This window comes from Labeo rohita, chromosome 2, assembly GCF_022985175.1.
Source record: "Labeo rohita strain BAU-BD-2019 chromosome 2, IGBB_LRoh.1.0, whole genome shotgun sequence".
NCBI lineage: Eukaryota > Metazoa > Chordata > Actinopteri > Cypriniformes > Cyprinidae > Labeo > Labeo rohita.
The window spans coordinates 15,146,371-15,262,649 of NC_066870.1; the positions used below are offsets into that span (position 1 = coordinate 15,146,371).

Below are 116,279 nucleotides of genomic sequence, written 5' to 3' on the forward strand. Positions count from 1 at the left end.
TTGTGAAATATTTTTACTGTTCAAAATAACTGCTTTGACTCCTGTGATCAAAGCTAAATTTTCAAGCATCATTACTCAAGTGTTCAGTGTCACATGAGCCTTCAGAAATCATTCTAATATGCTGATCTGCTGTTCAAAAAATATTTATTATTATTATTATTATTATCATCAATATTTAAAACAGTTGAGTAATTTGTTTTCAGGATTTCTTTGATGAAAAGAAAGATCTAGAGATAGCATTTATCTGAAATAAAATGTTTTTCTAACTTTTTTTGAAGAAAACAATTATAAAAATTAATAAATTAATACTGATGTATTAATAATGATGATTAAGACATTTATAATGTTACAAACTATATCTATTTCTAATGCTGTTCTTCTGAACTTTCTATTCATCAAAAAAACCTCAAAAAACTCTACTCAGCTGTTTTCATCATCATCATCATCACAATAATAATAATAATAATAATAATAAATGTTTGAGCAGCAAATCAGAATGTTAGAATGATTTCTGAAAGACCATGTGACTGGAGTAATGATGCTAAAAATTCAGCTTTAAAATCACAGGAATACATTACATTTTAAAATATATTATTTATATTATTTATATTATTAGTTATTTTAAATAGTAAAAATATTTCAGAATTTTAATGTTTTTGCTGTAATTTGGATCAAAAAATGCAGGCTTTGTGAGCAGAAGAGATTTCTTAAAAAAAAATACAAAACATTTGACTGGTACTGTATGTATTTTACATGTTTGCCTCACATGAAGCTACAAACCTCGTCTTCACAGGTTACATTTTGCTATAATATATTTTTAATATTTTAGTGTTCACTTTTCAGGAAGCATTGGAAAGGAAAATACTGAAAGGTGAAATATCACAACCCAAAAACTAGAGGCATGTGTTCATGTATAACATTTTCTGCATAATTACAGCCAAAGTAACAGTTTCTTACATCAAAAAACTGTACATACCAAGAAGGCTGTCATGTTAAAATGTTTTTCCGGTAACCCTAATATCTTAATAAATGAAAATAATTATTTTATCCAATAATTTCATCTGTTGATTGCAACTCTCTTAAGTAGAAAGGTATTATTGTTTACTGTCATATAAACATGTGTTGTAAATATTGCTGAGAATAGCTATGTGAAACCGTTCAAGTCATAAATTAAATATCTAAGTATTTAATCTTAAACGTTCAGGATTTTTGTAGTATTTTTTTATTGTTAGATTATTTTAATATAACGAGCAGGCAGGATGATGGCTCACTGCAGCCATCTACTGGTCATTTCAATGAATTAAAAAATGTTAAATGTAAAAAAAAGGTTGCTTTATGTTAATTTAGTGTTATTATAGTTTCTATAAAATTAAAAACGAAATGCATTATATAAGCATTAATTACTTTAGTTAATGTAGTACCCATATTGTGTATACAGCATTCGAATCAACACCTGCTAATAATTAATGTTAGACAGGGATGCGCGTTCTCATTCTCTTTCTAGGCTCCAGAAAAATATGATATGTCAAAACGGATGTGCAATAATCAATGTAAATGCAGATGTACAGATCTTGGAAAGCAGCTGTAACAGAATTGTACTTTTCTTATTTATGTGCCATGTCTACAGGCTGTCAACAGTTTTAAGATTTCGTGTAACAAATTATTTGTATTTTATTTTATTTATTATTATTATTATTATTGTTTTTTTTTTTGTTGTTGTTGTGAAACCAGATATTTTCAAATCAGTGACTGTGCTACATGGAATATTGAATAATGTACTCGTCTTAAATGCTGTCATCATTCAACGTGACGAACTGAAAAACGAGAACGTGTGTTCTCGCGATATTTAATGATGAACGTAACGCACGTAGACGGGGTGGAAATATGATGTAGTTAGATAATCACTTTCATTTTAATTAATAGGTCTTTTTTTTAAAGGATCTTCGAAACATTTGGGAAATCCATTCAGAGTAAGTGTCATAGTAAGTACACTCTAAATAATTGCTAATAAACTCAAGTATTGCAAGCAGATAATGTGATGTTTTGTTGTTGTCTGCTAGCTCGCTCGTCTGCTGACTGTCTGCGCACGTCTCTGATTGTTTACGTTGGTGAGATGTTCTGTTAGTTTTAGCAGTAACGTCAATGGGCTGCTTATTGCTAAACACTGTATTGATCAAGTGCATGTTATTCTACTAATTAAGACTAACAGTGACTATGTTGTTCATCTTTGCACGCCCACATTAGAATTTGCCATTCATTGAAAGTGTGCATGTGCATTACTGGACTGTATCATATTTTGGCATATTTATATAGTCTAAACTAGGGCATTTGTTAATCTAGATCTGGATCAGGAAACATCCCGCTTCCTCAACTATAAGCAATCGCCATGGAGGGTATGTTACTATCAGTGCTATGCTTTAATTTGCTGTTTCAATGTTCGTGCATATTAAAGCCCAGTATAAGTATGCAATGTTCCAGCAGGCTGTCAAATGTCCTGCTCGTTTTATGGGTGCAAGAGGACCTACAATAGTCCAGAAGCACTGAATAGTCATCTTCAAGACCATCAGAAAAACACTGCCCAGTCTCTTCCAGGTATAACATTTAAGAAATTAATTTAAAATCATAAACAGTGTCACATCAACAATTTGGTGTCTAATGCGCTGTCCTTTGTTCTTTAGGAAAAACTTTCCTATGCTCTCATATAGGATGTGATGGTTCATTCAACAACATGCAGCAGCTGATGGAACATATGAGGCACCACCACAAGCCAAATTATTTTTTCCTGTGAGTTCCTATAGCTTTGCTTTTAGATTTCTTTCTCAATAAGGTTACTTTGTCGTGTTGTTTAATTTTACACTTTATTGCCAGTCCACAATTTCTCAAAGATAACTGCAAAATGTAAACTCTGACTTTTTCCTCAGAATTGTGAGATATAAACTCGAAACTGCTTGAAAAAAAAAAAACTCAGAATTACGAGATATACTTTCGAAATTGCTAGAAAAAATTCAGAATTGCAAGATATAAACTCAAAATGGTGAGAAAAAACGTAAAATTGTGAGATATAAACTTGAAATGGTGAGGAAAAAACTCAGAATTACGAGATATAAACTCAAAATTGCAGGAAAACAGTCAGAATTGTGAGATATAAACTTCAAATTGCTAGAAAAAAATCTGAATTGCAAGATATAAACTCAAAATGGTGAGAAAAAACGTAAAATTGTGAGATATAAACTCGAAATTGTGAGGAAAAACCTCAGAATTGCAAGATATAATCTCAAAATTGCAAAAAAAAAAAAAAAAAAAATTCAGAATTGCAAGATATAAACTCAATGACGAGGAAAAAAACTCAGATTTACGAGATATAAACTCAAAATTCAGACTTTTTTTCTTAGAATTGTAAGATATAAACTTGAAATTGCAAGAAAAAAATGCAAAAATTCTGAGGAAAAAATCACAATTGAGAAATATAAACTTAAAATTGTGAGGGAAATATCAGAATTACGATATATAAACTCAAAATGACGAGGAAAAAACTCAGAATTACAAGATACAAACTCACAATTCTGACTTTTTTTAGAATGGCAAGATATAAATTTAAAATTGCGAGAAGAAGCTGACAATTAAGAGATAAAAACTCAAAATTCTGACCTTTTTCTTAGAATTGTGAGATAAACTCAAAATTGCATGAAAAAAACTATGAGAATTCAAAATTGTGAGGGGAAAAAAACTCTGAATTGCAAGATATAGACTCACAATTCTGACTTTTTTCTTCTCAGAATTGTGCAGTTCTTTTGCAATTCTGAGTTTATAACATTGAATTGCGAGTCAAGTTAGATTTGTGTAATTCTGAGAAAATATCAGTCTTTGTTTTTTGTTTTTTTTTACTCTTGGAGTCTGACTTTATATGTATGTAATTAACTTAATCTTTTAAACAACCGTTCTCAGCTGTTTTATTTTAAACAACTGTTGTCAGGTGATCAAAATTTTTATTAAAAAAATCACCTGTCAATTTCAGCCAGTGAAAAGCAATAGGTTTATTTGTGTTATTTTTACATGCGTTATGTATTAGGTATGTTACCATCATTACCACAGACAGCATGTTTTAAAACATCTGGTAGTAGAGTTTTTGTAAATACTACCATATATTGTGCACTTTTATTTTATTTATTTTTTTTTTGACAGACGAAATTTTACATTTAGTTGTAAATTAATATTTTTTTATGTTCTTTCATTATCATGCCTTTCAGGTGCGAGAGCTGCAGGGCCAAACTGCGTTCTTACCGCACCCTTCTCAAACACCTGCAGACCTGTGCTAAAGTTGCTAAAAACAAGGCTGCAAAGATCGAGACTGGAGTGGCACCTGACGCCGATCCCGCCAATGCCCCTCCCACATCCGGAGACATGGAATCATCTGGACCCCCCTTAGCCCAAAATGCGCCTGAGGAGATGGAGTCTATGCCATCTATGCCCACTTTGCCCGCAAATCCAACACCGGCAAACATGCCAGTAACCCAGCGCCCCCCAGAAAACAATGCATTTGCTAACCTCACACCTGTAGGGCCTGCAACTATGCCCCTTGCCACTCTAAATCCTGCCTTAACCCAAAATCTTCCTGGCCAGCCAGAATCTCCCTACAGCTCCTTTCCACCCACTCTGTCTCCTGTTAACCAAGCCTTCCAGGCAGATCCGGGCCTACAGCAGCAGCAGAGGTCTCCTAGGTCCGGTCCTCCCAGTCTGCCCGCTTCACCGCCCCTGCCGTCACCGCCAGGATCAAACGCAGTCTGGAGGAAGAACCAAGGTGAATGGATGTCATAAAGCTTTCCTCTGTGAGTGAGGAAAGCTGACTTAAAGAAAGTATCATTGCTCACAATGGGTCTCATTCACTAACTGTGTGTGGGCATGAATTTGTGCGTGAAATCTGATCATGTTTCATTTATAATTTTCATATTAAAACTTCTAAATTCTACATTTAATTTTAAATTCAAAATTTATTTAAAAAAATAAAAATTAAACAAATTAGCATGATATTTTATACATACTATACACTCATAGACTTTTATTGAGGGGGTGAAAACTTTTAAACAAAGAGACCTATGGTGCATATATGCTGTTATTTGCTATAGCAAAGCTTAACAACTCCCTACTTAAAAAAAAAACTGCTAAAACCAGCCTAAGCTAAATGGCTGCTTTGGCTGGTCTCCAGGGTGGTTTTACAGTGGTTTAAAATGGTTTTGGCCACTTTTTAGCTGGCTAAGCTTGGAGACCTGCTAAAGGACCTGCCAAGGTTAAACCAGCTATTTTCAGCTTAAACCAGCTAAGACTAGACAACCAGCCTTTTTAGCTGTTTTTTACTGAAGCAACTGGTTTTAGTTGGTTTAACTATGTTAATCATGCTAGCAACATGCTAATTATGCTAGAAACACGTTAGCAACATGCTAGTATCATGCTAATCATGTTTCTAGTACTAATCATTCTAGAAACATGCTAGTAACATGTTAATCATAGTACATAAAATTGTGAGCTTAAGAGATCTTACTTATTCCAAACGTAATTTTTCCAAGTAACTAACATTGGGCAATGCGTTCGCTCATTTAGAATAATCCAAATTCGTCTAACAAGGTTAAGAACAAATTCATGTCCATATGCACTTTATAAAAAGTTCTCCTGTGCACATACGAATAAGCCACACCATTATTATTGAATGAGACCCAGTGTTCCTTAAATCATCCTACATTTTAGATCCTGTTCATCTGTGTATTTTCCAGTTTGCTCAACTGATCTCACCTGCTTATCAACAGGTGTGAGTCCTTAAGAAAGGGAATTTGTAAGTCACTTGGGGGGGAAATGCCTAAGCCTTGGCCATGGCCGCTTTGAGTGAACTGTGTTTTGTCGTGTTGCACTGTCCTGCCAGACCCGCCCGGGCCCCTTTTGCACAGATGGAACTCTCCGAGCAGTCAGAGTTTAAATAGAGATGAAGTCCAGGTGAGGCACAGAGAATCCACACACACATTGCTTGAGGGAACAATCAGATCTTCCCTCAAATGATGCTTTAGATGCTAATCCTCCTCCCCTTCCCCTGCTCTAACCGGGCTCAGTGTTTCCCTGGGTGTGCCATCTAGCTGTACGACTCAGTCCACTCCCATCCGATTCTAAACGCATATGTCCGGGTGCTTCACTAACATGTAATACAACATCAGAGAGTGTGCTTTCAGGGCAGATGTTCCTTCACTTTTTCCCCTTTCCCATTAGCTTTTTGCACAAATCAGGTGGTCATTTCTGGCAAGAGATGGTGCTGTATCATAATAATTGACCATGTGTGGAGACGTTGACAGCGCTTGCTAATTCCAACACATTTGTGCCCATGTTCATCTGTCTAAACTGGGTTTAATGATGGTTTTAATTGTGTGAATAATATATTGCTTTTGTATACATGAGCTGATGTCAATGATCACTGGGGTTCTTTTTCCAGCTCAGTCTGATACTTTTACTGGTGATGGTTTTTCTGTCTGTCTACAAGCATTCTCAATGAACGTGTAACCATGAATATAATAGTCTTTGAGAGAGTTTTGATTTTAATGACTCGCCCATTCATTTAATCTGTCAGGTCAGTCCTTCAACTGCCGTATCCTGTGGGAGCACACAAGAGGTCGGTACTGTTGTCTACAGTGCGGCCACTGCACCCCAGACCGGGGGGAGATGACCGCTCACATTGAGGGCCAGCACAAGAACCCGGGGGGCAAAGTGAACAATGATCATGGTATGGCTTCAGTACTTCATTGTTGAATTCTAGACATTTTAATGAATGGAATGCATTTTTTACTTTATTGGGTTACAGCAAGGGTGACCAAACTTGCTCCTGAGGGGCCGGTGTCCTGCAGAGTTTAGCTCCGACTCCAATTAGACACGCCTGAACCAGCTAATCAGGCTCTTACTAGGCATACTAGAAACTTCCCGGCAGGTGTGTTGTGGCAAATTGGCGCTAAACTCTGTGAGACACCGGCCCTCGAGGACAGAGTTTAGGCACCCCTGGGTTACACGGATAGCCCAAATATGAAAATTCTCTCATCATTAAATCACTCTCAAGTTGCTCCAAACCTTTATGTTTTTTTTTTTCATCTGCTGAACACAGAAGATACAGTTGTGCCCATAAATTTACATACCCCTTGCAGAATATGCTAAATGTTACCAAAAAGATCATGAAAACTGTTATTTTTTTATTTAGTAATGTCCTGAATAAACTATTTAACATAACAGATGTTTATATGTACTCCACAAGACAAAATAATAATTTAAGTTATAAAATGTGTATCGTTTCCTTGATGATCCACGACAGGAGTCCCTTGTTTGTCCTGAGCAGTTCATCTGCCTGCTGTTTTTCAGAAAAATCCTCCAGCTCCTGCACATTATTTGGTTTTTCCAACATCTTCTGCATATTTGAACACTTTCCAAAAGTGACTGTATGATTTTGAGATCCATCTTTTTGCAGCAAGAAGTGAGGAACACTGGAACAACTGAGGAACTCATACATAACTATTACAAAAGATGTAAATTGTACTTATATTGTCTCCTGGGATATTCATATTCATGTAGCTTCTTAAGTGCAATACTAAATGGAAAAAAAAACTGTAAACAAAAGAAATTTACATATCATCCTGTTCAAAAGTTTACACCCACAGGCTCTTAATGCATTGTGTTGCCTTCTTAAGCATCAGTAAATGTTTTCATCTTTTGTAATGGTTATGTATGAGTCCCTCAGTTATCCTCAGTGTGAAAAGATGAAACTCAAAATCATACATTCACATTTGGAAAGGGTTCAGATATACAGATGTTCAGATATTCAGATATACTGGAAAACCAAAGAATGTGCAGAAGCTGGAGGATTTTTCTGAAGAACAGCAGGCAGCTGAACTGCTCAGGACAAACAACTCATGAACAACTATCAAAAAACAAAAACAGTCGTGGATCATCCAGGAAACAACACACAGTATTAAGATCCAACGGTATGTAAACTTTTGAATGAAGTCATTTTTTATAAAATTCAATTATTATTTTGTCTTGTGGAGTATATATGAACATCTGTTATGTGAAATAACTAATTCAGGACACTGGTTATCTGTATCGGTTATGTGTATAGTCAACCATTTATATGTGTAGATAGATTACCGCTTCTGTAAGTCAGCTATGTATAGGTTGTATGTTTATATTTATGTTAATTTACGTAGCATCGTGGTCCTGTGAGACATGATATTTCGTGCCACTGTATGTCCACACATGTAGCGGAATGACAATAAAGCTCTACTTGACTTGATAGACAGCAATGTAATTACCACGTTCAATGCCCAGAAAGGTAGTAAGGACATCATTAAAATGCTCCATTTGACATCAGTGGTTCAACCGTAATTTTATGAAGTTACAAGAATACTTCTTGTGCACAAAAAAAACAACATTATTCAACGAATTCTTTTCTTCGTGTCGCTCTTTGACTTGCGTTCATGACAGTACCGTGATGCATGCATGTTGCATGGACTTTTAATGATGTCCTTACTACCTTTCTGGGCCTTGAACGTGGTAGTTGCGCTGCTGTCTATGCAGGGTCAAAAAGCTCTCAGATTTCATAAAAAAGAATATCTTAATTTGTGTTATGGGTCTTACGGGTTTGGAGCAACGTGAAGGTGAGTAATTAATGACAGAATTTTAATTTATGGGTGAACTATCCCTTTAAGTCTGGTAGTGTGTGATCCTTAGACTTTTAATGTATGGTGCCCAGTTTTTCTCTACAACCATTCACTAAGTCTGCAAGTGTATGATGCCTAGTGTTTTAAAAAGTCGTGTAGCGTAGTGTATTCCAACCTTTAGCCTTTGGAAAGTAAGTACACAATATAAGGATTTTATCTCACCAGACTGAACCTTCTGTGTATTTTACAGATACAGAGATTGGCACCGCATCTTTACTGGCTAAGACTTCGCTGCACTCTGAGAACTCAACTTATACACAGCTCTAACATGAAATGAGATGCTAAACCTGCTGTTTGACAAAGAACTTTTGTAGTAGCGTTTTATACAGAAACTCAGTGTTTTCATTTTACTGACTTCAGACATCTCTGTGGTCTCGATTTGTCAATATCACTTTTAAAACACATGAAGTTCTGCATGCCTTATTGCCAGTAAGCATTTATAAGTCATCTAGACTAAGAACATTTTCACACTGGCATATAAATAAACAGTAATGTTGTAATATTATGTCACCTACTTTTTTGTTTGACCTTTTTACAGTAGGCAGTATCTCCAATATGGAGTATTCATGTTAAACTTAAATGTGTCAATTAAAAAACATAAAATGATGCCAAATGTTCAGTCTGTTTCAGTTTATTCAATAAACAGTTTTGTGTTTTGTTTCAGTAATGTTTACTACCTGCAAATAAAACGTGACAGATAAACTAGTTTAAATTGTGAAGTAAGTTTCTCATCTTATTTTGAAATCTTACATGATTTTCTGTGGAGGAATGTGTTTCTTTAAGTATTAAATATTTTATACAGTGTTTATAAACTGGATGATTACATTTCATTATGTATACTGTAATTAAATAGATACAAACAGAAAGCAAAACTTTCAGAACTATGTAAAAGAAAGTGACTGAAAAACTTCCGTAAAATATACAGCAAAGGGTGGAGTAACTTTAATTATTTGCATAGTGTTTAAGCAAATAAATAAAGTAGATGAAAGATGTGGACGAGACACACAGGTAGATGAGAGGCATTCTGCTTTTATTTTAAAAACTGTCAGTGTCGCGGCCATTTGTTCAAACTGTTCAGTTTCTCCCTTCACACTCCATCAGATGTGTAACAGCGAGGATGCACATTCAATCTACTTCAACGCTTTTGTAAATAGACTAAACAACCGGAACATAGGCAACAATGGAGAACATGGTAATAAGACTTTACTGACACTGCCAGATAGCCAATAGTGAGGAATATGCATGCTTTTTATCATTAAAACATTTATATTGAAAGACGCGAGGCCAACGTCTCTCTGAAGATGGTCAGGATGCTAACTTAGCCAGCTAGTCCTTCTAACGAGGCTTAAAGCAGGAAACACGCGGAATTACATTAGTGTTTTATGTAAATTTATGTCGTGACGAAGATATGCTTATGGAAACCAATATGTCCTTTTGTAAACCTCAGCATTTGGCTTATAGGACAGATGGACTCTTGAGTTCCAGCACTCACTAGCTGTCCAGCTAGCCCGGACCTGTCTCAAAACCTAGTGAACTGCCTACATAGACAGCATTTGGAGCGCGCGAACGTTCAAACGCTTCCTCGATCAAACATGCTGTCTAGGTAGGGTGCCCACTAGGGTTTGAGACAGTCGTCAGGAGAAAATTCTTCCATTTCAAGGTTGGACGAATGAGTAATGTTGGCTTGAATATTAAAAGCAGGGCTTAGATTCTAAATATTGACTGATGGAATATAAAATCTGCTTGAGCATTTGTAAACGATTAAAGAAAAGTCAAACAGCTCTTATTTGACATGGAACTAGAAGTCAGTACTGAATGAGGACTGATTCATTGAAATATATTTTATGTGTTGTATATATTACTGTACTATGGCATGTTGATTTGCCTACAGTGTTCTTTGACTTCAAACTTTAAACACTATCTATCTATCTATCTATCTATCTATCTGTCTGTCTGTCTGTCTATCTCTCTGTCTGTCTATCTATCTCTGTTTAGCTATCATCTACAGTATCTGTCTGTGTCTATATCTGTCTATCTGTCTGTCTGTCTGTCTATCTATCTGTCTCTGTCTCTCTGACTGTCTATATCTGTCTGTCTATCTATATCTTTTTGTTGAATCATCTATCTATCTATCTATCTATCTATCTGTCTGTCTGTCTCTGTCTGTCTATCTACCTACCTGTCTGTCTGTCTGTTTATATCTCTCTGTCTGTCGAAATATCTATCTATATATCTGTCTCTCTATCTGTCTCTCTGCCTATCTGTCTGTCTATCTGTCTATCTATCTGTCTGTCTATCTGTATCTCTCTGTCACACTATCTATCCATCTATCTATCTATCTATCTATCTATCTACCTACCTATCTGTCTGTCTGTCTGTCTGTTTACATCTCTCTGTCTGTCGAAATATCTAGCTATATATCTGTCTATCTGTCTATCTATCTGTCTGTTTGTCTATCTCTCTATCTGTCTCTCTGTCCATCTGTCTATCTATCTATCTGTCTGTCTGTCTATCTCACTATCTGTCTGTCTGTCGGTCTGTTTACATCTCTCTGTCTGTCGAAATATCTAGCTATATATCTGTCTATCTGTCTATCTATCTGTTTGTCTATCTCTCTATCTGTCTCTCTGTCCATCTATCTATCTATCTATCTGACTGTCTGTCTATCTGTCTCTCTGTCTATCTGTCTGTTTATCTATCTATCTATCTGACTGTCTGTCTCTCTATCTGTCTCTGTCTATCTATCTATCTGTCTGTCTCTCTATCTGTCTGTCTGTCTATATCTGTCTGTCTATATCGCTCTGTCGAAATATCTATCTATCTATCTATCTATCTGTCTCTATCTGTCTGTCTGTCTATATCTGTCTGTCTATATCGCTCTGTCGAAATATCTATCTATCTATCTGTCTGTCTGTCTGTCTGTCTCTCTATCTGTCTCTCTGTTTATCTCTATCTGTCTCTCTATCTCTCTATCTGTCTGTCTGTCTGTCTGTCTGTCTATCTATCTATCTGTCTCTCTGTTTATCTCTATCTGTCTCTCTATCTCTCTATCTGACTGTCTGTCTGTCTATCTATCAGTATGTCTGTCTGTCTTTCTATCTATCTATCTATCTATCTATCTATCTATCCATCCATCCATCCATCCATCTCTCTCAATTCAATTCAAAATTGCTTTATTGGCATGACTGTAAAAAATGCAATAGCTTGAAATATATGTGGAGAAATATAAAAACAATGAAAAGATCAAAGTAACATTTTGTACCACAGTGAGACACACAGGCTGAGGGTCACTGTGGTATACGGTAGGGAAACACACTATACACAGGTCAGACATAATACACATATACATATTCTCTCTCTCTCTCTCTCTCTGCTTTTAAAATGACTGGCCATGCTTTCTCAAACCAGCATAAACTATGATTTGACAAACTTTATTATCTAGTTATTTTTGACATGCACTGTTTATGTATTTTCGTATTATGCAGTTGCTTTAAAAATGCTTTAGTCACAGATAGAATGTAAACTCAGTCAACATTGGTAAGGAATATATTAACCACTGAGCTAAAGCACACAAGCCTATCAGTCATTTTGTTTCCATACCAAAAAAAGCTGTAAACAGTAAACCATCACACACATGCAGAATGTTCAGAACTGTGAATTTCCGTCTCTAGCTGTCAGAGAGCAAAAGCTGGTTGATTTCTCACAGATATAAGCAGTAAATATAACAGTGGTGTTGAGAAGTTGGCCTAGAGCTTCTTTTAGTCCTTTTTAGTCTCGTGTCACTCACTGAAGTATTGCAATCTTTATTCCATTTCGACAGAACTACTGTTGTAGGACTCATGTTGAGAATAGAGAAGACTGACAGATGACTGCTGCTTTTCTCTTATTTCAGTGCACTGTGCAGGTGAAACTGGAGCTGGGACACAGAGCTCAGTTAAGGAAGAAAGCCACTACCGAGGGTTTCACACATGACTGGATGGTGTTTGTTCGGGGCCCAGAGGCGTGTGACATCCAGCACTTTGTGGAGAGAGTTGTCTTCCACCTTCACGACAGCTTCCCAAAACCCAAGAGAGGCAGGTTCTAATTTGAGTCAACGTCGTAACACAGTAACTGTACACAGCACTCACAGCCATGTAGGTTAAAGTCCCTTTTAATCAGGATTAATCAAACCATTTGTGTGTATGCCCATTTTCTTCTGAGTTTTCATATTCAATCTGCCCATATAGTTCATGCTGTTGCCCAAACGAATTTACTTTGTGTAGTTCCAGCATATGACTATATATCTGTCTATTATAGATCAGTGATTCAGAGCTAAATTTAAGATTACAGACGGATGGAATCTTTAATTTAGCTCTAAATTAAAGATTGCATATAAAATTTCCATTTATTTGGATTACGGAGTTTTAATATAAGCTTATTGTGATGCATATTTGTCAGTCATACGTAAATGAACCAGGTAAGTTTTCTATTTTTCTTTAAAATAGAATTTATTTCTGTGATGCAAAGCTGAATTTTCAGCATCATTACTCCAGTCTTCAGTGTCACATGATCCTTTAGAAATCATTCTAGTATGGTGATTTGTTAACAATGTTGTAAACAGTTGTGCTACTTAATATTTTTTGGAACCTGTGATATTTTTTCAGGATTCTTTGATGAATAAAATGTTTTTATTCAAAATAGGAATATTTTGTTACAATATACACTACTGTGCAAAGTTTGGGGTCAGTATGTTTTTTTTCTTTTTTCCTTTTTTTTGAAAGAAATTAATACTTTTATTCAGCAAGGATGTGTTAAATTGTGATAGTAAAGACTTATATTGTTAGAAAAGATTTCTATTTTGAATAAATGCTTCTCTTTTTAACTTTTTATTCATCAAAGAATCATGAAAAAAAGAATCACAGGTTCCAAAAAAAAAAAAATAAGCAGCCCAACATTGATAATATATCAGCATATCAGAATGATTTCTGACACTGGAGTAATGATGCTGAAAATTCAGCTTTGCATCACAGATTTGAATAATAAGTATATTAAAATAGAAAACTGTTATTTTAAATTGCAATAATATTTCATAAGATTATTTATTTTTCTGTATTTTTGATCAAATAAGTGGAACTTTGATGATATTAAAAACATTACAAATCTTACTGATCCCAAACTTTTGAATTGTAATCGTGTATTCGATTGTGTTAAAATAATATTTTCAAAATGCATTGATAGAATTAGAATAATCTGTTTTTGTAAAAACATACATTTTTTCAGTTAAAACATATGAACGTGGTTAAAATATGGCGAGCTGTGGAACAAGCAATGTTCAGCTAAAATGCATGAGACTGAAACAAATTAAATTGATTGATGAAAAATATATAAACCTGGTTGTTGTGTTTTAAAAACACATTTAGTTTATCAGTATCATATACTGTATTAGAAATCTTACCTGTTTCATTTTTGTGTATGTTTCACAAATTCTGTCATCATTTATTCAACCTCATGTCATTCCAAACCCAGGCTTTGGTTAATAATTAGGATATTTTTAATGCAACCTGACCGAGAGGTTTCTATCCCTCTATTGAAAGTCCAGGTAACCAAAACTTAAAAGATCAAAAAAGGTTATAAAGTTGTCATAAAATTAATTAAAATAAACTGAGTCATTTAATTCAAGTCTTGTAAAGAGATATGATTGTTTTATATGACAAACAGAATTTAGGCAATTACTTGCATCTAAACAATGGTGAACTATCCCTTTAATTTTTTAGTTATGTTTCACAAATGAATGCTCAGCTATTAAACCTTTTTTTGTCACATCTGTGATTTGTTTCTTTGGCACAAAGTAAAAAAGCTAGTTGAACGTCCTCTAAGTATGGTGATTTAATCATTTTTGCCAGGTGTTGTATTTAAAGTTGAAGTGTGTCATTTTTTATATTCTCCTATCCCAGTTAAATGTGCAGATACAGCTATAAGTAAGCCAGTTGTAGGTTGACTTCCCAAAAACGTGTACAGACTGTATCTCTGGGGTGCTTTAAAAATATCTCCCCGTTTGTTTGAGTGGTCTGATATGTCAGCCTCTGGCTGAACCAGTGGTATGATTTGGAGGCGGAGCTACCAGATTATAGGAGTGTTGCGGAAACCTGTTCGGGAAAAATGGTTATTTTAGCAATTCAATTGTGTCACTAGTGACAAAGAAATAGCACACTTCACCATATTGTAGTATGTACATGTAGATAGTACATTCTAGTTCTGTTTCTGATCTCAATATTTTTGCAGATGTTAATATTTAGCTATGCATTTTCACAATTGTTTTTTTTTTTTGTTTCACAGTTTGTAAAGAACCCCCATATAAAGTGGAAGAGTCAGGCTATGCTGGTTTTCTCATGCCTATAGAAGTCTATTTCAAAAACAAGGTGAGCACATTGCATATCTACAGCAGTATCTGCATTTCTTTGTCTTTGACATGAATAACTGGTATTTCAGGCAAAATGTAAGAGACGTTCAGCCCAGTGTTGCGCTCAGTCTTTTTAGATGTGTAAAGCCGTTTGTTGCTGGTATTGGAAAAATGCTGTGATGAAGAGTTTTGCAATTCAGTAAAGGTAAAGGTCACACAACTAGGTGAACTCAGTATTTGCACAGGGAGCTAACAGATTTTACAGACACACCAACAGAGAATTGACATGAAGCTATTGAACTAGAGAACTTGGAGGGAGTATAAACGGTAAGAGTATGTGAATTTGTATTTCACTTTAAGACTTCCTTCCGTTTCATATCGTTATCATTTTGTATATTTACTTTTCCAGAATCCGTAGTCGAATATTTATAGGGGTTTTCCATTTTGTCTCTTGTTTCCTGTAGCGTAATCTACTTTGACCTAGCTTTGCTGTAAATGTTTCACTGCTAGACTGAGGTTCATACTTTTACCAACACAATTCTTTCAATATCTTTTAAATCTGTAAAGCCTGAACATGCTTATCTCTTTTATCGCAGGAGGAGCCTAAAAAGGTGTGCTTTAATTATGACCTTTTCTTGAACCTGGAAGGGAACCCACCTGTCAATCACCTGCGCTGTGAGAAGCTCACATTTAACAACCCCACACACGAGTTTCGACGCAAACTGGTCAAGGCCGGTGGGGTGAGTGGAACTGTTTGTCTTTGCTTTTTCTGTACCTCTATAATCAGCTCTTCTGAAAGAAATCTCACTCTCGTGCTGTTGGGGTGTTATTCTTGTCCCAGGCTGTAGTTATTCCCGAGGGAGCGGAGATGATGCCAAGGCCCAGTCCAGATTATCCAATGCTGCCTACTATTCCACTCTCTGCCTTCTCAGACCCCAAGAAGATCAAGTCCTCTCATGCAGTAAAGGTTAGTAATAAAGTCATACTTTAATCATTTGCATTTGAGGTCAAATGTTTAGATACAACTTGCAGAATCTGCAAAATGTTAATGATTTTACCAAAATAAGGGATCATACAAAATGCATGTTATTTTTTTATTTAGTACTGACCTGAATAAGATATTTCATGTTACGAGCGTTACGAGCCTGGGGGTTAAAATATTTTGAATTGATCAGGGTAAAGCTTATTTTTTCTTTTGGGAAACATGTAAGAATCTTATGTAGAAAAAATATATTTAAAAAATATGATATTTAGGCAAAATACGAAAAATGTACACATCTTTATTATTTTCAAAAGTTTTCACCCCTCTTAAGCTCTTAATGCATGGTTTTAGAATTTCCTATTTTGTTCTCATTTGCACATCCTGACGAAGATAAGAATATTTTTAGCACTAACGCAACAAGGATGCACATCAGGCGTGTTTTTAAAATCTATAATTGACATACCACCAACTCATTAAGTTTGGTCTCAATGAAAATCGCACACTGGTCATTGTGACTTTATGGTGGTGTTGGTGTGTACTCAGCTCAATTTCTTATTAAGTACTAAATAAACAATAACATGCATTTTGCATGATCCCTATTTTGGTAAAACAATTAACATTTTGCACTGTAAATTATTCAGAATACTTATTTAAACTATTTTCAAAAATATATTTAAACTGTTTAAGATATTTATTCTGTATATTATATACACATCTTTATTATTTTCAAAAGTTTTCACCCCCCAGCTCTTAATGTATGGTTTTTCTTTCTGGAGCATCAGTGAGCGTTTGAACCTTCTGTAATAGTTGCATATGAGTCCCTCAGTTGTCCTCAGTGTGAAAAGATGCATCTTGGATGGTTATTATTTTATATATTTTTGCTTTAAATAAAAAAAAAAAAGAAAATTCTATTATGTACATGTTTATGTTGATCCAAAACTATATGACTTTATGTTTGAAACACAAATGAAGATATTTTTAATGAAACCTGAGAAATTAAAACCTAAAAAATTGTTAATTTGTGGGTGAACTGTCCCTTTAATTTAGGATTTGTATCTCTTAGAAACATTGATCAGCACATACATAGCATCAAATGTGCTTGTTTGATGTGTGAAAACCAAATAGGGTTTTTTTCGAGTCCTGCTCCTGCAACATTCTGAACCTCTTCCGCTAAAAGTAGGTTATATTTCTTCCCACTCCTGCCCTCAACATTTTGTCCCACTCCTGCCTTCAAAATCCCATAGTTAGATTTTTGTTATGCAGATTTTTCAGTCCAGTTACAGTATGATTATATCCCACTACTGTATCATAGACTATATAATTCCCACACACGACACAGCAGGCAAAAGGAAGGTGCTTTCCCTTATTGTCACATACAAACAAAAAACATAGAGAATATCCAAACTTGTGGCTGTAAATGTTTTGTTTTGTAGCACAGTAGAATAATAGCATTTGTGAAACATGAAATGAATATGAGTAACCTTTCATTTATTTTTGTATACTTATATTTTGTGGGAGTCCCAAGAGTCATTTCTGTCTCCCGCTTCCCACACACACATCAATATCTTTCTCTACCCCCACACCCACACTCAGCAATTCAAAAATTGTCCCTTGCCGCATTGGGTCACATAAATAATGACTTCTAATTTGAACTTCAGTCAACCACATTTTATAATTAAAACCATTAAATTCATATGTATTACTTGTACAGTGTCTTTATGGTTTGGATCGTCAACGTTTTGGTGGGATTTGGTGGAGGGACATAAATCTCTTAGGTTAAAAATATCTTCATTTATGTTTCAGAGATGATTGAAAGTTTGATGGGTTTGGCATGACATGAAAGTGACTAAATGATGACAGAATTTAAATTTTTGGGTGAACTATCACTTGAAGTTTCAGTGAACAAGGGTTTTTCGGTGCTTATCGATGCAAAGCTCACTGCCTTTTAAAAACTTATATTGTAGGAGTCGAGTAAAGATGGAGGAAGTGGGAGCAGCAAAGGCCTCAAAGGCCATAAGGCAACCAAAGAGCACCGAGAGCGCACACGAAAGGACTCGGAGAGCAAGGCCACGTCCAGAGAAAGCGACCGCGAGAGTAGCAAATCTTCACGAGACCAGTCGTCTTCCTCTTTTTCAAAGAAAGCCCCAGACGGCAGAGGAAAGGATGAGGGGAAAACAGTGCCCAAAGCAGCCTTCAAAGAGCCCAAACTCACAGTCAGAGAGTCTAAGATGGATGGCATGTCTCCAAAAGGTGGCGGAGTGGTAACGGGCGGAGGGGGACAGCTGGACGCTCGTGCCCCAAGCAAGAGGCCCTCGTCCGCTACGGAGTCTCCGAAGCTGAGTACTAAGAAACAGAAGAGGATGGGCTCTGAGGGCATGAAGGGGCCTGTGAGTGGAGGCTACAGCAGCAACTCTCCCCGCATTACCTCAACAACACCCTCCACGTACCCTGAGAAGAAAACCCCTAAAGATAAAGGCCACTGGGCGAAGATGAAACCAGAGGTGCAGGAAGTGAAAAGGCAGCCAGACTCGGACGAATCCAACTCTGAGGATGAAGCCTCTTCCAAATCAGAGGTACGTTTAGGTTTTTCCATCAACAGAACATGGATTTGAATGGATTTGAATGTAATGAAGCTCAAGGATGTTGTTTATTTAGCAGTCGGCTCCATCCAGTCCATCCAGTTCCAGCTCCAGCTCCAGCTCTGATTCTGACTTTGAGCCGTCGCAGAAGCAAGGCCAAGGTACTGAGTTTAATCATGATTTGTATGATCAGTAGTGTGTCACGTCACTCAGTTTGGTTGAATGTGATGGTTGTGTCCAGGGACGCTCCGTTCTATGGTAGAGGACATGCGCTCTGAAGGCTCTGATGATGACAGCAGCTCTGAGGTTGAGACGCCCATGAAGGCGACTCCACCCAACCAGGATTCTCGGTCTGTGCCAAGGACTTTGTATTTGATCCAATTTGGTCTTGTTTGAATTTCAGTTTGATTTTATTAAAAAGGAAACTGAAAATCAAAAGCAAATGTCCAAACATATATGCGACCCTGGACCACAAAACCAGTCATAAGTAGCATGGGTATATTTGTAGCAATAGCCAAAAATACATTGGGTCAAAATTATTGCTTTTTTTTTAATGCCAAAAATCATTAGGATATTAAGTAAAGATCATGTTTCATGAAGATATTTTGTAAATTTCCTACCTTAAATATATCAAAACTTAATTTTCGATTAGTAATATGCTAGGAACTTCATTTGGACAACTTATAAGGTGATTTTCTCCATATTTAGATTTTTTTGCACCCTCAGATTCCAGATTGTTAAATAGTTGTATCTCGGTCAAATGTTGTCCTATCCTAATAAACCATACATCAGTGGAAGCTTATTTATTCAGCTTTCAGATAATGTATAAATCTCAGTTTTGAATAATTAACCCTTATGACTGGTTTTGTGGTCCAGGGTCAAATATTGTATTAATATTACCACAGTCATGTTGCACACTGAATCCAATTTATATTCTTTTCCTAAGTTCATTATGATTTTACCATTTTCAGTTTAAGCATGGACAGTGAGAGTGATGGCAATGAGGAGTCTCGTCCTCCAAGCCAGGAAGCCCCCTCACCTCTACCCAAACTCAGCTCAGCAAACCTCAAGGTAAGATTGGCATTCCATATACACTGAAAATAAACTGGAAATTGCTAGTAAATTTCACCAATAATTACACAGAAATGGCAAGTAACGAATTGAATTAAAGAGATAGTTGACCCAAAAATGTCATTAATTACTCACCCTCAAGTCGTTCCAAACCTGTAAGACCTTTGTTCACCTTCTGAACACAAATTAAGATATTTTTTATGAAATCTGAGAGCTTTCAGACCCTGCATAGACAGCAACGCAACTACCATGTTCAAGGCCCAGAAAGGTAGTAAGGACATCATAAAAACAGTCCATTACATCAGTGGTTCAACCTTGATTTTATGAAACTACAATAATACGTTTTGTGCACAAGGAGTCTTCCATGTTAGCCATCAACACGCATTGACAAGAGTACCACGATGCATGCGTGTGGTGCTGCTGACACAGGAGCCAGCATTCTGACGTAGAACCCAGAGGAAGATGCATAGTGTATATAAAACAGTCTTCGTAAACATGTCTAAAGATTCCAGTGGGATGGCTTGCCATTTTTTGCCCAGCCTTACTTATTTGAACCAGAATATACAGACAATGAACTAAGAGAGATAGACGGCTCTTGTGTCAGCAGCATCACACGTATGCGTCGTGTTACTCTCGTGAGCACACATCAACTGACACAGAAGAAAGGAAATAGTTGAATAAAGTTGTTATTTTTGTTTTCAACCACTGATGTCACATGGACTATTTTATCAATGTCCTTGCTACCTTTTTGGGCCTTGAACTTGTCAGATGTGTTGCTGTCTGTGCAGGGTCAGAAAGCAAGCAGATGTCAGCAAAAATATCTTAATTTGTGATGAGTAACAAAGGTTTTATGGGTTTAGAACAACATGAGGGTGAGTAATTAATAACAAAATTATCATTTTTGGGTAAACTAACCCTAACGTGAAATTTTGATATAACGTGAAATAGTATTTTTTTTGTAAAATATACTCCAGTAATCATTTTTACAGTCGATCAGGTTTATATTTGAAATCAATCGTTTGTATCCTTTATCAGATGTTAGGAAAAAAGAGCCCAGATTCTTGCACTCGTGAGAAGGTGCTCAAGAGGGGATACGACAAGGTAGGAAGGGTAAATAACGGAATCATACTCATTAGTTGCTGAAATACAGATTTTTATTGCACATAAAACTACAATGGAATTTTAAATGAGTGTTGTGATTACAGGCTTATACAGAGGAGCTTGTGGACCTGCATCGCAGGCTGATGGCTTTGAGAGAGAGGAACATTTTACAGCAGGTTACAAGAACTTTTTTTTTATTTGTGTATATTTTAGGTATCCTCAAGTTAGAGGAATGTTTCTGTTTTTAGCATGGTTTTTGTTTTAAAAATGTTCAAACATTACTCCTTTAATACATTTGTAAAAATTGTTCTCTAATAAATACATTTAATGATCATCTTATGATCACTAAGTCTAAAGTAAAACTAAAATACAGTAAAAGCAGTAATATCCTGAAACGTCACAATTTAAAACAAATGTTTTCTATTTGAATACATTTAAAAATATCATTTATTCTTTTGATGGAAAATCTCAATTTTTCAGTGTCACATGATCCTTTAGAAATCATTCTAATATGCTGATATTGCTGCTCAAGAAACATTTTTTTATTAAGATTATTCCCAATGTTGAAAAACAGCTGTGCTGCACAATACTTTTTGTTTCTTTTAATAAATTTAAAAGGATCCCTGGGTATTAAGATTTGCATAGCTTAATATAACATAAATAATGTCTCTTACTGAAATATGTAGTAGAAAACCCATAAAAGACACGTTACTTAAAAATTCCACATCGTTTTATACATATTTTGTACTATTGGGGGCCATTATTTTGACAACCTGAAATGGTTGCACTTGTGAGCTACTGTCGCTGCCTGTTGCTATTTTAACAGGAACACAACTAGGAATACACAACTTGGAAAATAAAATACTGATACGATGCCACATTAGTAGACCACAGCTACTGAAAGAGCTTACAGATAGCAAAGACAAGAAACACTAGATGCCATCCTGGCAGGATGTAAACACACCGACGCTTGTCAAGACTCCACAGACACTGAAGTTTCTCAGCGTGGTTTTCACTCGATATCTAGGGGCGTTTAGACTCCTTATGAGGAAAAAACGTTGGTGCGGCATTTGGTTTAAGCCTACGCTTACATCTGCCACCTGTAAACTCTTTCAGTAGCTGTGGTCTACAAAAGTTCCAAATGCATCAGAGCTAAAGTGGAGAGAACAAAGACACTGGTCTTTAGGAAGTTACATTCGTCCACAGACATCTTCCAATTGTTTTCTCCTCTTCTTATTGCTAGGAAAACGACTTGCATCGCTTCTATTGTTGCCAATGTGGCATCGTATCAGTATTTTATTTTCCGAGTTGTGTTGTGGCATAAAAAGCAACAGGTAGCGCCAATAGCTCACAGAGTGCAACCATTTGATGTCATTGAAATAATGCTGCCCCCATAGTCCAAAATATACATAAAACAATGTGGATCGTTTTAAATAAAAATCTTTAATGGATTTTCAGTAAGACATCATTTACGTTACATTAAAGGAGAAGTCCACTTCCAGAACAAAAATTTATAGATAATGTACTCACCCCCTTGCCATCCAAGATGTTCATGTCTTTCTTTTTTCAGTTGTGAAGAAATTGTTTTTTCAGGAAAACATTTCAGGATTTTTCTTCATATAATGGACTGATATGGTGCCCTGAGTTTGAACTTCCAAAATGCAGTATAAATGCAGCTTCAAACGATCCCAAATGTGGTTGTAAACAATCCCAGCCAAGGAAGAAGGGTCTTATCTAGCGAAACAATCGGTTATTTTCATTTAAAAAAATACAATTATACTATGGTAATACTTTTTAATCTCAAACACTCGTCTTGTCTTTCTTTCCCTGAACTCTGTGTATTCTGGCTCAAGACAGTTAGGGTATGTTGAAAAGCTCCAATTGTATTTGCTCCCTTAACTTCAAAAATCATTTCAAAATCATCCTACATGGTTGCAGAAGTACCGACCTAGTTTATGCAAAGTGAACATGCAAAGAAGATCAAACACCCTTAACAAAAAAGGTAAAACAGTGATGTAGGACGATTTTGAAGTTGAGGGAAAACATGAGATGGGAGTTTTTTGACATACCCTAACTGTCATTAACCGGGAAAAAAAAAACAGTTCAGGGAGAGCAAGACAAGATAAGCGTTTGACATTAACAAGTATATCAATTGTGTTATTTTTAGGAAAATAACCGATCGTTTCGCTAAGTAAGACCCTTCTTCCTCGCCTGGGATCTTTAACAACCACATTTAGGATCGTTTGAAGCTGCATTTAAACTGCATTTTGGAAGTTCAAACTCGGGGCACCATATCAGTCCATTATATGGAGAAAAATCCTGAAATGTTTCCCTCAGAAAACATAATTTCTTTATGGCTGAAGAAAGAAAGACATGAACATCTTGGATGACAAGGGGTGAGTACATTCTGACAATTTTTGTTCTGGAAGTGAACTACTCCTTTAAGCCATAAAAGTCTTAATTTGAAGTAGCCAATAGTGCATCTCATTGTAGAACAGCTGATTTATGTGTGGTTCATGACACTTTTGTCACCTTTCAGGATTGACGTTTGCTGCTTTCTAGCTGACGTACGCATTTGTGTCTTTCAGATCGTAAACCTCATAGAAAAGACTGGCCATTTCAACATCACCAATACAACCTTTGACTTTGACCTGTTCTCCTTGGATGAGTCAACTGTACGTAAACTCCAGAGCTACCTGGAAGCCACATCCACATGACACAAGGAAGCTGCTCGCCGTGATTTTCAAGATAGCGTGAGAGAGGCCTCCAAACTGAGTGGAGGCAGAGGGAAAGGTATTGACAGCAACATATAAATGCACAGGAACAAACAAAAACAAAACGAGCAAACAAAAAAAACTTTATACTGTAATACAAATAAGCAAACAAAAGGACCAGAGGCATAAAGGGGCGGTATTCAGGGTTTATCTAATAACAGCACTGCGCATTGCACTAAGAAACACACTGTTGGCACAATACTGTCCGAAATGGACAAGATCTCGCATAGGCACCGCGGATGAGATCCCGTATTACAAGTAGGTACATTTCAAGACTGGTTTTGCACCAAAGCTGTAACACTGGCGGAAAGGATCCTTTATGCAGGGGCGATGACTGAAAGACTGTGTCCCCTCTCTACCCCGTCACTCTTCTGCTCCACGCACGTCAACCACTCAGCACAGCGTGGTGGCGTGGAAAGAGCCCAACTAGATCAAACCTTATCGGCATACTGTACGTGTCTGCATTGCTTTGTAGCCCCATGTGTTGGATAAAGTACATACTCTCAAGCTTTGGTGATAGATGCTCCCTCAGATCAGCTAAAGGGGAAAAACTATCTGCCTTTGTAGTGCCTTTTTAAAATATCATGTTTTTAATTCTACTTGTTTGTGAGTCTCTCATTGGTCTTTGGATGACCAAGAATATCTGTCAACATTGAAATGCCTGAAATTGACATTCAAAGCCCTTTTGACACCTGTCCGGAGAGAACACGTTAAGAGAGAACTGTTCTGCATGTGTGATCTGAGAAGGTCTTGTGCATTATTCTATGTTTCTTGATGGTCAGCAACATGAAGTCAATTTGTTACGCATTTGAAGTTCTTTTTGTAGTTTATTTAAGTACTGTGCACTTTTTCTGGTCACTTCAGTGCTTTGTAATTATCTGATAACTATATTTATGATTATTTTCTTTTTTTTCTTTTTTTTTTCTTTTTTTTTTTTACATAATATTGACTTGCAAAAATGTACAGATTTTTGTCAATGTTTTTAAATGCATCTATTGAAGTCATATTATTGATTATTCAATCACTTGAGAGAATATGCACACAGATTGAAGGGGGGACGTTTTGTTTGTATTCCAATGGTGCGATTGGAAAAAGAGTCTTCTGTTCACCTGAAGTATTATACAAGTGAAAATGTATTTGTGTCAGATACGTATTGTCTGATGACATTGCTTTTTAAAAAGCATACCTGCTTGACATGTTATTCTTCATTGTCGATTGCCAGTTACCCTTTTTGATTCTCAATAATGTATGGTTATAAAGTAAACATTGTTTTCAGTGAAACGGTTGTGGGAGATGTATGTTACATCATGGGAAGGTTTGTGCATGATTAACACGTTTGCAGGAACATGCATACAACACTGCATACTACCCTATACATTTATCAGCTATCCTCAGGACTATTGCAAATATAGAAGATGCTCATAATAAATCCACATATTACAAAACCTTATAACTTGAGGCGAAATTTGGAAACTTCAAGTAGGTCTCTTCACTGTGTTTGCTTCTCTACCATAAAAAGTAGCATATTCATATTAAGGGGAATGGGATCATTTACAGTATTTATGTGAATATGTAACACTACCATACACTGAATGCTGAAACTGTGGAACCATTAAACTCATTCTCCATTTAGTTTATATCATAATGTGTGTTTATAAATGTATTTTTATATGTCATGCCTACAATTACGTGCCTTTTGGGATGAAAGGAAAAGTCATACATTTCAAGCTCGTTATTTAAGCAACATTTTAAACATGACTGACAAATTGTCCAGTCTGTTATGGATATATAATAAACGTTTTGCTTTTACAATGGTAACCAGCCAAATAAAATTACATTAGGCTCAAATTTAACAATGTAAATGTCATAACTTGTACTGGAGATTTTAAAGGCACCAAATTATTGGAATGACCCATATGTGTCCCGAAATACAGACCAATAATGTGTAAACCTATGACAAAACTGTAGGAATCTGCAGTTAAATGTTTAGGGTCGCTATAGTATAAGTAGCACGGGTATATTTGTAGCAATAGCCAAAAATACATTGTATGGGTCAATATTATCGATTTTTCTTTTATACAAAAAAAAAAAAAAAAAAGGATATTAAGTAAAGATTATGTTCTATGGCAATATTTTGTACATTTCATACCGTAAATATATTAAAACTTAATTTTTGATCATGTGTAGATTTTTTTGTCAGATTACAGATTTTCAAAAAGACAAACTTAATTTGGATAAACTTAATTAAAAAAAAAAAACTGAACCTTATAACTGGTTTTGTGGTACAGGGTCACATATATAGTGTATGAAGAACATGCCGGCGCCCTTCCAGTTTCACTGACTGAAGTGGAATCCGGATTCTATGACTTTTATTTTGAAATTCATAACCGGAAGCGAGTTACTGCAGCTAGATTCCCATTGATGCCAATGGTCGATTTGCCGGGATACGAAACGGATGGAGAGTGCAGGCGTTGTGTTTACGGTAAATCTTTGATTTTGCATTTGTAAACACAGCAGTGCTGTTACGATAACGTTTTCGTTGCGTTCACGTTCGTACAGTTACAGAATTACGACCGTTAGTGTGTATCTGAGGGGAATGAACATGTCTCGTTAAAATGACTCATAAGATCTTTGGGCTACTAGCAGCCGCGACTGTTTTGATTTCTAAAACATATTCTTTATATAAATGATAGGTTATATTGGTGTGTACTAACCTGTATTTTAATTAGACTACATTTGTGTTTTAACATCTAATTTACATGATGAACAGTAAATTCACGAGCCCATCCAGGAACGAACAAAAGCTGCTCGTTTTGGTTTCAATGTTACATTCACCAGCGTTCAGAAAGAATACAGTCAAATTAAATGCGTTTACTTTGTTATAATTAGATTTTGATTACGCATCTGTCGTTAAATTAACGTATTTCACTGAGATGACACTTGCGAGAGGATCTTGGCTACTTGATATTTGTGAGATGCATCTCAACTTGGGGCTGTTTTGTGATTTATATAACTTAATTGTTATTGTTGTTTGTGGTTATACTGCATGAAAGGTTACCGTCTGAACACAAGATATTTACTGGTTTGTTCAGCATATTGTATGGTAAACCATTTCTCTAATGTGATCATTTCAGATATCTTGTAATAACCTGCAGCCATTGTGGTTTAGTCCTTTGTTTGAATGAAGCACGTTTATTTTTTCTATTGCAAGCTGCAATGTGTCCTTTTTACCCTCTACTTTTTCCCAGTAAGAGCGTGAGAGGTCGTGAAGATGAGTTCTCAGCAGTATCCACGTCCAGGACTCCCATCTGGCTTGGGACAAGGACAAACACCAGGCAGCAACACTACAGGACTTCCAGGAAGTCAGAAGAACACAGGTTTAAGACATTAACTAATACAGTCTAATATAAAAAACTAGACCTCTGTAATGTTATTGAATGTTTAATAGGATAGTTCTTATTTACTCACCCTCATGTAATTTGAAACATGTAAGACCACAAATTAAGATATTTTTGATGATATCCGTGAGCTTTCTGACCCTGCATAGACAGCATCACAACTACCACATTCAAGACCCAGAAAGGTAGTAAAGACATTGTTAAAATAGTCCATGTGACATCAGTGGATCTTACTGTTATGAAGCTATGAGAATACTTTTTGTGCACAAAGAAAATGAAAATAACAATTTTATTTTACAGTTTCTTCTCTTCTGTGTCAGTCTTCGGTGCACGTTCATGAGACACGTTCACGACACATGCGTGTTGTGCTGCTGACATAGGAGCCGGCGTTCTGCTAGGAAAAATTGAATAAAGTTTTTATTTTTGTTTTCTTTGCGCACAAAACATATTCTTGTAGCTTCATAAAATTAAGGTTCAACCACTGATGTCACTTGGACTATTAACAATGCCCTTGCGTTGCTGTCTGTGGAGGGTCAGAAAGCTCATTTAATCCAAAATATCCTAATTTGTGTTCCAAAAAGGAACTAATGTCTTATGGGTTTGGAACGACATGAGGGTGATTAATGACAGAAGTTTCATTTTTGAAACTTTATCCCTTTAATAGTTCATTAGTAAATGTTTAGTTTTATACACTATTGTTTAAAAGTTTAGGGTCAGTAGGATATTTTAGGTGTTTTTGAAAGAAGTCTCTTGTGTGCACAAAGGTTGCATTTACTTGATAAAAAGTAGTTACAAAATTGAAATATTATTAAAATATTATTATATATATATTAGGGATGTCACAATTCTCAATATAATATCGAACCGTTCGGTACGACCTTCACGGTTCAATACGCGCTTGTGAATTGCGGTTTTTCGGTTTTGTATTTAAATAACTTCCTTGTTTTATTTCTGTCGGAATTTGCTGTATGTGTGCCCGCAATTTCATGTGCTGAAATGAGGAAACTTATATTTGAAAAAGCAACACACGCAGAGCATCTTCCATTATAATGACATGCAATGATAAGCCTTTCTAAACCTGTTGTCCAGCAAAAGAGTTATAAAAACAAACGTTATAAAAACATTATAACTTGTTTTTAATTCTCAACATCAGTCGAGTGTTTGAAATAACTTCCTTATGTGATCTGATGTGGATTGTAATCACAGAATGACGCAGACAGTAAATTCTATATTCATATTCTATGTATGTCGATTAGCAATGGCTTATGAAAATACATGAGATGGCTTGAAGAACACAGATAAACCATATATTATTGTAGACGAGTGTTTATTGTCCTTACATTTTATCATTCAAGACGTTTAACGTTATATCTTTTTATCCAGTCACAGACTTACAGCAATAGCCATGCCTTTATCCACTCAAGAGAAGGTGGAACAGAGAGAAGGGTGTTCCTGCACAACCGGAGGCTGCAGTTTCAGGACCGCATTTCTAGGACCCTATAGTTTTTTTTGTATTATTTTATTTAATTTATTTATTGTATATATGTATGTATTCGTGTCTCATACTATTTAATAGCGCTTGCTATTCAATTCTATATATTATTATTTTTTAAAGAAATATGTAGTTGTTTAATTGTATACACTTAATTATTGTCCTAACCGACTCCTAACTCTTAACATACCCATTGGTAATCTGTTTGAAATATTTAACCTAATTTATTTCAATATATTCCATATATATTCTGGCGTTAAATTCCATTTTCTTGTAAAGGAAGACTTGTATTTTTGCAGACTTCAGTTCATTAGCCGCAGCACAGCGATTCACGTCTGATGTGTGACATGCATAAAGTGCAATAAACGCTAAAACAATTGCGCTACAAATTAGTGTTTATATGTAATTTTATTTGAATACAAATGTTAGTTTATAACATTCAACAGAACAATTATCTGTTTTGCACAGCTAAATAGGCTAAATGGAGATTGCTGACATGCCTCGAACATTAAAAAAAGATGGAAAGATTGAAAAAAAGAATAGTTTTTGTTTTATGCTTAATTCAGATCTCCTCTAGATGGCGCTGTCACAAAAAATAGGGCCCTAGAAATGCGGTCCTGAAAGTGCAGCTTTGGGCTGTGCTGGAACATACTATTGGGAACAGAACGTAATCAGTGCTACTAGTTTGATGCATATGTGGATTTACTGATGGCGTCCAGTATGAATGAAATCCATTCTATTTTGCGTAAAAAATCAAAAAAAAAAAAACATCTCTCTCTCAAAAAAAAAAAAAATAAAATAAAATAAGCAGACATATACTCAGCCACGCTTTTTTCAATGTGCAGAGGTTTGAGGGAGTATCTTGTGGTAAGATATCAGAACCGAACCAAACCGAAAACTGTGGCTAAAAACCGAGGTACTGTTGCATCCCTAATATATATATATATATATATATATATATATTTACATTGACTCCAAGTTGTAGAATGGTGAAGTGTATAATGTTACAAAAGCTTTTTATTTCAGATAAATGCTGATCTTTGGATCAAAGAATCCTGAAAAAAAAAATTATATTCTGTTTTAAGTATTGATAACAGTAATAAAAAATGTTTCTTGAACAGCAAATCAGTATATTAGAATGATTTCTGAAGGATCATGTGACACTGAAGACTGGAGTAATGATGCTGAAAATTTAGCTTTGATAACAGGAATAAATTACATTTTAAAATACGTTCAAACAGAAAGTGGTTATTTAAAATAGTAAAAATATTTCACAATATTAATGCTTTTGCTGTATTTTGGATCGTATAAACGCAGGCTTGGTAAGCAGAAGAGACTTCTTTAAAAAAAGATTCAAAATCTTACTGTTCAAAAACTTTTGACTGGTACTTTTGACTTTTACATCTTCAACTGACTTAACGTGGTTTCTTCAAGGAGGACATGAAGACTCTAATCATGCTCCACGTGAGCTGATGTCCAGCGGAGCCACAGCGTTCAGAGATGACAAGCAGGAGACGGTAGTGGTGCGACCCTACCCCCAACCCCAGACTCAGCCCCCACCCCACGGAACAACTCAGTCTCTGCCCCCTCCTCTCCCTCAGCACCTCCCCATCCAACCAGGCACGCCTGTCTCTGTGTCAGCAGCACCATCCCACCTCCCTCAGGGTCTTTCCCTAGCCTTCACTGAGGGTCCTTTGAAGGTACAACTAAGTGCCTTCAGTTTACAAAGCTGATCCCTCTTGTCATCTCCCTGAAAAGTCAAAAGTAATCAAATGTAAAAAGATGTCCATGTTTGCCTACATCTGTCTTCTCTTTACTCCAGTCGGCTCTAAAGACGCCCATGCCAAGCCGTGTAATAGCTCCAGCACCTGTGTCAACACAGGGCCACCTCACTCTCCCCGCTAAGGTGTCTGGTCATATCACCGCTGCCATGGAGTCTACGCAGGCCTCTGGTATTCCTGTGGCAACCATCAGTGGTCAGCAGGTTGGTGATACTTTTTAAATGAGACAAATCTGAATCAATTTTGCTGCGTTATAAGTTATTTGGCTTATGTAAAAAAATTTTAGTAAAACATAGTTTTATTATTTTTTTGTGTTTTTTTTTTTTTTTTTTCCACTATAAGGGTCACACTGGTAGCCTGCATCATCTAATGACCAACGTGCAGATAATCCGCAGTGGAGCCCCTGCGCTGCAGATTGGCTCCTCTGCTGCCCCTCAGCATCCCTTCGCCTCTCATTTACCCAGAGGCGAGTTAGAGATTTCAACCAGGTTTCCATTTCAACCAACTGTAATGTTGGCACACTGACTGATTTTGTTCTGTCATCACAGGAGCAGCTGCTGCGGCTGTGATGTCAAGTTCCAAAGGAACCACAGTGCTGAGACCAGCAGCCTGTCCAAGTTCCGCCACCGGGCAACCTACAGTCCAGCACATTATCCACCAGCCGATTCAGGTTAATACATCTAACGCATGTTGTGAGTTATACTGAACAGAGATTCATATACAAATCTTAATGCATTTCATACGTATCTGTTTGTATTACAGTCTAGGCCTATAGTCACTACCTCTACGGCAGTGCTGCCTACAGTAGTGGCTCCAGTGACTGCCACCAGACCTCAGTCTCCAGTTATCACCACAGTGGCTGCCCACTCTGGAGACATGGTACACGGGTAAGACACATCCGCTTTAGATAAAGCACATACACTATTTTTTAGCAGTGCACTAAGATTTCAGCAACCAAAACAATTTTGGAGGGCTGAAATCAGCCCAAATTATGATGCTTAATTAGTGCTTCTTCAAATGTGTGTCAGCGTCTGTTTTGTGAATAAGCTGCTAGGGCTGTTAAGACTACTACTTAAAACGCACCTGTTTTCTGAATGTTATCATTTGTAAGTAGGGCTGGGCGATATGGGCAAAAAATGATCATGATCATTTTTCTTCATATCAGTCGATATCGATAATTATCACGATAAATGTCAAATTTTTCTTTCAAGTTTCTAGGCAAATTTTTGCTACAATGTGAAAGTTGTAAAAACCAGATGGTTAAAAGTGGCTTTAAATTATTCTTTATGGTAATTTTTCCTTAAAATAAATATAAAAATCTTAGTTTTGCATGTTTTAATGAGTAATATTGTTTCAAATCAAGAAACAGGTTTGTGTTACCTGATAAAATTAATAATAATAATAATAATAATAATAATATTATAACAGTTGGTGCCAATAGCCTCGCGGTTAGCACACCGACATGTTGCGCTGTGGGCGTCCCGAGTTCGAATCCCGGCTCGTGGACCTTTCCTGATCCCACCCCCTTCTCTCTCTCCCACTTCGCTTCCTGTCTTACCTACACTGTCGTATCTAAAACAAAGCATACAATCTCCAAAAATAAATCTTTAAAAAAAAATAATAATAATAACAATATAACATTTTTTGTCTCTTAGAAATACACATTTGATAATAGCTTGAGTTCGGATGCAGATGTAGATTTATGTTCATTATCAAAATCAGTAATATCTGTAAAAATTGTAGCAACCTCATTTTTATATGGTGAAATTTAATTATTCTGACTTTGAATTTTTTTTGTTTTTTAATTAACCATTGCTCTTCTATAGTATCATCCATAGATCATAATAACAGTTAAAACCACAAAATAACACCTCAATAGCAATGTAATATAGTTCCTATGTATTTGTAGTGCTACTACAGGAAATATATGGTAAATGATGGCGATTTGTAGATTAAAAGCCTTTTTTGACTGCATCATTGCGCACAGTGTTTCTCCTGTTTGTCATTGCTGTTTCATCTGGCTTTAAACTGAGTCATTTGTGTTCTTCACTGAATTCAAGCGTATCACACTGGCACTGTTTAGTGACCGAGACTCAACGTCAGCAAATGAACGCATCTGCTCTAGTAAGTCCGCGCTGTGCCGCAGTTTGAACTATGATCCGAGCAGATCAACGGTCCAAGTGGCGCTTTGACTAGCGGTCTTTTGTTCCGCCTTTGCCGCATAAACATTATATCGAACATTTATCAAACTCTGGTTATTGTTTATCATGGAAATTCATATCGCGCAATAATTATCGTTAACGATTTATTGTCCAGCCCTATTTGTAAGTTATGTAGATCTACAAATGAAGCCAGTCCACCTGTGGGTGATAGATTTATAGATTGGAAGCTTCTGGACAAGCGTGTTTAAGCATCATATTACCATAGGTACAGTGTTTGATTCGCTTAATAAATGTGTCCTTTGTGGAAAGAAACATATAAACGTTGTGCTAGATCCTATCCAACCAGTGATGATAATTACAGCGTTATAAATTACTAATGGCGTTATTTTTCTTTTAGTAACGAGTAATCAAACAAATGACTGTTTCCCCCATTACAACGCCATTACCATTACTGGCAACAAAATATTATAATTTATTATATTATTGTTATAATTTTATTTTTCAGTTTATCTGAATGGATGTGCAGCGTACCAGTATTTGACGAACCGTAAACTCTAGTGTGAAGGCACACAACTAGCCGTCGCTTTGTTTCAGAAAGATACAGAGCAAGAGTCTTACATACCATGCAGAATTGATGCACTACATGTAAACAATGTTTTTTTTGCTGTATATTCCTGTCAAAATAACGAAGAGTTCCTTTGAAAGTGTTCCTTTGGAATTCTTCAGCTTTTAAGAACTGCCGGTTTCTCCGGTAGTAGGCAGAACTAATGCGCAAATGGCAATCTCATTGGTTGGCGCTCACTTGTGATTTCAGCAAATCAGTTCGAGTGAATGCAGAGAACGTGATTAATATTCATGAACCCAGCAGCTCATTAAGCCTTTTTATATTGTTATTAGTAGTAGAATTCATAGTAGTTTCGTTATCTTTTTATTATTATTTTTAGTTTTTTTTTATTCTTTTTTTTTTTTTATAGAAACACTAAATTACAAACAGTATCTTAAGCACCACCACCAGTCCTAAGTTCAGTCAACATCACAAATATGCATTCATACATAGTTATTCTAATTACTAAAGTTCTAATTACTAAAGTTTAATGCTAAATTATCATGATGTTATATTATAATTCTTGACTGCCTGATGCTAAGTGTACATTCAGATATTTAAAAAACTGTGCCATTAAGCTTTATATATCTGGTGAGTAAACAAAAACAAACCATTAATTTCATTACTGTTATTCATTTAACATTTAATATTGGGGGCATCCAAGTTATTTTACACGTTTGACACAATAGTTACTTTCCCAGGGAATTAGTTACTTTTATAATGATGTAACTCAGTTACTACCTCATTCCCAACACTGGCCACAACAAACTGCATATGCGATTATGAAATTATCTGCGAAGCCCCGTTATCTTAGACTGAGGTAATGCTTTACAATAAACTTCCTTTAGTTAACATTAGTTAATGCATTAACTAATATTAACAATGTGCAATACATTTGTTACAGTATTTATTATATTTGTTTACTATTAGGTAATAAAAAACAGCTGTTCATTGTAATTTTTGTTGTTAACAGATACAGCTTTTAATTTTAATAAAGTATTAGTAACACGTTACACTTTACACTTTGCCACCAAGTTTTATGTAGGCCCACCCACTTAAAGATTTCTGGCCTCACCCCTGCGTCGTGTAATCGCTTAACCAGTGTTTCAGCTGTGAAGAGGCATCAATTAATCAGCTTGTAAACTTGTTACGTAAACATGTTTATGTAAGCCATTTGTTGTCCAGTTTATTAAGCAGCTAGAAATAAGTCTATGGAAGGACTTTTGTGCACATTTTATATATATATACATTATAACATATTAACTATATTTTTACTTAACTTGATTTCATGACATTTATTCTAAAAATGTGTGTGTGTGTGTGTGTGTATATATATATATATATATATATATATACACACATATATATGTGTATGTATGTATGTATGTTATATAAATAAAATGTATTATTATTATCATCATTTAGTCACTTAATCAGTGTTTCAACTGTGGATAGACAGTAAATCAGCTTGTAATCTTGTTACATAAACATACACTTACGTAAGCTATTTATTGCCTATAGTTTATTAAGTAGCTAAAAGTAAAAACTCTAGGGAGGAGCATTTTTATGCACATTATATTGTGTATAAATTATACTTTTACTTAACTTGGTTTCATGGCATTTATTCTAACATATATTATTTAATGAAGAGAATGGTTTATCACAGCCACCGTTTAGATGTTTATATTAGTCAAAAAGTAAATTTGAGTGTAAACCTCATTATATCATTAAAAAAACAAAATCTATTTAAAATAGATGCTGTTCTTTTGAACGGTCTATTCATCCAGAAATCCTGAAAAATCTTGTATTACAGTTTCCACAAAAATATTATGTTGTACAACTGTTTTTAACTTTTATATTATAAACATCATGTCATTAAATGATTTTTTTATTTATAATTTATCATTTTTTTTTCTGTGCATCTGTGTCATTTATAGTAGTTGAATTTCATAAAATATTAAATGGTCTGGTTTTGTTTTTCTGGATTTCAGTCGCTCAGCGGTGACGATCCACCCACCCCAAGCAACCCTGAGTATCCAGCGCCCTCCGCCCTCACGGGACACACCCACACGGATCACCCTGCCCTCCCACCCTGCCATTGCTGCTCAAAAAGCCCTTTCTCACTCTGTTGCACAGGTTAAAACCACTCTGCCTCATCCTTTTGGAAATATAAAAAAACCACACACGCTGTAAGTTATACCTCTTTTTTTTTCCTTTACCATAGAAGCCCATTTTCAGCACTGTGACGCCTGTTGCTGCTGCAACAGTAGCTCCAATTCAGGCCACCAATACTGCACCATCACCAACTACAACAGGTGGGTGATAAATCTACTCTGCGCACCAGCGATTCAGAGTCGTCTATGCAAATTGCAAAGACTATTATGAATGCATATGTATTACAGTACTAAAGACCTGCTGTGTTATTTCAACACATTTTTAAAGGCTCAACCCCCCACACTCAAATATCCAGTAGCAGCATTGTCGCCATGACGGTGGCCTCCCACTCTTCTCATGCCACAGCAGTGACCACATCCAACATCCCTGTGGGTAAGTTACCTTTAACTGCTCTGGGATTGTTTTCTTTCTAGTAAAGCAGAAGTATAGGTATATTGTCTAATATTGTGATTGTCAAGTAATGCTAGCAATACTTGCTACTTTAAACATCTCTTTTTAGTCAGATTTGTTAATCTTTCTGACATTCAGTGTCTAGAATAATGTAGCATACAATGTGATTTCCCTGTTTTACCCTTCATAGTAACAGTTTGAGCAGATTATTAGTTGCTTGTTACTAACTTTTTGCACCCAACAAGAAATTTTAATAATCAGTATCATTTCCTAAGAATAGACTCAGAGACTGTATAAGGCAGACACAGTCTGATCATACATAAATTGCAATATCGCACAGCCATATGATAAAATATAAAAAAAAAAAAAGAAGCATCCCGTTTTCAGGTTTTTGCATTTAGAAATAATTTCATACGTCTTTATTGGAAATGGTTTAAACAATGTTTTTGATATGTTTAATAACCATTAACAGTTATTAATTCTTAATAGTCCTTAAAGGGAAACTCGGGTATTAAGACTTGTATGGCGTAATACAACATAAATGATGTCTCTTACTCAAATATGTACTAGAAAACACATAAGGATTTACATTATTTAAAAATCCACATCTTTTTATACATATTTTGGACTGTGGGGGGCGCCATTATTTCAGTGACATCAAATGGTTGCTCTCCACACTGTAAAAAACTGTACTGGACTGTAAAAAATTTGTTGAGTCAACTTAAAATAATTTGTAACCTGGATGCCTTAAAATTTTAAGTTCAGTCAACTCAAACAAAAGTTTATTTAACTTGAAATGTTAAATTATACTAAGTGACAACTTAGATATTTGTGTTGAATCAACTTAAAATTTTAAGGCAGCTGGGTTACTTACCCATCTGTTAAGTTTAGCAAACACAAATATCTAAGTTGTTACTTAATACAACTTAACATTTCAAGTTGAATAAACATATTTTAGTTGACTGAACATAAAATTTTAAGGCAGCAGGGTAACAAATTATTTTAAGCTGACTCATCAAATTGTGTTTTTTATTTTTTACAGTGAGCTACTGGCGCTACCTGTTGTTATTTTCATTGTAATTTTCAGTCGAAGGGCAATGAGAGAAGTCATGTAAGGCTTCACTGCTTTCCTAGCGATAAGAAGAGGAGAAAAGAATGGGAAGATGCCTGTGGATGAATAAAACTTTCTAAAGACCCATGTCTTTGTTCTCTCCACTTTAGCCCGGATGCCTTTGAGGCTTTTAGTAGACCACAGCTACTGAATGTGCTTACAAATGGCCGAAACAAGAAACGCTAGATGCCTTCCTGTCAGGATGCAAACATGCTGGCGCTTGTCATGATGCCGCAGCCACTGAAGGAGTTTCTCAGCACGGATTTCACTTGATATTTGGGGGCCTTTTGACTCCTTGTGGGGAAAATCAATGGTACAGCATTTGGTTTAAGCCTATGCTTATATCCATTGCCACCTATAAGCTCTGTCAGCAGCTGTGGTCATCGTATCAGTATTTTATTTTCCGAATTGTGTTGCGGTAAAAATAGTGGCTTCCCCCAGTAGTAATCGAAATAATGGCATTCCCCAGTCCAAAATATGTATCAAACAATGTGGAATTTTAAAAAATAACTTCAATCTTTAATTGGTTTTCTACTACATATTAAATTAAGAGACATCATTTACGTTATATATTAAGCCATACAAGTCCAAATACTCAGGGTTTCCTTAAGATATGCGGGGAACACACTGCACAATTTTCGAAGTTGACAGATCATTGCTGTTTTGCCCCATCTACTTTAGCTAAAGTGGTCCCGCAGCCCATCACGCACACGTCACCACGTATCCAGTCTGAATACACAGGAGAAAGGGGCAACCTCATCCCTATCTCTGGTCACCGTTCCTCTCCCAACCCCATTACCATGGAGAACCGCACTGACAACAGGTATACATCCTGTCTGTTCAGTATGTTAAAGAACATAAGCGCTTTCTATCTTCTTTACATTTAAAATGTAAACATGTCATACCACTGTTTGCTCTGGTTTTAATGGGATTTTTTTTATGACTCTCCACAGACAATCTGTTCCAGTACAGTTTCAGTACTTCCTGCCCACCTACCCATCAGCACCGTACCCACTGACCCACACTTACACCCCAATCACCAGCTCTGTGTCATCCATACGTCCTTATCCAGGTACTGTGGTGCTTAATCAGATAAATGATTTCCTTGATTGATATTGGTGGGCACTAATAAACGTTGGCTTTAGTTTATTAACATTTATTTGTCATGTGGACACAGTAACTGCTCAGGCGCCCAGTGCAGCCATGCCCACCCAAGCCGGTGTAGGAGTGGCGTCTGCAGTTCATCTGAACTCTATGCAGCTGATGACGGTGGACCGCATTACTCAGATCAACACTCAGAACATCCAACCGGCTGCCATGGCAGCGCAGGGCATCCAACCCACGCCCATCCCTGCCCAAGGCCTCCATACGTCTGCCCAGATAACCAACCCGAGCATTCAGCCTTCACCAGTCAACCAACAACAGCCACCAACAGAGTCTAAAGCTTCAGGTAGGCGCCTCAGATCAACTCTGAATTTTATATTAAAGGGTTAGTTCACTCAAAAATGAAAATTCTGTCATTCATTACTCCATCCTCATGTTGTTCCAAACCTGTAGGACCTTTGTTCATCTTCGGAACAAAAAATTAAAATATTTTGTGGGTCAGAGAGCTTTTAGAATTCATCAAAAAGTTGTGTTCTGAAGATAAACTAAGGTCTTACAGCTTTGCAACGACATGAGGGTAAGTAATTAATGAAAGATTTTTCATATTTGAGTGAACTATCCCTTTAAAGGAGAAGTCCACTTCCAAAACAAAGATTCACATATAATGTACTCACCACCTTGTCATCCAAGATGTTCATGTCTTTCTTTCTTCAGTCGTAAAGAAATTATATTTTTTGAGGAAAAAATTTCTGCTTTTTTCTCCATATAGTGGACTGATATGGTGCCCCGATTTTGAACTTCCAAAAGGCAGTTTAAATGCGGCTTCAAACGATCCCAAATGTGTTTGTAAACAATCCCAGCCAAGGAAGAAGGGTCTTATCTAGCGAAACGATCGGTTATTTTCATTAAGATAATAAAATTTAAATACTTTTTAATCTCAAACGCTCGTCTTGCCTTTATCTCCCTGAACTCTGTGTATTCTGACTCAAGACAGTTAGGGTATGTCGAAAAACTCCAATCGTATTTTCTCCCCCAACTTCAAAAATCACTTCAAAATCATCCTACATTGCTGCAGAAGTGCAAATTGAACATGCAAAGATCATCAAACACCCTTCACAAAAAAGGTAAAACAGCAATATAGGGCGATTTTGTAGTTGAGGGAGAACATGAGATGGGAGTTTTTCGACATACCCTAACTGTCATGAACCGGAATAAAAACAGTCCAGGCAGAGTAAGACAAGACGAGCGTTGGCCATTAAAAAGTATATAAATTGTATTGTTTTTATTAAAATAACTGACCGTTTTGCTAGATAAGAGCCTTCTTTCTCAGCTGGGATTGTTTACAACCACATTTAAACTGCATTTTAAAAGTTCAAAATCGGGGGCACCATATCAGTCAATTATATGAGGAAAAATGCTAAAAAGTTTTCCTCAAAAAACATCATTTCTTCACGACTGAAGAAAGAAAGACATGAACATCTTGGATGACAAGGGGGTTGAGTACATTATCTGTAAATTGTTGTTCTGGAAGTGGACTTCTCCTTTAAGATCCGCCTTCAGTTCTCTACTTGTTCGTACCAAACATACAAATCTTTCTTAAAGCTAGCAAATAATAATGCGTTAGTTTCTGTTTTGTGGTTTTTTTTTTTTTTTTTTTTTTTTTTTTTTTTTAGTTGTACTGGCTGATGGTTCCACACTAGTGGCTAACCCTATTAGCAATGCATTCAATAACAGTCAACCTGCCACCACTGTGGCCCAGACACACAATCAGAGTGCCAACGCTGGAACCCCCTCACTTGTGACATCCCCTCGACCCAGCATTTTGCGCAAGAAACCTGCCAATGAAGGGTGAGCCTGAAAAACCTGCCATTGTCATTTTCTTTGTAGTATTGTATCTTACTATGAGCTGTCCATGTTATATTTTACAAGAAAAAAAATACAAGAGTCCTGCACCAATTTATGGATGTACAAGCATTTCCTATGTGCATACATTAAATTCACATTGTAGAAAACAAAAGGATTCTGAAAATGTCACTCCAAAATTACAAACAAAAATTAAGGAATTATATTTTGGAAATTAAGAATATCACAAATTTTTTTAGGAGTGCTACAATTTTGTTTGTATTGTGAAATTATTTCCTCCCAAATTAATAATAATATGTTCTAATTAAAAAAATAATAATTACAGTAATGAAAATCATCATTCGTCCAGAAACAATTATTTAAAATAATAATAATAATAATAATAATAATAATAATGTCTATATAATAATTTTCTATAATTTACCAAAGTCTGGTAACTGCTACTTAGTAATTATCATCAAAACAGTGTCACATTGCAAAATATTTTACAAAATGTTGGTACTAAAAGGTGTTAGGTTTTAGGTGTTTATTTCTTTACTTGAAATATTTTTCCTTCTAAATTTATATAAATCAAAAAGAATTAAATAAATATATGACCAACACATTTGCTTTTATTAGAATGAGTTTTATATTAGTATTGTTTATGTATTACGGTGTTTATTAATGTTTTGAATGACCTTTTATTTCTGTTTTTTTAGTTTCATTTAAATTTTAGTTATAATATTTAAATAATATTTAAATATTAAGTACTTCAGCTTTGACTTAATTATATCAGTTGCATAATGATTATATGTTATTTTATTTCAGCTTTATTTCAATAACTAAACACTATTTTAATCATTTTTAGTTAACAATTACAACACTGATTTAAAAAAAAATTGTTTCTATGACATTCAACTGTTTTTTTCTTTCTTTTTTTTGGCAGTTTAACATTCTTTTTGAAAAAATGTATTGATGTTCTCAAGACTGTTGTTAATCTGTCTTTTTGATTTATTAAAGTGCTGCTGTTAGGAAGAACCTGATCCCAGGTCAGCTCAGTGACTCCACAGCCCCCAGAATCGATGGACCCATCAGGAGTGCATCAGGATCACCACGTCCTGCAGGGTATGAAGCATTCAAACTGATTTTAAGAGATCTCTAGTCTTATTTAATACATTTATCCTTCTTGTTATAGTATCACTTGGTCTGTAATTGCAGTTCAGCTTTATAAACCCTAAATGTCCAAACTCTTTGGCAGAGTAAAGCCCAAACCTGACATCCACATGAGTCTCGCTCCATCAGTAACTGCAGCAATAGAGGCTATTCCTAGCCAGGGAGCTGAACAGCAACCTCAACATGTGGGACCACCTTCGTCCCAGATGGCTTCTCAACCTCTTCCCTCCCTCCTAACATCAGCAACGCCACCCTCTCAGCCCACTCCTGCTCTTTCAGCCATACCTGCTGCCATGGCAGTCACCCCGCCAATCCCCTCTATGGCCAATGTGGTAGCCCCGCCCACTCAGCCAGCAGCCAACACTAATTCAGCATGTGCCATCAGCTCCACCCTCCCAGATATGAATATTAAGCAGGAGGCGGAGCCTATGGATAGTACAAAACCAGGTGGGATCTTCATGCAAAAGTCTCACAGTAATATTCAAACTATATATTAGCCTAAAATGAATCCTCTTGTATTGGCACTCAAATTAATTAATTCAGCTAGTATTTTACATATTGAAAAGATTATGTAGAATAATGTTTTACTTCAGAGACACACACATTAGTAGGCAGTAGTATCAGTCAGCTCATGGTTTAACTGATGAAGCAGTTTTCTTTCCCTCAGTGGCATCAGGGCCAAACAGTGGTGCACAGATGTTGGCGGTTCCTGTTACAGACATCACCCCTGGAGCCTCACCTAGAAAGAAGCCTCGCAAGCAACAGCACGTCATCTCCACTGAGGAGAGCGAGATGATGGAGACCAACAGCACAGATGAGGAGAAGTTCCCACCTGAACCCCTCAGCCAACGTGCAGAAAAACGCAAGTCCCCTCCTAAAGAATACATCGGTAAGCTTCATTACTATGAACGTTTTGCTTCAAGGTTTTTAGAAGATCCAGGAAGGTTCTTGAATCTGTGGTTAGATAATCTGAGGGTTTTTCACCTTGTAGGACAGTGGTGTTTTCATTATTTAAAAAAAAAATATAGAATATTAGAATTATTATTAGACTTGTTATAATTTTAATTGATTAGAATCAGCACAAATTAAATTCAACGCAAAAAAAACTACTATAACATTAAGTACACTCTAAAAAAACGCTGAGTTCAAAACAACCCAACTTGGGTTATTTGGCAACCCAGCGCTGGGTAAATATTGGACAGAACACATGCTGGATTATTTTTACCCAGATGGTTGGGTTAAATGTTTTTACCAATAATGCTGGGTTATTTTATTTAAGTCAACTATTGTTTAAAAAGTATTATATGGACTGGAACTTATAAAAAACATACACAAAATGACTAGAGGCAACAGCAGTAATCAAAAGATGAAACATAAAATCTAAAAAAAAAATAATTTAGACAAAAATGTAACGTTTAAAAGTAGCATTTTAATTTTAGTGTATCCAACCATTTTCTGTAATTGTTTTTTAACAGAATAGTGCTAATTCTCTTGCCAGTGTGTCGCCAAAATCTGAGGCTGTGAAGGGCTGCTTTTCGCACTTGACCACGGCCTCGTGTTTCAATCGTAGCTGAAAAATGTCGTGACTGACACTAAAACCTACACATAGACAAACAGTACTGACATTAGAGAATATATATTAACATCAAATTAAATTAAACTCTATTACTACTGTAGTACTATAACAAATAAAATCGCTTTATTTTATGCAAGGCAACAGATGTTTCCATCATGCGAAGTGACTGCAGCTGACTGACATCTCTTCCTTGTAAAATAATACAATTTATAGCTCAGTAAATGCGTTATAAATGAAATAAAATGTATACAAACCTTTATTTTGCTAAAGAAGTGCAGCAAATTGGCGGTGCTGAGAACCAGTCTCTCCTGTAGAGTTCACAAAAAGCCCACGGTTTGACTGTAACTTAGCAGCTGGGTTGTTTTGTCAGAGACAGGCTTAACCCAGCGGTTGGGTAGAAAAAAATAACCCAGCATTAAAAATGACCCAGCAACTTGGTTACAGAAAAACTACCCAGCATCTGGGAAAAAAATATTAAAAATAACCCAATAAAATGACCCAACAAGTTGAACCCAGCAGTTGGGTTAAAAAAAAAAAAAAAAAAAACAGCACCTGGGTAAAATATTTTAAAAACAACCCAATAAAATGAACCAACAAGCTGAACCCAGCATTTGGGTTAAAAAAAAAAATAACCCAGCATTTTTTAGAGTGTATTATTTTAGTGTACTTTTATAATTTAAATAATTAAAGAATTATTAATTATTTATTTATTTATTTACATTACACTAATGACAATAAGGTTTTTGCACTGCAGAGGGCTACTGCTACTTGGGGGAAGGTTAATTGGCATAAAAATTGTGCCACAATGCTATTTTCTTTTTTTTTTATTGCTGTCGATTATAAAAATAACTAATTAATCTCACTTTTTCGTCTGTAATTAATCACATTTAATCAAATCTTAATATATTTATATTGTCATACTTTCGCGATGAATCTCAACATAAAGACATAAAAACTTTGTTTTAAATGTGTTTAATGGCATTTTTTTTTACTAAGTAGTTCATTCTTAATGAAGGCCAGTATCACTGATACAAATACTGCTACTGATGTCTCTATTTGTATTTGTCCCTCAATTTTTAGCCACTAAATGTGCTGTATGTAATTTTTTGACTGTACTAAAGCATAAAAATACCATAATATATTTGCAGATATTTACGATGCATTCGAAGTTCACATAGTTGTTTCTCCGAAAACAACTTATTCTGCTTTGAGATGTTTTTGAGAAGTATTTAGACAGCCTGTGTTGCCAGTTGGCTAAAAACAGCATATTGCAGCCATTGAAACGAGCTGGGCCAGAGATCGCAGATTCTACTTGACCTAAAAAGCCTAGGCATTAAGGATGCAACAATACAGTTAGTCCAGGGTTCAATACGCACCTCGGTTTCTAACCACGGTTTTCGGTTCGGTTCTGATATCTTGTCACTTCAGTGTGGGTTTTTTTTAGAATGAATTAACAAAATACTCCTGTAAACCTCTGTACACTAGAAAAAGCATGGTTTAGTATATTTCTGCTTATTTTTTCTTTTGAGAGAGGTATTATTTTTTCTATTTTTACGCAAATAGAATGGGTTTCATTCAAACTGGATACCCTCGTGCAAAAAAAAAAACACATATGCGTCAAAGAAGTAGCACTGATGACGTTCCGTTCCAGCTTCTCTAATATGGATAAAAACATCGCTATTGCTGTAACTGATTAAAAGCAAGATATGACGTTAAACGTCTTGAATGACGAAATGTAAGGACAATAAACACTCGTCTGCAATATGGTTATCTGCAGTGGTGGGCAGTAACGAAGTAGTTGTACTTCGTTACTGTGCTTAAGTACATTTTTCAAGTATCTGTACTTTACTGGAGTAGTTTTATTTTGAGTAACTTTCACTTTTACTTCACTACATTCCAAAGTGTAAGATCGTACTTTTTACTTCACTACATTTCATAAAACATATCGTTACTCCTTATAATATATCACATGCTCTGAGACGCACAAGCGGTGTCTGATTCATGAACAAACTGATTCTTTTCAATGAACCTGTTAAACTGATTCGCCAGTCGCGCCAAACGATTCATTGACGAATTGGAATGATCCGATTGCAGCTGTTCTCGAGTCGACAACTCATTGATTCAAATGATCCGTTTAGAGCGAGTCTCCAGTCAGCTGAATTCACAAGTAAGAATCGGGAGATCTTGTGTGCGCGCGACTGATGCTGCGAAAAGTAAGTTACTAATGTCGAAGTTTAGGATTATTATAACTGAAAATCATATTTAGGTCAGAGCTGTCGGTTGTTTGTGAATTACATCTGCTGTAAAAGGTGATCTGTTTAAGCGCACTGAAATGCCTGAATTCAGACACATCAAAAACGAAAAATTTAAATAACAGCTTAAATAAAATAACTCATGCACGTTCATATTCCTCGATGATGTAACGTTAGCAGTTTTATTAAAATGCTATGCATGTAGCCCTACGTGACATCTGTTTTTATATTGTTTTGCAACGGTATACATTTTTATATTGTTTGGATTAGCTAGAGTAGACAGTTATTCATAACCATACTAAAAATAAGTAAATATTGTTAGCTGATGCTAACTGTCTAGCTGCTTGCTGGTGCTAAGTTGAGAATTTTAAGATATAAAGTCCACATATTTTTATTCAACCACCTAGATAGATTACATCCGAGGGAAAAAGAAAGGATGTCATGCTCAGAACATGGTAACTACAGTAATTATCGAAGTGGAAAGTGATGCCCTCTGGGGGCATTTGGCCAGGGGTGTTTTTACACAGACAATATTTGAAAGGAAAAAATCATAATGAAAATATAGTTATATTTTCCTTAAAATGTTCTTGCTAACTTCAGGCCTTATTCCCATGTCATATATAACTTTGACGTTATGCAAAACGAGCTTTAAAACACTTTTTTCTTACTGGTGAAAATTTGATGGTCAAATCTGTTTTCTCTCAGGTACATTGCAGTGTAAGCTTCACATTGAATATTACTACATCACTCTCATCAACATAGTCCATTATCAACAACAAAAATGTATTTTTTGGGAAAATCCCAGGTATTTTGAGCAGTAGGATTATAAAAAAAAATATGTGCTAATATAAAATTCAATTAAGTAGCCTATATAAAATTGCAAAATAAATCTATCAGTACTTTTTTCCTTAAGTACATAAAAAATCGGGTACTTTCACTCAAGTAAAATTGAAAGAGTAGCACTTTTACTTTTACTGGAGTAATATTTTATTATACGTATCTGTACTTTTACTCAAGTACTCAACTTGTGTACTTCGTCCACCACTGGTTATCTGTGTTCTTCAAGCCATCTTGTGTATTTTCTTAAGCCATTGCTAATCGCCTTACATAGAATATGAGTATAGAATTTATTGTCTGCTATTGTCTGTGATAAGAATCCACATCAGATCACACAAGGAAGTTATTTCAAACACTCGACTCATGTTGTGAATTAAAAACAAGTTATAATGTTTTTATAACTTTTGTTTTTATAACTTTTGTTGGACAACAGGTTAGAAAGGCTTATCATTGCATGTCATTATAATGGAAGATGCTCTGCGTGTGTTGCTTTTTCAAATATAAGCAGGGAAGCGTTTCCTCATTTCAGCACATGAAATTGCGGGCACACATACAGCAAATTCCGACAGAAATAAAACAAGGAAGTTATTTAAATGCAAAACCGAAAAACCGCAATTCACAAGCGCGTATTGAACCGTGGATGTCGTACCAAACGGTTCGATATTATATTGAGTATTCTAAAAAGCTTTATGAGCAGAGGAATATTAAACGTGGATAAAACAACTCAACACCATACACCGTAAGGCTCGTTGGCTAACGTTGTCAGTTGCGCTCGTTTCTTGTATCATCTGGCAGCCTACATGAGTGTTGCGACTGGGGAGAAGGGGGCAGGACAAACAATGCTGTTGCTGTCCAATATTTTGAATTTGGACTGCGGTACCCATTTCAACTGCTAGCTGTCAATATTACATACTTAAAGCCATTTAACGTTAAAGTATAATTGAAAGCCATTGTTTTTAACTTTAAATAGGCTTTGAAAATATAACAACAACTTTTAATTTAAAGGAGAAGTCCACTTTCAGAACAAAAATTTACAGATAATGAACTCACTCCCTTGTCATGCAAGATGTTCATGTCTTTCTTTCTTCAGTTGTATAGAAGTTATGTTTTTTGAAGAAAACATTTCAGGATTTTTTTTTCCAGATAATGGACTTCTATGGTGCCCCGAGTCTGAACTTCCAAAATGCAGTTTAAATGCCGCGATCCCAAATGCAGTTGTGAACGATCCCAGCTGAAGAAGAAGGGTCTTATCTAATGAAACGATCAATTATTTTCATAAAAATAATACAATTTATAACCTTTTTAATGTCAAATGTTTGTCTTGTCTTACTCTGCCTGAACTGTTTTTTTTTTCGGTTCATGACAGTTAGGGTATGTCGAAAAACTCCCATCTCATGTTCTCCCTCAACTTCAAAATTGTCCTATATTGCTCTTTTACCTTTTTTGTTTAGTCTTCTTTGCATGTTTACTTTGCAAAGACTGGGTTGGTACTTCTGCAGCGATGTAGGATGATTCTGAAATGATTTTTGAAGTTGAAATACGATTGGAGTTTTTTGACATACCCTAACTGTCTTGAACCAGAATACACAGAGTGCAGGCAGAGCAGGACAAGACGAGCGTTTAAGACTATTTCTCTAGATAAGACCCTTCTTCCTCGGTGGTGATCATTTACAACCGCATTTGGAATCATTTGAAGCCGTATTTAAACTGCGTTTTGGAACTCGGGGCACCATAGCAGTCCATTATATGGAGAAAAATCCCGAAATGTTTTCCTCAAAAAACATAATTTCTTTAAGACTGAAGAAAGAAAGACTTGAACATCTTGGATGACAATGAGGTGAGAAATTATTGTTCTGGAAGTGGACTTCACTTTTAAGTTGAATTATACAGTTCATATTTTGTGACAATTGTTTTATGCATAAACTATACATTGAATATAGGTTAATTCAAGCTACATAGTTATTTGGCGAAGAGCAGCGAGTGATTTCTTATTTTCTTTTGTTGTTTGGTTTAAATCAATGACAGACTGCAGCAGGTTCACATTAAAAGCAGTGCTGTCTCTTTAAAACCTGATGCACTTGACGTGATCTGACACGCATCCAATTTTCTCCCAACTCTTTACAGTCATTTAGGACTTTTTAACTCATTTAAGACTGTTTATTAGGTCACTTGCCAAAAACAGGCATTTTGACATAATTTTGCGTGTTTTTGTCCGTTAAGGAAGTTTAGGGGAAGAATGGTCTTATCTAGCGAAACGATTGGTCATTTTCTAAACAAAATTACAACTTTATACTTTTAAACCTCAAATGCTCATCTTGTCTAGCTCTGCGATGCGCATACATACTCTGTGTAATCCAGGTCAGTACAGTTAGGGTAAGTCGAAAAACTCCCATCTCATTTTTACAACTTCAAAATCGTCCTACACCGCTGTTTTACTGTTTTTTGTAAAGGGCGTTTGACCTTTGCACGTTCACTTTGTAAACACTGGGTTGGTACTTCTGCAGCAATGTAGGATGAAAAAAAGTAGTTGGAGAAAATAGGAGAGCCCTTTGAGCTGCATTGAAACTGAAGTTCAAACCATTGGGAACCATTTAAGTCCACTATATTGAAGAAGAATCCTGGAAAGTTTTTTATCAAAAATGAACATCTTGGATGACATGGGGATGAGTAAATTACCAGGAAATTTTTAATCTGGGTGTGAACTAATCCTTCAAGCTTTCTTATGCATCTTATCATGCTTGATGGCGTGTTCATATAGTCTACTGTAACGCTTGCCAAAAGATACCAGGAAAAAAAAACATGTGTTGCGTTGATTGCATTAAATATGTTAAACTAAAAAAAAAAAAATTAACACATTATTTTTTTTTTTTTCCTTAAAGTAAACTATTTAAAATTAAATTAAAAACCTATACAACAAACACTACAATGTGTGTCTCCTGTCTGAAAAAACGTTTGCCTTCTTCCTGTGAAACTCCGCCAACCTTTGTTCTAAGTAGTAGACTATAAAATGGCAGCAGTGGCAGTGTTGTGACATAACTGAGCAGAGGCCAAACTGGAATTGCTGGAATAAGATAAACCAACATAGAGATGAAGATCAGAATTATCTTTCCAATCAGTAATTTGTCCTGGAAATGACTTATCTCAGGTTACGTAATATGAAGTTTCGAAGTTTACATTTTAAGAAACCCAGTTTCATTATTAAGACCTAGTGGCCTCTATTGCCTATATTAAGTGTATGTGTTTCCTCTTGTGCAGATGAAGAGGGAGTTCGGTATGTTCCTACTCGAGTTCGGCCTCCGATAACTCTACTGCGCCACTACCGCAACCCCTGGAAGGCGGCGTATCACCACTTTCAGAGATACAGTGACATCCGTGTCAAGGGTGTGTAGGTTCATCACACAGTATCTTATTGTCTATTTTGCTTTAATAAAAATATATAGCCTGTCATCATTCATTAATACCAGCTTGTGTCATCCAATCAGAGGACAAGAAAGGCACCCTGCAGGATGTGGCCAATCAGAAAGGTGTGGTGTGCAGAGCCCAAGGCTGGAAAATTCATCTCTGCGCTGCTCAGCTTATGCAGCTGGTGAGACTTTTTAATATATTACCAAGCGGTGTTAATGTCAAGCTTGTAAAATAGTAAACCTTTTTGAGTTCAAAGAGACTAAATGAAGAAAAATTATAACTGCACTCTCCTAAGCATGGTGTCAAGCATGTCAGAATGATTGTTTTGTGTCACCTGTCTGCAGACAAATCTGGAACGTGATGTTTACAGTCGTCTGACGACTCTCCAGGAAGGCCTCATCCCGAAAAAGAAGGCTGGAGGCAATGATGATCTTCACCGTATAAATGAGCTTATACAGGTGAGAGCCAATGATCACTTTTACCCACACGTGATCACTTTCATATGGGTTTCATGCGTTTTTTTTATTTTTTATTTATTAATTTATTTATTTTTTAATTCATCGATCAGTTTACATATAGATCAGCTTCCTTTAATGGATCTTTAAAACACAAATGAATTATTTAAAGAGATAGTTCACCCAAAAATGAAAATTACCCCATCATTTACTCACCCTCAAACCATCCTGGTTGTTTGTGGCTTTTTTCTTTCAGACCAGTTAAAATCAGAGTGAAATTAAAAAATGTTCTAACTCTTTCAAGCTTTATAATGGCAGTGAATGGGGGTTGATTTTCAATAGTCCAATAAAAGTCCAATAAAGTTCATCTATTCATCATAAAAAGTGCTCCACACTTTTTATGATGGCACTGGGGGGTTAATAAAGGCCTGGTAAAGCTAATCAATGCATTGTCGTAAGGAAAAAAAATCCATATTTGAAACTTTATTAACCGTAAACACTGCCTTAAACTTTGCTTCCTTTGCTTCTGTAAACAAAACTTGGTTCTTGTGAGGCTAGCATATTCTCACTGGATCTTATGTTACGTCTACGTCCTATGTCATCCTCTGGAATAGGGATGTGCGCAACAACTAATTTGATAGTCGTTTAAAGGAAAGTTTTGTGTCCGACTAGTCTAAAAGCAAGATACCCCCAAAAGATGGTAAGAAAAAAACCTATGTATGTGTATGTATATAATAGCCTACATTTGAAATACTTATCTATAAATCACACTGTCAAATCCCTACGGAAAAAGGCGCTTGGCAGGAACTGAAGTCGCAGGCACGCAGAGAAAGTGCCTGGACATCCCGCACCACCACCAAAGTGGGTCTTCGTTTAGAGGAGTAGACTGCGCGATCGCAGCGGCGGCAGGTTGTAGTGAATGCCGTGATTGACATTTGCTGGCTTTGGCTAGCCTCTAAGCTAACACCTACGACGTGCCTGTTATGCATCGAGTTATTGTAAGCCAGTTTCATATTACACTGTTTACACACAACTTTTCCGATTCCTTCTAATTCAAAATAATCCCACACCTTAGTCTTTTGCGTGGTCATGAGGTCTATATAAGGGCATGCGAGGTCTGAGGTAAAACGTAATTTACAGATACACTTTTAAAAATAATGTATTATTTTTCAAACGTTTAACTTATTTAAAATGTTTTAAATGTAACGTTAAAATTATGACAATTTCAGTGAAAAAAATCATGTTTTTTTTCTGTTGTGTAGTCGACTATTGTTTTCAGTGTCGACTAGTAGGAGCTGTACCGTTTAGTCAACTAGACCCGCACATCCCTACTCTGGAACGGCACTTTCTCGTGAAAGCACGTACGACAGTTAGTGTAAGCTAGAGTTTATGGTTAATAAAGTTTATTATTTACTTTATTGGACTTCACAATCTCAACAGCCATTCACTGCTGTTATAAAACTCAGAAGAGCCAGGACATCTTTTAATGTATCTTTGATTGTATTCATCTGAATAGGGCCACCCCCTAATAGTCATCTAACCGTTAGTCGCCGAGAAGAAGCTTGGTCGACCAAAATTTTATTGGTCGCTTAGTCGCAGAAAAAAAGAATCCACAGGACGTGGCCCAGTCATGCAGTCCGTGACGGACAGATCGTTAACGGCTGGTCTGTGTGGTAATACAGTACATCAGGCAGGACGATATGAATATGGAGCATATCGCCCAACACTAGTGCAGAGTGTGGAAGCTGAATAGTAGTGTGCTTACTGCATGACAGATGGAGGCCAGTAACTTGTCCTTAAAATACTCCGTCATTTTTGGTCATACAGATAAGAGTAATACAACTTTCAAATTTATGTACACCTAGGAAGGCTATCCCTTAAATTAAATTATTATCATAATAATTATTTAATGTAATAACCCCATTAATCTTTAACAGCTCTCAAAATGAATATCTATTTTCCATACGTTATACTATAATGTTGTGATGCCTATGTTAAATTGTAGAATTAAAAAATAATTTTACCTTTGTTTTATTTTTTATTTATTTAGACAAAATAGTGTATATGTTTAATATCAGCCATTTATTGGTAATCTTCGGCTTCTGGTGTCAGCCAGAATTTTATTATCTGTGCATCCTTGCTATTAAAAAAAAAAAAATATATATATATATATATATATATATAAGTTTGGGATCAATAAGTGTTTTTAAAAAAGAAGTCTCTTATGCTTACTTATTTGATCAAAAATACAAAAACAGTAATACTGTGAAATATTCTTACAATTTAAAATAATTGTTAAATGGTGATACGATTTTATTCAGGATTTGTTGCTGAACAGAAAGATCAAAATAACTTTTATTTGAAACAGAAACCATCTGTAACATTATGAATGTTTTACTGTCACTTTAGGTCACTTTAATGTGTCCTTGCTGAATAAAAAGTTTTTTTTTTACGAAATTGGCGTTAATCATAATACTACATTTCACTACATAGGGCAACATGCAGCGCTGCAAGCTGGTGATGGACCAGATCACAGAAGCCCGTGACTCCATGTTGAAGGTGCTGGATCACAAGGAGCGTGTCATGAAGCTGCTCAACAAGAACAGCAGCACAAAGAAGCTTAATAAGCTGAAGCGTAAGGACAGAGCGTGAGACACACTGACCAGATATGGGACGGAGTTCAGCGAGACCACAGACCTTTCTGCACCATGACCCCTAGCATGCAGGCACACTGCCCTGCCTCGCCTCGCCTCTGTCTCTACCAGAAGACAGTCCTGATCTGAAAGCAAGATGTCTTCATCTGGCAAGCCCTTCCTTTACCAGAAGCTGTAGGGAACAACAAAGTTAAATGAACCACAACATGCATCTTTAAGTGTATCTTCACTAAAATGTGATCGTCTAAATGTTTCATTGCAATCAAGACGTCTTCACTCGGTCAAAAAGAGGTTACTTGAGAGTAGCTGTTGGATGTTGAAGATTCCATTTTATTCCAAGTTATACGTAATCATCCATGGATGAACCACAGATATCAGTAAAAGCAATGCTGTACGTCTTCAAGTCTATAGATTATATTCACCACTTTTTCATTTGGGTGCCTTGAATGATGACATGGTATTAACAGTCTGCACTGTATCAAACACCAAATGGCAGTATTACTTAATGGCTGTTCTACGCACTGAAAGGTTTCCATTTTGTATTGTAGCGTTCGAAACAATAAGAATTGAGAAGCCATAACAACACCATCCTCTCTGTCCTAGGTGAACAAAGACTGAAGTATTTTACCACATGTGTTTTGTGGGAAATGTTAAAGGTGCTTTGTTGAAATGGAGTACTGTGCCTTTCCGTGTGCCTCATATGACATGGGTTTGGTGTGATGGAAGCAGTTCTTCTGTGAAGGTTTAATGGAGTCTGAATGTCTGCAACATTTTACGTTCTCACGTCACTGCCTGTCAATTTGTGAGGAATGTTTATGTATTATTAGTCTTACAAGCGCTGCTCCAGCTACGGATTTCTGGATTGGCTGTTTGGTCGGGGAGGGGGATTTCACTCAAGCATTAAAGGTGGTGAGAATCATGTTTAGATATGACACGTCAATCAGAATTTAGAGGAGAGATTTGATTGTGCGTATGCACACAGTTGTGTATCTAAGTTAAACCTAAGTATATATAAAAATAAGCCCTCTTCCATTTTTTTTTTCTTGGTAAATGAACAATATTATGTTTATTTTTCCAGTTAAGTTGCTTGAAGCAGTGTCATTTGTGGCAAAGATAAAGCATTGTATACTGTTTGATCACTCAGTTTCATTTTGAATGACATTTCATGTTGCACTCTGCTGCTGAAGTAAAGACACTTTGTACATGAATCTGTGGATGTTTGTTTTTCTACAAAGTTCAATTTAATGAAAACGCCGGTATTAGTGCATTCCCTCCCATAAAAGCAACAAAATCATGAGTTTAACACTGTATTTAAACTACCATTTTTTAAATAATAATAATAATAATTAGTGCTGTCAAATTCATTAATCGCATCCAAAATAAAAGTTAGTGTTTATATAATACACTACCAGTCAAAAGTTTTTGAACAGTGAGATTTGTAATGTTTTTAAAGAAGTCTCTTCTGCTCACCAAGCCTGCATTTATTTCATCCAAAATACAGCAAAAGCAGCAATATTGTGAAAAAATATTTATATATATATTTTTTTAATTTAAAATAACTGCTTTCTATTTGAATATATTTTAAAATGTAATTTATTTGTCTGATTTATTTGTCAGCATCATTACTCCAGTCTTCATTGTCACATTATCCTTCAGAAATCATTCTAATATGCTGATTTGCTGTTCAAGAAACATTTATTATTATTATTATTATTATTATTATTATTATTATTATTATTATTTTAAACAATGAGTAAATTTTTTTTCAGGAAGAAATTATAGAAATTAATACTTTTATTTAGCAAGAATGCTAATCTTGCTTTTTTTAATCAAAAGTGATGACATTTATAATGTTACAAAATATTTTTATTTCAGATAAATGCTGTTCTTCGGAACCCTCTATTCATCAAAGAAACCTGAAAGAAATAGAAACAGAATATTAGAATGATTTCTGAAGGATCATGTGACTGGAGTAATTATGCTACAAATTCAGTTTGAAATCACAGGAATAAATACATTTTAAAATAATTTAAAAAGTAAACTTATTTTAAACAGTAAGAATGTTTCAAAAAATTGTACTGCTTTTGCTGTACTTTGGATCAAATAAATGCAGGCTTGATGAGCAGAAGATCATTACAAATCTTACTGTTCAAAAACGTTTGACTGGTAGTGTACATTATGTAAACACTAACTTTTATTTTGGATGCGATTAATAGATTTGACAGCACTAATAATAACAGTTTCATTCTGTAAGGACACATTAAATTGATCAAAAGAACAGTAAAAAAAAAAATATGTGGAAAAATATTCCACAAAATTATTAAGCACCCAAACTCTTTTCAAAATTTACATCGAATCTGCATACTTGTTCATTTACACATAGTAACATTTTAATTTTATTATAAAACAAAGTCTCAGATTTTAAATTCTGTAAGTTTTTTTGCAATATTAAAAAAAAAATAAATACCGTTTTGGCGCTGTTTAATGAGTGGCAGCACCAAATGTAGCGCCTTAGTTCAAGAGAAGCGGCATCGCGAATTTATCATCTTCTCCGCTTTAATGCTAGTTGACGACGTTATAGCACGAAATAAGCATGACTAAGCATCCTAAGATATGTTAAAAAAGAGCAACCTACCGAAATACTTACCAAAATCCGTATCCTGTCTCTTGTCAGTGTTTCAATCAGTGTTTCAGCAGCAGAAAGACGTCAATAACAGCTTGCAAACAACATGTCACAGGCCCGTAGCCAGCCTAGCGGAAGGGGGGGTTCTTTTTTTCCAAAAAGTGGACCTTTTTCAGTTCCCACTCATTTTGTATTTAACTATGAGGTTCAAATACTTCATTTTGTTGACTACTCATACACCAATTTGTGCTGTATTATCATGTGTGCTGGTATTTTAGTAAGCATGATTTTTTGATTCACCAAAAATATTTACTACAATGTTGTCAAACTGCTTACCAAGATATCGGCTTGTTCAGTAAATATACACAAATACCTAAAGCAATAAGTAATTTAATTAAATGAATGACATTTTGAATGTAATAAAATCACAGATTCTTTGTACTAACACATATCCAAATGGTGGGTGAAGGTGTGTCCCTCTAGGGGGGTCTGGGGGCATGCTCCCCCAGGAGAAAATTTTACACATTTTAAAGTGAAACTCATTAATTTGGTGTACTTTAAGAACTCAGAAGTAAGAGCTCTAACCCATGTTCATTGTACAAATTGAACAAACAAAAAAGTTGATGACAGTCTGAAAAATCGGTTCTAGAACCGCCCCTGGTAAGAATATACTGTGTTCTTCCTTGACCCATGCTACACCCTTCCGCTGAGTTTTCTGAGCCCCCATTCTGGGCCCCTTTCAACCTCTGAGCCCTATGCAGTCTTTCCTCCTTTTCAAAATACAAATGTCAAGAAAGGAAATTTATGCAGAAATAATATATTTATATATCTTTTTTTTTTTAAAGACCTGCAGAAATAGAATTAATATGGAAAAAGCTGTCTAGTAATATATTAAACTGATATCCTGATTTACAGCTCAGATAATGTTCATTATCAAAAACAGTAACATCTGTTAAAATTGTAGCAACCTTATTTTTTTAAAAAAAAACTTTATTATGGACAGGACAGATCAGAAAGGACAGGAAGTGATATAGGCAGCGGGAAAGGTCCCCGAGTCGGGACTCGAACACGGGAAGCCCGGAGCGCGCTGCCCACAAGGCCATCGGCGCCGACAACCACCTTATTTTTGTATGATGAAATTATTAATAATAATTATTCACCTCAATACCATGGTATAAAAATGAACTACATGGGTTCTAGGTGTTTGTATGAAGAACAGTGATCTTAGTATTAATGCACAAACCCTATTAATCACAAAATACTGTAATTATATTCCATTACTCCTTTAATAGATTTAATACGGCTACATAATAATATAACATAGCGCGACATGTCCCACAATTCTGACGCAATACCATAGTGCAGTCAGTGTTACAGTAAAAATAATCCATATTAAATGATTCTGACTATGGCTGCGCACAGTGTTTCTCCTGTTTGTCAGTGCTGTTTCATGTTTAAATCGCCATGTCATTGTGTTCTTCACCGAATTCAAGCACTTCACTCTGGATCTCACAGCGCTGTTTAGTGATCGCGAGTAAACGCTTCTGCTCTAGTAAACTTGCGCTCCGCTGCTGAGTGAACTGTGATCCGAGCGGACGAACGGTCCGTGTTGCGCTTCAAACGACTAGCACATTTAATCCATAAGTAACGCTATTTTTATCTTTCCGTCCCCAAATTTAAGACCTCTTGAAATTATAATTAAGACTTTTCTTATACTTATTAAGGTATTTAATACTTTTTATGGCTTTAAAAGTGCGTTGTTATTTAAAAGAACACTTGTTTAAAAAAAAAAAAAAAAACCTACATAAATTCCGGACCTTTGACTGGATGGGGTGGGTCGTTCGAACCACCCGAACCCCCCCTGGCTACGGGCCTGTGTCAGGTGTGGTTACCTCAGAAAAATACATATTTCATGACCATAAACTCAGTCGGTTAGAAAAATTAACTAATTTCGTTAAATACACGCACCATATAACGTTAACATTTTCATTATAATGTACCCTCTCTTTATGTTTGAATAGCCTAAATCCGTTAAAGTTTGTATGACAGCCACCATTTAAATGTTTATATTTCAAAAAGCGAATTAACGTTAGAGATATAATTATGTACTTGTAAAGTCATTATTATAACTTTATTGTTATAAAAACACAATTCAATATAAATGAATTGTTTATAGGCTATATCAGTTCATTTTAACCCCCAAATCTTAAAATGTATACCAGCTGACTCTCCTGTATATTTTACAGCATTAGATGGGTCAGTATCACCATAGAGTGCCTTTCAAGCCTTAAAACATTAAAAAATGTTGGTCTTAATTTCCCATTCACTTTATGTCATGTCATGCCTCCCACACATTTTTTTAAATAATTATATATGGAGTGAATTTTGTGCCAATATTCATCAAACAAAGCCAGCAAATAAACAATCTGCTTTGAAAAGAAATGAAGATGTCGCTGTCGGTCCATTTACACGAGTCTCCTGAGACCTGAAACACCCATTTACCTTTTCAGGGAATACAGCAGAGCAACATGAGTGGGGAACAGGTGAGTTTCTGTCTTACTATGTCTATAATTAACCATTTAGATGTTTTCACAAAGTGACCCTATACTACAAAGTCAGTGAAATTCACAATAAGTGCTGTAAAATTGTTAACATGACTGATTAGGTCAAAAATCAGTAGAGACATGGCTAAACATTTAACTAGGAAGTCTTTCTCTATAAAAACAGATCCATTTTCTGTATCCTCTTTTGGATCGTGGGATATAGAATATATACATATGTTGATACAATTGTTCAACATTCAAAACAACGCAGGGGTATAATAACAATATATCATGTCACATATTGTAATACTAAAATGCAAATGTATTATGGAGAGCGACAATACTGTGTACCAATAATGAAAGCTTAGACAATTTAATTTAGTGTGAGATATGGTAATATCACCCAAGAGTTAATTAATTATTAATAAAAAACTGAAAACAAATTACATTATTCAGTACAATATCTAAAACATTTTAAACGTTGTAACACTGTGCAATCATTTGTGTCTAAAATAATTATGTATTTTTTAACTAAGCAAAATGATGAATATTTCTCTTCTGGAGTCACCCTTGTCCTGTGAATTGGGGAGAAGGATCAAGTTCACGCTGATGTAATACTAGGTTGAAAACTGGGGTTGAAGACCACACCAGCGCGTTTTGTCATGCTTTCTTGATGACCACGAAAAGAACTAAAAATACAGATACGAGCATGGGATTATTAGAAACTGCAAATGGTCTACTTTTATTTGTATATAGTAATAATAACAACAAAACAATGTGCTTTTGTAAAATAAAGAACACAAACAGCGCCAACTGCTGTTTTTGGAAAAAAGTTGCTCAGTTGCGTTTGTGAGAAAATCTGCCTGCACGCATTTGTGAGAAAATCAAGCCAAGTTTCCTCATAAAAAGGCAAATGAGTCTCACAGTTGTAACACACAATACATTTATTTCTCCATACCACTGCGTTTTCTCTCAGATAGTTTTGTATTTGCAAATCACTTTGCGCTTGTTTGAAAGTCGAGTTTTTCTTTGCAAAGCAGATTGTGTTTATTTGCAAAAAGCCTCATTTGTTTGATGAGTATTGGCACAAAATTCACTCCATAATTATAGGCCATTATTCAAAGCATAAACCATAAGATATGTCCACTCTGTCATGGACATATATATTACTAAATACATTTACATTGCAATATTAAGATGCAAATTATATTTTTGGAAAGGTATAATGTCCCTTTCCTAAACAGCGTTATTTGTTTGCTTTCAAATTATAAATACATAAAAGATGTTATGTAAACCATGTGTTTTTAAAGAAACTCACACAATTCGTATCAATAGATATGATTAAATTATTATTTAAAATATTATTTTAAAATATCAAGATGACAGGGTGGACCAGCACACAACGGGGTGGACACATAAAGCAAAACACACAAATCATGACAAAATCTGATAATTAAACATTTATTTTACTTCGAAAAAAATATAATAATAATAAATAATATAATTACATTCTCAATCACATTGATATTCCCCCCATTCATTTTAGTTTTAGCAATAATATCTACAAATGAATGCTATGTCCACCCTGTCATGTGTGTGACCTTATCGAGTCTTAAGTGGCCGACAGGGTGGACATTTTGAGCTTCAATTAGCATATTAGCTTACAACAAGCTGTGACAAGCTAAATAGTCTGGTTGTTGAAGATAATTTGGTATATTTAAAGTTGCATGTTTTGAAAATACTGTATTGTAATCACTTCTGGCATATTTTAATATTTTAATATTTTATACTGACAGTGTGGAAATGAATAAATAATATAATTACATTCTCAGTCACATTTATATACCCCCATTTATTTTATTTTTTTAGCAATATTAACTACAAATGAATGCTATGTCCACCCTGTCATGTGTATGTCCACCCTATTAAGTCTAAGTGGCTGACATGACAGGGTGGACATTTTGAGCTTTAATTAGCATATTAGCTTACAACAAACTGTGACTGGCTAAATAGTCAGTCTGGTTGTTGAAGGGAATTTTGTATATTTAAACTTAAATATTTTTAAAATACTGTGTTCTAATCATTTCTGGCATAGGAGTGGACATGGACATGTTAAGCTTAGGAAAAGCAAGTAAGCAAACTCATACGAAGATAATTTGTCAATTTAAAAGTCACCAACTTACTCATGTCAGCCGTTAAAGGTCCCGCCACTGAAGAGACAGAAAATATGTTGTCCAGATATCACTAAGGGGGACGGCCTTTTCTTAAAGTGGCGGATTGCCCAATATGACAGGGTGGACAACTATTCAAGGGACATGGACAAACTTTTCATTTGTATTAAATAAAAATATTGTTTTTATTATCAAATAATCAATACACTCTCTTATTTAACAAAATATTAACAGGAGAAAAAAATGTGAACATTTTATGATTTAAATATATTCTACTCTCATTCAGATTTAATGAGAAGTGCATGGGACATAGCAAAATAACACCCATCCTCCTACTCAAAACTTTATAAAATGTATCTAAGTAATGTTTTTGTTATTAATATAAAAACTTACACTATTATAACACACTGTTTAATATTCATTTTTATGTTAAGTTATCATGGCAAATGAGTTATTTATGTAAAGGCACCCTACAGTGATATAGACCCAGTTGAGAGATTTTTTCTTTGAGAAAATTTGCCATGTACTGCGCAAAATAATAGAAATTAAATCTAATCGGAATGTGAAATTTGTGTTCTTATAACACAGACAGTTATTTAAAAGTGTAATAGTGTTTCATGATATTACTGTTTTTATTTTTTCTGTATTTTTAATCTAAAATGCAGCGTTTGTGAGAGTAAGAGACTTTTAGAAACATTAAATAAACTTTTAATGACAGCAGCTGGCTTGAGCAATAAAGTTTGATGAGGTATTTTGGAAATCATTTTGTTTAGTTTATGATTTACTGAATGGCAAAACATTAAGGGAAGTAACTTATTTTGATATGTTTAATTGTAATTTATTCCTGCGAAGTTTTTATTATTAAATGATCAATACACTCTTTGATTTAACAAAATATTAACAGGAGAAAAAAATGTGAACATTTTATGATTTAACTATATTCTACTCTCATTCATATTTAATGAGAAGTGCATGGGACAGAGCAAAACAACACCCATCCTCCTACTCTAAACTTTAAAAAATTTATAAAATGTATCTAAAGAGCCAAGTAATGCTTTTGTTATTAATATAAAAACTTAGACTATTATAACACACTGTTTATTACTCATTTTTATGTTAAGTTATCATGGCAAATGAGTTATTTATGTAAAGGCACTCTACAGTGATATTGACCAGTTGAGAGATTTTTTCTTTGAGAAAATTTGCCATGTACTGCGCAAAATAATCTAAATTAAATCTAATCGGAATCGAATTGTGAAATTTGTGTTCTTATAACATAGACAGTTATTTAAAAGTGTAAAAGTGTTTCATGATATTACTGTTTTTATATTTTTTTCTGTATTTTTAATCTAAAATGCAGAGACTTTTAGAAACATTAAACAAACTTTTAATGACAGCAGCTGGCTTGAGCAATAAAGTTTGATGAGGTTACTTTGGAAATTGTTTTGTTTAGTTTATGATTTACTGAATGGCAAAACACTAAGGGAAGTAAATATTTTTTTAATAAAATTGTAAAACGTTATTGCAATTTAAAATAACTTATTTTGATATGTTTAAATGTAATTTATTCCTGCGATGACGAAGCTTAATTTTCAGCAGCCATTACTCCAGTCTAATTTGCTGAACTTACTGACCCTAAACTTTCCAAAGATAGTCTATGTAGTTTAACTGCATGTTATTTAATTCCTTTAAACAAGCGGGTCATTAGGTTTAGTATTTTTTCAGAAAAACTGAAAATAAGTGCTGTTTATTCGGTTTTTCCCTTTTTGACTTTATAGACATGTTTTATTTACATAATGAAGCCACTGTTTAAATCAAGATCCTTGTGTGGTTGTCTTAGGGCTGGAATAGAATGTGTTTAGATAAGTAATAGTTATCAGTTTATATGGTGTGACTAATGTTTGGAGTTTCTAAGTACATAAATAATCGATCCCTCCTTTCTTGAGTAATTTATGGTTCTATAGTCAACCAGATGGTTTGGTATTAGCCTCATCTCCATGGAAATTAATAACACAGAACTTAACACCTCACATCCTTATACCTTAAACATAATTAATTGCGCTTATCTAAGTAGCGGCTGCAATAATTCTAAGTGTGAAATAAAATGATGATGTATTAGTGCGTTATTAACTGTGTACTTTGAAACCTGCTGGCTGCTTCTATATGTTGTCATAATCAATGCGTGCAGTGTCATCGTCATTTCTGAAAACCACTGCTTGTGTGACGCCCAAACATTTCCAGTATCTGTAAACCGAGACTGTGTGAATGAACGTATCCTCCAGAATCTCACAGTTTTACTGCTTAACAGCCTCTCTGACTCAAATAATAAAGGTGTCCTCTGGTACCATCTTCTTCTTGCGTGAAAAGTCCAAAAGGCACATGTCGTGTGTACTTAATGGATAGGGGATTTTTTTTTGGTTTTTTTTGGATAAGATGCACAGAATTTCAGATTTTCCATATCTCAAGCCACTCTTGATTTTGAAGCCCTTGTCTAGCTCATGATTTGTTTCTGACTTTGTTGCATTTCAGCTCATTGGAAACTTAAAGATTCAAACTCTAAGACTGCTAATGACGTCTCTTCACTGCCCGGAGTGGCTGATGCTGATAATCAGTCCATGATAGAGCAAAGTCTAGAGGCCATAAAGAGATGAACACCAGGGACACTTCCTTGTTGCTGTCACATAAGCGAGTGGAAAAATAATGTTTGGACACTTATGTTGTTAATTTCTCCTTGGAATTAGGTAGCAAGGGTGTGTTGTCCACAGTTAGCAAAAAGATCATCATTTATACAAGTCATAGTTTTCGGCTATCCACGCTTTAATGAGGTTTACATTTCTAAGCTGTTAATGTATTTATTTAATTGTCTTTTGGGGAGTTTTAATTTCAATTAGATGCCTGTGGTACAAAACGGATCGTCCAAATGGTGATGTTAAAAAAGGTCTGTATTCATTTATTCATTTGTCATTTTATTTGTCAACTGTCTTTCCTTAAGCAATATGTTTTTTTGTGAAATTGCGATATTTGAGTTGGTTGCGACTAGTGCTTGGTTTTAAAATGTAGTTAATGTGAATGTGAATCTAGGGGGATCACGTCTGGATCGAGTCCAGTATTGGGGTCCCTATTGGAGGTTACGTGAAGGTCTCAGGCAGTGGACAGTGTTACCTGGTTGATGATGAAGGGAAGGTAAAAACCATGACTGTGCAATGACTTGTACGGTAGGAGAGACCTGCGCTAATTGTCACAAGGGGTTTTATTTGACAGGTTTTGAGTCTAACATCTAACATCTAGGCTTTCTCTAGCTACATACAGTAGTTCAAAACCATCTTGATTTTTTTGTTTATAAGAATTCTGTCCTTCAAACTGAATTTTCACTATAATTATATAATTTGTTGTTGTCGGGTATATTTAAAAAAAAAAAAGGCAGGTGAAGCAAATTGTCACTTGTGTTTTAAAACATTACACATTTCAATTGTATTTGTTTGCATTTTTAGAGTTAAAAACAATTTTTAGTATGTTTGCGTAGTCATTTTGCTATTTTCATTCATTGTTTATTTATTTTAATTGTGGTGCTAAATGTGCTACATTAATAAATATTTTTTTAAAGATCAATTTTTTGCCTTTATTGAGACAGGACAGATCAGAATTGACAGTTGGGATTCGAACACGGGACGCCCAGAGCATGGCGCTGTATGTCGGCGCGCTGCCCACAAGACTATCAGCGCTGACATATAAATATATATTAATAAATAATTATCAATGTGTTAATAAGGTTTAAATAATGTAATAATAACATTAAATGTTAATCATAATATTATTTTTTTAAACAGAAAAACCTATAGGCCGTTTAATGGCAATTTCCACTGCGGCAACACCGTTTTTTGCCAAGACTTTAAAGTGATAGTTCACCCAAAAATGAAAATTCTGTCATTAATTACTCACCCTCATGTTGTTCCAAACCCCTAAGACATTCGTTCATCTTTGGAACACAAATTAAGATATTTTTGATGAAATCTGAAAGCTTTCTAAGTCTGTAAAGACAGCAACGCAACTGACACGTTCAAGGCCCATGTGACATCAGTGGTTCAACTGTACGGTTATGAAGCTACGAGAATACATTTTGTACACACACACACAAAAACAAAGGCAAAAATAATTACTTTATTCAGTAATGCTGTGCTGAACTTTCTTTACATTTCTTTACAAGATTTCGACAGAGGGTGACTTGCAATTTTTTGCCCAGCCATGTGTCGATGTACTCTTGTGAACGTGCGACGAAGACTGACACGGAAGTTCAGTCTTTCTTCTCGTAGCTTCATAAAATTAAGGCTGAACCACTGATGTCACATGGACTATTTAATTGACGTCCTTACTACCTTTCTGGGCCTTGAACATGTCAGTTGGGTTGCTGTCTACACTCTTAAAAATAAAGGTGTTTCAAAAGGTTCTTCAAGCCATGTCGTAGAAGAACCATTTTGGCTCCACAAAGAACCATTCAGTCAAAGGTTCTTTAAAGAACACTGCAAAAAATGCTTTTCTTTCTTAGATTTTTTGACTTGTTTCCAGCTAAAAATATATAAAAATTCTTAAATCAAGAAGGATTTTCTAGACGAGCAAAAATTATTGTCTTGTTTTCAGAATAAAGACATCAAATTTAAGTGAGTTTTTGCTTAGAACAAGCAAAATAATCTGCCATTGGGGTAAGCAAAATAATCTTATTTCACGCAGAAAACAAGATTATTTTGCTTACCCCATTGGCAGATTATTTTCTTTGTTTCAAGCAAAAACTGACTTAATTTTGACTTGTTTATTCTGAAAACAAGACAAATTTTTTGCTTGTCTAGAAAATCCTTCTTGATTTTAGAATTTAGAAACAACACAAACAATCTGAGTAAGAAAAGCATTTATTGCAGTGAACCATTTTTTGCTTACCTTTTTAGAATCTGAAGAACCTTATTTGCCACAAAGAACCTTTTGTGAAACAGAAAGGTTCTTCAGATGTTAAAGGTTCTTTATGGAACCATTTAGACAAAAAGGTTCTTCTATGGCATCATGAAGCACCTTTATTTTTAGGAGTGTATGCAGGGTCAGAAAGTTCTCAGATTTCATCAAAAATATCTTAATTTGTGTTCCAAAGTCAAACAAAGGTCTTACAGGTTTGGAATGAAATGAGAGTAAATTAATGAGTAATTAATGACAGATTTTCATTTTTGGGTGAACTATCTCTTTATATGCGTCTATACAGGAAATGACCAATAGATATACTCTTACGACTATTCACTGGAGTAAAAATGTGACAACTAGCCCTGCTCTCCCCCTAATAATCTACATGACAACACATGCTATATTATTCTAGTGTTTTTAATTCATCTACACTTGTGTAGTTGGATGAATCTCATGTATTGTGATGGTTTTCCAGGAGCACCATATCCCGGAGGGGGAAAAGGCCAGTCTGAAGCCTATGCACCCCACCTCAGTAGAGGGTGTGGATGACATGATCCGACTGGGGGACCTCAGCGAAGCCGGATTACTCAGAAACCTGTTGGTGCGCCACAAACATGGCATGATATATGTGAGTTTATTCAACTTATTATATAAAATGCAGTGGTTTGTGAATTTGTACTCAGCCTCTGTAGTCATCAGTTTAAATATAATGCTTTTCCTAAATAACATTTGAGTTGTTTTTAATAGTGATCATAATTTTAATGGTGGAAGACTAAAATACAGCAAAATTGAAGTTCACTTTCTTGGTAACACTTTAAAATAATGGTACATGAATTATCGTACCACAATATCTAAATTAAAACTTCCTCAATATGACCTCATGAGTTTCAAAGTCCAAAAGTAGAGAGTGCCTCTCTGGAAAAACTGTAAGGTCAAGGTGCTCTCTGGTCTAGGGTCACAGTTCATCAAAAAAAAAAAAAAAAAAAAACTTTAGGATGATCATGGCACTCTTTCAGATTAAAAAGCTGTTATTACCAGATGGCCCAGCACAGGTAATAGCAGTGTCATTCATTCAAGTCATCTGATGAGTTAACACTAGTTAAAATGAACTAAGAATAAGCAGTACTTCTACAGCATTTATTAATCCTAGTTAATGTTAGTTTCAGCATTTACTAATACATTATTAAAATCACAAGTTGTGTTTGTTAACATTAGTTAATGTACTGTGAACTAACATTAACAATGAACAACTGTATTTTTATTAACTAATATTAACAAAAATGAATAAATATTGTAATAAATGTATTGTTCATTGTTTGTTCATGTTAGTTAATACATTAACTAATGTTAACAAATGACACTTTACTGTAAAGTGTTACCATTGCAACACATAATTACAATGATGACGTTTAAAGCAGCCCTTAGGTTTATCTTCATTCTAATCTAATAAATCTTGGCTGCTTTGGTACACAGTTAATAATTAATGAGAGGTCAGGATGTGTGCTATATAGGATTTTTTCAGGAAGTCATATACAATAACTACCTGTATTTTTTGTTGTCTAAACATATTTCCTTCAAATAGCATTATCTTATGGAAAATCATTTATTGTTGTATTTTCTACATTTGATAAGGAGGATCAGTGAATATAATGACAAACTAACTTTGTGCCATCCAGTAATGCAGATGTAAATAGCTCAAATTATAAAAATATTTGTTTTTTAAATTATTGCTACCAGGTAATATGCATTTATGTGACGAAGGCATCGCTAGCTAGCAAACTGTAGGCTGTAGTAACTTATGGTAATAACAGTAACTGGCGATTGAGCTGGCGAACCACTAATGTGCTCTAGTTATTATAGTGTTAGGGGAGGGCCCATGCTCAGTGGTTCCAGTGTGTCATGATTTTAGCCCTGCCCAAAACTCCACAATTCAGTACATAGTTCACAGTCTTTGTAACATGTGTTTTGCTTTGTTTGTTTAAGTGTTTAGAAACAATTTTCTGAATTGCCTTTACAAGGACTTTAAGGATAGCTTTTGATTTGTTTGTGATTAGCTTAAAGTATGTATAGTTGAGGTCAAAGATTTACATACACCTTGCAGAATCTGCAAAATGTTAATTATTTTACCAAAATATTTGCCAAATTTTTTTATTTAGTACTGACCTGAATAAGATATTTCACATAAAAGACATTTACATATAGTCCACAAGAGAAAATAATAGTTGAATTTATAAAAATGCAAAAATACTGTGTTGTTATCTGAATGATCCACAGCTGTGTTTGTTTGTTTAGTGATAGTTGTTTATGAGTCCCTTGATTGTCCTGAACAGTTAAACTACCTGCTGTTCTTCAGAAAAATCATTTAGGTCCCACAAATTCTTTGTTTTTTTTTCAGCATTTTTGTGTATTTGAACCCTTTCCAACAATGACTGTATGATTTTGAGATCCATCTTTTCACACTGAGGACAACTGAGAGGCTCATATGCAACTATTACAGAAGGTTCAAACACTCACTGATGCTTCAGAAGGAAACACGATGCATAAAGACCCGTTAAATATGTTATTTAGGCAAAATAAGAACATCTTTACTCTGTTCAAAAGTTTACACCCTTGACTTTTAATGCATTGTTTTTCCTTCTTCTGAATCTTCTGTAATAGTTGCATATGAGTCCCTCAGTTATCCTCAGTGTGAAAAGATGGATCTCAAAACCATACAGTCATTGTTGGAAAGGGTTCAAATACACAAAAATGCTGAAAAATCAACTATTATTTTTATTTGTGGATTATATTGTGGACTATTTTTTTTTTTGTGGACTATATGCTTTTTGTGTGAAATATCTTAGTCAGGTCAGTAAATAACATGCATTTTGTATGATCCCTCTTATTTTGGTAAAATAATTAACATTTTGCAGATACTGTAAGGTGTATGTAAACTTTTGACCTCAGCTGTAGTGCTTTTGCCTCAATAACAGCAACACTTGAGCTGCATCTTTGTGTAAAACCCAATGATCATGTTTTCTGGAATGACTTGACATGATATAAATTTTAATCCTAGATTTTCAGAAGTGGTCTCTTCAGGATCCCTCTGTATATGACCTATGTGATATATCAAGTTTTCTCTGTGTGTGCTGTGTAGACCTATATTGGCTCTGTTCTGGTGGCCATGAATCCCTATCAGATGCTGCCCATCTACACTGCGGAGCAGGTGGACATGTATCATGGGCGTAAACTAGGCGAGCTCCCACCGCACATCTTTGCTATCGCTGACAGCTGTTACTACAACATGCGCCGCAACAATCGCAACCAGTGCTGCATCATCAGGTACATATGTGGTCTTTTCTTCTAAATATTGAGAATCTAATCTAATAGTGTGGCTAAGTTATAAATAAAGACTTTTGATGGCATAAAACTGCAGTCAAAGGTCAATCATAATTGCGATTGGGTGGTTGGGCGTAGGGGAGGGGGAGGTTATCTGCTGTTATGTTCCCACCAATGTCAAAAGCAAACCTACGCCCTTAACCCTTGCACACGCACTTCAGTGTCATCTTCCAGTCAAAGCTGCAAGAGTGCAAATAAAGACACATTTGTTATTTATACACATTATAGTATAGCGAGCTAATGTTTGCTAGAAAGCAAAGAAAACGTAAGCGTCAAAGGTAATGTCAATGTCTTAGGGCATTTTACACAATACATGGCACTGTGAGCTCTGTTTATTTTCAGTGAGAAAAAGAGATGCGGTGAACAGCATAAATTTCCTCGTGTGAAACAGTGTGTTAATGATTAATTAAAAACAATCGAACGAGCAATAAATCCAAAAAAGAAGCCATAAATCTTGCTATAATTAATTCCCACTGCCAAAATCATGTAGCTTTAATGCGGGCGTGGCTCACACCGCAGTTTTCCGGCTTCCAGGTATGTAAAATGCGCCTCAACTGTCTACAAATGATCACAAAAGATATTTTAAAAGCTTCTAATGCCAAATCCAAACATTTACCGTTCCCCCACACGTCAAAGATATTCCACTATGGTGAAATGTTAAAGCGCGAGGATTGAAATGCGCAAGAAGAATGACGGCTCATGAAGTGACGCAAGCAGCAATGTGATTGGCTGATAATTAACACATATTGTGTTGTTTTTTTCTTTTTGTCATTATAACACATTTAACACAAAATGTGTTAAAATGTGTTAGAAGCTGGCTAAACAGATGCTGCACTTAAGTAAATGTTTTTACATATGATGTACACATTCAGTCATACACAAGCAGCAACATGTCTCCCTCTTGAAGCCAAAACGGAAGTGAATAAAACTGCAATTTATCGACTGGCCGTTAGAGACTGGCTCCAAAAAGGAGTCAATCCCATAGACTCCCCATGTTAAAAATGCCCAGCTTTACAGCAGAAAAAAATATGTCTACAGCCTGGTACAAAAAGTGGTTTTCGTCTATGTAACAAATTTTGCCCTTCATGTCAACCGTTTAAATTATATTAAGCCTTAAAGTTCAGCATAATTTAGTGCATGGCCACTTGAGTGACAGGTGAATGTCACCACCGTCGCGCCACCATCAGCTCCACTAACGTCTCGCCTCTTTTGCCCATTTTCGATTATCCGGGAGTCACGTGCAGTGACACGATTCCAACATGGCGAGTGGTCAATGTACAGTTAGACAGAAGTTTTCCTCTTTGCGAACTTGGTCTAATGCCAAAAAAGTGAATGTAAACAGCAATTAAATCCAATGTGTACAATGACTTTGATTTTATATTATATTATATTATATTATATAGTTGTATTGTTTTCATTACATATATAAAAAAAATATTTTTACTATCAGTTTATCAGGTTTATTTAATTTATATTACACATTTATATTTATTAATTTACCAGATACTTTCATCTTTACAAATCTTGACAAGCAATAAATAATAAATGATTTTGGTTTGTGTAACAGTGGAGAATCTGGTGCAGGAAAGACAGAAAGCACTAAACTGATTCTTCAGTTCCTGGCTGCTGTGAGCGGGCAGCACTCCTGGATCGAGCAGCAGATCATACAGGCCAACCCCGTCCTGGAGGGTAAGTGCTGAACAGGCTTGTTTGGTGGACCATTTCAGTCATTTCCATAGAAAGCTCTCTCATTTATGCATATCTTACAGCCTTTGGGAACGCCAAAACCATTCGGAATGATAACTCCAGCCGCTTTGGGAAATATGTGGAGGTCTTCTTTAATAAAAACGGCGTTATAGAGGGAGCTCACATGGAACAGTACCTGCTGGAGAAGTCTCGTGTCTGTCATCAGGTGAGACTATGTTTTACAGAAAAAAAAAGGTACATGAAGTTGCCATCAAAATTATTCAACCCCCTTTGACCTGCAAGAGATTGTGCTGCAGAGAACAAAATTTAGTGAAAACAATTCAACAAAGGCATCAGTACACTGTTGGAGAAAGTTTATTAATACAAATTTGAGTAATTCTGAGAACGTAAGTTGAGGAATAATGAAAAAAAAATTCTAATTGGCTCTAAATGTTTATGTTCAAAACTATTCAACCCCCAAAAGTAAAATTTTGGTACAGAATTTTTATTCGTTAAAACCACCAATAAATGCTGCTTGTAAGTGCTTAGAAGCATCTGTCACCTCTCTACTACAATCTTGGCCCATTCCTTGCCTGAAAAAGCTAAATGCTTATTTTTGTTTTAAGATGATTTGAATAATTATGACATAGCTGTGTTATTAAAAAATCCTATAAGTCAAAACATTTATTGAAATGATCACTTTTAATATGCCAGTAAACTGTTGTAGATTCTTTTTTTTTTAAGTCCTGGATCTTCAGAAAAGCTTGTGTTTGTAAAGTACTACAGTCTATGGGGGTTGAATAATTTTGATTGCAACTGTAGCTGTCACTACACTTTCAAATGGTACTAATATATACCTTTTTAGTTCCCATCAAAAATATTTTAATTTGTGTTCCCGAAGATGAACGAAGGTCTTACAGGTTTGGAAGAATTTTCATTTTTGGGTGAACTATCCCTTTAAGATACTATTATGGACCATTTAGGGGTAAATAAGATACAAAGATATGCTTTTTTAGCTTTTGTACTGTAGGGTGCCACCCCAGTGACAGCTTTGTACCTTTGAGTCCAAGACTGTTCACCTTACGTGGTTAAGCAAAAACATCAAGAGCCTATGACTAGCTATGCACTTTTCATTTCCAATAGTCTTAAATTGCTTATAAATATATATATATATTTTTGTGTAATAAATATTAACTAATATTTATCATGTTAATGAAACCTAAAAAAAATTATGGAGTAAATACAATACAATTTAATGTAATTTATTTTAATTTTTTAGGCACCTCAGGAAAGGAACTACCACATATTTTATTGTATGCTATCTGGGATGCCAAGTGACCAAAAGAAGACACTCTCTCTTACTGATGCATCACAGTTCAAGTACCTGACTGAGGTAAGTGCTTTTTTTTTTTTGAGAGGAGAGGAGAGGAGTTGTAACACTTTTCTTTTTGCTCATGTATTCAGCAAATATCTTAAGTCTTAAGTTTTGGAGTTTTTCTGCCATTTTAAATGTATACCTTAATTCAGTCAAATCCAAGTAAAACATATCTACATCTTAACATTATTGATGTTATATCCATTGAGTTTTAAAGGGTCTGAGCTGGCTTTTTTATTATTTTGTATTGTTTTCTGAGGTCCACTTATAATGTCATAAAGTTTTTTATGTCAAAAAACATCACAATTTACAAGTAACAGGCTATTAACTTTCCTATTTTGACCCCCTCAAATGGAACGCTCTGTTTGAACAGGTGAGGAATTGTAGACTCATAAGTAAGGGCCCACTGCTATGATTGGCTAACAGTTGTGTGTACTGTGATTTAGGTTAAAATCGCATAAATACTCAGTACATATCGAACGATCTGTAATAGTAGACAAAGCAGTCAGATCCAGTATAGTCTTGTAGTTTCAATCTTTCTAAAAATTCTGTGTTAAATTGTGGTTTGTTTGTAAAAGAATCCGCAGTAAAATCAAGTGAACAGAAAGTTCTTACTGACACGTTTGTTCCACTCTTTCCTAATCTTTGGATCAGAAGGAAGGCAATGCAAAGACTGTGTTTTTTCTATATCTTGGCGCCGTCTTTATCGTTTTATTTCTGCGCAGACATGCGTTTGCTTCTCTTGTGACATTACGTGTGCGAATCGGCGGGCGGAGTGATATTTTTTTTAGTGCAGTGACCTCTTATTTGTCAAAAGATGAATGGAATTTTAATTTCTCCAATCATGACCCCTTTAAAATCAGTCCTTCTCTCTAAATCAGATTCCTTTATCAGATTTTGATACTGGTAATCACTGACTCAAGTGCAATAAATGTTTCTTCTGATGGTCATCTAGGGTAACTGTTTGACATGTGATGGTCGGGATGATACTGATGAGTTTGGACGAATTCGTGCTGCTCTAAAAATCCTCACCTTCTCAGAAAAGGACTGCTGGGAAATTTTCAAATTACTCGCTGCCATTCTCCACATGGGCAATGTCGACTTTCAGAGTTAGTGTCTATATAACCTTTTTGCTACAGTAATAACATTTAACTGTCTTCCCATAAACAGAAGTTGTTGTAGTTATTGTACAGAAGTTATATGATGTGCTCCTGATCTTTTTCAGGCACTATAATGAACAACATGGACACCTGTGACGTCCTGTCATCAAATCACTTTTCCGTCACTGCCAAGTTGTTGGAGGTACAGAGAACAGCTCTTTAGAGCTAATGCTGATTTTAGCACTTCTCTTCAATTCATTTTTTAAAGATGTCTGTATTTATGTAATCAAACTTTTAAATGCTGAATGTATTTGATGACAGCACTTCTGTCACGTTGCAGGTGAATGATGCTACTCTTGATAAGAGTCTGACCCATCGCTCCTTCATGACGAACAGAGAGAAAGTCACAAAGCCCCTCAACTCAGAGCAAGCCGCAGACACCAGAGATGCTTTTGCAAAGGTACCAGCATGCTCACACATACTCGTCCAAAAGTTTTTTCCCGAAGACTTTTAGCCTTACCAGGGCAGCATTTATTGAAACCATAATACAGAAAGGATTTATATGAAATTATTTTTCTTGTAATACTGTAAATGTCTTTACTGTCACTTGTGATCAAGTTGTGATCCAAACACCTAAGTCCTTAGCCATCTTCAAAAATTGGCTAAAACACATCTCTTCCATCTTTATTTGACCCTCTAGCAGCTCTAGCACTCTATAGTCTCCATTCTTTTGGTAAGGCCTTTAACACTAGCTTGCTTTTTTGTTTTTCTATTCTATCTGTTTTTTTTCTTTATTATATAATTTAAAAAAAAAACCTTTGCTACATGTACTGCGTTAGGCTAACTGAGACTTGTCATAGCACTTACATGTTATTGCTCTTTTGTTGATTTTCATTGCTTCCATTGTCCTCTTTTGAAAGTCGCTTTGGATAAAAGCGTCTGCTAAATGCCTAAATGTAAATGTAAGAAGCACCAACATGGAGCTGGGAATCTGAAGGATCTGGAGAGATTCTGTATGAAGGAATGGTCTCTGATCTCATGTCAGGTGGTCTTGTCAGGAGAAAACTCACGTTAAAAAGGACGAGAAAAGGACGTTGCAATAATTAGTTGCCAATAACTGTGGCCAGTGTGAGCTAGAGAAAAACATTTATTTATATAATGAGATTTTCCCCCCCACTTTCCATTGTTTTACATCAGTGGTAGGTTAGAATTTTGCAGCAATGCAGATTTGTTTTCACAGCCACTTTTGCTCATATTTACCAAGGGTGCCAATATTAATGGAAGGCCCTGCATGATGATGATATGCAATGCCATTCAGGCTTCCCAATTGCTCACTATTATTGTACATGTAAATTAATTTTTGTTTAAATCCCTGACAGGCCATGTACGGGAGGCTGTTTGTTTGGATGTTCACAAAAATAAACGGTGCCATTTTCAAACCCCAGACTGATGAGCCCTCCTACACGCGCAAGTCCATCGGCCTGCTCGACATTTTTGGCTTTGAGAACTTCCCTCGGAATAGGTAAGTAATTGTTGACTAAACTAAAAATTATTTTAAAATAAAACATTTAAATGACAACTTAATATGGTTATTTAGCCTGGATTTAAAGTACTTGAGCAATTGTACTTCATTACTACAGTTAAGTATAATTTAGATGGATCTATATATAATAGGTACACTGACCAAAATTATAAACGCAACACTTTTGTTTTTGCCCCAATTTTTCATGAGCTGAACTCAAAGATCTAAAACTTTTTCTATGTACACAAAAGGCCTGTTTCTCTCAAATATTGTTCACAAATCTGTCTAAATCTGTGTTAGTGAGCACTTCTCCTTTGCCGAGATAATCCATCCACCTCACAGGTGTGGCATATCAAGATTCTGATTAGACAGCATGATTATTGCACAGGTGTGTCTTAGGCTTAGAGTGGCCTTTTATTGTGGCCAGCCTAAGGCACACCTGTACAATAATCATGCTGTCTAATCAGCACCTTGATATGCCACACATGTGAGGTGGATGGATTATCTTATTAAAGGAGAAGTACTCACTAACAAAGATTTAGACAGATTTGTGAACAATATTTGAGAGAAATAGGCCTTTTGTGTACGTAGAAAAAGTCTTTGAGTTCAGCTCATGAAAAATGGGGGCAAAAACAGAAGTGTTGCAATTATTAATTTTGGTCAGTGTGGATAGATAGATCTATAGATAGAATTTTGACAGTACTCTTGAGTCATAAATATAATTTCTCTATATTTCTGCCCTCTATTTGTTTAGTTTCGAGCAGCTGTGCATTAATTTTGCCAATGAGAACCTGCAGCAGTTCTTTGTGAGACACGTCTTCAAGCTGGAGCAGGATGAGTACAGTAAAGAAGGAATCACATGGAAGCGCATGGCTTTCAGTGACAACCAGAAAACCCTGGACCTGCTGGCTGTTAAACCTCTCAACATACTGGCTCTGATTGATGAGGAGAGCACCTTTCCTAAGGTGAGCTTCATAAGCTGCATGAGTGGGTCATATGCGTATAATATGATACTTTGTGCTCACCTTCTGTTGTCCTGTTTTCTATGCAGGGGACAGATGCCACAATGTTAAACAAAATGAACACCGAACACAATGGAAACAAAATGTACATCTCATCCAAGGGCAACCATGGCATGAGTTTTGGGATTAAACACTTTGCTGGAACAGTTTATTATGACTGTGAAGGTGCAGTTCATTACTTAAAGACTTAAAGACGGTTATTTAAAAGAGCAAATTGGTTCTAATCTTAAAGTGCTACATTTTTCAGGTTTTTTGGAGAAGAACAGAGACACCCTAAGCATGGACATGTTGGAGGTCATTCATAAATCTTCCAACAAGTTGCTCAAAACAATCTTCGAAAAGGAGATGAATACCAACTCAGCCAAGAACAACAACAAAGGCCACAAAATCATCATTACGCCAAAGAGCTCATTACGAGTATGGGACATTAATATGCTAGACTGATGGTATTGACTGGACAATGGCTGCAGCTTTGCAATACACTGTGTCTCTTTTGTGTCTAACAGCAAATAAATGATTCGAGGCGGCAGATATCTACTCTGAGTGGCCAGTTCCGGCAATCTCTGGACTCTCTGATGAAGGCCCTGTCTCTCTGTCAGCCTTTCTTCATACGTTGCTTCAAACCAAACGACAAAAAGTTGCCCGTGGTAACAATTCACATCCGTCAAGTTACATATTTTATATCGTGTAGGCATCAGAACACTAATCAAATCGTGCTTTCTCTTTTTCTCGCTTGTTAGGTTTTTGATAGAAACCTCTGCATGCAGCAACTGCGCTACTCTGGAATGTTGGAGACCATTAAAATACGCAAGTCAGGATATCCCATCCGGCACACCTTCAAAGACTTCCTGCATCGCTATCGTGTGCTCCTAAAGACTGTGGACTGTGACCCCAACACTGTATGGCACTAATATGACTTGATGCTATGAATATAAGGATTATTAATGATTAATATAGCTGAATTAGGTGTATAAATGCATGAACCTACTAGACGAATACATACATGACTAATGTACTAGGTTGGAATTATTTGATAAGTGGAAATATTTGTTATTTGTTTTTTAGGAGCCTGCTGCTAACTGCTGTGCAGCCATCTGCAAGGCTTTGATCAAAGATGAAGAGGACTGGAAGATTGGCAAAAGCAAAGTCTTTCTCAGGGTACCTTAGGCTTAATATTTTACTAGTGTACTATACTAATTTGACATCTTTATCAGTGTACATCCCTGTAAAATTGCCGGAAATTTGATTTCTAAAGGCACTGATGTCATTTTTGGGATTATATTTAACATACACTACCATTCAAAAGTTTGGGGTCAGTAAGATTTTATTTCAAAGAAATGAATAAGAGAATGAAAAAGTTTAGACATGTATAATGTTACAAACATAAATGCTGTTCTTTTTTTATATTCATCAAAGAATCTGGAAATATGCATATCAATTACCGCAAAAATATTAAGGCACACAGCTGCATATTAGATTGATTTCTAAACTCAAATGTCAGAAATAAAAATTTAAATAATTAGTGGAGAACAGATATTTTAAATTATAAGAAATTTTTACAATATTGTTTTACTATATTTTTAATCAAATAAAACATTGAAAAATCTTATTGACTCAAACTTTTAAACAGTGGCATACACTACCAGTCAAAAGATTTTTTAATGTTTTTAAAGTCGTCTCTTCTGCTCCTCTGCCTGCATTTATTTGTTCCAAAATACAGCAAAAGCTGTAATATTGTGAAATATTTTGACTATTTAAAATAACTGCTTTCTATTTGAATATATTTTAAAATGTAATTTATTCCTGTGATCAAAGCTACATTTTCAGCATCATTACTCCAGTCTTCAGTGTCACCGTGATCCTTCAGAAATCAATCTAATATGTTGATGTGTGTCAGGGGTCGTTTGCGGGAAGGAGGAGCAAGGGTGAGGAAATGATGAACACGTTCTTTATTAGAATAATCCAAAAACGGAAACAGGAACAGTTGGGGAAACCACACGCCAACACGACAGAAACTAACATTAACGACATTAAGAACAGACGATGAACAAGGAACTGAATCAAACTTGTATAGGACAGCTGATTAGACATGAACAGGTGTGAGTGATTAACCAATGACGACATAACAAGAAATGGAACAGGAAAGACCAAAAAAGGACACAGGAGGGAAAAACCAACAAAACAGTCCACGGGGTGTGACAACGTGCTGTTCGAGAAACATTATTACTATTATCAATATTTAAAAGTGCTGCGTACATTTTTTCAGGATTCTTTGATTAATAGAAAAATCAGCATTTTGCTGAAATAAAAAGCTTTTTTGTAATATTATACACTATACCATTCAAAAGCTTGAAGTCAGAAATTATAGAAATTAATACTTTCATTTAGCAAGGATGCTTTAAATTGATCAAAAGTGATGATAAAGACATTACAATTTCTATTTCAGATAAATGCTGTTCTTCTGAACTGTCTATTTATCAAACAAACCTGAAAAATTTTACTCAGCAGTTTTCAACATTTTTTTGAGCAGCACTGACTGGAGTAATGCTAAAAAATCTGCTTTAAAATCACAGGAATAAGTTACATTTTAAAATATGTTAAAATTGAAAAAAAAAAAAAAAAAAAAACCTTTTTGCTGTACTTTGGATCAAATAAATCCAGGCTTGGTGAAACGTATTTAAAAAACATTAAAAACCTTACTGTTCACAAACTTTTGACTGGTAGTGTATCTGTCATATTTTTTCACACAGTAAATTTTTTGCACTGTGTGTTTCCTTCTCTCTCTGTTGCAGGATCATCATGACGCCTTCCTAGAACTGGAGAGAGAGCAAGAGCTTTACAGGAAGGCACTTATCATCCAAAGAGTGATGCTCGCTCATAAGGACAGGTTCGTTCCCCATTGTCTCTTGCCTACATAGTATTTGTGTGTGTGTGATTTTAAAGCAATTTTAAGCTAAGTCATTTATTATTCACATACAGAGCAAATTTTGTAAAGAAGAGGAGGGCAGTTCTGGTTTTGCAAAAAAACTGGCGTGGCCACAGAGAGAGAAAAGACTTTTACAAAGTAAGTTATGCAGGAGCATCTCATGTCTACAGTATATGGAGTAGCTCTTAGAATTAGTGTAATAAAATAATGAAACATGCTCATATTTTTTCTGTTTTCCCTTCTAGCTCAAGCAAGGATTTGCTCGGCTGCAGGCACAAGTGCGCAGTCGGCAGCTCCATAAAGAGTATAAGCGCAGACGGGCTGCAGCCATCACTCTGCAAACACAGACCCGTGGCTACCTCGCCAGGAAAGACCTGAAACGCAAAAAAGATGCAGTGATAGTGCTGCAGACACAGACCAGAGGACTGCTGGCCAGAAAAACCCTCATGAGAATGAAAACAGAAGTGAGTATATAGTGGAATGGAGCAGACTACCTGGTTTTTAGTACTTTTTTGCAAAAAGGTTTTGTTTTATATGCACCTCCAGGTAAAAGTTTGGATTTCTTATGTTATAAGTTTAATCAAGGCTGCATTTGTTTATCAAAAATACAGTAAAAGTAGTAGTATTTTGTGAAATATTATTTCTTATATCATAAAATCTCTGGGTTGTATCCCAAGGTTTTCTATATTTGATGAAAAATCCAGTAAAAGCAGTAATTTAGTGAAATATTTTTGCAATTTAAAATAACTTTTTTCTATTTTACAATATTTTAAAATTACATTTATTTCCTTGATGGCAAAGCTTAATTTTCAGCATCATTACTTCAGTTTTCGAAGTCACATGATCCTTCAGAAATCATTCTAATATGCTGATTTGCTGCTCGGGAGACATTTCTTATTACTGTCAGTGTTGAAAACAGTTGTGCTGTTTAATGTTTTTGGAAAATCTTGATACACTACCAATTAAAAGTTTGGAATAAGTTTAAAAAAAATCATTTACTTGGCAAATTAAATTAATCAAAAGTAATACTTATCAGACATTTATAATGCTACAAAAGGTTTCATTTTCAAGTAAATGGTTTCAAGTCATGGTTTCTACAAAACAATTTAAGCATTTATTATTCATACCCTTGTTTTGTCTTAGGCGGTTTTGACTGCACAAGAGAGAGAAGCTCAGGAACGTACAGCATTGGAGCTTCAGCAGCGCCTAGAGGAGCTGCTCCGAAAAAATGAGGAAGCCAAATCCCAGAATAAGGGTGATGATGAAATGGTGGAGAATATCTTTGGCTTCCTTCCGGCTACAGTAGGAGGTCAAGAGGGACCAGCTCCCGAGGGTTTTGAGGTTAGAGTCAACGTGACAACACAATAAGGAAGCATGACATCTATTTGAAGGCAACAAACAATTCCTGATCAAAATTAATATCTCAAAATAATAAGTTTTTATCAACTCCGACTTTTATCGTCGCTACTCAATTAATGTATACTGCATTTGCTATCATTAAGGAGAAATTCACTTCCAGAAAAATGTACGGATAATTAATCACCCCCATGTCATCCAAGATGTTCATGTCTTTCTTTTTCAGTCGATAAGAAATTATGTTTCTTGAGGAAAACATTTCAGGAATTATCTCCTTGTAGTGGACTTCAATGGTAGCCCCAAGTTTGAACTTCCAAAATGCAGTTTAAATGCAGCTTCAAATGACTCTAAAAGATCCCAGCCAAGGAAGAAGGGTCTTATCTAGTGAAATGATTGGTCATTTTCAAAGCAAACTGATAATTTATATACTTTTTAACCTCAAATGCTCATCTTGTCTGGTCTGTGTGATGCGTATGTGTAGTCTGTGTAATCCAGGTCAATTCAGTTAGGATAGGTCGAAAAACTCCCGTCTCGTTTTCTTCTTCAACATCAAATTCGTCCTACATCGCTGTTTTATCTTTTTTCTTGTAAATGGAGTTTGATCTTCTTTGCATGTTCACTTTGTAAACACTTGAGTCGGTACTTCTGCAGCAGTGTTGGACGATTTTGAATTTGGGGATGAAAACGAGATGGGAGTTTTGACTGTATTGACCGCATTGAACTTGAAGAAAAAACAGTTCACTCAGACTTAGATAAGACGAGCATTTGAGTTTAAAAAGTATATAACTTGTCAATTTCTTTACAAAATGACAAATCGTTTTGCTAGATGAGACCCTTTTTCCTCAGCTGGGATCGTATAGAGCCATTTGAAGCTGCATTTAAACTGCATTTTGGAAGTTCAAACTTGGGGGCACCACTGAAGTCCACTATATGGATTTTTCCTCAAGAAACACTTTTTTATCGACTGAAGAATGAAAGACAGAAACACCTTGGATGAAAAGAGGGTGAGTAAATTATCTGTGTATTTTTATTCTGGAAGTGACCTTCTCCTTTAATAATACATTGTCTATTAAAGACATGTACACTGTAAAAAATACAAAAACGCAATTTGTTGAGTCAGCTTAAAATAATTTGTTACCCTGCTGCCTTACAATTTTAAGTTCAGTCAACTAAAATAAGTTTATTCAACTTGAAATGTTAAGTTGTACTAAGTAACAACTTAGATATTTGTGTTTGCTAAACTTAACAGATGGGTAAGTAACCCAGCTGTCTTAAAATTTTAAGTTGATTTAACTCCAATATCTAAGTTGTCACTTAGTATAATTTAACATTTCAAGTTGAATAAACTTTTTTTGAGTTGACTGAAGTATAAATTTTAAGGCAGCCAGGTTACAAATTATTTTAAGTTGACTCAACAAATTGTTTTTTACAGTGTATGTAGAAATGCAAAATGCTACTATTGTTTGGATAATAATAACTTTGTGTCATTTGTTTCTGATGTTCTTCTAGGATTTGGAGGAAGAGGCGGTGAAGTTAAAAGAGGTTGAATTAGTAGAGAGCCCTGTAAGGGAGAGGAAGGTGATACCATTACAAGACAGGAACGAACAAAGTTCAGATGAAGAAGACGAGGATGAAAAGGAGAAGGAGAGAGAGAGGGAGAGGGAGAGGGAGAGGAAGAAGGAAAAGGAGAGGGAGTTGGAGTTGGAGAAGGAGAGAGAGAAGGAGAGAGAGAGGAAAAGGGAAAAGGAGAAGGAGCGGGAAAAGGAGAGGGAGATGGAGAAGGACAGGGCAAGGGAGGCCGATGAGCACTCCTTCTCTAAATTTGCATCTCTAAACTTCCAAGGGTCTTCCACTCACTCACATATCCAACAAAGATTACGACAACCCCTGCTCTACCATGAAGATGAAGGAGATACCCTGGCAAGTGCTGTTCTCATTAGCATCATGTTCCCATTAAAAGCAAGGCTTGGTGATCAACTGTTTTGTATTGGTTTTTTTCTGCTTTTTCCCTCCTCCTCCAGGCTTGTTTGACAGTATGGTGGATCATACTAAGATTTATGGGAGATCTTCCAGAGCCAAGGCAAGAACGTATTTCTTCTATAGCTGACCCCATTCAAATGAACCTTGGTCAGAGACAAGCCCGCCGACTCAGTAGCCTTGTTGGATTAGATCAGGTAAACAATGAAGACACTATAAAACATTGCCTTCTTTATACCTACCAGATTTTCACTGCCTTCTCTCCTGAAAAGACATGCATTTTTGTGCTGGTTTGATATTAATATATATTATGTTGCTTTGGAATTTTTAATATACAGACTAGCCAGTCAGAAAATGTTTCAGTTGTGTTACAGTCAGTGGTATACGAGGGGAAAACCACACAAACAGCCAGAAGGGAGAAACTGAAAAAAATGCCTTCGGGTTAAAAAATGCTACATTTATTTTAAAGTCCTGTTCCTTATATACATACTATGTAGTTATTATAGTAATTATAATAACTAGGTAATAACTAGGTACTAACCCTGAACCTACCCCTAAACCTAACCCTATCCCACCTTGTATTACCAGTACTTTCTCAGGTAGGTACATGAAAGTACACATAAAGTAAAATAAAGTGCAACCAAGATTTGAATGAAAATTAAATATTTAATTTTTTATAATACATAGAAGGACCAAACCAAATTTTGGAGCCATGAATACGGAACTGCTAACTAATGGAAATACTGTTATAGATGTCATACAACAACACAATAGTCAATAACCCAACAGAAATATGACTTTGCTTTTCTTAAATGTGACCCTGGACCACAAACTCAGTCATAAGGGTAAGATTTAAAAGAGAATAAATAAGCTTTCCATTAATGTATGGTTTGTTAGGATTGGACCATATTTGGCCTAAGATACAACTTTTTGAAAATCTGGAATCTGAATCTAAATATTCAGAAAATCGCCTTTAAAATTGTCCAAATGAAGTTCATAGCAATGCATATTACTAATCAAAAATTAAGTTTTAATATACTTAGTATAGGAAATTTACAAAATGGCATAAAAGAAAAATCAATCATTTTAAACCATACAATGTATTGTTGGCAATTGCTACAAATATACCCGTGCTACTTTCGACTGGTTTTGTCCAGGGTCACATATCATGCCAAACAAATGTTTGTGGGTTTATTCATTTGTTGGTCTTGTAATTGCAGAAATTTTTGAGAAAAAAAATGAAGCAACAGAAGGCGACAGCGAAAAGAAAACACTCAACCATTCCTGAAGAAGAGGTAAAATACGTATACATACTAAAACACTGATCATTACCCACCGTTAACTGCATCATAGCAGATTCCTATTAATTATTCTGATACAATTTGCAGCCAGAAGAAGAACTAAAACCTAGACTGCAGGCTGTTCAGGAGGAAGAGGATGTACTGTTTGGAGAGAGAGCAACTTATGATCGTCCAATGACATCATTGGAGAAATTGCATATTATAGTAGGATATGCTATCGTACGACAAGATATAAGGTGAATGTGATAAGCCACTGATCATACACAATCTGTATAATGTGATAGGTATTTCACATGGAGAGAGATAAAGGTTAGATAATCTTTATGACTTCATATGTTTGTCAGAGATGAAATCTACTGTCAGATCCTTAAGCAGTTAACAGGCAATAAGAACCAAAAAAGCACAAACAGAGGCTGGATTCTTCTGTCCATCTGCCTGGGTATTTTCCCTCCTACGGACCGCCTCACTAAGGTATGAAATACTTTTTGACTTCTGTTTTTTAAAAGCTACGCTCTTAAAAATAAAGGTTCCAAAAGGGGTGTTTTTGCAGTGATGCCATAGAAGAAGATTTAAAAAATCTAAAGAACCTTTTTCAACTATAAATAACATTTTCTGCATTTGAAAGGTTCCATGGATGTTCAAGGTTCTTCATGGAACCATCAAAGCCAATAAAGTGGAATGTGACTTTATCCAATCATGTCATACTGTTTTGCGTTATGTCATGTTATGTTTTGTATTTTATGTGTTGTTATACATTATGTTGTGTTTTGTTCGATTTCATGCTATGTTTTACATTTTGGTATGTTGCATCATGTCACTTTAAGATGTTATGTGTTATGTTCCACAACCTTTTGGCCACAGTACCTGGAGAGTTTCATACACTATGGGCCAAATGAGTACTCCTCGTACTGTGCAGAGCGACTACGGAGGACTTTAGCCAACGGAGAAAGAAGTGAGCCGCCATGCTGGGTTGAACTACAGGTAAGCACTACCTCTGACTGAAATGATGACGAACACTCCCTTTACCCAAAACATAACCAGGTCTTCTTTCCTGCAAGTCTGTAGAGAACAAGAAGCCCATTACAGTAGTTGTGGGTCTGATGGATGGCAGAAACATCAGCCTTACTGTGGATTCAGCCAGCACTTCTGAAGAGGTGTGCAATGCGATTTTCCAGAAAGTAAAGCTGCAGGACACTTACGGCTTCTCCCTGTATGCTGCGATGTATGAGAAGGTTTGTAACATCTGAATGCCTCAAGATGCACCTTGAAATAATTCACATGAGCAATAGTATTAAAGTCTTCGTGTATACATCTCTTGCCGCAGATGTGGTCTCTTGGCAGTGGCAGTCAGCACGTCTTGGATGCCGTGTCTATGTGTGAGCAGGAAGAAAAGAGGCAGGGGAAAGAGGAACAACATGCTCCTTGGCGTCTCTATTTCCGCAAAGAGATCTTCACTCCATGGCACGACTCTTCATCTGATCAAGTCAGCACAGAGCTCATCTACAAGCAGGTCGTCCACGGACTCAAAAGTGGTGATTATCAGTCTGATAAGGTCAGTCTAGGCTAATAGTGTTATAAGCTGTTAGATATTTAATAGGAATGAGATTTGTGACTCATGCACTGTTGTTTATCTGTAATCTTGATTTAGGAGGATGATTATGTACAGCTTGCAGCCAGACATTACTATGTACTGCATGGTTCTGAAAGCAGCATGGAAACCACAGAGAAGATTGTTCGTGAGTGCATGAACATGACTATAATTGAGAACAAGTCTCTCGTCAAACTAGTGCAGTTGGTGCATGCTGCACACACAAAGGTATGCTATATATACAGGTATATGCTGTTCTATCATTGTTCACAACAGTCATTGGACAAAATTTGGTCATTAGTGCTTAAAGAATAATGCAAGGAGTAACCCTTTGTAATTTCTTAGGGTCCTTACATAAACTCTACTACACCTGTCTTTGAAGTGAAAATGGAAACGGTCAAACTTGCACAGGAGAAGTGGACAATCTATTTCTCTAAGTTCTATGAGGCACAAATTATTTCAGGTAAAAAACTTATTCTTAGTTCTTAAGAGTAGTTAATCCAAAATGAATATTTTGTCATTACTTATCAGTAAGATGAATAATTTATTTATTTTTTAAAGTAGGTTCTTGTGCTTATCATGGCTGCATTTATTTGATTAAAAATCCAGAAAACAGTAATATTGTGAAATATTGTTTCAATGTAAAATAACTGTTTTCTATGTGAATATATTATATTATATATTATATTTTATTCCTGTGATGCAAAGCTGAATTGTCAGCATCGTTACTCCAATCTTCAGTGTCACATGATCCTTCAGAAATCATTCTAATATGCTGCATTATTATCGATGTTGGAAACCGTTGTGCTGATTGAACTTTTTTTGTAATCTGTGATTCTTTTTTCAGGATTCTTTAATACATAAAAAGTTAAAAAGAACAGTATTTGTTTAACAAAAGAAAATTTTCTAACAATATAAACTACCATTTAAAAGTTTGTGGTCAGTAAATTTGTATGTATTTATTTTATTCTTTTAAAGAAATTAAGACTTTTATTCAGCAAGGATGTGTTAATCTTTTTCCAAAAATGATAATAAAAATAATAAATCAGCATATAAGGGTGATTTCTGAAGGATCATGTGACACTGAAGACTGGATAAATGGCTGATGAAAATTCAGCTTTGCATCACAAGAATAAATTATATTTTAAAATAGATTTTAAAAGAAAAACATTTTTTAAAACTGTAATAATATTTCACAGTATTAGTCTTTTTTCTGTATTTTTGATCAAGAAAATGCAGTCTTAATGAGCATATCGTGCTGATCCCAAATTTTAGAACAGCAGTGTATGTCATTCCAAACCTGTATGATGCTATTTCTTCTGTGTAAACACAAAAGGAGCACTTTTAAAGAAAGTTCATGCAAGATAAAAAGATAAAAATGACACAATAAAACATCATAAATGTACACCATGTGACTTCAGGTTTTCTGAACCCATATGATGATGAACCCATTTTGTATGAAGAACAGACTGAAATTTAAGTCATTGTTCACTAAAGAAAAATCTTGCTTGATGGTCAGGGTCACCATTTTCAATGTACTGACAATATAAATAAATAGTGACAGAATTATCATTTTAGGTCAACTATATATGCATTGAATTTGTGAATTCGTTATTGTTTTTTATTAGTTACTGTGAAAAAATTGTGTTCAGGTCCCACAGTGCCTCAAGACGAGTTTGTAATTGTGGTGAACTGGAAGGGGGTCTTCTTTCAAGATAGGACAGAAGCCGCATTTCTGCAGTTGTCTTATCCTGAGGTGTCAAATATTGAAATAAGGTAAAACATCCCTTTTTACGGGAAACATCCATGGATGAGCATCTAAATTAGACCTGAGCACTGATAAAGAACTTACGCTTCAATCACTATTTCTGCACATTCAGTCTAATTTGTGACATGAACGAGTTCTTAACATTACTCCTACAGCGACGACAGGTCTGGTGGGATTGTGTGTTTGACAACTCCAAAGGGGATGTATGAACTGAATGTTGCGAAGGGAAGAGGATTAGTGGAGCTAGTCAACTTTTTCATCTCAGGGCTTAAGAAGAGATCCGAGTACGCAGTGGCAATACAGGACCATAGCAGACAAGGTGCTTCTTTTACAATTTTCACATTTGAGGGGGATTTTTCAACTATTTGAAGAGCTCTTTTTACTATTTACAATTTTAACAAATAATGTGTGATGATGATGTATGATAGAAATTCATATTGTTTCAAATGTGAAAAATTTGGAAAAGCCTTCGATTTAACAATCAGAAGCTGAAAATATGTTTTTGAATTCTTATGAGAAAGTGTGAATGTACTCTGTAAAAAATAGTTATAAAATTATTTACAACTGATTACTGGAGTACGTTTGCAGTCTTTCTATTTCAAAATGTCACATTTAATTCAATATGTTACATGATTACAAAACATTCATTTCTGATTGAAAATTGTTTCTACGCCACTTTTTTTCAAGTGTCGCTCTTTTTACATTTATTATAGTTACAGTGGAGAAGTTAAAGCTAAAGTTTAAGTCCACATACAGACATTCTGGTAACTCAAGTCAAAAAAAAAAGTAATTCAAGATAAAATAAAACAGGTTTTACACTAGTATAATATCTCCTAAAACTTAAATGTAAATAAATTGAAAAGAACTAAAATGTGAGAGTCTTACCTTAATTTGCGGTGATGGCATCTTCTACAATTTAAAATGGACATTAATCTTTCTTTTTTTTTTCGTCCCTTCAGAGGATCCCGCATTGCTGAGCTACAGAAGGGGAGATGTGCTGTATATCATAAAGGATGGGGAGTATTCTTCTGATGAAGGCTGGATCAAAGCGAGGAATGAGAGGACAAGTCAAACTGGAGCAATTTCCTTAGATGCCGTTCGGATTTTGCCGTTGTTGTCCAGGCCTACAGAAGAAACACTGGTAAACATGATTATTTTGTTTCACATTAGTAATTTGTGGAGGAAATTATTCCTCAGCACTGGCCGTGATTATATTGTTTTTATCAGTGTTTTGAGGTTTTGTCTTGAAATTAAATATTTAAAATCCTTTTTGAAAGCCTTTAAAGGGGAAATCGGATGCCCATTTTCCGCAAGTTGGTATGACTCTTTACGGTCTTCATGAAATGTCTGCAAAATACTTAAAATTCCTAAATGGTCATGTAAAACAACACCCTTTTTACCTTGTCAAAAACAGCTCTGTTCACAGCAACTCGTTTCGATGCATGTCTCTTTAAATGATAATGAGCTACTGCTCACCCCGCCCCTCTCTTCCAATTTTTATGTATTAGGTGACACATTACCATCAAAAACAAAACTAATCCACTGTAATCCACTTTCACATCCAACTACAAAACATCGCTTACGAGATGTTGACGTTATACAGCTGCTCGAGCTCAGAGAAAATGGAGGCTGAGGGCAGAAATATGACATCATACTGCTCTAGCCCCGCCCACGACTGCCGATTGACTGTCAGAACGGCTTGATAATTGATACTGTTTAGGCTTTTTGGGATAAAAAAAGGATTTTTTAAATGGATTTTAATCATTGTAGAGTGGTTGTGTCCACTTTTAAAGAATTATTAATGAATCTTTTAATGAATAATTTTCAAAACCCCCAACAAGTTTTTTTTCCAGGGTCTCAAAATATGCTTTTTGTAAATCAATTTAAGCTTGACGAGAATAGAAATCTAAAGAGTAATTTCTATCCTCTAGAATTTGCTGAATTTGACCCCAGCACGAAGAAAATCAGTGATGCCGGTGTTGCCGAAGATGGAGGAGCTCAGCACAGAGAAAGTTGCCGTTGCAACGCTCAAGGAGTTCTCTTTTGATTATTTCAGGTAACACATGTACAGTTTGCACTCACCTAACCTGATATAAATGATATATGCTCCAAAAAAGTTGCTTGAAAGTTACCAATTCCAGAACTTCTCTAATGTTCATGGCATCTTGTACCTTTTTCAATGGGTCACAGGGAGTCACAGGGAGGTGGCCGTGCCAGAGGGATCAAAGAGAAATTGTGGGCCAACAGCAAAGAGCATCTCAAACAGCCGCTGCTCAGGAGCCTGCAGGGCAACACAGAGCTGTCCCACCTCGCTTGTGACTGCTTCACAGATATCCTTCCTGTTGATTGGCTGATTAAGAACGAGAATGAAAACTGAATATTTTGCTACATATCTAATATAGTTATAAAGAAAGTTGTATTTTGTGTATTACAGTATATGTGATAAAGACTTCCAGCTGAAATCAAAAGTTTACATACACCTTGCAGAATCTGCAAAATGTTAATTATTTTACCAAAATAAGAGGGATCCTACAAAATGCATGGTATTTTTTATTTATTACTGACCTGAATAAGATTTTACATAAAAGACATTTACATATAGTCCACAAAAGAAAATAATAGTTGAATTTATAAAAATTACGCTGTTCAGAAGTTTACATACAATTGACTCTCAATACTGTGTTGTTTCCTGAATGATCCACAGCTGTGTTTTTTTGTTTAGTGATAGTTGTTCATGAGTCCCTTGTTTGTTCTGAACAGTTAAACTGCCTGCTGTTCTTCAGAAAAATTCTTCAGGTCCCACAAATTCTTTGTTTTTTAGCATTTTTGTGTATTTGAACCCTTTCCAAAGATTCACATCCTCACTGATGCTTCAGAAGGGAACATGATGCATTAAGAGCCGGGTGTGTAAACTTTTGAACAGAATGAAGATGTGCACATTTTTCTTATTTTGCATAAATATATGTATTTTTTCATTTAGTACTGCCCTTCAGAAGCTACAGAAGATACTTACATGTTTTCCAAATTAAGACAAAATAAGTTCAAATTACCCTGATCTTCACCCCCGGCTCTTAATGCATTGTGTTTCCTTCTGGAGCATCAATGAGTGTTTGAACCTTCTGTAATAGTTGCATATGAGCCTCTCAGTTGTCCTCAGTGTAAAAAGATGGATCTCAAAATCATACAGTCATTGTTCGAAAGGGTTCAAATACACAAAAATGCTGAAAAAACAGAATTTGTGGGTTATGTAAACTTCTGAATTCAACTGTAATTACATGTGACCCCAGTGAATTTTAATGAATGATGCTTACCATTTTCTTTAACATGGTCTCTACCTATCCTTAAATATATGGGAGATTATCCAGTCAAGCATGTGCGGACACCCATAGATTTAACAAACCAGATCTTTGGGCCAGCAACGGCACACGTGGAGCTACGAGATGAGATCTACTGTCAAATAATGAAGCAGATGACTAATAACAACCATGGGTTTGTCACCTAGTTTGAACTCATTTGCTTTTGGTACCAAATAGGATCTAATGTTGCTTTGTTTTTTCATCTGATTATTCTTTTAATGCTGTCTTGTTTGTTTCTCTCCGTTTATTTCTCAGGCTGAGTATGGAGCGAGGATGGCAGTTGTTGTGGCTGTGTTGTGGTCTGTTTCCTCCAAGTCAGTTGCTACTGAAATATGCTCAACGTTTTCTGGAGTCCAGACCAAGGGAGCCTCTGGCCTCCGCCTGCCTGCAAAGGATGCAAGCTATGCTTAGGTAGAGATCATACTGTTGTTTAACAACATATTGCTTAGTGTAGTCAAAAGAACAGACGTCGGTACCAGTCGGTACTGAAATTTAAAAAATGTGACAATACCAGCATTATGAGCTCTGTTGAGTGGCACATCCACAGTGGTAACACTAAAAATGTCTGTTGGTCTATCAGTATAGTGTGAATTGGCCATTAGGTGCCAAAGTGAACAGTACATAAGGGCTTAAGTTGATCTACAAAGTTTATTGTCCCATACAGTATCGAGGGAAGGAAGTTGCCTCCTCACCAGGTGGAAGTGGACGCTATTCAAAATAACAGCACCCAGATCTTCCATAAAGTTCATTTTCCCAACGATACATCTGATGTAAGGAGTGACATTAGAATTGTAACAATTTCACTCATTCTTTTTTCTATCATTGCTGAAAACCCTGTCTTTTTCATTTAAGATATTTGAGGTGACCACCACTACAAGGATCAAAGACTTATGCCGCAACATTGCCAGAGACCTCCACCTCTCTTCAGAAGATGGATACAGTCTGTTTGTTAAAACATCCACCAAGGTTTCAGACATGATTTCTTTCAGTCATTTTATTTTTCCTGAGAGGGTTGTTTGAAGTCCATGCTAATCTTCATCATCTGATTCTTTCAGGTAGTAAGTATGGATTCGAAAGAGTACTTTTTTGACAACCTCAGGCAACTCACAGATGTCGTCATTAAAAAGGGAAAGAAAGTCAAAGAGGGTGAGCTGTATAACATACTACTGTACTACTGTATTTAACCCAATATTTATTCAGTAGGTACATTGTAATCAGTCTCTCACTATGATAAATATTATCAATCCTGAATACAGCTACTCCAACTATTGCGCCTTACCTGGTGCTCTTCATGAGGAAGCTCTGGTTTAATGTGATCCCAGGAAAAGACCTAATTGCTGACCTAACCTTCCACTTTCCCCAGGTACGTTGTCTGTCTGATCAGTCCTTATCTGGTCAAGCCAAATACTGTAAGCAGAATTCACTAACAGCATTATTTTAACCTGCCTTACAGTGTATCAGATGTTTGTAGAACTGAATTTGTGTAGGCCAAACTAGAAGTTAGCATCACCCTTGTACCCTCTACAAAACCCAGTAGGAAAACCCAAGAGGTTGGATTATTGCAGAAAATAAGCTCTGGGACCGACCAAAGTTATAATTCCTATATATTTTGTTAAGATAATCTTCACAAATAATACAGTACAATTCTAAATGCAATTGCAGATGTAAAAAGCAGAAGTTATATTATGCCAGGCAACTTTGCCTAAATGTCTTCTTTTTATTTTCCCAGGAATTGCCGAAGTATTTGAAGGGCTACCATGATGTATCTAAAGAGGACATGATCAAACTGGCAGGACTGCTGTTCCGTGTTCAGGTTGACACGGATAAATCACAGTTCGTCATGATCCCTAGAATGCTGAAAGATCTGGTGCCAGCTGATCAGCACACAATCATGACTCCTGATGACTGGAAGAAGGTGATCCTCAAGGCTCTTAATTACTATATGGCTCTGTGTGTTTGACCTGCATAGCAGGGGCTCTTCCTCTGAGGAGGCAAGGGAGGCAGTGTCTCCTCAAAATGAGAAACAAAAGAAAACAAAACCAATATTACAAAATATAACATTAAAAAGTGTATAAATCACTTGTTTATTTCTAAAGAAACACTGTCCAACAGCGACACCAGCAGGTAAAGTTACAGCGTTAGTCCACGTCTCTCGTGCCTCCCCTGAGCTCATTGAGTTTTGACAGACACCCTAAAGCATGCAGATGAAGAATGAAGGGGTGAAAGTCACGTGAGAGGAGGCAATGCCTCCATCACGACATGATTGGATATGACTGGTCATGTTTAGCTGTGATTGGTTTATGCGATAAATCCCGCCTCCTGTGAATCAGTCTAAACAAACAATATAATGGCATTAATAGGAAGACTAATTAAAAAAAGTAAGTAAACAACTTACACACTTAGATATAACCACATTGTTATGTCGAAGTAAGACTTAAAATGGCATGATCACATGATCTATAAGAGTTTTTAGTGAGTAATCAGGTTGGTGAAGTTTAAAGTAAATCTCTGTCTGTGACCAATATTTGCAGAGCTTTGATAACTGATCTGAAAAATTCTAAAATAGTTAAAAGTAAAGTTAATTATTGAAAAGAACAGCTGAATATAAGTTCACAAATAAAACACTACCAGTCAAAAGTTTTTGAACAGTAAGAATTTTTTGTTTTTAAAGAAGTCTCTTCTGTTTACCAAGTCTGTATTTATTTGATCCAAAATACAGCAAAAGCAGTAATATTTTTACTGTTTAAAAGAACTGCTTTCTATTTAAATATATTTTAAAATGTAATTTATTCGTGTTATCAAAGCTAAATTTTCAGCATAATTGCTCCAGCCTTCAGTGTCACATTATCCTTCAGAAATCATTCTAATATGCTGATTTGCTGTTCAAGAAATATTTATTATTATTGTTATTATTATTATTATTATCAATATTCAGAACAGGTGAGTACATTTTACCAGGATTCTTTGATTAATAGAAAGATCCAAAGATCAGCACTTTCATCTTCACTTTCTATTCTTCAAATAAACCTGAAAAATTCTACTCGACTGTTTTCAACATAATTAAAATAAAATCCTTGAACAGCAAATCAGCATATAAGAATGATTTCTGAAGGATCATGTGACACTGCAGATGAGTAACAATATTAAAAATTCAGCTTTGAAATCACAGAAATTGCATTTTAAAAAATATTTACATAGAAAACAGTTATTATAAAAAGTAAAAAAAATAATAATAATAATTCAAATTTTTACTGTTTTTGCTCTACTTTGGATCAAATAAATGCAGGCTTGGTGAACAGAAGAGACTTCTTCAGAAACAATAAAAATCTAACTGTTCAAAAACTTGAAAACACTAACCTGAGGAAATTTTCGTACTTACAAATAGAATTGTTAATAAATTTTGTAAATAATATTTATTCAACCAAAAAAATGCAAATGGAATGTAAATTTACATTTGATTAAAAAAAAAAAAAAAAAACACAGTCACGTACACTACTAGTTTGGTGTCAGTTTTCATAATTTAAATTCATAATTTATTTATTTATTTATATATTATTTTTTAAACTTTAAATTCCTAGAAGAATCTTAACAAAAAGTATCACAGGCTCCACAAAAATACGAATTGTTTTCACCAGTGATAATAATAAGAAATATTTCCTGAGCAGCAAATCTGCATATTAGAATGATTTGTGAACATGTGACACTGAAGACTGGAGTTTAGGCTGCTGTAAATCCACCTTTTAAAAATATTAAAATAAAACTGTTATCTGAAAGTGTAACAATTTTTCACTGTATTGGTGTTTTTATGTTAAATGCAGCCTTGGTAAACATGAGACTTTTCTTTAGAATGTATAAGGCATTATTTAATATTGATATTAATATTTTAGTATAATGACAGAATCTTTTTGGTCTTTGGTTTGCAGCACATCATCAACGCATACAACAAGCAGGCAGGCATAACCGTAGATGAAGCCAAACACCAGTTCCTGAAGACGATCTCGCCGTGGCCTACCTTCGGATGTGTTTTCTTCGAAGTGAAGGTAACTAGGGCAACACTAAAAATAACCCTAATTGCTAAAAAGGGGGGTTGTTTTTTGACTTTTTGTCTTTTTTCTCACAGCAAACCTCAGAGAAGAGTTACCCCAGTATTATTACGCTATCAATCAGCAAGCAGGGAGTCAACATCATAAACCCTAGGACAAAGGTACAAATCAGTTTGTATATACATAACACAACTCTAATGTACAGCTCACCTCAGCATTGTGTAGTTTGTGAAGTTAACAAGTGTTTTAACTGGCTTGCCTGCAGGAGGTGCTTGCGATGCATCTATTCAGTAAGATCACTTCCTGGTCTAGTGGAAACACGTATTTTCACTTGACCATCGGCAACCTGGTGCAGGGCAACACTCTGCTCTGTGAGACCTCTGTGGTAAATATAGCACACACACACACACACACACACACACACAATTATAGCAAGTGCGTATGTTAATATCCTTTCTGACTGTTTATGTCTTGCAGGGTTATAGAATAAGTGATCTCCTGTCTTCTTACAAGGACATGTATCTGAATGAGATCCCAAGGGTGCGGAAAACAAAGAGGATCAACATGTAGTCCAGTTGTGTTCTGTTTCTTTTTGGGTCTTTATCACAAAATTATAGCATGGATTTGTTCAAGTAACTTTTTAGAGAATTGCGTAAGTAAAAAAATAATAATTACTAAGAGGAATTGGTTTTAAAATCATCACTTTTTAATATGTAACATTAACTAGTATAGATCTGTCACTGAAATCATAATGTTTTTGCTTGTTGCTTCTTCTATGTGTATTTTAGATAAATTTATAGGCTTGAGTATTTATTTTTAGTTCAATAGTCCAACTTCTCATAGACTTTGCATTGCAATGTTACACTAGGTGGCAGTATTTTTACAGTTTAATTCTAATCTATCTAATAGTGCTTTGATGGAACAACCATGTTCAACAATAAAATGTTAAAATCAATATGGCTCTGGATTTAATTTTCAATGAATGATGGCTAGTTGAACAATTTGTAATCAATAATAATATTCCACAGTATGCAGTGTAGTATTTGCAATTTGGTTATGATATCTTGATAATATTTAACTTGGGTGAAAGTCTTTAAAAATACAGTAATATTGTGATAAGTTGAAATAACTTTTCACTATTTTAAACTGTAATTTATTCTTGTGTTATCAAAGCTGATTTTTTTTACAGTGATTACTTGTCAAATGATCCTTCAGATATCATTCTTATATGCTGATTTGGTGCTCAAAAAACATTTTTAATGCATCCTTACTAAATGAAAGCATATAGTGGTAGTGTATTTGTGTATTTCAGAATGAACGTCCAAATCCACTGAAAAATTAGGATTTTCTTTTAGGATTTTTGGGATTTTCACAGCCTCTCTTGATGTTTAATGCTTCCAGCAAACCAAAAATATCCCAGCGTGCCTGTCTCAACCCCTGGCCTCTTGACCAGCAATTCATGCGTTCCATGAAACTGAAAGAAAGCCTTGTGCTAAAACTGGAAAATCCAGCATGAATACTCCACAGCAATCATGGTAATTGAGTGTAGAGCACGCTTTTTGGCCATGACGCACACTGTGCCATGTGCTCACTATTACCAAATAATAACACAGGACCCTGGGCAGGAGAGGGAGAAGTCAGAAACACAACACTTCACTGTGGGGGACTCGAAAAACCATTTCATTCATGTCATGCCTAAAAGTTAAATGTATCCATTTCTCTTCAGGCCTGAGTCTCATTTTGTCCTACCGACATGAGCTTCATGTTATTAGAAACATGTTCTTGATACCACAACGTCATAGAACCCTACTAACCCATTCTGACATCTGAAACCTTCAATCTGGAGTTATTTTACTGTTGAAACCATACTGGTGAATGCTAAAAAAAAATAGGGGTTTTATTACAAGTACAACTGTCTTTGAGCAGTTGAGAGCTATTGTATCAATCAACATACCTTTCTGTAAAAATATAAAGGATTTATAAAACAAAAAACAAATGTGTGGACACAATCACCCTGCAATGATAAAAATCAATTCATCATGTTTTTTTAAATCTCAAAAAACCTAAATAGTCTCAATTATTAAGCCGTTCTGATTTAAATTCTGAATATGCCCTCACTATTCAAGCCCTGCCCACAACCACTGATGGACTGTCCCGTATTAGTATATTCCCGCCCTCAGCAAGTCCTGTAAACAGAGCTGGCTCTGACCAGCTGAAAACGGTGTGTTACACAACATTTGAGGAATTTTAACCAAAGTAACTATAAAGACCTTAAAGAATCATACCAGCTTGTGGAAAATGGGCATCTGATATTAAAATATTACTTATTAATTTTAATATTAATATTACATATTACAATATGAGCAGGCAGTACATATGGCTAAATTCAGGTGGATTTGGGACACTCTTTGCCATTCTGATGACTGGGAAAATGTCCCAATGTTCTATTTTAACATATTTTAAAATGTTATTTATGTAATTTATTTTGTCTTCAGTGCCACATGATCCTTTAGAAATCATTAAGAATCATTTCTTGTTATTTAAAAATAATAATAATAATTAAAAAGTGGTCTCAGTCTGTTTTGTATGAAAGACCATTTCCGACAGGTAAGAAAAAAAAATTCATGCCTTAAAAAGTTGAAAAGTCATAATTTCATCTTTATTTCATAATTTTGACTTTATAAATCATAATTTTGACTCTTTAAGTCATTATTTTGACCATTAAAGCGCATGCTGGTAAAGCATTATTTTATCTCATAATTTCTACTTTTTTAAAGTTATTTTGACTTTTTGTAATTATGACTTAAGTAAGTCAGAATTTTGACTTTTAAAGTCATAATTTAGACTGTTAATTTCATTATTTCAACTTTATAAGTCGCCAATTTTACACTGTAAAAATATTCTGTAAAATTTACGGTAGAAAAACGGCAGCTGTGGTTGCCGGAATTTTACCGTAAAAAATACGGTAGCAACATTTTATGTTTTGCGGTTTTCACTTAAATTTACAGGTAAATACCGTAATTTCATTAGCTGATATAATGCTATTGTACCAAGCCATTGAAGTACTGAATTCTGTTTTGTATCTTGGTAATTCACTGATAACCACCAAAAGCAGGTTGTGATGAGAAAGTCAAATGATGAACCAAAGCTCATTACAAACAGCTTTTAAATATTAACATATAGAAGGTGCACAGTGTCATTCACACAAACACTAAACACCATTATGGTAACACACATGAAACTGAAAAAATGCATAAACATTAATTTAACAACATTAGATGTAACATAGAACCCTAATGTACAAAACAGCTAGAAAGGGTTCTTTCAACAAAAAAAACCATCAAATTAAAAAAAAATGTAACAGGGAATTCTGAGAATGTCAGTTTACAGTAAATTTCACTGTTCACTGTAAATTTTACAGCCTTTAACCATTTAACTGGTTTTTACTGTAGCATTCACGATAAATTCACTGTATTTTTTTTTACAGTGTAACTTTATCTCGTAATTATGACTTAAGTGAATCATAGATTCGGCTTTTAAAGTCAATTTTGATTTAAGTCATAATCTCAACTTTTTTTTCATTATTTGACTTTTTAAGTCATAATTTCGACTTTTTTCCATAATTTTGATTTTATATGTCATAATTTTATCTTTTTAAGAATATGTTTTTAAGAATTTTGACTTTTTATTTCATAATTTCAGCTTCGTAAGTCGTCAATTTCAACGTTTTAACTCATCATTTTAAGTCATAATTTCATCTTTATAAGTCATAATTTTGACTTTTTAAGTCATTATTTTGACTTTTTATCTCATAATTTTAACATTTTGACTTTTTTGTAATTATGACTTAAGTCATAATTTCAACTTTTTATATTTAATAATTTTGACTTTATAAGTAATCATTTTGACTTTTTAAGTCATAATTTAGACTGTTAATTTCATAATTTTGACTTTAAGTCGCCAATTTCGACTTTATCTCGTAAATAACTTAAGTGAGTCATAAATTCGGCTTTTAAAGTCCATTTCGATTTAAGTCATAATCTAATTTTTTCTTTCGATTATTTTGACTTTTTTTTAAGTCATAATTTTCGTAATTATGACTTAAGTCGCCAATTTCAATGTTTTAAGACATAATTTTAACTTTAAATCTCGTAATTATGACTTAAGTAAGTCATAATTTTGACTTTTAAAGTCATAATTTCAACTTTTTATTTCATAATTTTGACTTTATAAGCCATCGATTTTGACTCTTTAGTCATAATTTAGACTATCTCATAATTATTACTAAAGAATAATAATTTCAGCATTTAAAGTCATAATTTCAACTTTTCATCTCGTAACTATGACTTAAGTATGTCATCATTTCGACTTTTTAAGGCATGAATTTTTCACGAATGTGGCGTAAATGGGCTTCTATATATTTTGTTTTGAAACTCACACAGGCAGGTTTTTGGAAAGCATTCCACTGTGTTCTGAACAGTCACGTTACTCATGCCAATTAATCGATCAGGCTCTAAATATAGAGCCCAGCAAAGGCAATCATGGCCAAGTGCTGAGACTTTCAAACAGCAGCTCTGAAAAATGCAGCCGTGCACGTGACTAGCGTTTGAAATGCTGTCATTCCTAACCATTAAAGCGCATGCTGGTAAAGCTTTAGTCATGGATGGAGTATGTGTGGCTCCTTGTGGTTTTACTGCTCTTCATCATTGCACTTGAACTACTGCAGTCGTGAGGTATGGTTTGGATTGTGGTAGAGTTTAAAAATATGAAGGCAGGGCTGCTTTAATTTATTCCCCTTGCAGCATGTTACAGATCTATCATTCAGAGAGAGTCCAAATTGAAGGTTATTCCATCTAGTCATCAATCAATGCTGGAAATGTGTGCAGCTGAAGTAATCAATCTACTCTCTAAGAGCACAGCAAACCAACCAGCATGTGGCAGATGATAAACAGGACAGTTTTTTAGTTTATAAAGCCGATGTAGTTCATTTGAAAATGAATCAGAATTGCTTAGTTCTTGGCTGATTGTGCTGACACAAAATCCATCTAACGTCTAATCCAATGTTGTTTTTCAACAAACACCAATGTTCCCCACCGCTTTAATTCTGATGTGTAAGGCGGATTACTGCACCCTCGCTCAAACGGATAGAAAAATTTCATATTTGCTGGCGTTCCACATTTCAGGCTTTAGGAATGTGCCCTTTGACCTTTAAATGCTCCACGGGCCTCTATTTTGTTCATGTCGAGGAAGAAACCCAAGGTTAAAAAATGTCAAGTGCTTCTCAAAAGTCGAAAGAATGTTGGCAGCATTTCTCTCTGTGAGGAGGAAAGGCCTCCACTGCGCTTATAAACAAGATGAATTGCAGTGTATCGCATGTTTCCTGGTTCCCATACCGCCATAAAAATACTAAACCTTTTCATTCCGACCAAGAGGATTTTCTCTGCTTACATAAGCTCACCTGGAGCCAAGTTTGTTCTTGTGTTGGTATGAAGATCCAGTGCCACAGTGTCGTCATCGTACTTGCCTGTTAAAATGTTATTTGGTTAAAGTTGGTTTATTGCAAATATTGAAAGCACAAGTGATTCGCATGTGCTTTCAATATTTGCAATAAACCATCTTTAACCAAATAACATTTTAACATGATGTGAATATTGTCAGTGTATCTAGATGAGGGTCATGAACTCCCCCACATGATGAAGTGCTATTCCCTCTTATTTTCAGTTTAAATGGCAATGCTGTTATGATTTATAAACAGTACCTAAAGTGTTCTGATACCGAGTCATGATAATCCATTACTGTAGTATCACTTAATCATTTTTATCATTAAGACTGACTTTTTAAGTTGGTCCTTACTGACAGTGATCAATGTTGAATGTCTAATTCAAGAACTGCATTTGAAACAGATCTGCTTAAAATGTCCTTTAGATCTTCTTAAAAGGTACTCAAACTAGAACAAAAAATGATTCAGTGATTCATTTGAATCGTCATTTAACTTACCTGCCTTACTGACCAATCATACTTTCTGTTGTTATATTATCCAACAAACTTTTGCTCTTCAAAAACCTTTTTCTTCAGTGCAGAAGTAAGCCTATTCTGGTTCATTAGCCGCGATAGGGTAATAATGAGGAAAATAACAATGTGCAGTAAACGGCAAAACTCTTTGCACTACAAACCAATGTATTCATAATTAAGATTTGCAATATCAGGCAGCAAAACAAGCTGTTTTGTACAGCTAAAAATAGCTGGACACGGATGAGACCGGAACCCAGGCCCATAAAATTTACACATGGCCACGTGCGCTCTTACGGCAAAAATAAGGTGGATAGAAATCATTATAATCAGTGATGCTGTCGACGCGACACAACAAATCCCCGACAGTGAACTGATGCCTTATTCCAGGTTTGCTAGGTTTTCACAACAAAGCCTGCCCAATTACTACTTAAAACTAGACCAGTTGCGTTTCGGTGGTTGATCCCCTGGTGAAATTCGCATTCCAGGGGTTAAATATCACCGTATTGGGGCAACAGTGGCAATGGCACCGACACAAAGTTAAAATGATTTTCAATGGTCGCTTTGTCGCAATCAGTGTAGACAGCTTCAAGCTCACTGTAAAACACAACCATGAATTTAATGGTAAAAGACTGTAAAAATGTTACTTGTGTTAAAATTATGTAGGAAAAGTAACATTAATTTTTAGATTAATATATCCTATATCATATGTCATGAGTGCCACTTTAAACATCTACATCATAATATGTGTTCTGACCTTTGTCACAAAAGACCTTCTTTATTGCCTTTTTCCCTATTACAATTTAGATATCATAAGAAATTATATATCAGCTCAAAACTTAAAATCTCAAAATTGATCCTTTGAAAGGCATTTTAAAATCAGACATTGCATTACCATGGAAAATGTACATCAAAATCATATTCCAAAATGTTTTCATTCACGAATTATAAAAATTTAAGTCTGGATAGTGCATTTTTATGTATGTGTTCAAAAATGGGAGTGACAGTTAAAGGGTTAAATTTCAAATTTGATGTTTTTTGAAATAACTTAATAAACATTACTTTAATAAATGTTTCTTTTTAGTTTTTTCTTATCAGTTTTGTACATTAGGGTTGTATGTTACATCTAATGTTGTTAAATGAATGTTTTTTGCATTATTTCAGTTGTTAATGGTGTTTAGTGTTTTTTGACATTGCATTTATAGTACAAAATATACTATAAATAAGCTACAAAACAGATTCAGTATCTCAATAGGTTGGTATATTAACATTATATCAGTTAATGAAATTGCGGTATTTAAATGTAAATTTAAGGTTAAACCGTAAAACCAAAAATGTTGCTACCAGTTTTTTTTACCATAAATTTTACTGATTTTTTTTTTTACAGTGCTGTTGCGTGAGAACTGTCCCGTCTAGGACGTGTAGAAACAGTGTTAGGGTACTTTGAATGAAACTTTACTAAAATTATTCAAACATCTAGAAGAAAAAATGTTCCTTAAATAAATGTCATATATTAATTTTTTATTATTGAATTAGTATTATTATTAGTTGTTGTTGTAGTAGTAGTAGTAGTATAGGGGGAAAATACTGCTGTTAATATGCTGAAACATTTTTGTTTGCTTTGTTAGTTGTCTTTAGAATTTAAAAGTTTTAAATCATGGATATCTCAGATTAATAGTGGTGTGCCTCAGGGCTCACTTTTGGGCCCTCTTCTGTTTATTATTTATCTATTGCCTTTAGGACGATTCTTCTGTAAATTTGGTATAAATTTTCATTGTTATGCTGATGACACCCAGCTCTATTTGTCTTCAAAGCCTATCTGAAATTAAATCATGGTTTATATGTAATTATCTTATGGTTAATAGTCAGAAAACTGAATTTTATTAAACCAAAACTGCAAAATTGTGAACGTTTTACGTTGATTATTGATAATTCTGTTATTTCTCCTCCTTTTCAGGTTAAGAGGTTTATCTTTGGAGGCACATGTAAATAATATTACTCAGTCAGCATATTGTCATTTGTAAAATATAAATAGTCTTCAATCATCTCTTTTTGCTAATAGTACTGCTGTCCTTGTATGTGCATTAGTTGCATCTCGTATCAACTATTGTAGTTCTCTTCTTAAAGGAACACTACACTTTTTTTTTGGAAAAAGGCTCATTTTCCAACTCCCCTAGAGTTAAACAGTTGAGTTTTACTGTTTTCAAATCCATTTAGCCGATCTCCGGGTCTGGTGGTAGCACTTTTAGCATAGCTTAGCATAGATCATTGAATCTGATTAGACCGTTAGCATCTCACTCAAAAATGACCAAAAGAGTTTTGATATTTTTCCTATTTAAAACCTGACTCTTCTGTAGTTATATCGTGGACTAAGACCGACAGAAAATGAAAAGTTGTGATTTTCTAGGCCGATATGGCTAGGAACTATACTCTCATCCCGGCGTAATAATTGATTTTTATTACCAGTACCAGATCAATACTGTTTTGAACATTAAATAATCTTAAAAATATATAAAATTTAACAGATATTGGCAGCTTTTAAAGCGTCTGTAGCTACCTTTAGTTAGTAGTAGTATTAGTTTGTAAACTGTAGCTTGTAACTTGCCACATTTTAAAGAGAAATTGTCTGTTTGGGAATGTTTTATTTATGCATAAATGCGTAAATGAACAATGGAGGTCATAATCAGAGGCATTACTACTGTCGTAAATATGCAAGACGTGGCCATCTTATCAACAACAAGCATTGTTCACTGTTGTTACAACTGAGACCTGAATTCTTGAGATTCTTTCATCAGTCAAACTTTTGTCTGCGAAATACATAAATAGTGAAGCATCCAAGCATGCTTTAGCTTACTTACCATAGATGATACCAACATGATGTGCATTTTTTGTCCTATTACACCCTAATGTTGTGGACCTCCCATTGACTTCTTAATTTCAAAATATAATTAAGTGTAATAAAAACAATAAACTACACCTTCCCCTTTGGGAAAATGTATTTAAAGATCTGTTTGTGGTTAAGACGATAATTGGTCTGTTAATGCACCTTTTATTATAAATTGGTTTTGAGAGGTTTTAACATAAAGTGCAGTTCAAAGGTTTGAGAACATTGTTATTTGATTCATTACAAATGATATTACCAGCATAACAGTTTGACTGAAAAGTTAAAGTAAAAAGAAACTCACAGTGTCTCGGTAAATGGTAATTTGTTTGTGGAGAATCTCAAATATTTTCTTGAATAAAAGCATTGTGAATTTTAGATTTTAGATTTAGGCAGTTTTAGATCTCACTGTATATGGACAAGTTCAGATATTTGGCACTATAAAACAAGGAAATAAAACATGCAGGTATGTGTGAGCTGCCCAGTTTTCACACAGTTGAGTGCCTTGTACTATGTAAATAACTGATTTACAGGAAGATCACCCACAAACAACTTCCTCATGAGCACTGCGAGTCTAAGATAACTCTCATTACTGCCACACAAATCAATTAGACATCACATCTAATACAGATGTAGCCTTGTTCTATATTTGGAAACACAGAGTGTGGCATCAATACCATGTTACAAAGCATGTGACTACACTAAGAAATACTGAGTTGGCTTTGTCAGTGACAGTAGTATTTGTCGAGGCCGGATGGGTTAGTCAATGCTGGGTAAGTCAGCTTTGAGCAAGTTATCTTTTGTTCTATTTCAAAAGCTGAATGTTTGTCTGAATGCCTCAGAAGCCTGAGTCTAAAATGTGGCTAAAGGTAAGCCTGAGGGAAATAGCATGAGAGTTTCTCTGGTGAAATATGAGAGCTAGAATGTCCCTCACTGGCATTATAATTACTCATCTTTCTCGGAGTGAGAAAACCTGGAATGTGTGAAATGGGGTGAAATCCAGTAGACGGTGCTTGCTGGAACCAACAAAAATTTCCCAAGCGCTTGACAAACCAAGAGACACATATTTTTATATATTAATAGCTTTATTGTAAATGTATGAAATGTTTCAGAACATTCACATCTTTCACTGATTAAATAGAAGAGGTCAACCCTTGGCCATGTGTTTTAAACACATGAACTTTACTGAAATGCTCTTTGGCATCAGTTCCTCAGCATTACATTCCAACACAAAACGGTTGTACAAAATATATATTAATATTTATTTTGAAATGACACCTTGACCAGCAAATGTGTCATTTAAGAGCGAACACATTCAGGACAAAACACAAGGAAGCAAATTATAATATAATACAGTTGGTTTTCTCTCTAACAGTTCTCTTAGACTCTTAGGTCTACGTAATGTTTTTGTCTCGCACAACGTGACAGTGTTAAGCATGCCGAACCTAGAAATGCAATGTAAAAGAATAACTTTGCTTAAGGGCGTAGCAGCCATAAATAGAAAAACATGAGAAAAATGTAACCGTTTATAACAATCAATAAAGGTGGGGTGGAAAAGATACATGCAAGAGCTTCAGTCTCAGGAAGAAAATCAGTTGAACTGGAATGTGGTGAATTTACCACAGGTCTTCTGAGAGGAGGGACAATGCAATAGTGAGGACAGTTTAGAAGTTTGTGCCTGTACGGGACGGCTGTAAATACCAAAATATTTTGGATTCTCACCAGCAGCAAAAGTCTCTAATTCAGTTCACTGCCTTATGTGTCAAAACACACCAGACTGGAGATGTAGTTTTAAGAGAAGAGCTCAGCTCCCTCTTTTATTTTTGAGCAGCTGTCATTTAGCTAGACTCTTTTTTCACAACAGTTTAGTGATGTAGTGTCATTTAATCTCTCCCAGAACTCCTCAACATTTATTTTGCAGGGCAGTTTGTCTGAATCTTCTTAATCAAATGAAGATCTCCACTGCATCAGCTGCTACATCATCCAGGCCCTTGAAGAGGTCAACAGTGGACGGTGTTTTCTGGATGTTACCTGTGAAAAATAGCGACAAATATTAGTTCTCACAAAATGAGAAACTACATCAGCAGAAAGCCATCAGTGGTAGGCTTATTTAAAAAAAAATACAAATTAGGTTTTGACTAATGATTTTTAATCTTTCACTGAAGTGTGTAATACTTTCTCATATCCCATGTCATGCAGAAGCAATTAAAAGTTGACTCACCAGAGCTGGTCTCTGTGCAGGAGGTTTGATCTGTTGTCTGTTTCTCTAACAGAACTGGTTCATTTTGTCCCAGGGCTGCTACCAGAGCAAGCGTTGAATGGGACTCATCATTGGAATGACTCTTCCCTGAAAAAAGATCCATAAGAATTTGTAAGAATTTCTTCTCAGCTAATTTTGTGTTATTCTCAGAACCCAAAACCTAGCAGTTAACACTAAAGCTGATGTTAGTCAGACACAAACCTAACTAATAAAGCTATTTGACAGTGAACACTAATCATAATATTAGCCAGATAATAAATGAACTAGTAAATGCTAATTAGGAGTGAACACTAATGCTATTGTTAGTCAGACTCAAACATAACTAATAAAAGCTATTTGATAGTGAACACTAATGCTAATCTTAAAATGCTGATTAAGAGTGAACACCAATGCTAATTGTAGCCAGACACAAACGTAACTAATAAAAGCTATTTGAAATTAATCACTAACGCTAATGTTAGTCAGATACGAACGTAACTAATAAAAGCTATTTGATAGTACAGTAATGCTAATGTTAGCCAGACACTAACTGAATTAGAAAATGCTAATTAGGAGTGAACACCAAAGCTAATGTTAGTCAGATAGTAACGTAACTAATAAAAGCTATTTGATAGTGAACACTAATGTTAATGTTAGTCAATAATTTAGCTAGTAAAAGCTTAGCTAGTAACTAGTAATACCTTAACCAGTAAACCCTAATTAGCAGTGAACACTAATGCTAATGTTCATCAAACCCCATATGAAAATTAACTATGGTTTTATTACAAATAAAAAAAACATGGTTACTGTAGTTAAACCATTGTAACAAGAAATTAACCATGGCTTTGCCACACTAACCATAGTTTAACCATAGTAAAACTGTGATTATACAAATGGTAATCAATACGCCAAAAAAACATGGTTATCACACTTTTACTACATTAAAACCATGTTTAATTTTCCTAAGAGACTGTAACTTGGCTTAGCTAGTAACTAAAACCTAATAACTTCACTAGTATCAGCTTAACTAGTAAACACTAATTAACAGTAATGGTAATGTTAGTCAGATAACAATTTAGCTACCAAATCTTCAGTAGAAAACAAATTAGAAGAGAACATTAATGCTAATTTTAGTGAGACACTAATTTAGCAAGTAAAATTAGTTAGTGAACGCTACTTAAAAGTGACACTAACCTTTGCCCTGGGCAGTGTTTGTGACCGTTGAATGAGAGATGGTGCTCTGGTCTTCTGACTCTCTCTTCTGCTCCCGCTGCAGCTTCTGCTTCAGGATGCTGATCACTGTGTCCTTCTCCAGGATTTGGGTGTACAAGGCACGGATCCTGACAACATATGAACCTTGTGAGTCCTATACAACCTTAAAATCCAAAATGGTTCATTAAACATGACTTAAATTTATTTTTAAGTGCATTGGGGGCGGCTTTACCTGTTTTCAACCTCCTGGTTTCTGTGCTCAGATGATGGCAGCTCCTCAATGAAGGAATGACAGGGCGAATGGTTAATGATGGTTGTGTCTCTATAAAGTTCAGGAAGAAAGCAATTAGAAACGGGCTCAATAAACTCAATATATGGATTTTGACACAATGATCTCCTTTTTTACCTCTGGGCCGCAGCGGTTGCAGCAGCATCCATTGCAAACTCCCTCATGGTCTTCTCCTCCAAGTATTTCTGTTCCCAGCGTGTCTTATCAGCCTCCAGGGACAAAATGCGCTCTTCTTTCTCCCGCAGAAGCTCTTGCAGAGTGGACACACTTACGTGAGACGCCCCGCAGACTGGCTGCGGCTGCCGCTGTGGACAAAGAAGAGCAAACAAAATGTAAGATTGTTGAAATGTCCTATTTAAAGTCTCAAGCTATTCTTAGTTTCCCTGGAAGGAAACAGCCCTGAAGCACCGTTTTGTCTAGTACCTGCTGACTTCGGAGGCTCCGCAGTTCCTGCTCTAGCCGCGTCCTCAGGCGCGTTTCCAAGCCTTCTCTTTTCTCGCAGGTCGCCTGAAGCTGAGTTAGAGCCCCCTGCAGACGCTCAACCTTCTCCACATACGCTCTCTTCCTCTGGAGCTCCGTCCACAGCTGCTGGCTGCGTGTCTGCGTAGACCTCAGCGCCGTCTCAAGGGCCTCGCTCCTGCGCTGCTGGTTCTCCACTTCGTTTTGCAGATGCTGAACCTCCTGCTCCAAATGTGCGCACTGCAACTGCTGTTCTTCATCTGTCAGAAAAGGTACAAAAACAGAAGATAATTAAGTTTTAAAAGAAGTTAGTTTAGGCACATTGTTTGATATTTTAAAAAGTGACATGGATGGTTGCATTATGGCTGTGACCTATGCCTTTGTAGCTTGTATCAAGGTTCGAATGCAAGAAATGAAACGCGTGTGAAAGAAAAGTATGTTGCTTTGTATAAAAGCATCTGCCAGAAAATGTTTTCAGTACATACTAATCCGTTATGTCCAGTCATAACAAGCATAGACATTTATGTGAGGACGTGAGAAAGAAGCTGAAGGAATGTTTATGCAGGCCCTCTCCAGCACCACTCCCCATTGACTTCCTGCTTAGGAATTCAATTGCAAAGTCCGGAGCGCCTCATTTACGCAAGCGCCTAAGGAATGCAGAGGGAAGGAGAAGCAGCGACCCATTCTCCCTTTGACCCACATCCCGGAGTTTCAAACTGTTCTGGTTATTTCCCATCAGTCACTGCAAAACTCATCATCATCACTACTCTTCCCGCTGTTGGCAAACAGGAAGTGATCTCTAAGCAGAACGTTCTTAATTGTCAATGTGAAGCAGACAAAAGCAGTGACAGTGTTTGACATCCAGACGTTCTGCCTTTTAAAACTGAAGTCATATCTGACACTTAATCCTCTTTTCTGACTTTTCAGATCAACTGCTGTTATGTGACTGAAATTCTTGCGTCGGAATGTTTTAATTGGAAACACATTCCGTCTTTAAGCAAAATGACTTGACGGATCTTACATTTGGAGTGCAACTTTGGATTAAGAAGAGCATGTGAAGCAGTAATGAGGTTTAATGTGCCTGTATTCATGAACTCACTCTGCAGAAGGAGCTTCTCAATAACATGCTGGTTCTGGTCAGCAGCTTCGGCTTCCTTTGCCGCTTGAATGCTTGACTGCTGTAGCCTCTTGATCTCACCCATCAGCTTGTTTCTTAGCGCTTGCTCTAGAGTTTCTCTTTTAGCGCAGCCTTTCATCAGAGTGTCGTAGGCCTCGGAGATCCTTTGGATCTCTTGTTCCAGCTGAGGGAAAGATAAAAGACAATTACTGTAAATAGCAAGTCAGATGTGTCAAACTAAAAATGACAGTCTCAAAAATACTTAAAGATGGTTAGCAGTGTTGCTGGTTAAGGCTGACTGGTTTTTGTTCGCTAGATTTCATCAAGCCACGGTAAATGTGGCCGCTCCTAAGAGCGCAGAACAGAGAAGGTGTTCAGGAGTGCCATATGGAAAGACCGGGACTGGCGTTAACCATGACTCCATCATCCCAGGCATGTTTACACAAGGCAGTGGCCTGATGGGTAAGCGCTCAAACCTGTGTAATTATCATTCTTTCAGAATGAGCAACGGCTTAGCTGCTCTGATGTAATCCATTGGAAAGACTTCATAGTCTTTTGGAATTTAGCCAAAGTCAAATGAAAACAACAAAATAATCTTGTTCTCTCTCTTTATTTGTGTATAATCACTCACTTATACACAAATTAAGTGTCTCTGCTTTAGTAAGTTAACAAAGTATGTGATGGAAAGCCTGCCACTTTTCATTAAATATAAAATTTAAATGGAACAGAAATAGTATTCTATATATATCTCTGTGTCTGTAATGGAAATGTTTGGAAAAAATTCAGTGTTATTACATATAACCTGTTGTAAACAGCCTGTGTTGTTTTTAACCCTAAAACTATTAACTTCAGACAGATCTGCATTTTATGGAAGCCAGTTTCCACCACTGAATAAAAAATAAAAAAGGTAATTGTGACATTTTATCTCACAATTCTGACTTTTTTCCTCACAATTGCAAGTTTACATCTCAATTCTGACTTTTTTCCCACAATTTCGAGTAATAAAGTCACAATTGCGAAATTCTGACAGGTTCTAAACAGGCAATTCTGACTGTATAACCCGCAGTTGTGAATTTATATCTCGCAATTCTTACTTTTTTCTCAGAATTGTGAGATATAAACTCGCAATTGCGAGTAATAAATTCAGAATTGCAAGATATAAATTCACAATTCTGAGAAATGAAGTTAGAATTGATATAAATAGATACAAACAGGCAATTCTGACATTTTTTTCTCGAAATTGTGATATAAACTCGCAATTGCGAGTTAAACAGCCAGAATTGTGTGACATAAACTTCCAATTCTAACTTTTTTTTCTCAAAATTGCCAGTTTATATCAATTGTGTTGCAAGTTTATCGCAATTCTGGCTGTATAACTCTTAAATTTATATTCGGAAAAAGTCACAATTGCGAGTTAGTATCAAACAATTCTGTGAAAAAAATCAAAATTGTGAGATAAAATGTCGCAGTTACATTTTCCATTATTTATTCTGTGGCGAAAATGGGCTTCCATAGTATTTTCTCCTGAGCCTTGCCAAAAACTCATTTGTCAAGTTAATTTTCACTTTAATAAGTTTACTGTAACAGTAAATTTCAGTGTCATGTGCTTTTACCTTCTGAATCCGGAGGGCTTTCTCAGTGTGTCCTTCTAGCTCTTGTTTCAATCTTTTATTCTCATTCATGAGCATTTCCAGTTGACTGCGACTGCAAGCCATGACCTCGCTGCCAGCAGGGGGAGATGTGGAGAGTCTATGGCAAACCTCTGGTGTTGGAAGTCTGTGGTGGCACAAGGTAAAAATCATGATGTCAGATAAAAAAAAAACAACTATGAGCTTCGGTTTATCTTAGTACGTTAGTACGCTGGATGACAAACTACATCAGCACATCCCTTACTGCATACTCAGCCATAGCATCAACCGACAGACTGTTAGTCATAATGACACATCCTATAAACTTCGTCAGAACTGGCGGAAATGCATATACTGTTACCAAATCGAATGTCAGCTGTGCTTAAGTGTAAATTTTGTAATTGCTCTGGTATTCTCTACCTGTTATGCTGGGAATGAAATGGTGGTGGTGCTTTGTAGCACTGTTCATACTCCGCTGCTTGTTGTACAGGAAAAGGACACTCGGTATAAGGAATTTGCTTAATGTACTCCAGTCCGAGCTGGTTATATTGTAAGTGCTGGTTTGCATGATATCCATGTATCTGAGGGTAACTGGCAGAACATGCTGTAGGCATTTTACTGCGCTCTACTGAGAACTGCATAAGCCGATCGCTGAGTGACCGTACGTGGCCTCGCTTCGGGTCCCAGCTGTCTTCCTCCTCACAGGGCTTTGGGATGGTTTCGCTATCCTGTAGTGAGCAGCCCCTGTGCGGTTGGCCCCACTGGGAGGCCAAATACTGAGATTGGGCCTTCGCTTGTTCATAGGTGGGCAGCTCCTCACCGTGGTGCGGGTACGTTGGGTAGTTTTCAGAGTGCTGGTAGTCGACCTGATGCTCTTGACCCTGGGGTTCTTGGCGAGCAGAGAGCTGAGGAGACTGGGGGTCTTCCTGGCTAAGGCTTTCTGATGAAGACTGCGAAGAACAAGCCCCTCCGCTGCCACCTCCAACACCACCTCCTCGTCGCAGGGCCTGCTGCTGGATGGCCAGAAGTGTGCGGGCATCTGTGGGGTTTCCATAGCGAAGCTGCTCTTGGATTAGTCTGTGCAGGACAGTACCGGACGCTTCTTCACCTCTCATTTTATTTGATGGAGACAAGTATTTATGATCTGAACTGGACCTGGAGGACAAGAGACCAATCCAACAATGAATGAATAAATAAATAAATGTTTACATGTCCTATTATTTTTTGACTATTGTTTAAAGGCACAGTTCACCCAAAAATAAAAATTCTGTCATTAATTACTCACCCTCATGTCGTTCCAAACCCGTACAATCTTTGTTCATATCCGGAACACAAATTAAGATATTTTTAATAAAATCCAAGAGCTTTCTGACCCATAGACAGCAATGCAACTGACACGTTGAAGGCCCAGAAAGGTAGTAAGGACATAGTTAAAATAGTCCATGTGACATCAGTGGTTCAACCGTAATTTTACGTAGTTACGAGAATACTTTTTGTGCGCAAAGAAAACAAAAATAGCGACTTTATTCAAGTGGCGTCGGCATCAACATTTGATGGCGTGACTGTCATAGTGACAAGAGCCAGTTACATTACTTTTCTGCTGTTGCAACACGATTGGCTAGCTTCTGCACCAGTATATTTGCTGAAGGCGATCTAATTGGCTGACGCCTGCGTTAGCACATAAAAAGTTGAAGTTTCCAACTTCTGCCGCAAGCAACACCATTCACACGACACAGCGAACCAACAATTCAGTTCGGCAACGCTTGACGTCACTCCAAAGTAAACAAAAGGCACTGACGCTGACGCCCTCTGTGAATGTACCGTTACTGAGAGTACGACGACAGATATGTGTGCGTTCCTCTGCTCGTAAACAAGGCACAGCATCGTGGTGCTCTCGTTAATGGTGGCAGACTGTACCAGAAGTTGCTATTTTTGTTTTCTTTGTGCATCTCGTAGCTTTATAAAATTGCAGTTGAACCACTGATGTCACATGGACTATTTTAATGATGTCCTTACTACGTTTCAGTGCCTTAAACATGTCAGTTGTGTTGCTGTCTATGCAGGGTCAGAAAGCTCTCGGATTTCCTTAAACAATATCTTATTTGTGCTCCGAAGATGAATGTCTTACGCGACAGAATTTCATTTTTGGGTGAAATATCCCTTTAGGTTCTATATTATTTTAACTATTATTATCAGTTTAGAGTGTTATAGAGACATCCCTGCAGAAAAAACAAAAACAAAACAATAGAACCATCACAGAAAATTCTAATGGTTTCCACTACAAATACCATTACAAACATAACAAAGCATTAACTTTTAACCATTTAAACCATTAAAAAATGATTTTCTGTAGTGTGTTTTGGGACATATTCCATTAGGATTTATTGGTTTTAACAAGCCACTAATAGAAGGTGACCAATTACCAGTAGAGACCATCAGGATCCATTAACGTTTCCATTAAAACCAATATAAGTCCCATTACAACCAGTAAAGCCATTACAAATTTTGTGATAGTGTCTATATTGTTTTTCAGCAGGGATATTAGGCATCTGTTTAAATGTCACGTAACCTAAAAATGAGCTTCATTTGCTAATATATTATTTTAATTAAATAAGCAAATATTCATATAAATATATGACAAAATCAACTATATTTGCATCAATCATAGGGACAGACGATAAGGTAGATCCACTTTTTATCGTGTAGTTAAAATCAATTATTATAATAATAATGACACATCCCATTACAATTATAATAAACGTGACAATTATTATAAACACTTAATAAAACATTAAATAATAATAAAAATAAATTATAAAAATAACAATTATAACATAAAAACGAATAAACGCATTCCGTATAGCATACCAACAACTATTCAAATACAAAAAAACAGCGCGCTTATATAGAAATTCACTGTGAAACTTCATTATTCCTATAACACGCCACAGCTAATTAAACGCCATAAACATCACACAGTTTCAGATAACTTTTACTCAACAACAGTAGTTCATCATCAAATCGATTACTTACGATTACATTTAAAGTTACATATTCCGTTTTTCACCCGATAAAGGCACTGGTGAGCGCGTTCGCTGCTTTGATCATTAAACTCTATGTCTGTAGAACGAACATTAATGATTAACTTACCAACTAAAACTTTCATTCCACACGGATTCCGTTAATGGCATGTGTAATAATCCAAGTAATCCAACTAGTGTCCTCTGTATGTGTTTTATCTCCTCGTTGTGTTTGTGTGTGTGCGCGCGTTCAGGTCTGGTTGGGTTATGAGCTCGTAGGCGCGCTCTCTGCTCTCATAAATAACTGAGCGCGCCTGGAATGATCGGAATGTGTGAGCTCAGGGATCAAAAGTGAAAAGAGAGAAAAAGAGCTATTTAACCCAGCATCTGCAGTTCCGTTTACGGCCACCGGGGCTTTGGACTCACGACCACTCAGGTTTTTACTTACAGTTCTATAATTTAAGAAAACAGGAATTGAAGAAAATCCATGGCAACAGAAAGAATTGTTTTACTACAGAGAGGCTAAGCAATGATGTCACATTAACAGAGAAAAGGTGTCAAAGGTGTGACCCAATCGAAAAGGTATGCAGACGTGTTGACACAAGATAGAAATACAAATTACTTGCGCTAAGATCAACCTTTGTGTATTTAAGCATACTGTCAAATACTAAACGAGTTTAGCCTATGTTTTCTTTACATTTGTATGTTGCTGATGTACTGAGACTATAGACTTCTTTTTAATATTGTATTTATTTCAAACTTTTGACCAGGAGTGTACTATATAAGCAGGTGGGGAAGACTAGACTATATCTACTGTTTCAAAATGGGACAGTGTATACCTTCACCTTGGTCTCCCAGCTTATTTCAAAAGTCTAAAACAAGTCACCAGCAGGAAACGGGGAGGTAACACCCTGCTATGGCAGACAGGGTGGTAACTTTTCTTGCTTGCCCTGTGGTTGTCTATGAATCCTCAGGTTCCTCCTAACTAAAGCCATGGGTGGAATTCCATAGAGTGATTTGGAAGGAATGTTTAATCAGTTGGGCTGGACTGTACGTTGAGATGAAGCAGCAGATTTTCCATGATGTTTAAAATAACCAGGAAACTTTATTTGCTCCCATGTTATGATATTGAGCAATCCTTCATACACATTCCCCCCTTGATAGACTGATAGGGTATTTCCAAGAAAGTTTCAGACAGTGAGTCAATGGGAAACAGGCATGTGTTGGACATGTGACTACTTGATTGCAGGTGTGAATGAAGGAAGCAGTCACTGGCAAGTCTGTACAAATCTATGAAATTTTGAGTCTTCCTCTAAATTATTCCAGGAAACAAATAGAAAGACATCAAAGCACCGTTTAGTAGTGTGACGCCCTTCAGTAAGAGCCATCCAGCTTTGTTTTTCTCCAACAACTGGAATATCTCCATTCTTCCAGCCTCCACCCTGATATCTTAAACCTCGGAGATATAAAGTGCCATGTGGCTTTTTAGAAGAATCACAAGACTTAGAATAGAAAACAAGTGGAAGGAGAAAATAGAGAAAGAATTAAACTCAGCACAACAGAGATCAGATGTGGTTGTTTGGGTCGTGCAAAGCAGAGTCTTGGTATGGGGGACTAGAGAGGATGCTCTATTCTCATCACAATTCTGCCTTTATTGGCTGCAAATGGCCTGGAATATTTTCATGGCACATTTGTGATTTAAGATGCGATTGAAGCATGAACCACTGAGACAGCCTACAATGAACTAAGTTGTTTACGGACCCCCACTGCTCCAGGCCACTTTATCTAGAACAAAACTCTTATTAAGACAAGCCTTTGATATCAGCATATATATAAGATGTCTTCAAAGAGAACCAACTGGAATATTCTTTTTCAAACTATTTTATTAGTACACTCATTTAAACATTAACAGGAATGTTTTACGTGTCTTTACTAGCAAGAAAAGCTCATAATTTGGACAAATCATGATTATATTTAAATCTAATAACGTGTATATGCAGGTTTCTGTGAGGGTTTGGTTTAAGGGTTGGGTTAGGATGTATAAGTTTTTTCCTATGTCAATTAGTGTTGTAGTACTTGAACCCGGTCTTAAGGCCATTTTTTGAACATCTTGGTTTTGTCTTGGTTTTAAATGCATTTGTACTCTGACTTGTTTTGGTCTCAGAGGACTTGGGGTTTTATTTCAAGACCAGTTGAAACCACAACTTTGAGGATGTTACTGAATTGCTGAATTGCATTGTCAGATTTATTTGTTAACATCATTAATATAATTGGATATAACATGATTGGACATAACATGCAATCAGTAATTTATTTCAGTTTTTATTTGATATGGTTGTGCTAGTTCAGAATTTACTGGGGAATTATCTCCAAAATTTCACCAATATAAACACTTTTGCATAAAAAATCAAGATATGATTGCAAACAGTACTTGTATAAGATCTTGTTTTTATGTTGTAACATATAAGGAATATCATGAGCAAGAGAGCTGTCTTCACAATTATGAGCACAGCTCCAAATGTGATGTTGATTTTATACAAACGTTCAATTTTTCGATTTTTGCTATTTCGGCAACAAAAATAGTTCCAATCCAATCAATAGCAGAACTGTTGTGCTTCTCGGAGCAAAACACAGAAGTGTTTCATTACTGAAAGAATCATCTTCTTTGAATGAATCACTTTAATAAAGGATTCCATGTCGAATCAACTGAATAAATGATTTCAAAGTGATTTGCCGCCACCTAGCCAACTGGCAATTTTGTAATTAAAATTATCATTTTATTTTTCCAACATATTTATATATGCAAGATTTTACTTTTTTAAACATTAATCTCAACAATATTTATGCAGTTGCAGTGGTACCAGTTCAGATGCAGCTTTTGTGTGACATCTTCAGTGCAGAAATGAATTTTCAGTGTCATCCAAGATGTTTGTGTCTTTCTTTCTTCAGTCGTAAAGAAATTATGTTTTTTGAGGAAAACATTTCAGCATTTTTTTCCATATAATGGACTGATATGGTGCCCCGAGACTGAACTTCCAAAATGCAGTTTAAATGCGGCTTCAAAACAATCCCAAATGCGGTTGTAAATGATCCCAGCCAAGGATGAAGGGTCTTATCTATCAAAGTGATCGGTTATATTCATAAAAATAATACAATTTATATACTTTTTAATGTCAAATGCTCATCTTGTCTTGCTCTGCCTGAACTCAGTTTTTGTTCTGGTTCATGACAGTTAGGGTATGCTGAAAAACTCCCATCTCATGTTCTCCCTCAACTTCAAAATCGTCCTATATCACTGTTTTACCTTTTTAGTTAAGGTTGTTTAAAGTTGAGGGAGAAAATACGATTGAGGATCGTATGAAGCTGCATTTAAACTGTATTTTGGAAGTTCAAACTCGGGCACCATACCAGTCCATTATATGGAGAAAAATGCTGAAATGTTTTCCTCAAAAAAAAAAAAATTCTTTATGACTGAAGAAAGAAAGACATGAACATCTTGGATGACAAGGGGGAGAGTACATTATCTGTAAATTTTTGCTTTTGAAGTGGACTTCTCCTTTAAAAAGTGGTGTAGCTACATGCCTCCTCGATTATTAATTTGAAAATTTCACTTATCCAGACTTTATCCAGGAAGCAAACAGTCTTTTGAAAAACTATACTCAAACAAAATAACATTTTTCCTACAGAATATTGAGTCACAACTCAACTAAATGTAGTTTATCAGAAGAGTACTTTCTGGTAATTATCTGGATCATGTGTCTGACTTGTGGGCAAAACATTTTGTTTGAGAATTAACTTACATTTTGGACACAGTATTTCCATTTACTGTTTCAGCTCTGCCAATGAAAATAGTTTCAAGCAAAGACACTGCATAACTACCACAATGTTTTTTTTTTTTTTTTCAAAACACTGTTTGCCTCCTGTATAAAGTTGTGGTCACATTAGAATTAGAGCATGCAAAATATCTTTAAACACTTCAACAGTCATAAAATGACATCACACTCTTTTTCTGTCAGTTTTAAAAACATAATTCAAAATGTGAAAATATTGCAGATTTAAAGTTTCTTTTAATTCAGCTATCTTCATGTGATGCAAATTTGCAGAGAAGCGTTCACCAAACTTTGGAGAGCAGCAAAATTATAATTAATGTGACATTTGCATGTGCATGAATGGAAGTCAGGGGAATGAAAATTATAGTTTGACCTCTCCTTGATTCTGTTTAGAAACAAACTGGTGGAGTGAATGATTCAGTTCATTCATAAAGACATTTTTTTTTTTTTTTATTCCTGAATGAATCGCTATTTTTGGATGCATCATTTTTATCTGATTCAGTGATTCACCCATTCATCACACATATTTTCACAACACTCTGGTACTGTGAATGTATTAGACAGAGAAGGAATTAGAAAGAGACATGATTTTTCATGAAACCCTTTGGTGCTATAACCTCACAACAATAGATAAAGAAATATTTATATAATAAGTCGCAGTTGTTGCTGTACATTGTTTCCTAATTCAGTCCTGCTTAATAAGATGGAATACTTTGAATACAAGCACAAAACTAAAGAGAGAACAGAATAAATTCTTCACAGGATTGGTTTAAAAGAAATCACAGAAACTTTTATGACAGCTGCTTATGATGTAATAATTTGTCAGTATGTCTTTGTGCGAATGGGATGCTTTGCACCCTCTCTCACAGTGTCATTAGATATAATTA

General features: G+C 35.5%; 5 protein-coding genes across 19 annotated transcripts; 4 read left to right on the forward strand and 1 right to left on the reverse strand.

The window, feature by feature from the left end:
• The first annotated feature begins 1,838 nt into the window (after positions 1-1,838).
• On the forward strand, positions 1,839-9,398 carry znf414 (zinc finger protein 414). Of its 12 annotated transcripts, XR_007825127.1 has the most exons (9): positions 1,854-1,970; positions 2,061-2,108; positions 2,341-2,393; positions 2,464-2,592; positions 2,679-2,784; positions 4,248-4,798; positions 5,912-5,982; positions 6,605-6,757; positions 8,926-9,398. XR_007825127.1 is itself a non-coding variant. In XM_051093441.1 (8 exons), exons 3-8 carry the CDS (start codon positions 2,387-2,389, stop codon positions 9,000-9,002), a joined length of 1,023 nt encoding a protein of 340 aa, XP_050949398.1. In that variant the 5' UTR covers positions 1,839-1,970; positions 2,061-2,108; positions 2,341-2,386; the 3' UTR covers positions 9,003-9,398. The 12 variants fall into 12 exon arrangements, 10 of the variants coding, with proteins under 10 accessions (XP_050949398.1, XP_050949414.1, XP_050949423.1 ...); XM_051093441.1 differs by lacking the exon at positions 5,912-5,982 and having other exon boundaries at positions 1,839-1,970; XR_007825128.1 differs by lacking the exon at positions 8,926-9,398 and having other exon boundaries at positions 5,799-5,982; positions 6,605-6,681.
• A 292-nt stretch (positions 9,399-9,690) lies between these two features.
• On the forward strand, positions 9,691-25,452 carry mllt1b (MLLT1 super elongation complex subunit b). Of its 4 annotated transcripts, none has more exons than XM_051095203.1 (12): positions 9,691-9,927; positions 12,628-12,808; positions 15,051-15,133; positions 15,711-15,854; positions 15,956-16,081; positions 18,061-18,669; positions 18,755-18,836; positions 18,917-19,025; positions 19,647-19,746; positions 20,782-20,856; positions 20,952-21,023; positions 23,436-25,452. In XM_051095203.1, exons 1-12 carry the CDS (start codon positions 9,916-9,918, stop codon positions 23,562-23,564), a joined length of 1,722 nt encoding a protein of 573 aa, XP_050951160.1. In that variant the 5' UTR covers positions 9,691-9,915; the 3' UTR covers positions 23,565-25,452. The 4 variants fall into 4 exon arrangements, with proteins under 4 accessions (XP_050951160.1, XP_050951176.1, XP_050951168.1 ...); XM_051095219.1 differs by having other exon boundaries at positions 20,782-20,847; XM_051095211.1 differs by having other exon boundaries at positions 9,694-9,927; positions 18,752-18,836; positions 20,782-20,847; positions 23,436-25,449.
• A 556-nt stretch (positions 25,453-26,008) lies between these two features.
• On the forward strand, positions 26,009-53,240 carry sap130b (Sin3A-associated protein b). Its single transcript, XM_051095410.1, has 21 exons — positions 26,009-26,103; positions 26,870-26,998; positions 29,946-30,211; positions 30,334-30,495; positions 30,635-30,758; positions 30,841-30,962; positions 31,055-31,179; positions 35,050-35,194; positions 35,283-35,373; positions 35,501-35,605; positions 37,416-37,557; positions 37,688-37,806; positions 37,912-38,184; positions 39,512-39,686; positions 40,701-40,805; positions 40,939-41,300; positions 41,521-41,742; positions 48,774-48,899; positions 49,001-49,104; positions 49,268-49,381; positions 51,872-53,240. The coding sequence occupies exons 2-21, from the start codon at positions 26,893-26,895 to the stop codon at positions 52,028-52,030; spliced, it is 3,147 nt and encodes a 1,048-aa protein (XP_050951367.1). The 5' UTR covers positions 26,009-26,103; positions 26,870-26,892; the 3' UTR covers positions 52,031-53,240.
• Positions 53,241-62,056: 8,816 nt separating this feature from the next.
• myo7bb (myosin VIIBb) lies at positions 62,057-93,628 on the forward strand. The gene is made up of 47 exons (XM_051132739.1): positions 62,057-62,307; positions 62,451-62,552; positions 64,786-64,938; positions 67,447-67,631; positions 69,256-69,377; positions 69,458-69,600; positions 70,654-70,767; positions 71,705-71,858; positions 71,975-72,051; positions 72,190-72,309; positions 73,229-73,371; positions 74,126-74,336; positions 74,423-74,558; positions 74,641-74,810; positions 74,900-75,040; positions 75,134-75,292; positions 75,459-75,551; positions 77,186-77,280; positions 77,373-77,457; positions 77,565-77,783; positions 78,463-78,660; positions 80,185-80,595; positions 80,697-80,849; positions 81,873-81,947; positions 82,041-82,189; positions 82,298-82,424; positions 82,815-82,934; positions 83,012-83,185; positions 83,278-83,505; positions 83,602-83,769; positions 83,887-84,004; positions 85,194-85,317; positions 85,465-85,628; positions 86,269-86,450; positions 87,241-87,365; positions 87,500-87,639; positions 88,645-88,798; positions 88,921-89,076; positions 89,330-89,435; positions 89,518-89,631; positions 89,721-89,811; positions 89,922-90,028; positions 90,395-90,580; positions 92,589-92,705; positions 92,786-92,869; positions 92,974-93,093; positions 93,186-93,628. Exons 1-47 carry the CDS (start codon positions 62,290-62,292, stop codon positions 93,276-93,278), a joined length of 6,624 nt encoding a protein of 2,207 aa, XP_050988696.1. The 5' UTR covers positions 62,057-62,289; the 3' UTR covers positions 93,279-93,628.
• A 9,374-nt stretch (positions 93,629-103,002) lies between these two features.
• On the reverse strand, positions 103,003-111,846 carry amotl2b (angiomotin like 2b). Its single transcript, XM_051132921.1, has 10 exons — positions 111,693-111,846; positions 108,963-109,697; positions 108,528-108,690; positions 106,897-107,098; positions 105,762-106,057; positions 105,456-105,643; positions 105,282-105,371; positions 105,032-105,177; positions 103,820-103,945; positions 103,003-103,629 (listed from the first exon to the last, which is right to left on the reverse strand). The coding sequence occupies exons 1-10, from the start codon at positions 111,731-111,733 to the stop codon at positions 103,544-103,546; spliced, it is 2,073 nt and encodes a 690-aa protein (XP_050988878.1). The 5' UTR covers positions 111,734-111,846; the 3' UTR covers positions 103,003-103,543.
• Positions 111,847-116,279: the final 4,433 nt, after the last annotated feature.

What these genes read in the sequence shown, in the direction of transcription:
- znf414 (XM_051093441.1), top strand. An exon ending in AAGCCAAATTATTTTTTCCT is followed by an intron (nt 2,785 to 4,247) that starts GTGAGTTCCTAT and finishes CATGCCTTTCAG; the next exon opens with GTGCGAGAGCTGCAGGGCCA. An exon ending in CAAAGTGAACAATGATCATG is followed by an intron (nt 6,758 to 8,925) that starts GTATGGCTTCAG and finishes TGTATTTTACAG; the next exon opens with ATACAGAGATTGGCACCGCA.
- mllt1b (XM_051095199.1), top strand. An exon ending in AACTGGTCAAGGCCGGTGGG is followed by an intron (nt 15,855 to 15,955) that starts GTGAGTGGAACT and finishes TTCTTGTCCCAG; the next exon opens with GCTGTAGTTATTCCCGAGGG. An exon ending in AAGCCTCTTCCAAATCAGAG is followed by an intron (nt 18,670 to 18,751) that starts GTACGTTTAGGT and finishes TTGTTTATTTAG; the next exon opens with CAGTCGGCTCCATCCAGTCC.
- sap130b (XM_051095410.1), top strand. Translation starts at nt 26,893, where the DNA reads ATGAGTTCTCAGCAGTATCCACGTCCAGGACTCCCATCTGGCTTGGGA. An exon ending in TCACTGAGGGTCCTTTGAAG is followed by an intron (nt 30,212 to 30,333) that starts GTACAACTAAGT and finishes TCTTTACTCCAG; the next exon opens with TCGGCTCTAAAGACGCCCAT. An exon ending in ATCCATACGTCCTTATCCAG is followed by an intron (nt 37,807 to 37,911) that starts GTACTGTGGTGC and finishes ATGTGGACACAG; the next exon opens with TAACTGCTCAGGCGCCCAGT.
- myo7bb (XM_051132739.1), top strand. An exon ending in ATGCTGCGATGTATGAGAAG is followed by an intron (nt 83,186 to 83,277) that starts GTTTGTAACATC and finishes CTCTTGCCGCAG; the next exon opens with ATGTGGTCTCTTGGCAGTGG. An exon ending in TTCTCTTTTGATTATTTCAG is followed by an intron (nt 87,366 to 87,499) that starts GTAACACATGTA and finishes AATGGGTCACAG; the next exon opens with GGAGTCACAGGGAGGTGGCC.
- amotl2b (XM_051132921.1), bottom strand. Translation starts at nt 111,733, where the DNA reads ATGCCATTAACGGAATCCGTGTGGAATGAAAGTTTTAGTTG. An exon ending in TGAGAAGCTCCTTCTGCAGA is followed by an intron (nt 106,058 to 106,896) that starts GTGAGTTCATGA and finishes CTTTTCTGACAG; the next exon opens with ATGAAGAACAGCAGTTGCAG. An exon ending in GCAACCGCTGCGGCCCAGAG is followed by an intron (nt 105,372 to 105,455) that starts GTAAAAAAGGAG and finishes TGAACTTTATAG; the next exon opens with AGACACAACCATCATTAACC.